This window comes from Prunus mume, linkage group LG5, assembly GCF_029339155.1.
Source record: "Prunus mume cultivar Tortuosa linkage group LG5, ASM2933915v1, whole genome shotgun sequence".
Lineage (NCBI taxonomy): Eukaryota > Viridiplantae > Streptophyta > Magnoliopsida > Rosales > Rosaceae > Prunus > Prunus mume.
In genome coordinates this window covers 15,628,190-15,771,562 of record NC_142702.1, presented here as the reverse complement: position 1 = coordinate 15,771,562, position 143,373 = coordinate 15,628,190, and the positions used below count along the sequence as shown (strand labels likewise).

The following is a 143,373-nucleotide window of genomic DNA, read 5'->3' as shown; positions in this document are numbered from 1 at the left end:
ACTTAAGATACACATAGATAAATTAATTCTCTACATCATAAATCACAACAGATGATTGACCAAAAATGTTATGGGGAGTAAAGTTAAACCTGAAGAAGGTACGATAATTACAAGCAATTAGTTGAGGGACAAGTTTCAGGTTATCAACAATAAAATTTTAAAGCCCAGACTCCAATACCAACTTATTTGTACGAAGTTCCTCAATCTACCATAGGAAAAACACAATTAATTCCAGCTCATCTATGATAATTCTTTTTATTCAACAATTGCCGTCCATCAGACTTAAACTCATGACCTCCAGCAAATGGAGACTATTTGAGACTGATGGATGATATTTAATGCAATAACTCTTCATAAAGAAATTTAGTCAAATTTGTATTAGGAGTCTAGGACAACATGCATCAATCATTCCCAGAACCTCATATCTTTTTATGCTCAATATATAATATTATGAAGTTACCTTTCTATCAGCCCTGGCATATCCAAAATATGGAATCACAGCAGTAATATTCTTGGCTGACGCCCTCCGACAGGCATCAATCATTATCAGAAGCTCCATAAGGTTTTCATTTGCAGGAGGGCATGTGGGTTGCACAAGATATACATCACACCCTCTCACACTTTCTTGCAACTGAACATATATCTCTCCATCAGCAAAGCGTTTTATCTTAATCTTTCCAAGTTCCAGACCCATGTTGCAAGCAATTTCCTATCAAAAACACAAAAGTACATCAGACATTCTGCAATCAAAGGATTTATATGTTTACAATACATTATGGCTCTATTTGTTGTAGCTGAAAATAGTTCCATGCAGAAGTTTCTTAAATTATTAATAAATAAATAAACAATTTGATGTTTGTTTGAATGGAAAAATTCCTTGGAAATATGAGCATTTCTTTAGATTGTACCTCAGGAAATGTTTTCTCAAAAAACAAAGAAAGACAGGAAAACTTTTCCCGGTCTGCCAAAGAGCGAAAGATAAGATCAAGAGAGTTTCTCCACTTTGAATAACAAATCACCATATGAAAACAAATATTAATAAACATAAATGGTAAATTTGTTTAAATGAATACCTGAGAAAGCGCAGGGTTTGCAGTGCCGGAAAATATCCTGAGTCTGGTATCGTTCTTGGTAGTTGCATTCACCAAATGCTTTTCCGTGGCCAAAAAGTTGGGCGCCATTTCTTCAGTCTTCAAGAGTGGAGTGGATGGCTTACCATTTGCATATTTCAAAGGCTCTCCCACATTACACCTCTACAATACATTATTCAGAATAAACAAATTTTAATCATATTGACAAAAAAATTGAACTGATAAAGAGGGAAAACCTCCTATTTTCAGACTCGAACGCTCAAATTGAAACTAATTATTCGAAATAAAGAAAAGAATTCTAGACATAGAAAATAATATAATGAAAGAAATGAAATGAAAGCTTATCCTGGAAAAAGAAAGAAAACAAGAAAGAAAAGAAAGCTTTGTAGTGGCTTACCACGCCGTTTGGGGCTGCGATTCGAGAGCAAGACCGGTTAGGGAGAAAAGTGCGAGTGCGTAGAGATTCGCGAGAAGCGAGAGAGGATGGCGAAGCTGAGTGAAGCAGCGAAGTCATTTCTTTGAGAGTAGCAATCAGTTCTAGAGAGAGAGAGAGAGAGAGAGAGAGAGAGAGAGTCTGAATGAGGGTTTAGGGTTTTGGAGGTTTGGGATTTTATTGAAGGTTTAGAGAGCTCATAATTGGCGGAGACTGGTGGTGGAGAGTTTGGTATTTCTCAGCTGTTTCCAGTGGCGCGGGATGTAGTTCAGGTAGTAGAAGAAACGGTGTTAGTTGGCACCATTAACATTTCGTACGGATTATGACAAAATTCCATCTTTAATATTTCTTTTTTTTAGTTAATTTCCTTTTATACCCAAAAAGATTAGGAAGACCACATTTATAGGCACCTTGTCTAACATCCGTGTATTCGCGTAGTGAAAACTTAATCACGAGGATTGTTGAGAGTTTTTTTCCATCACATGAGCAATAGTGACATATGGCTCACATGGATAATTTGTACAATTTAGCTTAGAACATCAAGTGAACAATGTGGCATATCTATGAGAACACTTCCTCGGCCCAGCATGTTGAGACCAGAGCGTGACTAGGGAGCGAGTTCTTAAAAACTCCCATTTGATCGTTGGGGTTCTTAGGAGCTTCCTGTTCATCTACCACATTGATTTTTCCTCCTTAGGCTTCACACCAAGTCTCACACACATACTATCAATGTGTCATAGGAATTTGAACGCAAACTACTGGCTGCAAGTGAAGACTCTTTTCAACTCGGCTAGATACTATTGGCAATTACATTAGGGAGTTAAGTTGTCTAAGTTGTGTAAGTTGAAAGGTAAGGAAGTTTGAATTCAGTTACGTTTACCCAATTTATCAATCAATCTAGCTTAGGATTTTTAAGTTATAAAAGATGAAACTTTCAAATTTAAATAAATAAATATCGTTATTCTATAGATTTGTATAGTAGTATGATGAGGATGCAACGCACATATGTTGAAGGAAAAATAACTCCGAAAGTATTATCGAAGTTGCTCTTCAAAATTTGTTACTTCTTCATGATAAATTTAAGAGGAAAAGTAGAAAAACGCTTCACAGTTACACATGCGACAGACAGACTGCTTCCAAATCAATGGAGGCATTTACTTTAGGCTCAATGCACCTTGTGGTCAAGAGATTGATGGTCACTAAAAGGATGCAGTGAGCAAGCATCCTGCGGTAAGTCCAGCAATCATGACAAAATCCCATACGGTAAAAGCGCAGCAGCCACAATCCTCCCTTCCTCATTGAGTATATTGTAGGTTGATACAGCATTTTTCTGAAACAAAGGAAGACAAGTATTATGAATTTGGTAGTAGAATCACCATTGATACCAAAGCCCATTCCAACTGGAGCACCACCTAAGTTTAATGCAAATAAAAAAGTTATCACAGAGAGTGAATTATAAGCACCCATATATTTCAGGAAGCAAGACGCTTCTGGGGGCTGTAGTATTTGGTTGTGGTCATGGACAAGGTGGACACAACATAGTTACTACAACATCTGAGGTGATATTGGCTTTGCTTAGAAAACTATGTTGGTCATTTATTTGTCAGATGAATCCAAACACTACATGACCATGACAAGCATAATGCAAGAAATAATGAAGTCACAGAAAAGAAAAAAAAGTAACAACGAAGTATACCGAGTCAATGGCTTCTAATTTCATTCCAGTAGACCGGATGAAGCGTTGTAGTTCAGGACTTACAGGTTCAATGTACCTCCCACAGCCAAGAATCAAAATCTCTGAAATTTCAAAAGAAGCGGTCAATACTGCTACAACAGAACTTATCATTTAAACTGTAGCTGAAAGAAGCTAAATTTCAGAATAAAGAGTAAACCCAGTTATCATATTTCCAGTGATTGTGATGCGATCTAAAAGCTATTAACACACGTGTTGTCATTAGTCATTATTTACTTGGGGACACAAATTTACAGTACAACTTTTTTTTTTGGGTCGAATTTTTTACAGAACAACTAGATCAAGACCAGTCATTCATTTCTGCATTTGTGAAGTGATATGGAGAAAGGAGGATAGTAGGGATGTGCTACTGTCTCTGCTTTCACCAGGTCATTACCATTATCCTCAGATATGATAGGACTTCACAAAACTACACCATTTGTGTTTCCAGTTTCTAAAATGTTATTTCGTTAAATTTGTTTTCCCATCATCTTCTCAATTAGTTTCCTAACATCCCTTCACCTTCATCTTCGCATCTACACACCAATTATATTTCTCAAAAGGGAGACGGGAACGGTAAGGCATCCTACCTTCCTCTCTCCTTAAATTGTTTTGTTTTTGCAGATGAGAAAGGAGCTGAACTTAGAAGTATGCATGAAGAGGCTCTAAAGCATGTCACATAGACTAGTAGCACAGTATGAAGCATGATCAAAGCTGTATCAAAAATCACATTTTCTTTTAAACTGGATATCTGCCCAATATATTGGGAATAAAGCCAAACAACTCAAATGAATGAGAAAGCTAGTTTCTGCACTTATGACTTTGTACTTATGCAGAATGTACTTATGAGTCATGACCTTGTACTGAATAAATGTTTTCCTAATGATCCGTATATGATTATTAGCTGGGTTCCCTAGGATTTTTAAACAATTTTTTTTAATAGAAACATTGTATTGATAAAAAGAAGGATAAGCAATCCTCCTTACCAAATACAGACAGAAAAGATCAGACTCCTTAGAGTCGAATGATGTTAAACAAAATTGGAAAACAAAGCTAAAAACCACAATCCAGGATTGAATATAAGAAAACTGAGATGATATCTTAAATTGAAACATTTAAGCTACTTGTAGAAAGGAAATTTGCCCCTCTAAATTGTCTATATGTCTATTCAGAATAATCTGCGGGGGACAACCTAAAACAAGGTACATATGAAGCATAACAGGATTCAAATGCAATTTGAAATTTACCTGGCACAGGTCGCACGGTTTGGAAGATGGACAGGCTGAATCACAGCATAAAATCCATTAAATTGTCAGTTACTTCTGCCTCACAATTAACATGTTCCACAGTTCTAGTAACTAAAACAATTTCATGCATTCATACATAAATGTACACAGATGCATATATACATGTATCATGTATGGATGGAAAACTAGAACAATAATTTAAACATCCACTTCGATTTTTTGGGGTGCAGTTTTCTCAATAAAAGAAAGAAAAATAAAATTGAAATGCTAATAACAACCTTGAGCCATATCCTTCACATGTTCTAAATATTATTCTTTAAGTAAATATTTTTACTAAGAACAAACAAGAGAAAGAAAGAATGATAGAGTAAACACCTATCAGGAGTGATTTCAGAGAATTTCTTGGGAGCCCAAGACATCAACATGTTTCCAACACAAAGCAAGCTTCCTTCATAGTCCACCCCATTCACTGTGAACCCTGAGTCCGTGTACCTTCACACAGAGAGTGGCAAAATGGTAATTAGTGGTAGTTGTGGAAGAGCCAAAAACCAAAGAAAGAAGACACAGCAGGAGAATACCGTTGAAATCGAAGCTGGTCATTAGGGACGTTGTCAATGAGATTGATCTGATCGTAGAGAGAGAAGGCGCGTCTAAGCGAAGGCAGCGATTGTTGGTATGTGGGTTTTGGCTGGGCTTCCTTTTGGAGGCTCCGAATGAGGTTTGGCAGTCTTGCTCTCGTCCCCATTTATGCCTCTCTCTGTGTGGCAATGAAATGGGTTGGTTTGCTTTGCTTTGTATGTGTTAATTCACATATGCACTATTCAAACATGGAGTTCTAAAAAGACCCAGAAATCAAAATCTCTGAAATTCATCAAAGAAATTAGTTTTAGCTGAAAAATTCAAGAGGGAATCAAAGAAGATGAAAAATTAAACATGTGTTGAGTTCAAATCTAAAAAATGTTGAAGCGGTTCTTACCTTGATGATTTTTATTGGTTGGATGACTGGTAGCAAAGCATCGTAGAGGTTGCCATAGAGCCCAACGGTGGGAATATACAACAGCAGGGGTCACGGGCCGGTTCATTTGGCCCAGAGCTCGCAGGTCAGTCTTTAGTCCACTTCAGGTAGATTTAGCAACCTTCAGGGGGCCCAAAAACTAGATCCAAGGTGAGACGACTCGGGTCACGGACCACTATCATCTCAAAGCTTCAACACCATCCATACGGTGCATTACTCTAATTTAGAAGAATGGGAATTTGAACTCGAATGCAAGAAAGTAGACACATTAAGACCATCTCCAACCCAAAGGGTGGAAACTCAATTTTTGAGTTTTAAGTCTAAAAAACTTCTCCAACCCATGTATTTTGGGGGTGGAAATTTGAGAAATCTCAAATTTGGGGTGGAATTCCAGTCCCAATATTGCCTAGACTCATATTTTTTGTGGGCCCAAAATCTTTTTTTTTTCTTGGCTGGAAGCCCACACGTGCTGACCAACATTGCTGGGCCCGCTGACATTTCTGTTTGGGCATGCAAATAAAGCTGGCGCACATTTCAATCTTGTTGGGCAATGCTATATTTCAAAACAAATCTGATTTGCCGTTTTTTTTTATTAAAAGTGAAATTCTATTATGTTTTGGATTTTAATTTTTTTAGGTAAAAATGTTTAGAAAATTAAATCACGAGTGTTGAAATAAAAATAATGTTGAGAAAAATTCAACAAGAAAAAAAAATTTAGGGGTTAATCATTCTTAAATAATTTAATAAAGTTGCGGACTCAAATTATAAGTCTGCAAGGTTTGAGGGAAAAAAAAATTTGAGTCATGAAAATACATGAATAGTTGTATTTTGAAGGGTGAAAATTTGAGTTTAGCCCCAACATGGTTGAAGATGGCCTAATTGGCCTAATTCAAAATTGCAATTGGAGTTGAGTTTTTTAAACTTCTCTGTTTACCATGTCATAGAGTTGGTTTTTGACCTAAAACCATCTTACATGTTGGGGTTTAGAATTCTCCAAATATGGTTTGGGTTCATAATTTGTTTATGTTATTATATTCTTTGGTTTCTAAGTTCGAAACCCTTCCGCGCATTTTTTATTTTTTTTCACCTATACTTCTAGCTCAACTTACACAGACTCGTTAATTGTTGGCTTATATCTTCCTTTGGAGGCCTTTTGCTTGGGGCCCTATGCAGTCATACAACCTACACACCTGAGAGGGCGGGGCTGTTAGATGGATTGCTAGTAATTTTCTATCATCCCTTTGTGTGGATGAAGGAATTGAAAATTACATAGAATTTTAAAATGATGGAATTTAGATTTCCATCATTTCAATTTCTAGCAATTGAAGATTTCAGTATTTGGATTTATGTATGTCGAATTTTGTAAATGACACTATGAAAATTGTGAAATAAGGCCTATTTTGGTGGAAATTAAACTCGGGAATTTGATGCCCCAATTTCCACGACTTTTTCCGCCGTCATTTAATAAATTTTGTGCTTAAGTTGCCAAACAAGTGAATTGTCAATTTCTCCTCTTAAATTCCAAACTTTTAGCTAAATTTTGAGTTATTTTTCCTCATCTAAATAGAGGAATGTCTATTTAGGTAATTTTATAACATAACGAAATTCTAATTCAATTTTAATAAAAGAAGTGGTTAGAAAATAAGAATGAGGGTGAGAATAGCACCACTTTTTTGTTTAAATAGAAAAATAAATAAGGAAGACCAAGTGTACCACATGCAAACTTGAAGCAAGGAAAGACATTGTGTTACACATAGTAGAGTACATTATATATATATATATATATGAAAGATTAAATTATATTTTACATATTATTGTTTGAAACACCTTGTGCTCAACATGGAGAAATGAAAAAGGCATTTCTCCAGTATCATTGCAACTCTACTAGAACCATGTCCCTAAGAATTCACCCGCCTATGTATGATCTCTCTCACAACATCATGAGACCGACTCCACACTAAGACCACTATGCATTTTGTCAAAAATATATAACCGGCACATACAATAATCTTTACCTCTTCTCAGACCCTCTATTTATTACCCGACGTAGCATCATTCCACCAAACCCGAGCGAAAATTGATGAAACCAAATCAATTTATCAGACTCCAAGTTCAGGTTGCCCAATATTGTGCACGCCATTGTCATTTCCACCCTTTGCTTCAAACTCGATATACTTGTACCACTTGGCACATAATATATACACCAAAAGATCAGCCGTTGTCAAAGCTGCCAAGAGAAAGTAGAATCTATCCAAATGACCCTTGTTTAGGTTTCCAGGGATCCATCCTGGCATTTCATCTCTAGTAGAAACTTTCATCACAATTGTAACAAGCAAGCTACTCACATAGTTCCCAAGTGATATTGAAGTCATGCAAAGTGCACTCCCAAAGCTCTTCAACCCATCAGGTGCTTGTCCATTGAAGAACTCCAATTGACCAACATACATGAACACTTCTGATGCTCCTACAAGCACAAACTGAGGAACTTGCCAAAATATGCTCAATGAGCTTGGATTTTCACAATTGTTGCATTCTTTGACTGCATATTTTAACCTGAACACCTCCACAACTCCAGCTGAAACCATTGCCATGATTGCAATGACAAGACCAATCCCCATCCTTTGAAGCTCAGTGAGTTTTTTCTTTCTAAGCCTGCCAAAAAGCGGATCGAGAAACCGCCTGGAGATGAAGATAAAAGCCGCTACGCTGAGAATGTCGAAGCTTGACATGCTGGCTGGGGGAATGTGGAACCCTGAAACGGTGGTCTTCATTGAGGCACCTTGTTCTACAAAGAGTGATGCCATTTGAGTGAAAACTACAGAGTAAAGTATTGTGCACAACCAAATTGGGAGGAGCCTCAGTATGCATTTCACTTCTTCTACTTGTGTCACTGTGCAGAGGCGCCATGGATTGTGAGCTCCCTTGTCCATTTCGTTCATCTCCTTTGATGTGATGACTGCTGCTCTATCCAAGAATCTGGTGAAAATGATCAAAACATATGGATTTTGTTTAGCACTTATTAAAATTACTGAATTAAGAGACCTATATTTGGAGTTCTTTTGGTATTTTAGTGATTTTTTTTTTTTTTTTGCGTGGTTTTAATAAAAACAGTATAGCATAAAAGTGTTTCATACAAAAGCAGTCCCGCACACATTCGTGTGACTATTGATGTTATCTATTAAAAACATAATTTGTTCCTAAAAATAAAAAATTCTAGAAAAGCATATGAACTTACTTGAATCCATGGGTGTGAACTATGTTCCTATCATTTGGAGAGCATTCCTTCCCATCTTCCTCGTACAAATCCTCCCCACTTGGCATCATCTCAACCTTCCATTTTCTTGTTGCAGCAACCATCACCCGGCAAAACCTAGAGAGAGGGTTGCCCTGAGGCTTGAAATGCCTGTACCTTGGAGTACCACAAAGAAACAGGACCAATGCAATGGCAGCAGAGCCAGTGGATGCCCAAAACCCTAGAGTCCACATTCCTTTATCCTCAAAGTAGCCCAAGATTGTGTTTGAAAAGAGAGAGCCAAGATTTAAAGCCAAGTAGAAGTAGCTAAAGAAGGCTATCTTTGACTGCCCTTCTTTGGGGTCCCCTTGGTCATCAAACTGGTCCGCCCCAAATGTAGCTATGTTAGGTTGGTAGCCTCCATTTCCTAGGGCAATAAGGTATATAGAGATGTAGAACAATCCGATTACAAAGGCTGAGTGGTCTCCACATGGAGTATTTTTATCACCGCAGCCTTTCGGCTTGAGTAAGAATATGTAGGTCGATAGTGATAACATCGACAAACCCTGTGGAAAAAAAAAAAAAAAAAGAACAAACAAACAAACAAATTTACATGAGTATATACTTGCAAGAAAAATATAGATAATGTTGAACACAATATACCTAAAGAAGAGGAAAGAGAAGACAATCTATAGAGTTGAATTTTATTTATTTTTTAATCACAAGGGCAGGGCGAAGCTAGAATTGTAAAGTTAAGGGGGCCGAAGTAGAAAATATATACAAATATATAAAACATCTAAGTATTCAATAATTACATGTTTAGAGTTAAATATTTATAATTTAGTCATGTTTAATTTGTTTCAGAGAGAACTATAACTTAAATTATAAGTTATTTATTACAAATTCTATATGTTATATATAATATAATAGAGGAGAGATAAAATTATGGGTGGCCAGGGCCACTCCAGGCCTAAGAGTGGCTCCGCTAAGGTATAAATTATTTCTACCACTTATATGCAAGTGAATCTCATCTTTGTGAAAGATGTAGTTAATCTTAGTTTTAGAATAATTCTCATCTTTCAAGTGTTTTTTCAAACAAGCACTTTGATTTTTTATAAAATTTTTGACGTTCTTCAAATAAAAGCAATTCCAATAAAAGCATTTATAAGCAAAAGTGGGTCCTACAAAAGCAAACTCCAAACTTGCCGTAAAACAGAAAAATATGATCATATGAGGTACATAATGAAAGACAGCACAAGTCTTCTACCTACCCCAGTAGGGGTCAGTGAGTGACTGAGGAAAGCGCCAAGAAGAGAGGAGGTAGTCACACCAATCTTTATTATTATTATTATTTTTCAATAAACCATGTGATCCCTATTATTCACAGAAAATAAAAATATTCCATACAAATATTTGAGATTGAGAGCTTGTTCGGCACGGCATCTTAAAAGGCTGAAAGCACTTATTTGGCAAAAAAAATTAAAAATGCTTTTGTATCATAAAAGCTTCGAGGAGTAACTGGCCATAAAACAGAAAAATATAATCATATGATGTACGTTATGAAAGACACAAGTCTTGTACCTCCCCCAGTTGGAGTCACTGAGGAAAGCGCCAAGAAGAGAAAAGAGGGAGTCACACCAATCTTTATTATTATTATTTTTCAATAAACCATGTGATCCTTCTTATTCACAGAGAATAAATATATTCCATACAAATATTTGAGATTGAGGGCTCGTTGGGCACGGCATCTTAAAAGGCTAAAAGCACTATATAGTATTCGGTAGAAAAGTTTAAAAATACTTCTGGATCATAAAAGCTTCGAAGAGTGTGATTCTGGATAGACTAATAATCGCTTCTATGAAGAATCACTTCTTCATATAATCATGTTAAGTGGTTTTAAATAAATTTATGGAGAAACACATTGGAGGTGATTCTCCCTATAATCGCTTAAAATCACTTAAAGTAATTATATGAAGAAGCACGTGGGAGATGATTCTCTCCGTAAGTGATTCTATAAAGCAATTCCAAGTGTTTTTTTTTTGTGAAGCACGTTAATTTTTAATAAAAATCAGAAAAACATGATGAATAGTATTTTTGAATGGCAAGTATAGCAATTAACTTACAATGACAAAAATAAGTTGAAAGACAGCACAAGTCTTGTACCTCCCCCAGTAGGAATCACTGAGGAAAGCGCCAAGAAGAGAGAAGAGGTAAACAGTTCCAGTCCATTTGCTGACATTATTTGCAGCCTCTGCGTTGTCTTGGCCCAGCACCCTCGTCAACATCAACACCAAGTTCACTCCTACTCCAAAGAATGCCAGCGTTGCCAGCCCTTGATTCACTGATGATCAGATCATGATCAGATTACGGAATTTAAAATTTAAAATAAAATAAAATAAAAAAGAAGCTGATTCTGATACGCAATAATTAACCAATTGTTTAGGGTGGTTGATCATAATTAGTAGATGATTAGACATAAATCAATTTGTGTGCTTTTTTTTAAAATGATGATTATAAGCACTTATTGATTAATAATGGAGAGCAGGCTATGGTCACATAATAATATGCTGGCCACATATAGAAGAAGAACGATACATGACATTGTACTCCGTTGACAAGAGAACACGTGGCGGTGTGATCATAACACATAAATTTCTCCATCCCCTACCCTTCTCCTTGGACCATTTGGGCAAACTAGTTGTGCTTAGAAGTCAAAAAAACCAGCTATGGTTGATTTTATTTTAGCTAAAGTCATCTATTATAAATCATAAGTATCACATCATTAGAAAGGAAAAGAAAAAGACCTCAAAAAAGTATCACATGATTTTGGTGGTCCAACTAATCAGAAAATAAAATTACTTCAGAAATACATGAAGTTCAATTTTCTTTTATAGAAACCTCATAAATTGTATTAATTAAGAAAATATTACATCATCGTTTAAAATGGAAGACAACCAAACATGATCGTCTTTCATCCAAACAACTAACTCAGAACAAGATAAAGCAAAATAGATAGTTAAACTAATCGTGTTGCTAATTAGTATAGTTAAGGATAGGGTTAAATACCTAATATGAGAGTTGCAGCAACCCATGTTCCAGTTCTCCCTCGGACTGCAGGGCGACCGTACCAATCAGTGGTTCCATCTAGGGTACAAACTTCTTTGATCTTTTGGTTCTTTTCCTCAACATATTCCTGAAATTTTGAATTTGTGACGATAAGTTAGCGCTATAAATTATCCATCTAAATGCAATATTTATTTATGTTCAAATCAATGATTTTGATACGCACCCCGCTAAAATCCCGATGACCAAATTCCAATGGTGTTACAATTTGACATGTTTTATTGTTAAATTATCACGTAGAATTTCAATTATTTCATAGTTGTTAGCAAATTATTCATGCCTCAAAACATCAACAAAAGGTAATTAATATACCAATTTGGAAAAGGAAAAGGTAATATCTGTATCTTAGCACTCATGAATAATGCACCGTGTCATTTTAGTCTTCAAATACAATTTGAATTCAGTGATATCCAAGTCACGAGTGCACTTTCGTTTTACACTAGTACTCCATATCTTACCAAGTGAATCTTACAGAGTATTATATATGATTAAGATCTTTATTCCTTTTTTTGGAACCATCTGCCCTCTCACTCCTAGAGGCTAGAATATCATTCACTACCCACTGATCATAGAAGCATGCAAAACTTCAACGAGTTGCCGTATATAACGATCCGCTTCTATTCTCGGAGCTGAGGTATATGAAGAATGGCTTTTTGGTCCCTTTCGTCCAGTGGTCAGGACATCGCAACGAGTTGCCGTATATACGATGTCCATGCCTCAATTAATATACATGTTAGTCATCAATTTCGTGATACATGTAACATCACTCGTCAGAAATCATCATATGCGGTAATATTCACTAACCTGGTCATCTTTGCAAACATTTAAGCATGGCATAACCAAAAGGAGGAGCAAAAAGATGTGTGTGTGTGTGTGTGTGTGTGTGTGTGAGAGAGAGAGAGAGAGAGAGAGAGAGTGTGGAACAAGAAGATTTGTTCGAAGGTAGGAAGTACAGAGGATGACAAGATCTTATTGTAGGGAGGAAGTAGGATTCCTTCTCCATTTCGTTCCTTATAGGCTAATTAGGGCTTGTAGTGCTGGGCTTCGCATAAAAATTGTTTTTTCTGATATCTTTGTCGTCAGTGCACTTTCGTTTTACATTACAGCTTCTTACACAAGTGAATCTTACAGAAGTATTATATATAAATTAAGATCTTTGATCTTTATATACACGTGTTTTCACACACACAACTGCTGCATGCACCACACAGAGATATGCAAGGTAACATATATATATATATATATCTTTAATATATATAATATATGGTATATATTCACTAACCTGGTCATCTTTGCAAACATTCAAGCAGGCCATTGCCATTTATTTGGCTAAAGCTTCAAGGAGCAAAACGATGAGAGAGAGAGAGAGAGAGAGAGAGAGAGAGAGAATCAAATATATTGGAGGAACAATAAGATGAAGTGTTTGTTCGAAGGTGAGGAGGAAGTAGGAGTGGGGGGATATATATAGAGGATGGCAAGATTACATGAACGGCTAGGATTACATGTGGAAAGGTACGTGGAAACTAAGACAAAGAGCCCCAGCTGTTCACAGGAAAATTGGTCGACCAAGTAGGTGAAAAGGAAATGTACAGGAAGGAAACATGGAAATGGATTGGATTGGACTGGTCTAAATAGAAAAGACGGGCTCAAGCTTTAGGGTAAAAAGAAGCGTGACATTGTTGGATACAGTCATCCTCCTCATCACAGCACAACACAACACAACACATCATTTTCACGTGAGGCTGTCTTTGATATCGACGTGTTTGAAACATGCCTGTACTGTTTTTTATGAATTGTTAATTTTCTGCACGACTGTTTTTCACCAAAGTTTGGGTGTTCCATTTTGTTTTTTTGTATGTGGTTTCTTTTTGTGAGTTTGATGGGCCAACAAACATATATGATATTATGCGTGATTGTCCACTTCTTTTTGGCTTCTTTTGAGGACTTAATTTGACCGTAAAACATATGTAAGGCCCGACTTAAAGGAAAATGGAGAGTAGCCAATTATGAAAATATCTTCCAATGAACCCTATTTTTTATATATAATAGAGAAATTTATAAATAAACTCAATCCTAGACATGTATTTATAAAAAAACCCAAGTCTTATTTAAACATAGAAACACACCCAAAATCAACCCCAAAGTCAACTTTTTGGGTGTGTTTATAAATGGGTTTTGAGTGTGTGTAATGATGGGTTTTGGGTGTGTTTATAAAGTGTTTTGGGTGTTGAGTTTTTTTATAATTTCAACCTCCATTTTGGGTGTTTTAGTGAAACTCCCTATATAATATATATATATATATATATATATATATCGAGGAGTTATTGAGGATCCTCAAATAAGTTTATTTGATGAACACCCCTTATAGGCCCCACTCCGGATTGTATTTCACTAATCCAAACCGTCTATTTTGTAGATACTCATTCAAAGATCATCTCTACAAAAAATCACTTGAATCCGATATCATTCGACCACTAAATTGAGTTATTGAAATTTTAGTACTTTCTTGGAGCACCGTATTCATTGATTTTGTAAGACACAATTGGATGTCGAAATGATTTCAGATTTATCTAATTTTTTGTAAGGATCATCTATGAATGAAAACCTAAGAAATAGATGGTTTGGATCATTAAGAAAAAAATTGTAGGGTACCCTAAAGGGCGTCCCTCAAATAAAATTATTTGAGGATCATAAATAGAAAGAAATTTGTATATATATATATATATATATATATATATATATATATCTGAGAGTGAGGATCCTCAAATAAGCTTATTGAGGACACCTATAGGCCTACTCGGATTGTATTTCACTAATCCAAACTATCTATTTTGTAGATACACATTCAAAGATCATCTCTACAAAAAATCACTTGAATCCGATATCATTTGACCATTCAATTGAGTTATTGAAATTTTAGTACTTTCTTGAAGCACTCGTGTTCATTGATTTTGTAGGACCCAATTGGATGTCGAAACGGTTTCCGATTTGTCTAAGTTTTTCTAAGGATGATCTATGAATGAGGACCTAAAAAATAGATGGTTTGGATCATTGGAAAAAAAATTGTAGGGTACCCTAAAGGGCGTCCCTCAAATAAAATTATTTGAGGGATCCCTCAATAGAAGGGGATTGTATATATATATATATATATATATATATATATATAGTCTCCTTCTATTGAAAGATTCTTTAAATAATTTTATTTGAGAGACACCCTTCAGGGTTCCCTACAAATATATTTTTCAACGATTGAAACCATCTATTTTTTAATTCTACATTCATAGATCATCCTTGCAAAAATTTAGACAAATTAGAAACCGTTTTAATATCCAATTGTATCCTACAAAATCAATGAATACAGTGCTTTAAGAAAGTACTAAAATTTCAATAATTCAATTGAGTGGTCAAATGATATTAGATTCAAGTGATTTTTTTGTAGAGATGATCTTTGAATGAGTATCTACAAAATAGACGTTTGGATTAGTGAAATACAATACGGAGTGCTTCCTACAAGGATGTCCCTCAAATAAGTTATTTGAAGGATCCCTCAATGGAATATATATATATATATATATATATATAGACGGATCCATGATTTCAAAATGGGATAAACTACCTTATTTGAAGGGGTGTTAGGAGTAGGCTTGGGTGGGGCTGTATTAGATATTTTGGGCTGAAAAAAATACCCAATGTAGTGCTATAGTCATAACCCTGGACCGTCCCTGTATTTTTCTAAGTCACCGATACTGATAGTGAAAGTGAAGTAATTTCACCTCGTATTCAAGATTTTCATTAATATTGATCCAAAATAAAGAAGAGGAAGAACAAGTAAGGATGACACCCCCCCAACGTTAGTAAGTGTTTTAAGTCCCTAATTAAATTAAATCTAACCAAAATAAACTCTAATTAACCTAGCCATGTGCTAACCCTGGACAAATTGGTAGTCACGATTAATATCAAAATACGGGTTGATATATCTGTAAATTTAAGGACTGATATTATCTACATGGCCGATATTTTTATTCTAGGTAATAGCAAAGTTTTTTTAAAAGGTTTTGGCCATGGAGATGGTAGTGATAAAAGTATGGTAAGATATTTGTGAGACATTAATTGAAGTAAACAGTTAATTTTTTTATATTAAAAAATAAATAAATCTACATCAGAAAATACAAAAAAGGAATGTAATCCTATTTTGGCAGAAAAGTCAGAGGATTTATATGAATGACAATAAATGCAAAGATTAAATCCAACTTTTATTTCTTATTAATTTTGGACTTATCCCGAATTTTAAAGGATGGACGACCGATCCTAATATCAACGAATGAGAATGAAAATGGGGTTGAATAAGGGAAAAATAGGACAAAATTAATTAAAAATGTCACCATCTTGGATTAAAAAAAGAGAGAAGATAATTGGAGTGAATAATGAGGAATTTTTTGGGTCATGTGGACTTCATTTTGCAGCCAGTAGATTTGGCCTGAACAAATACATTTTTTTCTCCAATTATGTTCTGTTTTAAATTATTATATTATTTATTTATTAGAATAGAATTATTGGGTGTAGTGGATAAATAAATTTCTATGCTAAAAATTGCCCACTCAAGCTTAAAAGTAGTGGTTCAGAGTACATGGACATTCTGGTTTGAGGGCCACACCAGAAAGTTCTAAATAAAGAGGGGGAAAAAGTAATCTGATTTTTAAACACCGGATTAATCTTCATTAATTCTTGAGGATGCATGCATCAATAGATTATCAAGAAAAATTAGTCACCTAAAAACAGCTTAAATTCTAGTCAAGGTACTGGCATGTTAAGGCCAGGTGTACTTACAGGACTTTGGGTCGGGTCGTGGGATTCAACTTTGAAACTTCTTCTATAACACTAAGAAAAGCAGTATCATTAGAGCAAGTAATTAGTTAATACGTATGATTTGAGGCATTAATAAACTTGTTTTACATGATTTATAAGATATAACTTATACGTCAAGCAATTTCAAAGTATTTCTGTAATTAAGAACCAATAATTGTTTGAATTGGTTTTGGGTACACCTGTAACCTTATCAATTTTTTTGATTTTTTTTAAACATCATAATAAAATTAAAATAAGAAACATGGGCAAGTTGTTCCCTTTTTTCCTGGTTTCCCTTAAACCTTGTTTACATGAAATTTTGAGTGCTCAAAACCTTAATCGACTAGTTATTTCTTATCATATTGAAATGTTTTAATTTCTTCCATCGTCGCCTTATACACCAACTACCTCTTTATCTAATAATATTTCTTTTCTTATAATTGAAATGATAAGTTCAAATCCCTTTGATACACGATAGTCTTGTAGGGATTTTTAACCCCGAGTAGATGGCGAAGTCACATACGTATATGTCATCTTTAAAACCTTGTATTTAAATAGAGAGCTTATATTTTAATAGAGCGGATCATGATGGGTACCCAAATAAAATTCCTTTATATGACACATTCCATGTATTCTAATGTGGAACTCGAACAACTTTTTCCTACTTTATCCGGTGCATAACTCCACACGAATTTGACAAACTTTGAAGTAAACTATACCAGATCGAGCAAGTTGCGATATTTTTTTCAGATCAAAACACATGTTTTAAATATTACAAGTGCTCAAGTGGATCCATGGTGGTGGGTGGCTTGTGTCCAAGGAGACAACTTAAAGTCAATGTCATGCTTAAAGCTACAAATTTTCTATATTTTTTTCTCTAATCACATTCAACCAGTCATTTTCATACATAATTTTCAAAGCTAAACCCTAGCTGTGTATAGGGTTAGACTTGAAGTCCAGATTCGCTTTTGTAATAAGTGAATGTGAAAAGCAGCTGCTGCTATGAAATTCAGTCACGGCTCTTTCCTATTGCAACATGTTGCTTGTTGCTTATCACTTTTTTAACATGATAAAGATTAATCAGCTTATGAATAAGCAGGAGCCAATATACATCTTCTTTCTATAGATTTTTTATTTGTTATTGTTATTGTTTTTGCTTTTTGGTGTTGGGTCCAGGTGTTGTGTCAGCAAGTTGAATTTAATCAAATTTGATTGCAGATTTTCAAACTTGTTTGATGACCTTTCCATTAGCTGTCTTGTCTTGGATAACCATATTTTGACTTTAATATATGAATTCAAGTGATAATCACTCTCAAGATTTGATAATCTTGGGATTTGACTATGCCGAAATTATGATTCAGCATTGGAAATTTGTTGTGTCTAGGGTTCGTGAGGCCCTATCAATTTTGGTGGAGTTACATTTATTTTTTTGTTTCTTGGTGTAGAGTAGTCTTTACTTTGGACTCCTCCACTTTAATTCTTATGCTTGTAATTTCAACAAATTTGTAGTTTTGGTCCTCCTTGGCTAATTTTCATGATGAATTTGCTATAGTGATTAATTAAATGGTTGATTATTTTGTTATATTTAAAAAAAGGCTTATTTATTGTTTCACCCTCTAAAACGGACATTTAGTCTCACTTTACCCCCTTAAACTGAAATTTTCTCACTTAACCCCCAAAATCTCTAAAAGTTGCTAAAATTTTCTCACTTTGCCACTTTTGTCCATTGCCGTCCACAAAACCGTTAAGGGTGCTGACATGGCACAAGCATTCTAGTAGTTTTAGCTATCTATTTTATCTCCTCTCTGCCTCTCTCTCCTCCCTCACCTAACCCCCTTCGCACCCCACCCATTCCCCTCTTATCTCTTATCTCTTCTTCGTGCCTCTCTCTCTCTCTCTCTCTCTCTCTCTCTCTCTCTCTCTCATTGTCTCTGTTAAGAGGGAAATATAGGGAGTGATTGTCGAGGAGATTTTAAAAAAAAAAATTGAGTGGTGGTGGTTTAGGTGTGTTGAGTAATTCCATGGAGGTTAGGTTTGGGGTGGGGATTGGGTTTGGCGAGGGGAGGGGAGAGAAGAGAGAAGATAGGAGAAAGGAGAGGGGTAGGGGTGGGGGTGGGTGCGATGTTGGTTGGGTCCAAGAGGAGAGAAGAGAGAAAGGTAGAGGGACTAAGGGAGAGAGAGAATAGGGAAGATAAGGAACTAAAATTACTAGAATGTCCATGCCATGTCATCACATTTAACGGTTTTGTGGATGGAAATAGATGAAAGTGTTACAATGAGAAAATTTCAGCAATTTTTAGAGATTCATGGGGTTAAATGAGAAAATTTTAGTTTGATAGTTTAAAGTAAGACCGTGTGTCTGTTCCAAAGGATGAAACAATAAATAAGCCTTAAAAAGAAAAGGACAAGGATTTTCATAAAGTCCGGCTTGAGCCAGCTGCCCTAGCCCATTAGCACTATATCGGGCTCAATATCCTTCCTATAAGCCTATTGTTTTTGGGCAAATAGTCTTTTTTTTTTTCGGATTATACGGTTGGGAAATCATCTTAACCAATGTAGCCCAATGAGAGTAGATACCATCAACCAAGTAATAACCCAGATTGTATTCATTTCCACTGACAACATATTGGATATGGGGAGACACTCCATTGACTATGTCATTGAACAACGGGGAACAAGCTAGGACGTTGATATCGTTGTTCGATCCGGCGACTCCAAAAAAGGCATGCCATATCCAAGTGTCATACGAGGCCACTGCCTCTAGAACGACAGTTGGCTTATGCTTGTAGCTGGTAAATTGGCCTGAACAAGCAGTGGAACAGTTCTTCCATTCCCAATGCATGCAGTCAAAGACCGCCTAACATGCCTAGGAATCCTCTGTGACTAGCCTTGTGCAAAAGCCTGTAAAGGTCGGCCGGATTTAGAGAATGGAGGTACCACTGGCCATATACACGGCTTCAATAATGAAACAAAACTTTCTCAAACATTAAAGGGCTATAGATTCACCCAATCTACAGTACTCGTTGGTGGAGTCTGCCGAGCCTCCATATGCGAGCATTCGAATAATGGCCGTTAGCTTCTGCTCTTGAGATAGACTTTGTTGTCCATAAGCGTCTATCTTATGGGTAAAGTATGGCTTATGTGCAACAATATCATTCAAGATGCGATTGAGAAACTCTTTTCTCATGCGGAACCATATGCAAAAGTCCACTGGGGGATAAAGTAGTCCTCCATGAGACTCTTATGATGTTTTTCTCTCTTCCGATTCTTGTATTAACGGCCTACAACAGAACCACTATGTTTGGATTGTTGAGCATATTGCTCCAATAAAAACGTATGGTATTAAACGGCTATTGCAACCCTCTGTTGATGAAGGTCATCATCATCATAATCATAAATTTTGTATAGCATTCCCATGTGAATTCATTGTAAGAAGAAGAATGAGATTGAAGGAGATTATGTGGTCAATTCGGTAGAATAACACTTCTTAAATAGACAAGAAAATGAGATGAACTACATATTTGAAAATAATTCAATGAAGATAGGAAAAGATAGGGAAAGATAAGGGAATCCAATAAAGTGGGATGAACAAAGATGAGCAATGGTTCAGAATATGATTGAAACAAGACAAGATGGGAAATGATTCAAAAAATAATTGAATGAAGATTGGAAAAGATAGGGAAAGATAAGGGAATCTAATAAAGTGAGATAGACAAAGTTGAGCAATGGTTCAGAACATGATTGAAACAAGACAATAGAGATGGGAAAGGGTTCAGAAAATAATTGAAGAACACAAGTGGAGGTGGCAAAAGTTCAGAATATTATTGAATGATGATAAATGAATCCAATGAAGTAAAAGTAAAAGTAAAAATGGAAGAAAATTATGGCAATGGCTTCAATAAAGGGTTCGAATTATTCCGGGCATACGCAAAAGTAGCAACTCCAGGGATTGCTGCAGCTTTTAAAAAAATCGTGTGGTTCCATTATTTTTAATATAAATTGTGTGCTACTTGTTTTTACTTTCAAAGTCCATGAAAAAAATGTTGTTGTACTTGTTTTTATTTTTAAGTGAAATTCTATTATGTTTTAGAATTTTAATTTTTTTAGGTAAAAATGTTTAGAAAATTAAATCATGAATGTTGAAACAAAAATAATGTCAAGAAAAATTAACGAGAAAAAAAATTTAGAGGTTAATAATTCTTAAACAATTTAATAAACTTGCGACTCAAATTATGAGTCTGCAAGGTTAGAGAAAAAAAAAATTTGAGTCTTGAAGATACATGAATAGTTGTATTTTGGAGGATAGAAATTTGAGTTTAGCCCCAATATGGTTGGAGATGGCCTAAACATGCCAATATGGGCATTACATTCTTTGTAAAAAAATTTGGATTAACTACACTTTAGTCCCTGGAGGTTTAGTGTCAATATCGAAATGGGCCCCAAGGTTTCATTTTCATCAATTTCGTACCCAACATTTCGAAATAGTAGCAATTGACATCAGCCGTTACATTGACAGTCAAAGTCAGCCGTTAAATGCTGACGTGGCAATCGTGGGACCCACCTAATAACCAAATAGCAATTAGAAAGAGACGAGACGATGGGCAATTTCGGAAACAAAAACAAAAACGAGTTCAAAGGCTTCGATTACCAAGTTTTGAAAAATCGAACAAAATCAGATTGATTGGATTCGTGTTTTCGGAGCAAAGGAGCGAGGAACAAAGTGGAGGGAAACGACGAAGAGGATCCGATTATTGGGCGAAATGAATGAAGAGGCGCCGATGTGTTGGTGCGGAAAGGCTGCTACAATTCGAACCTCTTGGACAGAGATTCAATCCGGGAGGTGATTTCCATGTGTGCAAAGCAAAGGTACGTGAGACTAAGAAGGGTTTTAAGGGTTGTCAATTCGGGCATGGTTTGATCCGCCATGTGTGAATAAGGCAGTGATTCCTAGGCTTCTAAAATCACGGAATAAGCTGGAGAAGTCAGTGGCAAAGGCAAGACAAAGAGAAAAGGTCGTTTGGGTGTTGTTGGTGGCTTCGTGGGTTCTATTTGCAAGCATCATTTTGGGAGGGATGTCTGGATGTGGAGTGAACAAAAAGAGGAGCTTGGAATTAGCTTCTGCCATTGAATGAATGTATTGCTTGTGGGTTGGTTAGAGTATTTTCTGTGATTTAGTAAGTGTTGGGTTGTTAGTAGCATTTTGTAATGGTTTAATTGTTATGTAAGGGTTTAGGGTTATAGGGTTATAGGGTTTTAGGGTTTTAGGGGTAAGGCTTAAGGGCTTAATTGCTGACTTTTTGTAAGTTGATGAAGTGAATGGAATGACAAAATTTGTAGAAAATGGAATGGCAAAAATAATGTAGCAGGGAAAGCCAATTGTAGAAAATGTGTGAAGGTAAATTTTTTTTCTATTCATGCCAATTGTACAAAAATGGATGCACCTGGAACAGAAAAATGGAATGGCAAAAATAATTCAATTCATGTACATACAAACAAAAATGGATGCATCCTGGAACAGCCTGCTAGAATGACCAAAATAATGAAGCAAAGTGGCTGTAAAACTCAGAAAATTCTGCATTCAAAATGGGCTCAAAATAGCCAGATAATAACATTGCATATCGTACATATTTCATGTTCATTCAAATTCATTCCAAAACATCATCTTCAGTGGATGTATTTGCATTCACAGTGGTTGAGACTTATGTGAATGCCATTACATCCATAAAAAAAAGTCAGCACTTAAGTTATACAAGAACTGCCAATCTAACAAATCAAACCAAAATAAAAAACCTATTTATCAAAAACAAAAACCTCCTAATCACAAACTGCCAGTCTAACAAATCAAACCAAAATCATCAAATAGCTCTTTCAGTCAGCTTCAATGCACAACATTTGATCCTGCAGTTGAAACAGAAATTGATGCATGAGGACATGAAGGGAAGGCTGGTTGTGCTGCAGAAATGGCATGTCCTTTCTTACTTGGTTTTGGCTTCCCTTTTTGCACATGCCTTGGAGGCTTGGATATTTGCTTTAGGGTGTTTGGATCACCAGCTAGAGTGGATGTGTCAGATGGAGTGGTCTACAACATAAAAACTATATGAGTTTGCAACAAAAGCTTAAGGTTATTAAGGGATAGAATTGAACAAGATTGAGTTGCTATACCTAGGGTATTTTCAGTACCCCTCTTCCTCTTAGTTGCAGGTTTGGCTTTTGGGGGAAAATTCCTATGGCAAGTCCTCTTATTGTGCCTTTTTTTACCACATTAGCCACATTTGAGAGAGTCCTGTGTGTTGGGAATGCGAGACAATGTAGTTTTAGATTGGTTGTTTGATGCTCTCATCTTCATCTTGCCCTTGTACTCTTCATGCTCTTTGTTTCTATATTTTCTTGGCCTTCCAAGCTGTTTAGAGTAAAAAGGAGGAAGACATGGAGGAAAGTCACTCATATCCCACATATCCATCCCATTCATAGGCAGTATGAGATTCTCATATGTCTTCAAGTAAGTTGTTTTCAAATAGTAGTCATCCACAAAATCCATGACATTAAGACCCTCTTTATAATTTATGGCTGCAATAGCATGAACACAAGGCCATCCCTGCAAATCCCAAGCTCTACAAGAACAAGTTCTCAATTCCAAGTCCACAATATATTGTGCATGGCCACCAGCTGACACTTGGAATTTACCTCAACCTGACCACATTGCCACACAAGCACCTGCCTTGGCTTTATTTCCCTCCACATTCTTAGATATCCTTAGGCAGATAGGCTTGTTGCAGTTCAGCATTTTGTCCCTTCTTCCTTGTATTCTCCTCATCAACTTACATCTAATATACTCAAACATTGACAGAATTGGTCTATACCTACATTCCAATATGGTAGCATTGAAAGACTCGCAAAGATTATTCAACAACATGTCACACTTCAAATGAGTGTTGAAGTGTGACTTGGACCAATGCCTTTGAGGTTTATCTGGACTGGTTAGCCATTCATATGCATCATTTGACAGTTTTTTCAGGTCTTCCATGCCCCTTGTAAAGTGGGGGACAGTGATTGCATATGATGCTTCCCAAAACTTGTTTATGAGACTTTTTGCTTTGAAAAGCAGCTTATAGTTGGAAAACAAGTGTCTTGCACAGAACCGGTGGTCACAATTAGGGACCACTTGCTGAAAAGCAGGCAGTAAACCTTTTTGTTTGTCAGATATAAAGGTGAAGCCAAATTGATTCACAATCTCACAGTCCTTAACCAATAGCTCCAGAAACCAAATCCAAGATTCCTTGCACTCTGATTCCACAACTGCATAAGCAATTACCCAGGTTTCATTATTGGCATCTATGCCCACAGCAGTTAACAGTTGCCCTGCATAAACACTCTTCAAAAAGCACCCTTCTAAACCTATAATAGGCCTACACCCAGCTTTGAAGCCTTCCTTAGCAGCTCCTAAACAAACATACAACCTTTGAAACTTTGGTTGCCCCAGCTGTTGTTGGAAATCACACTTAACCATTGCTGTGGTTCCTGGGTTACTCTTCCTTAATTCCTAACAGTAATCCCAAATTCTTGAATATTGTTCATTGAAACTATCCTCAATCAGCTTTAGTGCCTTATGTTTTGCCCTATACACTTCTTGTCTTGACACCCCTGTATTATAATCCTTCTCAACAGCCTGCTTGAATGACCTGACTGGCCACTGGGGATTAGCCTTCAAACTGTCAACATATTTCTTGCTTATCCATGTTGACTTCACAGTAGGGTTCTCCCATACCTTGTACATGTGTGCTCACCTACATATGTCTTCACTTGCAATGTGTTGTCATGTTGCATTTTTGAAGCATATATCATCCACCCACAATCTGGGTCCCCACAAACTGCCTTCAGCTTCAAAGCCTCATTCCTAATAAACATTACATCCCTATTCTGCAATATGGAGTATTCTCTGACAGCTGCCCTAAACACCTTATAATCACTAAACAACATCCCAGTCTCAAACTTTGGATCTGCCATGTCAGTTGCAGCATTGAACTCTGGCCAATTCTTATCAACTTCTTCATCAGAATTATACTTGGATAATCCCTGCACTCAGAATCTTCAGAATCCAATTCAACATCTGTAGGCCAATCAGGAGCAGCCTCATTCCCAGTTTTTTTAACCCCTGTCCATTCAGTTTGGTCATCCACCCATTCATCAAAACAAACATCATCTTCATCTTCATTGAAGTTTTTGGGAATCATATAATCTGAGTCCTCACTATCACTATCATAAGCATCATCATCTTCATCTTCAAAGTCTGCAGCATTTGTCATTCTTCTTCCACTTCTCAACATCATGGAATGCCTTTGAACCTCGGTCCTGACGCCATCAACCCTTCCTTTCACAACTTTGTCTTTATGGTGAACAGTCTTTGTCCTCCTCAAACTGCCGCATCTTTTTTTACCAAATGCACGCTTCACCCTATGTGACATCTCTTTATCCTTGCCTTTGCCTTTATCAGAACAACCTTGACTTGGCTTTTCTTGGCCCTTGTCAGAATTCTCATCATTATTCACAGTGGCAGTTTCTTTGCCTTGTTTAGAAGCTTCATCAATCAACCCATCTTCATTCAGCCCATCTTCATTCAGCCTTTCTTCATTCAACTCTTTGCCTTCTCCACCTGCTTCTTCATTTAACTCTTCTATTACAACACTTGTTTTTTTTCACCTTTTGCACCTTACCAACTCCCCCACCCACTGGAACAATGGCACCATAATTGTCATCAAGCTCTTGTAAAACTACCCCAGTATTGGTCCCAAAATTATCATCCAGATTTATAAATATATTTAAATCCACTTGACTGTAAAACTGCTCTTGACTGCATGCCAAGACATGTTCTAGGAATATATTTATCACCCTAGTGTCTAGCACAAATACTAGCATGTCTATGACATCTGTATCCTCACTCAGCTTAACTAGGTCACCATCAAAACTATCACCTGGAATACTGTACCAGTAGTTAATCAAACCTTCGTGCCCTAACTCCTTCACCATGGCATCTATCTCAGTCATTGACATTCTATCCTTATCACAATAATCAAACCAATCCACAGACTCATTCACATAATAGTTACCTTTTATTTCATCATTGTGGTACATTTGAATAGAAAATCCTGCCTAATCCCCTGCAGGTCGAAAGCCACACATGAATTTTACCAATTTTACCCAAAAATAATACATGTACTCTTGTTTACAAATAAACACATACAAATACACATACAAATACAAATAAAAATAAAAATACATATACATATATACAAATGCATATATACAAACAGACACATACAAACACACATATACAAATGTAGGTTTCTATGTCAGTCCACACATAAACTAAAGGTAAGATTCACAATGGTTGTAGGACCACATACAAAAGCCAAAGTTTACTTCCGCATACCACCTACCATTCACACCATTCCATCCACCAATTAAATAAACAAAGTGATACCGACACCTAACTCGAAACTCACAATCCATTATAAAAGCCAAACTTTCAGTCGACACCAAACTCGAAACTGACTCTATTTGAACAGTAAGCCATACGTACCGTAGAAAGGTTCTCCATATCCTTCCGGACGAAATCCCTAACTCATATTCTTCAGATCTTTCGGAAACCTCCGATTCAGTATGTTTTTTTGCAGTCTATTTCAAATTTCTGCACTCCAAAATATGAACAAACCATCAAACCCTCAAACCTTCTCCTCTATGTCTGTCTGTCTCAGTACACGAACACAACTCAGAAACTGAGTTTCTTCAATTTTTCCAATCCTGTTAATGGAAGCACGCCTTAGAACATGTGTGTATGTGTGTGTTTTTTTTTCTTTCCGAAATTGCCCATCGTCTCGTCTCTTTTTAATTACTGTTTGGTTATGAGGTGGGTCCCACGATTGCCACGTCAGCATTTAATGACTGACTTTGACGGTCAATGTAACGGCTGGTGTCAATTGGTAATATTTCGAAATGTTTGGCATGAAATTGATGAAAATGAAACATTGGGGCCCATTTTGATACTGACACTAAACCTCCAGGGACTAAAGTGTAGTTAATCCAAAAAAATTTGATGGTTGAACACAATTAATAAAGTGAGAACGGAAAAGTTTGATTTTGGTTGATTATTTACAAATGAATGACTATTTATAGAGTTTGTGATGAGTTTTAGGATTGGATATAATTTAGATAATTTTAAATTATTATTTTGACTATTGGATTTTAAATTATTATTATTTTTGACCCGTTAAAATCAGTCTGGAAAAGTCTGGACTGTTAGATCAATTCTGCCCGTTGGGTTTGCTGCCGGAAAAATCAGGCCGAAGTTCGCCTGGTTGAGGGCCTAAGTTATTTTATTTACCGCCCAAATACAGCTCTTGGGGCTAATTGGCACAATGTGTTGGAGTTGGCCTGGCCTAACACGCAGGTCCATGGACAAACTTTTGACTTACGTGTGTTCTGTTTTGGGCTTTTGGCTTTTAGGCGAAAAGGGCAATTTTTTCAATTCGGGCTTTTTGAGAACTTTGAAAGAAAATTCTAAATGCGCGTTGGATGGATCCTCCTCGGTCTCGCTACGCGTGCTGTTGTCAGCTGACCATGTGCGTCTTCGTCTTCCTCTGAATCCTGAGTTTGATGTCAGCTTCCCATTTTGAACTTGAACGGCTCAACCCCACAACCCCACCAAAACATAACTCTCTCACTTTCTCTCTCTCACTCTCAGTCCCCACTTCTCTTTGTTGACTTTTTCCTCCATTTTCACACACACAAAAACACCCACTTCACTTCAGCTGGTCCAAGTTCCATAGACTTTGACAAAGAAACAAAAAGAAAGCAAGCAGTGGTGGCATGTAGCACTCAGCAATGGGCTGCTTCCAGTCCAAAACAGCACACCTCCCTTCCCCAGACCAAGACCCTCCTGTCACAGATCCAGGTTTTTATCTTTTGCTTCTCTTACTCTTTTCATTTCCTTTTCTGGGTTTCAAAGTTTCAATATTTTCTTGTCATAAAATGATTTAAACAAGCAAAACAATTGATTAGTGTTTGAACAATAACTGTTTTGATGTGAAAGCTAATGGAGAGGAATTAGAAGATGAACAAGCAGTTCCTGCTTTCAAAGAGTTCAGTCTAGCAGAGCTAAGAGCAGCCACCAATGGGTTCAACTCAGAACTTATAGTCTCCGAGAGTGGTGAGAAGGCGCCCAATGTTGTTTACAGAGGCAAGCTTCGCAATAATCGATTGGTGGCCATTAAACGCTTTTCTAAGCAATCTTGGCCCGACCCACATCAATTTTTGGTATGTCATTGCCACTGAGGTTGTGTATTTTATGTGCTTGTGTTTTTGCGTAAGTGGGTGTAAACTAATGGGGTTTTTTTGGATTGTATGTAGGCGGAGGCTGCCGGGGTTGGCAAGGTTAGACACAAACGTTTGGTGAATTTGATCGGGTGTTGTGCTGAGGGAGATGAGAGGCTGTTGGTGGCAGAGTACATGCCTAATGATACTCTCTCAAAGCACCTCTTTCACTGTATAATTTTATCTTCTTTATGCATATTTCTGCTTATAAACTATTTATTTTAGATAAACAGTAGTGTTGCTACTTTTCTACAAGCCCCATAATTTTGGAACATATAATATGATTTAGTTTTGCTTGGGTCAATCGTTGAGTTGCAACTTTATTTGGAAGTGATCACCAATCATAAATGAACATGGTTAGCTGTATCCAAGGACTCTAACTAGTCACTTAGCTCTAGCAATAGTCCTTTTTCTGGTGTAAGTATTGTGTATCTTAAGTGTTTTATATGTAAGTTACATATGTTAAATGAGATGCCCATAGTATTTGGTGCTATTGCTAGGGTCTGTGCTATAGGTATTTCTGTTTATTAATTTCTTTCACATGTTCTTTATTGTAGGGGAGAAACAGCCATTGCCATGGGATATGCGTGTGAGAGTTGCATACTATATTGCACAAGCCCTTGATCATTGCAATACAGAAAACCGAAAACTGTATCATGACTTAAATGCATACAGAGTTCTCTTTGATGAGGTACACAATATTCAAACACAATGCTTTAGTGCTTCATTGACTTCAAAACCTAATTATTGGAATCAAGATAGGGCCTTACTGAAACTTTCTTTTTCTGAACTGGTTGAGTACCTGTGGCTGATTCTCTCGTTCACATTGACAGAGCATATTTTGTGGTGTTAATATTGAACTTACCCTAATTATTGTTGAACTTAATTTTTGATTGGATCATAGGATGGTGACCCGCGGTTGTCTAGCTTTGGTCTGATAAAAAATAGCCGAGATGGAAAAAGCTATAGCACTAACTTGGCTTATACTCCACCTGAATTTTTGCGGACAGGTATGCCATTTTTTCAGCATATAGCATTAGATTCTTATTTGTGACAAGATTTCAATATGATGATATTTGATCTTGTGTCATAATGGTTAGTGATATTCATGAGAGCATAAAATAAAATAACTAGTCAAATGATGTTAGGTTATACTTAGAAGTTAAAACCCAAAAGAAAATAGGGAAAAAAACAAAGCTATTACAGAGAGCGATAGTAAAGCTTAACATGATAGGTTCTAACTGGTGAAGTTAGATCAAGATGTGAAAGATATTCCCTGAAACTCACATTTTGTTATCATGTGCTTCCTATGGTTTGAGGATTACCATTTACCAATACGAAAGACCCAGAGGCTTTATTCTCTAGTTCCCCTAAGCAAGCTTCAATTTCCCTGCCTTCCAAAGAAAGTGAAGTCTCTTGCCTGATTTCAACATAGAGGAAATATTTTGACTTTCCATTCTTGATTTTGTTACACGATCAGTCTTGTTAAAAATAATAATGCCATTGATGATTAAAATGCAATTAAGTCTCTTTTTCTTCTTTTTTGGCCTTTTGTTTTGGATATAAAACTGAATTTCACTAATTGAAAGAGAAAGTAAAATGTGGTGGAGAAGATATCCACTGAGCCTGATGAACTAAAACCTGCTTACTCCACTGACAAGACCAACGACACCAACAGATAAGACTTCCAATACAACGTATCACAGCAATGAAACTGAAAAAAGAGAGCAGAATTCCAATCAGACCATATTGCCGAAAAAGAACTATCCCTAAACTCTCGAAAAGTGCACTGGTAGCAGAATGATAGGATAATTTATGGTATGTTTCAGATAATAGTTACAAAACAAATACCATTATCTTTTCTAAATAATAAAATGTATGGTTTTTGCAGGTAGGGTCATTCCAGAGAGTGTGATCTACAGTTATGGAACTGTTCTTCTTGACCTTTTGAGTGGAAAACATATCCCTCCTAGCCATGTATACATTCTTCACATATTTTATCTTTAATTTTCTTCACTATCTCAAGCTTCATGGAATGTTCACTCTTTAGGTCAATCATGTGATATTTAAATTTATTGTCAAATCATGCTGACGATCTGCTGTTAGAGAATCTAAAGAGAGTGAATGGAAAGGCAATAAGGCAAGAGTAAGAGGGGTAATATTTCCAGAGGCAGTGGTAGTAATCAACCCCCACTAAAATTCCTCCAAACACAAAGGAAAAGAGTGTTACATTATGAGCCTCCAGTGGCAGCGTCATCCCATAGGCCATATAGATCTTCGGTTGAAAAAAAATAAGAATTAAAGATGTGTTGTTGAGGGTAATACTAAAGAGACAATGGTTTTACTTATAAGTAATACGAGATTGTTTCCCTATATAGTCATCCTCCTATTGTTTCAAACATAATTTTTGCAGCTCCACAAGTAGGTACAAGCATTGTCTCTCGTTGTTGTCTAAATTGGATCACATTTTGACATTTAATTCTTATAGACTAATCATATGCCTACATTTATGTTAACTTGGGATGGTAGTACTTACACCATCTGCATATGGAATCAAGACTAAATACTTGAGCAGAAATAATGGAGTACATAGGTAGCTAATGGCTATAAACAAAAATGAAAAACCAATGGATGCTCCATAATGTGCGAGGGATGGACTTGACCAACAAAATTGACCATTGTTAATTTTATGGTTATACCAAGGGCTACACTGTCTTTTCAAATGAGTTGATGCTTTAAACAACTGTTTGAGCCTAGCCTCATTGTTGAGAAGCTATTGAGGGCCATATAGTTGGTCATGAATAAAGTAGCAACAAGTCCCATCAACACAGTAACCAACTGTGTTGTAGCTACCCTGCTAACTATTGTCTACTTGCGGCAAGTCTAAGCACTACATATAGCTTTCTTTGCAATTAATGATGTGTAAGACTGTTTGTTCTTCGATGTCATGGAATCATCGATTGTTATGGTGTTTCATTGTCTTTAACGATTGGAGCACACATGTCGTGTACAAATTCTTACTTTGCGGAATTATCTTTCTTGTTGTTTCCTAGGCACTGGACTTGATAAGGGGAAAAAATTTGTTATTATTAATGGATTCATCCTTAGAAGGACAATATGCCAATGAAGATGCAACTGAGTTGGTTGAACTGGCCTCAAAATGTCTTCAATATGAGGCTAAAGATCGACCAGAGATCACATTTCTTCTTTCAGCTGTAGCCCCCCTCCAAAAGCAGACAGAGGTATTTTGAAGAGCCTTTGTGCCTGATTGAAAGCTAGGATTTTGTGATAACTTGGTTTGTAATTACTTCTTATGTTTTATGCTTACTAAGATGTTCATTTGCTCACATTGGTATTTTAGGTTGCCTCACTTGTTCTAATGGGTTTAACTAAAACTCCAGTGGTGCTGCCAACCATGCTTTCTCCCCTTGGAAAGGCTTGTGTACGGATGGACCTTTCTGCAGTTCATGAGATTTTGCTAAAAACTGGTTATAGAGATGAAGAGGGTGCAGAAAATGAAGTGAGTTTCTTTTCTTCTCTATGTAGGTGAACCACACACACACACACACACACACATATATATAACTTAAATATGATAATCTTACCATATTAAGTAATTAAAGAAGGCAACCTTCTTCCATTAAGTAAAGTTTCTTGAGCAAATGCCGCTATTTTACCTAAAACTTGGTTGATGGTCGACATCAGTTTTGCTTAGCCTCTGTAACACATCTCTTTAAATATAGTTTTATGTCTTAAACTATGTTCTTAGTAGTTAGCTTTTCTATAGGACTATTTTTTTTAGTTTTAATTTATAAATGCTTGTGAGTTGTAATCTTACATAATGATCACTTTCACTGCAAATGTGTTCTAAAGCTGTCATTTCAAGAGTGGACACAACAAGTGCAAGATATGTTGAATACCAAGAAATTTGGGGATATTGCGTTTAGAGACAAGGATTTTAAAAATGCTGTGGAGTATTATTCAAAGGTATTTTCTTTAATTTCTATTGTTCGTTACATTTACTATTATTCTTTAAAGCAGAATTTGATTCCTATGATGTACTGCTCTAGTTAGCAATTTCTGATATTAAAATCTTGAAATGGGGATGCCATGTTCCTTAAAGCATCTTTTGACTGTAAGATTTTTATTTTCCATTAAAGTGGAATAGTCCTTTTACAAAATCTTTCTGGCTCTTAAAATCATACGAGCAGAAAATGACAAACAAATTATCCAGAAACTCCTACTTTCCATATGGGAGGTGCCACTGATGCGATTGTTGTCCGGTTACCATTTGATACACAGTCCAAAGGAATCTTTCTATTTGGGGGACATGATGAACCACAGACCACAGAAAAGATTTTCTGGGGAACGAACTACTTTATAAACACATTTAAGCAATTTTTGGTTTTTGGAATACAAACACATTTAAGACTTAATATAAGGAAAAGGTGACCTGAACCGTGAGCACTTGCAGACATGTCAATATATCTCAGCAAAAAAAAAAAAAATAAAAATCAGTCTATTTCTATCTTTATAATTGTATTTTAATATTTGATAATTGTTACTTGCTCAGTTGGTTTCCATGATGTCTGTTCCTTCGGGTACCGTATTTGTGAGGCGAGCCCTCGCCTACTTAATGAATGGACAGCCAGAATTAGCTTTGAGAGATGCCATGCAAGCTCAGGTGTGCTTGCCCGAGTGGCCAACTGCCTTCTACATGCAGGCTCTCGCCCTCTCCAAACTAGGAATGGAAACTGATGCTCAGGACATGCTAAACGACGGAGCTTCCTTTGAAGCGAAGAAGCAAAACAGCTGGCGCAATTAGATTGTGAAGCTGAGGAGATGGTGGTGCCAAGGTCTTCGAATTTTCAGCCACTTTTCACCCTGATGCTGTTGCTGCTTAGGGTCCATGATCAAATGTAAGCAGGTTAGATTGAGGGTTATTTTACGTTGACACCCTCATCTTCCAGTTGGAAAAGTAGTTCTACACAAATGTATAACCAAAATTTCAGATGAGAAATAAGTAACTAGATTTGTAATCACTCAAATTTACGAAGTTCAGTTTTCTAACTTGGATTTTTGTGTACCTGTACACCCAGAAACCCTCAAGAAACATGTCCATGAATCTCCCTTTCTGGGAGCTACTTGGTAAAATGTATATTTTTTTAATGTGCATAAAATTCAGTGAGCTACTCTTTTTAAATACCAAGGTATTAGTGAAAAATTTCACATTGAAATTTAGGACTTCCTGCTCGGCTGCCAGACGTCGAGACGTTCATTTTATGCAACAATTTCAATCTCACCCCCATATTCACTCTTACTATTAGACCTGACATTCGTGTCATTTTTTCAGTTTTTGTGTCAATTTGCTTTTTTTAACGGGTTGACACGATACAATAAGAAAACGGATTGAAAATGTCAAATACAAACACGAATCATTACAATTCGCGAATCACGTGACACAAGACGTTCCACATGATAAGAAAATAAACTATTTTTTAATGAATTTTAAAATCTTAGAATAAAATATCTCCTTTCTATTTTCACATTTTCTCTTTCTTTCTTTCTTCCTCTTTTCTTATTCTTTCCTTCCCAGACCCCTTTCCTTCTTCCTCTTCTCTCCTTTCTCTTTTCGTCTTCCTTCCCTCTTTTTCACTCTCACTCCTCCTTCCTTCCATGGCATGAATCCCATCAATCCCACCTCTCTCTGGTTCCACTAATTAATGGTTGTAGTGGTTAGATTGGGTGGTGATGGTGGTCGAGCTGGGTATGTGGTGGTTGGTTTCTCTCATCTTCCCCTCTGCAACTTTCTCCCTCTTTTCCCTTTCTCTTCTTCTTATTCCTCTCTCTGCTTTTTTTTTTCCCTTCTTCTTCCTCTCTTTCTTTTTTTCTTAGTTGCATATTTGTGTGATTATGAGTTTTTTTTCTTGAAATTTTGGGGCTGATTATGTTGCATGGAGGAGATTTGATTGTTTTGGATATAATTTGATTGGATTGTTTGCTCATAGAAGAGTTGGCTTTGATTCGGAGAGATTGAAAACAAAAAGGCCCCCGTTTAACAGGTTGATTCATGTTTTCATGAATGAACACTGAAAGGACCCGTTAGCTTACCTTGTGGCTAGTGGGTCAACACGATATAACACGACCTGATAACTCGGACCCAAAAACTGAAATTTTTTTAGGAATTCTTGTCGTGTTAATGGGTCATTTACGATATTGCCATATCTACTTACTATCATTAGCCATCAACATAAGATTGTACATCATGGACAAGCTACACCCCTCATCAGCCTAGCACCCTTTGTGTTTTGTGCCAAGCTGGTTTTGATAAAGGGTAAAATGCATTTTCGCTCAATCTATTTTTACTGCCTTAACAATGAGGAGATTGTGTTGTTCCTGAGGTGGTTGTTGGGCTTATGTTTTGAGATTGTTGGGAAATTAGTTCTTCTCGTTACGTCAATTACTGATGGAAAGGTAAAAATAAATAAAGTACCAAGATGACAATGAGTGAAAAAAGAGAGTACACCAAGAATTTAATGTGGTTAAGTAAAAACCAGCCGACGTCCATAGAATGTTGCCACCTTTGCTATATGAAAGAAGAAAACAAATTGAAGTACAAGAATAAACACTCAAGAGTTTTGTACCTAAACCCGAGTCAATAGGATACACCCTTTGTACACCTTCTCTCAAACCCGTGAAGTATGAAGGAAGTTAAGGTTCCGCCCCAAAACCAATTGGCAATGGGGGAGTAACCTAACTCCTTATAAACTCAGGTTAGGTTTCTTAACTTTTCAATGTGAGATTGTTTTGGGGTGGAACCTCAACTTCCGTAATGATATCGAGCCAGGTTAGCCCACGTGTGAAAGCCCAACGATCACACATGCTCCACGTCACCTAATATGTGTTGTCCACGTGTTAGGTTTGAAAGCCACACGTGCGGAGGCGTGTGAGAATATGAAGATAAAGAGTCCCATATTGGAAAGTTGAGAAATCTAGTAAGGGCTTATAAGGATTTGAGCTACTCCCCCTATAACCAATTAATTTTGGGGTGAAACCTCAACTTCCTTCAAAGATCATTCTCATCAAAGAGATATTTCATCTCTTGATTCTCCAAGAGTTATGAACAGTCAACCCCCCTAGTGAATAAATAATTACACTCACATTTGAGTTGATGGATGCCTCACTTCATGCCAAAATGAGAATAAACCCTCTTTAGGCCATCTCCAACGCTTGGGGGGTGGAAACCCTAATTATCATATTTTTAGCCCAAAAATCCCCAAAACTCTACACCAGATCTTCCTAATCTTATCATGATTTGTTTTTACTATTTTCTAAAGTATATTGAAGAAGAGTTAGGATTTCCAACCAAACATGCCATAATCTTCAATCTCACCCTTTTGCTTCACAATTAAAACTTTTGATGGCTTCTATGGTAACCAAATTAAATCAAAACCCTAAGTCAAATATTTCCTTCAAATTGGGGATTATTTGACCTAATTGGGAGTTACTCAATTTAATTGAGAGTTATTTCATTTAATTGGGATTGAATTTGATTCCTACCTTAATTAGAGATTTGATTTAAATCAAATAAATCAAATCCTAATTAAGCCAATCTCGCCAAATCAGGGAAGAATAATTCCTTTCCATATGTGGAATTATTCTTTTGAAACCTACCCTCCGAGGCCTCCTATAAATACATGGTTACGCATAAGGGTTGAGGTACGTCTAAATTCCTCTATGAAACTCTGCATAAATTATCTTTTACAAACCCTAGCCGCTATACTATTTCTCTCTCTCTCACAAGGCTCCGCCACCACACACGACTCCGGTTCATACTATACATACAACTTCGTACCCTTCTTAGCTATTGTTTCTCTACGAATCAATTGAACTAACTTAGGCATTAGATGACCTTTAGCCAACACCCTCTGGGTGTGGTCCTCTTATTCCAATTTATTTTGCAAGGAGAAAGAGATGACTAAGAAGAAAGGAGAATCTTAGACGAATATTCTCGTTGGACGAAAATCGCTCCCACAGCTTCTAATGGCAAGGTATTACAAATGCTATTAGATTTTGATTATGATGATGACAATCATCAACAAAATGTGTTGTTTGGTTGATTGGTGCCAACAACCCCATCTTCAATGATAGAAACCTGCCTTTTGCATAATGTCTCATCTTCTTATGGTTTCCAATTCACACATATTCAAAATTTTGGGGTCATATCCAACAAAAATGAAAGAAGAATGAACAAAATAACAAAGTGAGAAAGGAACAAATTATTTTAGTTATTATTTAACAAATAATTAAAAAAATATTTTGACAGTTGGATTTTAATTTCAGCCATTAGATCTTGTTTTTTCACGTTGAAATTGGTTAGATTAAATCCTAGACATTGATCAGATGTAGTTCTTGTTGAGAATTATTTAAAAAAAGAAAATGAACTATGTTCATCCGATTTCAATGTTGCACTCATCTGGGCCTTTGTGGCTGACAGATGATGAGCACGCAATGACCCCTCTTTTATGTTTGTCTTCACCAGGGCTGGATGATGCTGCAATTCCCGCCCAAAAACTTGTCTAGGACAAAATTCGGGTTAAGAAAATAATGGCAACAAGATAAAAGAGGATGAGCAGAGACAATAATTCAATGAAAAGATGAGGAGATAGAGGAAATGCAGAGAATTCAGGAAAAGTTAAGATGAGTAGATAGAGGAGACGGGCATCAAGTCATAAAAAATTAAAAGAAGACAAGAGGAGATGGGCACCAAATCAGAAAATAATTCAAGCCATGTGGGATGATGGCCTACAAGTTTTTTTTTTTGGGGGTAAAGTAAGGGGCCAAAGCCCAAACAACACAAAAAGAACTACACAACAATCATCCTTGGACGAGCCAAGCTTCTGGCATCAGCGGCAAGAAGCTCCACAACCATACCAGGCGCTGAATCCAAAATATGCAAACCCAAGGGAAGATCATGGTTCATAGAAGCCAAAGAATCAGGAACAAAATTTTGCTCACGAAAAATGTGATGGCCTACAAGTTTTCATTTTAATTGAAATAAATTTTTTTTTTTTTTTGGGTAGAATATTAATTTTGTTATAAACAATAATTTACCCAAAAAAAGATTCTGCCCAAAATATATCAAAAGCGTTTTTAAATAGTTAGAAAACGTTTTTAACCTTTTCAATTTCAAAAACAGTTGCCTAACATGCTCTTGATTTTGGTTATTGAATTGGTGGGTCCTGTAACCTGTTGCCAGGCTGCTGTGTATTGGCTCCAGTCGAGTTGGAGCTTTCTAACCTCCTGCTGCTGTGTCTTGTTTCTTTGCCGACCTTTTCTGCGTTTTTGTTGTGTTGGGCTTTTGTGGACTTGGCTTCTTTTGGTCGTCGATTATTTTTCAAACTCTTCCACATGTTTCGGATATTATGATAACCACATGTTTCATCCACATTAGAAATTATTTAATAATTAAATTAATAGAGATTTACTATTATACTCAATATAAGGGCTTAAATTATAAAAATATCCTATATGAAATTGACTTTAAAAACACACGCAAAACTCATTTACAACATAACAAAGAGGCTTTTAACTTCTTATAAATTACAAAATTGCTATTAATTTCTTAAAATAAGCCCAACTCCAAAACCTCATGAAAAACCCAAAATACTCAAAAGAGTATCAAAGTAATTTAATAATCAAAATTAAATTTAATATGACCAGCTATCATTTTTTGGATTTTTTTTGGGTTTGTTTATAGAAATTAAATGGTGTATGATTATTTATATTATTAGTATTAAGAATGGGTATATGACTAAATATCTCTTAAAGTAATAGACACCTTCTTTTTACAATAGAAGAAGCATCCACGTTGAGACAAAAGGACAAAATTCAACAAGGATGTTAAAAAATTAAAGGAAATATAGAGTGGTGATTTCCCCACTCTTTTTTCTCCTATTTTATCATTTACACTCCTTTTATAACTAAAAAGGAGTGTATGTGAATAAAATAGAGTGGGGAAATCATTGCCCTAAAAAGAATGAGGAAATTAATGATCCTGAAGCCATATTAAAAAAAAAAAAAATTAATGGGCTCTAATACATATTTAACCACTTTTTTTTTATCATCTAGAACAAAAGTATTCATTTATACTTTACAATAGAATTTGTTTCTAAACTACACATCGAAATGATTGAGAGAATTTAATATGGTAAATGCTACCTTGACGTATTTAGGACTTTAATTTTCTTTTGTTTTAGAATTTGACGAGTGTGAAAATACCATTTCGTTGTTATTTTTCATAATTAATTATTTTTAGACCAATATTTGACATGTTTACAAAGAAAATCTTCTTTTGAGTTGTACTTTGTTATTCAAGCAATAAATAAATAAACAGATTTTGGATTTTATAATATGTCTTTTGCAATTCGGTTATAACGAGAAAAAATAATCAGTTGGAACGAAAAAACACTTCTTTTGGGGTTTCGTTTTCTTCTCACCAACTTCTTTTCGTTTTGAACGACTCGAGGTCGTTCTACGAGCGTCTCTATAAAAAAGCGTTTTCTTTTCTTTTGGTAATAAATCAAAATTGAAGAAAGACAACACAGTATAGCAATACGTAACATAGCTAACCCCATTCACCAACACCTTTCTTCACCAAGCGCCTTCGACTTCTCGGTAACTCTCTCTCTCTCTCTCTCTCTCTCTCTCTCAAGTATTCTTCGGCCTAGATTAATTGAGACACTTAGAACTTTCATGCACATCCTTTATTTTATTGAAGCAACTGTATCCTTTTTCCAGTTAACATTTTTTATGTTTGGAATGCATGCAGAGCAAGAAGATCAGACATTTTATGGATAAAGCAAGACCTGGGAACGGGGCAGCTGAAGAAGTGACGCGTGAGTCGCTTATCGCCATTTCTTACCTTGAACCATATAAGATTCTCCCTTCAAATCTCTCATCTGGAAAGTTGAATGGTGAAACTCTGGTTAAAACGATAGATTCTGATCAAGAGAAATTTAGGTATGAGCTGATGTCTATTTCCTACTGTTCGCCCCAAAAGCGTGGCTTTCTATTCTAGCACTTAGTTGGATTGATTTCAAGTAATTTGGCCCCTAGAATGGGCTCAAAATGTATTTTATATGGTTTGGTTGTAGGCGTGCCACTAGTGGTTACTGTTAAACCCAATAAAAAAGTGTGATTCAAACATAAATAAAGTGAAAGTCTTGCGTAGAGCATCTCCAAGGGAGATGTCAAATACCAAATATCAAATTTAAATTTGATGGCTGATGTGACAATTTGATATATTGTAAAACTCTTTATCCAACCAAGATGTCAAATATACATTTTATTTTATTATTTTTAAAGGTAGGTGGGCCCGATATTTAAGAGTAAAATATTAAATAGAGTTAAGAACTATACATGGAATATGAGAGAAGAAAATGGGCTCAACATTAAAATAATAATAATAAATAAAAAGACATCTCAACATCTTGGCGTCAATTTTGATAGTGAAAGTGAAGGATGTCAATCCAACTAGGATTTGACATCACGGTTGGAAGGCTTAAAATGTCTTTTTTTGGGGTTAAAACTTGTCACGTTGGAATTGGCATTTCGGTTGGAGATGCTCTAAGAAATCCTAACTTCTTTTCAAGTCATTGTGCTTTAAGTAGAGAACTGACATAAATTCATTATTAAGTAGAGAAAATGGGACAGAACTAACTCTAAATCGGACTGAATGAAGTTGAAATACATTGAAACTTCAATCTTCCTTTTGTTTTCCACTTTCCCATGAATGTACTTGCCACCGACATATTATTTACGCAGCCCACATAGACCTCGGATTCTGGGAACCATAGCTCAAAAGCATGTTCCATTTTACACGTGCAATATAGCTCAAAGTTAAATGCAACCTAATGAGCGCATTATGAGAACCTAAGAGCATTCACAATCTCTATTAAAAAATAATATAAAAAATAGTTAGCATTAATTAAAGGTTTGAAATATTCATTAAATCAGCATTAAATTATAAAGAATAACTAGGAATTCTTTCTCTCTCCTCAGATTTATGAGCTTCTAGAAATCTCCTTATTTTAGGAGGTGGATAGGGAGCATGGTTGAAGTTGTATTTTTCCAATTCCTCTATAAAATTTGTCTAACGAGATAGTTTACAGAGCCCATTGTGGATGCTCTAATGATGAATATTATATATACCATCTGTAATCTTCGATTTCAGAAAACCTTTTTCTCGTTGGTATTGGCTTCAATTACCAAACCAAAACTCCGCCCCTACCAAAACACCACCACTGCACAACTCTGAAAGTTGGAAGGAAAATTGAAGAAACTGAGAGAAGATGGAGAGGTGGCATCAATTTGGGTGTTCAAATTTTGGGGCTATAAAACTTTTTAAACTTTCATTTGTATCTAAAATATGGCTTGCGGGAATGGGTAAAGTTGACCTTTTCCTACTCTATGATATTTTTTTTTTCATTTTTTTTTTCAGCTGTCCAAATTAATATTTACAGCCCACATTGCACTTGCAGATATAAGGTTTCAGACTAGATAATTTCGAAAGGAGTGACATGGCACCCAGCATACTTTGGTACAATTTTTTTTAGGTACAAATAGACTTGGGCCCTGTTTAGAACTACTTATGTAGGAAGCACTTTTGCTGAGAAACTATTTTTCTATCTATTCTTAAACATTCTTATTAAAAATTAAAGTATTTTCTACAAAAATACTTTTATGACCCATCGTCACTTTTAGGATTTTCTGCCAGATAGCCTTTCATCAATTGATAATTTTTTATTTGAATTATATATGCACATGTTATGTTCATAAAATTATTGTATTTTTATATGCATGCTCCACATATTAATTTTCTGTTAATTACGATAACCACATGTTTCATTTACATTAGAAATTATTTAATAATGAATTAAATACGCTAAACTCAAGCTCAAGTTAGGACCTTTCTGAAAAAACCTTAGCCCTCTTTCTCCTAAAAAACCCTCTTAGTGCTATTTTCATTTTGACGGAGGAGGAAGTCATTGTTCTTCCTTTTCTCTCCCCTCTCTCCTCCTCTCTTCCTCCATTTTCAAAGACATAAGGTTTTCCCTATATGTCTTCGTTTTCTTATGATTTCACTCCACCCATCATAGGCGGCTACGTCTCTGCGTCGGATCTCCACCACCATCCTTTTTGTAGTTTCTTTATATGTTCGGAATAAGTTGCATACACTTTTTTGTTTTATGTGTAGTTTTTACCTTGATAAGTCCATAAATTTACATATTTATGTACTCTTTATACTTAGTTTTTGTAGGAGAATTTGATTCAAAAAGGACTTATTACTTTATTTTCTCAATTTTTAGCTTTTTGGAACAAGTAATTGGTTTTCAACGGAAATACAAATTTTTGGTGGAGTTTTAGTACAAGACCAGTCACTGGCGGACCTATTAAGGTATAAGGAGGTGCAACTGCACCTCTCTTCGCTAGAATAGCCTCTATAGGCACTGCATCTTCCTCCTCTGGTGAGGTTGGGTGGTTCACTCAACCTGTTCGATGAATTGCCTCAACCAAAACCAAGGCTTGTTGTGCTACGCACAGTGGCGGATCTACTTAAGAGTGACTGTAGGCGATTGAAGAGAGATGGAAGGAGAGAGAGCAATGGAGAGAAAGAGAGATGGAGGGAGAGAGCAATGGAGGCCCTGAAATTGGGTCCGAAGTGATGTAAAGAGGAGAAATGAGAAAGAAGGCACAGGTCTTTCAAAAGACCCCTTGAGCTTCCAACTTATCATCAAATAAATAATAAATTAAAGCTTTGAAATTGGGTCTTCCAAAAAGGCATGTTGAAAATGAATGCACGGTTCTTTCAAAAACCCTTTGAACTTCCAATTTACTATTAAATAAATAATAAATGAAATCACTCCTGTTATATTTTTATGATGAAATAAACTCTCTTTTTTTCTTCGAACGATAGAAAAGATGAAATAAACTCCCCCTTAATCAAAGTTCTTTTTTTCATTTTAGATTATATATATATTTTTTTTTATAAATTAGATTACATAGTTTTTTTGTTTTCAAATTTGATTTCCGCCATTGGTTGTCGGCTTTTACATTGAAACATTAATTTAGTTTGTTGAGCTTCTAAACTCTTTAGTCATTCTGGCCAAAATTGCGCCTCCGTGAAAAAATTTATGGGTCCGCCAGTGAAACCTGTTGGAGATGAAAGCTAAGATCTTGAAGATGATTGTGGAATTTTTCTAGAATTTTCGGAGTAATCAATGATAGCAGTCTTTGAAGTTAAGTTAGCATAGGGTGCAATCTTGTCAAAACTGTACTGCTGTGGAAGAATGTTATTTGAAGAATTTTCTTATTTTTTCTCATGACCTGCGATATATGGCTAGAAAGATAAGACAAAGACCTACAATTTACATATTTTTCCTGAATTTTCTTGGAGGAGGAATGATTCCAAACGTGCGTGCAAATTAACTAACGTGTTATCCCAATCAAAGTAGGTAGAAAAGTATTACTTATCCATTTTGGATTTATGTTTTAATTAGGTATTTCTTTATTTTTGGGCTATTGTAAAAGCCCAGCTAGAGTAGGAATAGACGTGTGGTATTTTATTTAAGCATGAGAAACAACTGATTTGAGAGGACGAAAAGACTAAGAGAAGTTGGAGACGCCGGAAGAGTGCCGCAATTGGCTAAGTTTTATTGTTTCTTCCTTATGTTTTTGGTTATGTCGAATTCTATAATTATGTGTAACTAATTTTCTTTTGCTAAGGCATGATGTAGCCCTAGTATGATAATCTAGTTTTCTTATTTTACCTATCTATTGATTGTCGTTTGATGTTGGATTCTTAATCACTGTGCTTAATAACTTGGTTGATTATCTTGAATTAATCGGATGCAAATTAGAGTAAATACTATACTTAATTTGAGGCTTGCTTCTTGTGATTAGGATTTGTAATTTGACTAGGGTAAATACCATACTCCTAGGATTTACATACTTGTTTGAGGTTTTCACTGATTTTAATGAGTTTCTATGTGTTGATATTTGACCTAAATACCATAGGCGAATTACATGTAGGAATATACGAGTTAGCCTAAATACTATAGGTAATTCATGAAAAAGGCAAACTAAGCGACGACATCAAATGGTTAGTTAATAGGTAGGTGAATAAGAGGCTACATCGGATTACTAATGGTGAATTCATTGTCCTAGTGCTTTTATCAATTTGAATTTCTCATCATTGTGTTTCTTGACTTTTTACTTGTTTTGTCTTTTAATTTCATTGTTAATTAAATCATTCTTTCAAAAACCCCTTTGTGTTTACGTGAGTATGCTACGTGTTTAATTTCTTGTTTATATAATTACAGTAGTTAAAGTATTTTGTGAAGTAAATTAGGTTAGACTAATTGGAAGTTGAACTCAATCCTCGTGGGAATGACCTCGTATTTGTCATACTATATTACGATTGACCTTGTGCATTTGCGAGTAAAATTTGTGTTTAGACTAATCTTTATAATCTCCATTTTTCAGGTTGTCTTAGATTCACAATAGACCTCTCCTTTTATGAGAGTTTTCCACCTCTCTTTTGTGAGAGTTTTATTTATATTGTTATGCCCTGGTTTTCAAGCTTTATCTCTTTTTGATTATTTCAAGTTTGCAATCTTATTTGGGATGTCAATGTCAGAGTTTCTTCGATCTTGCATGATCATTAGGGGAGATGCACCAAATTGTCTTAATTTTGATATTAGATCGCTCCGTTATTATTATAGCCCTTTGTGGCTAGTTTGTATTGATCCTTTGTAATTAGTAATTTTTTTGACTGCATTATAAACGCAATCCCAAAATTTCTAAAAATAAAAAATAGAAAACTCAAGCTCAAGTTCAGATTCACCAAGTGCTGTGCAGCTAAAACCCAACTCAAGTCCAGTTTTTGGATTAATATTATTGAACTAACTGTGCTGGAGCTGGCTAGGTAATATTGCTCTTTGAGGTCTCCAGCTGGAGCGAGCTACGTGACATTGCTCTTTGAGGTCTCCACATAATTAAATTAATAAGATACCTTATCACAACAGAAGAAGCATCTAGCCAGTTGAGACAAAAGGACAAAATTCAACAGGGATGTTTTAGTTAATTAAAATTGAATCCAAAATAATAAAAATAAAAAATAAAAGGAAAGGAAAGAAAAAAAGAGAGGAAATTAATAATCCTGAAGCCATATGATATTGTTTCTAAGCTATTCATTTAAATGATCAAGAGAAAAATAGTATTGCTTAAAAGATGATAATTTTCATATGAGATTATCCATTTACACTCTACGTTGTATTTATCTATAATCTAATATGGTAGTCAATAACTTATGACATGTTTATTAATCCTAATTGGATTAGAATGAATTGAATATGATGAATTGAATAGAGGAGAATTAAATTTCGGATTTTATTAAAGTTGTTTACTAAATCATATGGATTGAGGAGAGTTAGATTCATATTTGTATTTAAGTTGTTTATTAAACCATATGGAATTCGAGTAAGAGTGGTTCTAATTACTAAAATATCCTCGTTATTGGGTTAAAGTAGATAGTAAATACACATCGTTAGTTCATCAAGGGACATGAATAGAATTTGGTTGGTAATTTTTCAGACTGAAATTTGACATGTTCAGAAATAAAATCCTTTTTCAAGCAAAATAATAATAAATTTGGAATTTATAATTTTGTTTTGCAATCAAAGCACACATAAAACGTGTGCTGAAAACCGAAAGACTCATTTTCATTTTCAGTTATAACAGGGTAAAAACATATTTTAGTTGAAACCAAAAAAACACTTCTTTTGGGGGGTTTTTTTTTTACTTTGACCAACTTCTTTTCGTTTTCAACGCCTCGAGAACGTTCTACGAGCTCCTCTATAAAAAACCAATTTTTTTTTCTTTTTGGGTAACTAATAAAATCAAATCAAAGCAGAGATCGAATTGGAGACGGAGAAAAAGAGGCGGCATTTCTCTCTCTCTCTCTCTCTCTCTCTAAAGCCAATTTGCAACGTCTCCTTCTCATCTTCTTTTAGGTAAAATCAGTAAAGAAAGACACAGTGTAGAGACATATACATACGCAAGGTCAAACTTTCTTACCTCCATTCACCAAACGCCTTTCTTCCTCAAGCACCTCCGACTTTTCGGTAAGTCCTCTCTCTCTCTCTCTCTCTCTCTCTCTCAAGTGTTTTCTTCGGGCTTCTCTTTTCTCTTTTTCTCTGAATCGATGTCCATATTCAAAACTTGTTTAGTTTGAATTCCTCTTTGCTTTTTCTCTGGTTCTTCCTTGAACTGAATCTGTTTCTTGATCATTCTCGAAAACAAGACATGGGTTTTGCATATTTTTCTCATCGCTTTGATGGGTTGGTGGCTAATTTTCCATATTGTTAAAATTTGAAGTCTTTTTCTTCAATTTTTATGGTTATGCTTGAAGATCAAATCTAGAAGTTGTTTTCTTTGAAGTGATGATTTGAGGTTAATTGAATTATTGAAAGGAGATATACTTATGTAGCTTGAAACACATACAAAATTATTTGGAGAGAGATGGGTTTTGCCCTCTTTGTACATGGTGCTAAGCACAGTTTCGCCTCTTGTTGCTGGTTGTACCAAGAATTTTAAATTTTTACTTCTTGTTCTATGTTATATGTAACAAGTTACGTCTGTCTTCTCAGTACAATCACTTTTCCTTGATTTTGTTTTCGTTCATATATCTTGTAGCTTGAGGTTTAATAGCTTAAACCATGTGGTAGGGCCTCAGTCATGGGGTGTATTCTAGTTGGCAGTGGGTTTCAACTCCTAGTAGGATGCCCTTTTTTTTGGTTGATGCGACTGAATGAAGCCGGAAAACATCAAATCACATGTTTCTGCTGGTAGCAATGGTTGGTTTGTGGTGTTATCTGATATGTTAGTTTACTTGTAGTACAATTTGGTGGGACTCTATGTTTGATTGTCTCTAGCTTGTTGGGGCTTAGTTCTCACTAGCTTCTTGTGGTTTACAATGTGTTGAGCCTTTTACTATTATCTGTTTTCACAGCAATACAATATATTTAATTTGTGCAGGACTGAACCATTGCTTCTAGCTATTAGTTTCTCTTTATTCAGAGTAGTTACATTATTAGAGAGCAACCCCAGAAACAATTGAGAACAGACCTTTAGCAAACATAAACAACCGAACTTACGATGATGTCTTGAGCCTAATACAGGAGTTACTGTAGTCATAAAAGAAATATTTCAAGGTTGATTTCCAGTGTATTCTATTGCTGTTTGTTTATGTGATTCTATATGATGTCCTGTTGTTTTTGTAGTTGCCAGTTGGACCCTTTGCTGTTTGAATAATATGGAGCTCAGCAGTAATTCTTGGTTTTGAGGATGCATTTCTGAATTCTTCTGTTTGAAACTTTTGTGCAATACTATTTTCTTATATGGCTGCAATAGTTGATAATTTGTTGTTTTGCGATAACATGTAACTTTGTGCCTGTATATTAGCTTTGATTTATTGAAGCCCAGATTTACCCCAAGAAGATCATAAAGTACAAGTACTTGAGTCATCATGGCCATTAGCCCTCCCATAATTTGTTGATCTTTCCCCTGATTTTGGCTGGTGAACAGGGGTGCATTTCAATCGTAAAATGAACAACTTTGTGACATTATTAATTGAGATATTTGGAACTTTTGTGCACTGTCTTTTATTGAAGCTGCATTCTTATTTATAATCTCTTTTCCTTGTCAGCCATTTTTATCTTAGTTCCAGTTAACATTATATGTTTGGATGCATGCAGACCAAGAGATCAGACATTTTATGGATAAAGCCAGACTTGGAAACGGGGCTCCTGAAGAAGTGACTCGTGAGTCGCTTATCGCCATTTCTTACCCTGAACCAGAGAAGATTATCACTTCAAATCTCTCATCTGGAAAGCTGAATGGTGGAAAGCTGAATGGTGAAGCTCTGGTTAAAACGATAGTTTCTGATGGAGAAGATAAGTTCAGGTCTGAGCTGATCTCTATTTCCTACACCCAGTCACCCGACGTTGGATCCTTACCTGTTAACTATGGAAGAACTTAAAGACTAGGCTGGGAAGCGCTTCCTGTATTGATATAATCAAGTGATACTGTGTGCATGGACTTGTATTCCGTGGAAGCTTTTACATATTCTGTAAAATAAACCTGACAGTTCCTTGGGACAATGAATGGAAATGCATTTGTGTCTGCTTTTTTATCTGTCTGGCTTCTTTCTAACCTATTTTAAAAGTAACCCTTAAAATCTCAAAATTTACCCGAAATCTATTGCCTCTTCTAAGCAGAGCCTTGTGTTAAGGGTCCTATTTATGGGGATCCTATATATTGTTGGGTTGGGCCTCATCAAGAATTCTATAGTGAGGTCCCTTATATATCGTCCTTAGGTGAGGCATTATATGTCGTCTTGAGGTGAGACATTATCTTTTAGTTGTTGGATCAAATTGGTTAGTCTGAATTAACGTTCACTTTTTTAGTTTCGTTTAAAAATTATTGATGCAAAAGATTAGCTAAATCTGATTGTTATCTGGATCATTTCAACATTTATGGGTGAATCTTAATTTATTAACTGGATAATTTCCACACGCAAGTTTTGCCGAGCAATAACGACCATCACACGCACGGCATGTATAAAATTGTTCTATGCAAAAATTCCAAGTTAATAGAATCACTACAATAAACAATTAAAAAAGTTATAACAAAAAAATTCTGGCTATTTGTACTACATGGTGTAAGAAATCACTTGAATGAAAAAGAAAGGAAGAACAATTACAACTTGATTAGTGAGAGGTGTAATACTTTCCATCTAAGATATATTGTTTTTCCCAAGTGTGTGAGAGGTGTTAAAATTTGGCTACAGTTCAAGGCCCATTTGTGTAGGTTTGAGAAAGTCTAAGTGGCCCATTTGTTTAGTTGTTAAGGAGTTGTCTGATAATTATTTCATTTTTAGTTTTCAGTTATATTTTTTTGGAAAATTGAAAACATGTTTGGTATTGTTTGAAAAAAGTGAAATTTAGTTTTCAAAATCAAACTTTATTTTTGAAAAAAAACTTGAAATTATTATTATTATTATTATTTTGCTCTCATTTCTCATTTACTAATTTTACATCACCGCATATGCATTGCGCTCTAACTACCAAAGCTCCGTATTTGGGACCTCCTGAGTTGGACCCGGCCACTTGACTCTTGCATATGGTCGTAGACCAAGTCTAAGCCTTGGGACCTCTAAATTCAAAATTCACAAAAAAAAATCATCTTAACTCTAAAAAATTCACTGAAAAATACTACTAACTATTTATAACATCTATTTTTATTCTATGATCTCAAATTCTCAATTTGATCTTCAAAAAATTCAATTCCCAAGTTCCACATAAAACTGAAATCAATTACCAAATAATTTTTAAACAAGTTTTATGTTTTCAATTTTTTTAAAATAAAAAATAAAAAATAAAAACTAAAAACTGAAATGATTATCAAATTAGCCTTTAAAAGTTAGTCATCTGATCCCAAATATAAAAGTCATGTTCTATTCATTTGAAGGGTGTGCCTCCCACAAGAATAACCTAAAACTATAGATGGTTTAGACATTGGGTATGCCTAAAAAGGATATGTGCACCTTTTTCACAATCAGGAATGGACTATACACAAACTTGAAGTGGCCTTGTTCAACGCAAACACGCCAAACACCTTTGTCTCTGATATTTGCTCCATCGTCATATTGTATGCTCTGCCCTCAATCAGCTTCTTCTGCATATATATATATATATATATCTATCTTTGGCTTCACAAGGTTTTGTCTTATAGTATAGCTTTAGGGTTTTTATATGGGGTGATGAAGTGGGTTTGTGTGTCATCCAAGACGTGGCTGTACTGACTTTTGTTGTTAGTACCTTTAAATTCGTTGGTGCCAAAGTTTGATTCAAGAAATTAATTCCTGTAAATTCTTTGGCTTTTTGTGAATTACGTATATGTAAATTAACATTATGATAAGTTGATTGCATAGAGTAAATTATGTACGTGGGTTTGTTTGTTTGTTTGTTTTAAATTAAAAAAATAAGAAAATATATTTGTGGTTTTTTAATACAAAAATATATTTGTGGTTTGTTTGTTGATTGCATAGAGTAAATACAAAGTTTGATTCAAGAAATTAATTCCTGTAAATTCTTTGGCTTTTTGTGAATTACGTATATGTAAATTAACATTATGATAAGTTGATTGCATAGAGTAAGGCCTAGTTTGGGATTGCTGTCACTTTTAAAAAGTACAAAAAAATAATATTTTTAAAGTGTTGTTAGTACAAAAGCAGCAAAATCGTTTGGTAAGTTTTAATATAAAATTGTTGTAACTGTGAATAATGACTAAAATAGACATGATGTTAAAAGTGTTATGTACTAATCATGTGGTAGTAGTGGTAGTGATGAAGTGGAGGTGGTGGTGGTAGGGATGGCGCTTGTGGAGGTGGTGGTAGTGACAGCATGGTGGTGGATGTGGCATGGTGGTGGTGGTGGTGTTGGTTGTGGAGGTGGTGGTGGATGTGGAGGTTTTGAAGGAGGTGGTGGTGGTGGAGGTGAAGGTGGAGTTGGTGGTGGTGGTTGTGGTGGTGGTGGTGGTGGTGGTGGAGTTTGTAGTGGTGGAGGAGGTAGTAGTGGTGGTGGTGGCGGTGGTTGTGGAGGTAGTGAATGTGATGGTGTAAGTGGTGGAGTTGGATGTGGAAGTGGAGGTGGTGTTATTTTTTAAAATGAATGATTGTATTTTGGGAATTAAAAAATTCATTAAAGGTTCATCTAAAAAGCAACCTATAAAAAATAAAATAATCGAGATATTTTATTTTTACCAAACACCTAAAACTGCTTAACTTTAAAGTGAAGCAGATTTTTGGCGAAAAAAAGCAATCCCAAACGGAGCCTAAATTATGTACGTGGGTTTGTTTGTTTGTTTGTTTTAAATTAAAAAAATAAGAAAATATATTTGTGGTTTTTTAATACAAAAATATGTATGCGGCTATTGGCAACTTCATTCAACCCTTTCGTTAACCATTCTTTAATTAAGGGTATTTTGGGAGTTTTAAAAAAGTTTCACCTATATGACTAGCCCTTGTTAATTGGCTCTTTTTGTTGTTGAAAAATTTAGTTTTCTGTTTTAGTTTATATATATATATATATATATATTTCTATATATAGAAACAACAATAATGTTTAATTGATGAAAGGGAATTTCAAAATGGGGCCAGTTAAATTTACCTAACGTACAAACTTACTAAAAAGAAAGAAAACTCGATGATATGAGTGTATTTCATTGATAACAAAAAAATTCCAAAGAATCCTTGATCTTTTAAGTTTTTTATGTTGACCCAACATTATAAAAGTATAACCTATTAAATAATATATACAGGATAATAGGTCAGCAACTAATTAATTCATTAAATCTCACTGATCGATAATTCATTATTCATATAAGCAAGAACACCCAAATTATTATCATAGTTTTTCATTACAATAAAAGCCTTTGACTGGTTTTCTCACAGGAACTCTACGACAAAATGTAATGGAAGTAATTCTTTTAGCTATAGTATGAAGAAAAGGAAAGCTAGTGATATGTATGGTTTTTCAAAAAATCTAAAAATAGTTGATCACGTGTTTATCAACTCAGAATTGATGTAGAACATAATTAGTCCAAGGTAAAGTTTCCAATGTTTTCAAAAAGAAAAAAAAATAGTTTTCAATATCAGCTAACATTAATTTCACACTAATCGGGAAAAAATTTATTATGTTTAATTACACTGTTTTTATCCTTTGCAAAAATTTGCAAGCCAACCTTCTAGCTAGCAGAGGTGGGCTAAATGTAACTTTGAGTTGAAAGACAAGAAAAGTTACCTTGGCTATAGCCCAGGTTAGGACCTTGCTAAGTCCGTCCCTATATAATAAATACAAAAACCAAGTTATGTCCTAAAAGATTAGGTGAGCATTTCTACACATAAGGATTCAGTTGTCAGACTATCCAAGTAGCGTATCATATCAACAACAGAGCAAGAAGGTTGGTCAAACTCATCACTCTACAGATCATTTGGGGAATATGTTGGATTTAGTTGCAATTAAATGATCTAATTAATTGACTTGTGTTTGAGTGAATAGCAGGTGACCAAAGTTTTTTTTATGTTGAAAAACTGATAAAATGTTACACACTGTGAGATGAGATCAGCTTCAATTTTCTGTCCCTGCATGCTGGAGAGTATCCAAATTAAAATTAGAGTGTCCTAGAAAAAAAGTGTGAATTTTGAATTTTCTCAGCTATATATTATGTTTGACTTTTTCTCTTCATATGACATCTTAATAAATAAAAAATTGCGATGTGTTCTTGGATGAAATTTAATTGAGGTGTCATGTGAAGAGGAAAAGTCAAGCAAATCATAACAGAGAAATCCAAGCAGAGGATCTACATACATTAAAATTTTTATATTATTATCAACAAAAAATCCACAAACGTGAGAAAAGTGAAGTGTATTTTATGACTGTGATTGGCTGATATATATTTCATATATGGTTGGATAATATATATTAAAGATTAATCACAATCACCAGTTACAGGACAAACATGATCCGGGAAGGATGTGAACGAACATGAACCCATCTTTGTGCTGTCACTTTAGGGAGCATAAGATATGGACCTTTTTTAAGTCCCTCGTCTGTTATGACTTGTATAGAATAACAGAAAAAATAAAAATAAAAATTTCCCGTTTCCAAAATCTAAAAGAAATATTGTAACAGAAAAAAAAAAAAATCTAACATATCACTTGATTAACGTTATCTGGATGGATATGATTTAAAATCTTAGTCAAATATTTAGTTGTCTAAAAACAACTTGAATTGGATTATCTTTAATCCTAAATATAGTAGGATTATAAATCCCACCAAAATCTTGGGATTAAGTTGGACAAGATTATGTCCAATTTTGATGTGCTATGTAAGAACATATTTTAGTTTATGTTTTCAATGCATTAGGGAGGGAGAATTAAACCTAGAACTTAAGGCGCAATAGTAAATGCTCTTTAATCAATAGAGTTTCAAGTTCCTCACGATAGAATATTTCAGTTCATTCAACCCTTTTATCATGTATAATACCAAATATATCACTATTTTAATGTTATCCTCTCAAATCCAATGCCAGTCAATTACCAAACTTGAATAGTCTATTAGAGCATCCACAGTAGGGAGGTGTATATGGGGGTGTATGTTAAATATACACCCCGAGTCATCGGAATTGTCTCCAATGAGGAGATGTAAATTGATGTAAATATACATCACCACCATGGGGATGTAAAATAAAATGTATATTTACATATATTTTTACATCCCTTGCAGGCAGGACCCACGAGAAAAGAGAAGAAAAATGAAGAAAAGTCAACATAAAAGCTGGGACCCACAGCTACACCCCCGAATTTACACCCCCATTGGAAGAAAAACATATTTACACCCTCCGAAGGTGTAAAAGGGATGTAAAAGTGGATTTACACCCCCGAATTTACATCCCCCCACTGTAGATGTTCTTAGTATACTAGTGCACCAAAAAATAAAATAAGAAGTCCATGCTTTCCCTTGATTCCATGTTTACTTGCATCCTTCTTTTGTCTTGATTCGAGCATTTACTTGCCGTCCATAAAAATTCAAGCTATCCTTGTTTTGTCTTGGATTTGGTACATCCATTACATAATACATTGACTTGAATTGAAGGAAAAAATTTTAAGTAAATCAAAGCATTCCAATTATAGGAATAATAAACAAAGAACATTTTTTTTCATTCAATGTTTTCTTTTTTATTCCCCATAACTACGGAAGCAAATGAATTAGTTAGAATCATCATTTCAAATGATCATCTTTGAGTTCACTGACTTTTGTGTTGCAGGCCTAGACGGTTCACTGGCTAGCGGCTAGCTAGACCATGGCCATTGTTTGAATTTGCAAAACAAGCCCCTAGACTTTGAGCACAAGTAAAACACATATTTAGAGGACCTTTTACGTAGTGGAAGGCAGTGTGTGGATGAATGATAAATGGATCTGAACAAGTTGATAGGCGTGGCATATTTTGACATTTTTGGAGTTCGTAGTGCCATTTTCATAAGATTTAAATCCACAGTCCTAGCAGAAGAGTGGTTCTTTCTCCATATCTAGTGGCCATATGAACACGTCTTTAAGCAAAAGGAAATGGATGGATATGTCTTCTCTTGTCACTAATGAAAAGCCAAATCTTTTCTATTTGTCGACGGACTATGCTTATTGTGATTTCCACATAGCCAAAATCTTTCTATTTGTCAAGTTTTTAATATTCTTTTTCCTTTTTTGTTAAAATTTTGTCAATGTTGCTTGAATTTGACAAGTGTCAAAACTTCATCGGTTTAAAGGAGGAGCTCCTCCTCAATTTTAAGGACCATGCTTATTGTGATTTGATTAAACAATAAATTAATAAAAATGCACTAAATCTAATCAAAATAATGAAATCCGGACTTCTAAACAAAGAGAGAAAGGCTTTGAGGAAACCCTAGCCAATCGGTCGGCGGCTTTTCTCCCTTTCCCCTCTCATCTCCTCTCATCTCATTCTCTCGATTTTCCCCCTTATTCTTCTTTGTTATTTTGTTTTGTGGTGTGGAAGCAACAGCCATGAAACGATGTCGTCATCGTGATAGTTGGTCCACATACACAACGATTTCGCTCCATTTGTTAGCCTTGGAGTGCAATGCGGTGAAGATGTCGGATTGCGTTGGGTTTGGGTTTGGCCAATATGGCTGTATAGCTATCATTGAATTGCATGGAAGGATGTGGAGTGATGGTCCATCTTCTTAGTTTTTTTATCGAATAATTTTCACGAACTCTTTGGGAGTTGGAGGTGTTTTATTTTTTCTTTAGGAGACTTTCTTTATATTTTTTAGGTTTCAGCTTTCGATATTGATCTGCTGTTTATGTCGTTGCTCGGCGAATTTGTATTGTAGGTTTGAGTAGACCTGCTTTTGGTTGCTCAATCAGGGATTTTAATCACTTTATGGGGGTATGCATGACCCTCTCCAAATTGAGGCATTGGACTAAATTTGTTAACTACTACAAATACCGTGACGAAATTGGGAAAATTGAAATAACTGTGACCAAATTTGATTTTGAGCCAAACTCTAGTGACAAAAAAATGTAATTAACCTTAATTTTATTAATAAAATAATTTTTTTTAATCAATGTGAATAATAAAATATTATTTATATATGTAAATGGTAAAATATTGTTTGCCTTTTTATTTACATGTAAATATTAGCATTTCCGCATTACGGATGATAGCAACACCTTCGTGATTGAGGGACAGTTAGAACTTAGAACTACTTTCATTTGTTATTTTTGTTAACGTTTGGGATTTGTTTAAGGCTTAGGGGTTTATTGTTTAGTTTAAATGTTTGGGATCCTAAACTCTAAAACCGTTCTAATTTCAAATGTGATGACTACGTGACAATAAACTAAATAGAAAACATTTTCGGTTGCCCGACAAACTGTACATTCAAACATTTTTTGCCACAAACAATTTTGACTTGCCTGGCATCAAACCCATTAAGTTTTTTGGTGTTTTTAAAAATTACACGAAAACCTCTTGAGGTTTCAATTTGTTTTCACAAAACCTCTTTTCATTGATCATTCATCCAAAATTTGAGGATTTCATATATATATATATATATATATACAGTATTATCCTCAAATAATTTTATTTGAGGACGCCTTTAGGTAACAGTTTTTTCAATGATCCAAACCATCTATTTTTTAGGTCTTCATTCATAGATCATCCTTACAAAAAATTAGACAAATCGGAAACCGTTTCGACATCTAATTGGGTCCTAGAAAATCAATGAACACGGTGCTTCAAGAAAGTACTAAAATTTTCAATAACTCAATTGAATTGTGAAATGATATCGGATTCAAATGATTTTTTGTAGAGATGATTTTTGAATGTGTATCTACAAAATAGACGGTTTGAATTAGTGAAATACAATCCGGAGTGGGCCCTTAAATAAGCTTATTGAGGATCGATATATATATATATATATATATATTTCAAATAACAAAATTAACCTCAACGAATGTATGTGCAATCTAATCTTAAAGGTTAACTTTGTTTTTTATATATAAAATCATCAATCTTTAGACGAAAAATCAATGAAAATGGGTTTTGTGAAAACAATTGAAGACCTAAGAGGGCGTTCGTGTAATTTTTAAAACCTCAAGGGATTTTGTGAAAACATCGAAAACCTCAGGGGATATTTGTGTAAATAACTCTAATTTAGTGCCTACTTGTAATTTCCCATTTTTATATTTTATACATTTAACACTAAATTGAGTTTCATTAAAACACCCAAAATGGGGGCTGAAATTATAAAAAAATCCAACACCCAAAACACTTTATAAACACACCCAAAACCCATCATTACACACACTCAAAATCCATTGATAAACACACCAAAAAAATATGCAATTGTTGATTTTGGGGTTGACTTTGCGTTTATGTTTAAATAGTGTTTGAGTTTTTTTATAAATACATGTCTAGGATTGGGTTTATTTATTAATTTGTAAATTTTAAATAGAAAGTTTCACTAAAACACCCAAAATAGGAGCTGAAATTATAAAAAAACCCAACACCCAAAACACTCTATAAACACACCCAAAACTCATCATTACACACACTCAAAACCCATTTATAAACACACCCAAAAAATATACAATTGTTGACTTTGTGGTTGATTTTGGGTGTGTTTCTATGTTTAAATAATGTTTGAGTTTTTTTATAAATACATGTCTAGGATTGGGTTTATTTATAAATTTGTATTTTAAATATGTGTCTCCTCCTTTATTGAAATGAATAATAGTTTTTATATAATTTAATTTTGTTAAAAAATTATGAGAAAGACTTAAGATTTATTCTATTAAAAAATAAAAGCTTGGGAATTATAGCTCATAAATCCTGACTATGATTGCCCCCTAAATTTCGCATGGATATGTACGTTTTGCAGTCACTAGAAAACAACCTCCACCTACATCATGCTCTCCACCACAACCATCCCATCTTCACCATAACTATCATCACCACTACAATCACAACCATAGGACCACCAACGTTCGACAAATCATTTTTATTAAATTTTTGACTAGGGATAGTAATGGGTTGAATTGGAGATGGGTATGACATTCCTATCCCCATCTCCATCCTCGTTAAGTAATTTTTCCCCATCCTCGCATTTATTTTTTCATTAGAAAAGGCTCGTACATATTCTGCAGCACCTCTTGTGAATACTCCACCGGTATGAAAGGTTTTCATATTTGCAATACTCAATTTGATCATTTCAAATTTACTCTAACTATTCTAATCCTAAAATACACACACACACACACACATATATATATATATATATATATATATATGAAAACTACGAACTACATGACGCGAAAAAATAATACAAATTTATAAATAAACGACATGTATTTAAAAAACCAAGTGGGTGTGTTTATAAATGGGTTTTGAGTATGCCTGAGTGAAACTCCCACTCGGCCGTGTTCCTGACACCCCTCCAATAAAATCTGGTAGCTTTCGCCATACGCATTGCTTTACGATTGGTCAAAATGGGCGATGAAAAGGTGACCCTTGTTTGCTTTTTGACAATCTTGGCGATGGACTGTAGCCTGGTACGGCTTTTGGTGCTTGCTCTCTCGGTGTCGGTGTGTCACCTTTCCCGGTTTGAAGAACCTGTTCCTATTGCTCTTGCTCTCTCAGTGAGGCAAAAAAGCCCTCTTGCTTTGAAGGGCTCGGTTTCTTGTTTTGTTCAGGCCACTCGTGTGGGCCTCGGCCCAAAGTATGTTTCTTCAATTGTTGCTTACCCTTGAAGGCTCCCTCTTTTCATAATCCATACACGTTGTATTTATTTCTTTATCTATATATATAAACTCCCGAGGTTTTAAAAATTATACGAACATCTCTTGATGATTCAATTTGTTTTCACAACTATTTTTTATTAATTTTTCATCCAAAAGGATTATGATTTCATACATAATTTTTTTTTTTTTGGCCAATGACAAATTAACCTCAATAAATGTATGTGCAATCTAATATTAAAGACTAACTTTGTCATTTGAAGAAATTTTTTTATACATAAAATCATCAATTTTTGGAAGAAAAATTATGAAAACAATGTAAGTAGATGTTCGTGTGATTTTCAAAACCTCAGAAGATTTTGTGAAAACACTAAAAATATCAAGAATGTTGCTGTAAATAACTTTAAAAAAAAAAAAAAACCCATCAATGGTACACACATAAAAAGAATCAAAACCATTTACAACACGACAGAACCAAATATAGATAAAGAGCAAGCCGGCCACCTTATACATGTCTGCATCACCATGTAATAACCCATTATACCACAATATTTTAATTTCCTTAATTTATTTGTTTTTATTCTTATTTTTCTTCATAAATCCAACTTTTCATTTTTCCAATTTAACCTTTTTTCTTTGGGTTTGGTAAAACAACAAACTATCTCCCCTGGGCCATGCCCGAGAGTATTTATATATAAAGGTGTGCAAACATAGAGAAGCACAAGAAGACTGTGAGCTTCTTCTCCCTGAGTGTGCAACTGTTTTCTCTGTTTCTCTGAGTACAGTGATCAAAAACTAAAAGAGTAGAGTTTGGTTCCCTCTGTTCACAAAGGCAAAGAATATATTATGTTGGGTTTGGGAGTTGGAATGGAGCTTGGTTCCTCCATGTGGATGGTCCTTTTGTGCAGCGTTTGTGCTCTTGTGGCCCTCAAATGGCTTCTGCAGAATGCAAATTCCTGGTTATATGAAACCCCGCTGGGTGAGAAGCAGTACTCTCTCCCTCCTGGTGACTTGGGCTGGCCTTTCATTGGCAACATGTGGTCCTTCCTCAAAGCTTTCAAATCCTCCAACCCTGAAACCTTTGTCAACTCCCTTGTTTCCAGGTTCACATCCATCTCTCTCTCTCTCTCGCGGCTACAATTATATGTATTTTCTTTGTTTTCTCCAAGCCATAGCTTATCTGATACCGGATATCAAGACAGACGTTTCTAAAGAAAATGACGGAGGCATTTTGGTAATTTGAAGTTGGTTTGGAATTACCAAAGTGCCCCCCAACGTAGGCGAACTTTGTGCTCTTGGTCTGTCTTGAATGTACCTTAGTGAATTGCGGAATCAAGAGAGATCACAAAAACTGTCGATTCGACAGTAGAGTTGGCCGTTTTTGTCATTTTGACTGTCACATCCAAAACACCAGCTTTGTTGTCTTTTTTATAACTAACCTCTCTGCATATTTGACACTTGTGGAGGGCAGTCTTTACATAGACGGGCTGAGTGCCAGCGCCACAAATCATGCAAATACTCCCGATTTTTGCACAATTACTTATGTTTAGGAGGGCCCACCACCACCTCTATGTTTAAGAGGGCCCACTTCTTTTTATGGCCCACACCTCTTTCACAGCTGAAATTAGATAGACAATGGTAATGATGGTGTAAGATTACAAGTAAATTGTCCATGTTATACGAAGTTTGGGTCTAATAAGAAATTTTAAGAAAACTTTATTCAAGTCTTTGATATAGGGCTCCACCCTCCCTCTATGCAGAAATACTTGTACGAAATTGGGATATCATTATTTTACTATTCCCTGCCAATCACAGTATGTCACGTTGAAAAATTATCATGTATGACATACTGTGATTGGCCAGGAATTGCAAACCTGTTTCATATAAGTGTTTCTCCCCTCTATGTCCTCTCACAATGGTGTAAACTTAAGACTAGAAACAACCCAAAAGTTTATATGAAATTTAGGGTTTAATAAGAAACTTTAAACAAAAAGAAAAAAAGGAACAAAAGAAAGGGGAAGGGGTTTTTAGATTTTCCATGGCATGAGAATCTCTTTCTTTTTGTATAATTTAATATGCTTCCCTTGTCCTCAAGTCCTCGGAATTTTCTGACCAAAGAAAGTACTTGGACATTTATATGGGTTTTAGTGGGGGCATAATGGATCACAGAGAACAGAGAACCCACGTTGGTTATGTAAGCAGAAACATAATTAGGAATAAGTTCTCCACATGTTTGAGTTGATCGACTAGCTGCCTTGATAGGAAGTTATTCTCTTTTTAATATTCTTCTTTGTTTTTCTTTTCAATTAGATAAGAAGCAATAGGAAAAGTTTCCAATTAAATAACATATGTGTGTGCTTGAAATAGACGATGAAGTAACAAGTAGAATATGTGTGCCCACCACTACAGTTGATGGGATTTAGTAACAGCACATATGATTTCATTACAGTCGCTTGCTTTTCTTATCTTGTCTTCCATGTAATCTGCCTTAGGAAGCAGAATTCAAAGAACATTAATTGCATTTGTATGGTGCTATTGGGTCCCCTAAGAATAATTGAGAAAGAAAATGTGAATGAAATTTGCAGCAAGAAACAGAGTTATGCCAGTGGTTTTGATGATGCGAATGGAAGAGTTTATCTTTATGCTCCACTTTAAATCACTTCGAGTTAAAAGGGAAAGACAAACACAAACACGCACACGCACACCCACACGCACACATCTAACTAGATTCCCTTATCAATGAACAATGCAGGTTTGGGCGTACTGGAATCTACAAGGCCTTCATGTTTGGGAGCCCAAGTGTCATCGTTACAACGCCAGAATCAAGTAAAAGAGTTTTGACAGATGATGATGCATTTAAACCCGGCTGGCCTCTTTCCACATTGGAACTAATTGGAAAGAACTCATTCATCGGTATATCTTATGAAGAACACAAACGTCTAAGAAGGCTAACGGCTGCTCCAGTCAATGGTCATGAAGCATTGTCCATGTACATGAAGTATATTGAAGACATGGTCGTAACATCTTTGGAGAAATGGTCCAAAATGGGAGAAATAGAGTTCTTAACTCAACTCAGAAAGCTTACTTTTAGGATTATCATGTACATCTTTCTGAGCTCAGAGAGCGAGCCAGTCATGGATGCTCTGGAGAGGGAATATACAATTCTTAACTATGGAGTTAGAGCCATGGCAATCAATCTTCCGGGATTTGCATATCATAAAGCACTTAAGGTGAGGAACTTATAAGTTGAATTTCTTTTCTTTTTGTTTTTCCGTAACATGGACATTAATATTTGCATTTTGTTTTAGCATCTAACTGAGTCATTTTCATTTCAGGCTCGGAAAAATCTTGTCTCTACATTTCAATCCATTGTGGATGAGCGAAGAGCTCAAAGGAAGTCCGGAAACTACATGCCAAAGAAGAAAGATATGATGGATGCTCTGCTAGATGTTGTTGATGACGATGGAAGAAAACTTACAGATTCGGAAATTATAGATGTTCTGTTAATGTACTTAAATGCAGGCCATGAATCTTCTGGACATATAATAATGTGGGCCACCATTTTCCTACAAAAACACCCAGAATATTTCCAGAAAGCTAAGGTAGATAAATTTACGTAGCTTTGGATAGTCCATCTAGATTAAATTCTTTAATTGTGTCATATTTTTAATATTGGGGACTTCTTCACATCCAAACTCAATCAACTCTGATTTAGTCCATATTTAAAATAAAATTATTGCCTATTTAATGAATTCTGTTTTGCTAACATCTTTGTTTGATCAATGCAGGTAGAGCAAGAAGAGATTTTAAAAAGGCGGCCACCAACACAGAAGGGCTTGATGCTTAAGGAATATCGAGAAATGGTCTTTCTTTCCAATGTACATAAGTGACTTCAATTTCAGTTTTATCCAGACCCTGCCATAATACTCTAGCTAACCCTTTTAAACTCCATAGGTGATTGATGAAACTCTTCGTGTCGTAACATTCTCACTTACCGTTTTTCGAGAGGCAAAGAAAGATGTAAATATAAACGGTGAGTGCATGGTTCTGAGATACATGGTACTTTTACTCCGCATCATCTTCAGTGGTCATAAATTTGTTTTGATTTGGAACCACCTTAAAAAATTTACTTATTCGCTTGGATTTCAGGTTATAGCGTTCCTAAGGGCTGGAAAGTGTTGGTCTGGTTCAGAAGCATTCACTATGATTCTGAAATATATCCAAATCCAATGGAATTCAACCCTTTTCGATGGGATGTAAGTTCAGAAGAACTTTTGATGTACTGATAATTATGACAGACAATAATTTATATCTTGGATCTGACTTGTTTAACTGCTCTCTGCTGGCTCAGAACTACACACCCAAACCATTGACTTTTCTTCCCTTTGGAGCTGGAAGCCGGCTGTGCCCCGGAAATGATCTTGCTAAGCTGGAAATCGCTATTTTCCTTCACTATTTCCTCGTTAATTATAAGTGAGTCATCTTGCAACCAAATTCCATGACTAAACTTACAAAATGCATTTTTTTTTGGGGGTTCCTTTTTCTGTATGTTCTTCTAATGTTTCTGTAATATGGTGCTGCAGAATGGAACGTACTAATCCGGACTGCCCATTGATGTACTTGCCACACACTAGGCCAAAAGACAATTGCTTGGCAAGAATCAAGAAAACTGGATCTGCATAGACATGAGAGGAGAAGTGAAGAAGAAAGCACATAATGTATTTAATATCGAATGTTATGAAAACCCAGAGTTTGTGTCTACCCCATATATTAGCTTTTAAGGTTCTATGTTTTTGGTTGGCAAGTTTTGAACTTAGATCTGCCCATCTGTTACTAGACTGGAATGGAAATGCGATTGACTAACAGGTTCGGGTCCCTGCCTTAAGGGGGAAAATTTCAAGGGAAAAATGGAGGCGGATACGGGCATACCTGAACCCGACTCGATAAGTGATGTATTTGTTTTTAATTAATAAATATATAATATAATATGAGTGCTGCTAAACGAACCCTAAAATTAATTGAGTACACTATATGATCTAAGTACACTCTAATATTTTAATTAAAATATAAAATTAACTAAGTACATCCTATGGAACTACCAAAAATACCCCTGGTACACCCTATTACTTGTAGCATTATTTTATAGTTGATTTTCAGCTTGAAATAGTGTCTTATAAATCTTTGACTTTTCATATGGATTTATGCTTATACTAAAACTGTTGACACTTTTTTTGCAATTCCAAGTTCTTGCAATCACCATCTCTTTGTTAAAAACATAATAGGACAAATGAGAAATTAAACACAAATTATCTCATAACATATTTTGTGTTGAAAGAAGCCAAATGAGCAAAAATCCATCATAATTATTATATTTATTTTGATATATGCTACATAAAACTGGAATAAAATCTTCGCAATGTACCAACAAGAGGCCAAATTGTAATGTTATTATGTTTACCCAAACTAATGTTCTTAATTACTAATTTAATTGAGCACATGTCCCTGAAATCAGGTTCATGAATGTAATTTCTTTCTCTGAATACGTTTTTCTATGGTATTATAAAATCAGAAGGAAAACAATGAAAGATGAAATAACTGCAATCACTTTTGGAAGGCATTGGCCATAAACTGTAAGATAAGTCCTAAAACCACTTGAAATTTTGATATATCAGTCTAAGCATTCTGAATAATGCTCATGGGGCAGCACTAGTTATAAAACACAATTGATCTGCCCCATAAGCACCGAAAAGCAATCAAATATGCTTCAAGATGCCAACCTGAAGAAAAAATAATAGCAGTCTTATGTGTGTAACACGAAAAAGAATAACAAGCATGCAAAAGAGCACCCACTCCAATAAAGCTGTAATAAGAAAAGAGCAAAACAATATGAGCACAAGATAGCTACAGAGCATTATACATGCATTACAGATCTGTGACTTCCAATCTCAAACTAAAATTATAGTGTCACCGAACCTACTTTCTAAGTTGTCTAATCCAAGTTGCCAAGAAATAGTTCTGAGAAGAAAGAAGGAAGGCTTCATCTGCTCCAAGTCATTCTGACTCGCGGATCACAAAGATGGGCACCAAGCAATCTCTTGATTAGGGTTCAATATGGTTAGTAGGGTGTACTTATTAAAATTATATTTGTTTTACAATTCCATATATCCTTTTTGGTTATTTTATATTAGGGTAAATCAGTAATTCAATATATACTTTTGTAGTAGGGTGTACTCAGTTAATTTTAGAATTCGTCTAGCAGCACTCTATAATATAATATAACAATTAAAAAGTTACCTGAACTTTTTAATCACTTTCATTACAAGACAAGATGTTTGATAGAAACTGCAAATCTATATGGATTCAACTCGAGTCTCTTCCAGGAACAACTCATCTCATAGATACCTTCCACAACTCCAACTCTTTCTTCCTCTTCATTTCTGGGATATAATTTCCCTAAATAACATATCTCCATCCTTCTATTTCTTTTGTTTAGTTGAACACCCACGGTCTCGTCCTATGAATAAGCTTTGGGCTAATTTTCATTTTTCTTGAACTGCCCAGCTCATATGTCTCAGTGTCAGAATCGATATCTTTCCCCATTAGCAACAATGACTTGGGTATGGTTATCAAATCATCTACAATGAGCTCCCTAAACCACCCCTCCTTAGACAAATTTTAGGGAGAGGAAATTGTAAAATACAACTCCAACCATACTCCCTATCCACCTCCTAAAATAGGGAGTCTTCTAAGAGCATCCACAATCATGCTCTCTATTTTTCGTTAAATTTTAGCTAAAAACATATAAAAGTTATTTTAGGAGCTTTCTATAAAATTTAAACTTCAATCATGCTCTCTAGTTTAGGGAGTCATAAATGCTATAATTTTTTTTTAATTGGTCAATCTCTATTAAAAAAAATAATAAATATTAATTAAAAGTTTGAAATACTCATTAAATAAATCAGCATTAAATTATAGGGAGTCACTAGGAGTCATTTCTCTCTCTTCATATTTAGGAACTCCTAGGGGTCTCCCTATTTTAGGAGGTGGATATGGAGTATGGTTGGAGATATATTTTTCCAAATCCTCCCCAAAATTTGTCTAAGGAAGTGATTTAAGTAGTTCATTGTGAATGCTCTAAGAGCATCCACAATGAGCTCCCTAAACCACCTCCTTAGACAAATTTTAGGGAGAAATAGTAAAAATACAACTCCAACCACGCTCCCTATCCACCTCTTAAAATAAGGAGTCCTCTAGGAGCTCTTAAATCTAAGGAGAGAGAAAGGACTCCTAGTGGCTCCCTATAATTGAATGCTGCGTTATTTAATGAATATTTTGAACCTTTATTTAATGCTAACTATTTTTTATTTTATTTTTTAATAGAGATGAACCAATCAAAAAAGAGTTATAGCATTTATGACTCTCCAAATTATGGAGTATGGTTGGAGTTGAAAATTTTTAGAGAGCTCATAAAATAGCTTTATTATATTCTTAGTCAAATTTTAGCTAAGAAATAGAGAGCATCATTGTGGATGCTCTAAGAGCTCCTAAATTCGAGGAGAGAGAAAGGACTCCTAGTGGCTCCCTATAATTTAAGGCTGCTTTATTTAATGAGTATTTCAAACCTTTATTTAATGCTAACTTTTTTTTATTTTTTTAATTTTTTTTTATAGAGATGGATCAATCAAAAAAGAGTTATAGCATTTATGACAACCTAAATTAGAGAGCAGGATTGAAGTTTAAATTTTATAATTAATTTTAAAAAATAGGGGATTCTGGCCTGGATTGGGATACCATTGACTGTAGGGATGATGAAATCCTGTCGGGTCCCCACCTTTAACAGGTGCGGGTACGGGATCCCCAATTTTAAAATACCGGATCAGATATGGGTCGGGGATGGTATTGTTAACTGCATTCCCGAACCCAGGCCAATAAGTGTTGTATTTATTTTTAATTAATTAATCTATATATATAAAGCAAAATGTAGAGAATAGTGAAATATTCAAAATACCAGTAAATGCCATTGGTTAATTCAATCATTAAGAATTGAAATTATTAATTAAATGAGGATAATATGGTAAATTCACATCTTTCATATGAAAAAAATTAAAATTAAAAACAAAATCAGATAATAGGTTTTATTTTTAAGGAACATAACTACCCATGTTATCTTTTCTTAATTCTAAAAATAAAACGCATGTGCCAAGGGGCTAGTATAATATAATATAATATAATGATATAATATAATATAATAATTAAAAAGTTACCCTAATTCAATCACTAATCTCAATTTTTGAAGAAACCTAAACTCAAATGGCCAATTTTGAGCCCCAATATGAAATGGGAAGAGTTTCAGACAAGCTTTTATACTCAAGAGTTTTGAGTTGATGAAATTGCCCTTTGCACTGCCAAAGAAATTAATAAGAATGCTAACTTGTCCTTGAATTGCTATAAATACGAAACTACAATGGCAAAATTGACGGAATTGAAACTACATTGTCAAAAATGGTTGAAGTGCCAAACTATAGGGATCAAAAGTGATTTGACCTTGTTTTTAATGTGTTAGTTTGTTGCCCTCCGGGGATTGTTACTTTAGATATCTTTGATAAATAAATAAAAAAACTTCTTGATCACACAAAGAATGTATGAAAATTCAGAGAATTTTCAAAACATTATGAAACTGGGACCACTAGAGTCTTAGTTGGTTTGGCCTAGTCTTTGGTGTGCTCCCAAGTGGTCTTGGTGTGTGAATTTGTCCCCTCCCCCTTCCCCACTTTGGCAAAAAAAAGGAATCTGGGACCATCCTTGATCTCAAAGTAATTCTACGAATGATGCTCTTCTAGTGCAAGAACTAGAATAGGCTATCATACCACCATAACTCCTACGTACCATCATTCCCACCACGACGATTGCCTCCACCCTCACGCAAATGCTCGTCTCATCACAGCCACTCATGTTGTAGGGAATTCATACAAAAAAATTTATCATATAAATTCCTCCTCTAAATTACGTCATGATTAATCTTTGTAAACAAAGGGATTTTTACAAAATCTAAAACTATAAATCTTAGTTTTCTAAACACTTATGTTTTGAAATTATCTGTTGTTTTTTTTTTTTTTCAATCAATGGGGTGGGGGAATTTGAATCTAAGACATCTTTTAATATTGGGAAGAAAATATTTAACTTTTTCAACATTGAACTCGAACAAGAAATACTGAACTTTTTTTCTTCTCTAATACTTTCGAACTGCCTCATTAAAAAGCGCGGACCGCAAAAAAAACACACATAACTTTAGTAGAATACTGACTATATCAAATCAGAGAAGATGTGATCGATGCAAATTAAATATACAAACATTAACTAAATAAAAATGATATAATAATAATAATAAATTGTGTAATACTGACTAATTTTACACTTCATATAACTAATAGTAAGTGTTTTTTTTTGGTCTGATCTAATAGTAAGTGTTGGGTACCGATATATCGTACCAATGATAAATCACTTTACCACACATTCAAAATGTTCAGTGCATATGTTACACTAGTGGGTCATTTGTACAAAAGAAACATTGAACCCTCACAATATATTCAATCTTAAGTAATTACCATGTATATGATTTATCCCTATGCATTATTGTTTATCCTTATTGCTTTTTTTTCATGTTGGAAATGGAAAAGTATTGTTGTTATCCATTGTATTTAGTCATTTCAAATTTATAATACACTCATATTCGATTTTATGTACATTACACTACTTCTTTTCATAATCTATATACATTGTATTTATTTTCTTCCATAAAAGGATCTTTACCAAAAATGCCGATCACCCAATTTGAACCTACTTTATATGGCATTAAGATGATAAAACAAGTCACACGGACAAAAAAAGAAAAAAAAAGAAAAATAGTTGTGCAAATAAAAAGAATTGAAACCATTTACCACACGACAAAACCAAATATAGATAAAGAGTAAAGCCGCCCACATACACCATGTAATTATTTTCCAATTCACATATCCTTTATTTTGTTTTTATTTTTATTTTCTCCATATATCACAACATTAACTATTTCCAGGAATTTGCATTCAAGGCCATATGCCCAAGAGTATTTATATATAAGGGGGTGCAAACACATAGAGAAGCACAAGTAGACTGTGAGCTTCTTCTCTCTGAGTGTGCAACTGTTTTCTCTCTTTCTCTGATTATAGCGATCACAAAGTAAAAGAGCAGAGTTTGGTATACAATCATGTTGGGTTTGGTTTTAGGAGTTGGAAGGGAGCTTGGTTCCTCCATGTGGATGGTCCTTTTGTGCAGCCTTGGTGCTCTTGTGGCCTTCAAATGGCTTCTGCAGAATGCAAATTCCTGGTACTATGAAACCCCGCTGGGTGAAAAGAAGTACTCTCTCCCTCCTGGTGACTTGGGCTGGCCTTTCATTGGCAACATGTGGTCTTTTCTCAGAGCTTTCAAGTCCTCCAACCCTGAAGCCTTCCTCAACTCCATGGTTTCCAGGTTCACACCTCTCTCTCTCTCTCTCTCGTCTACAATTATATGTATTTTCTTTACTTTCTCTAAGCCAGATGAATTATCTGGTACCAGATATCAATTTACAGTATTTAGTACATTGTCGATATTCTGGTAACCATTACTCTCAATTCTTTTACTGGGGGCATTTTGATATGGTAATATAATGTCGTGAGGATTCGAACTTGAGACCTCTAATCTAGAGGACAAGGCCCTTTTCCACTGGACTAGACCCCGTTGGCAGTTATACTAATGTTTTTGATGATGTGAATGGAAGAGTTTCTTATGCTCTCCACTTTTGGTCACTTCGAGTTAAAAGTGAAACACACACTCGCACACATCTAACAAGATTGCCTTATCAATGAACAATGCAGGTTTGGTCGTACTGGAATCTACAAAACCTTCATGTTTGGGAGCCCAAGTATCGTCGTTACAACGCCTGAAGCAAGTAAAAAAGTTTTGACAGATGATGATGCATTTAAACCCGGGTGGCCTGTTTCCACAGAGGAACTAATTGGAAAGAACTCATTCACTAGTATATCTTTTGAAGAACACAAACGTCTGCGAAAGCTAACAGCAGCTCCAGTCAATGGTTATGAAGCATTGTCCGTGTACACGACGTATATTGAAGAAAGGGTCATATCATCTTTGGAGAAATGGTCCAAAATGGGAGAAATAGAGTTCTTAACTCAACTCAGAAAGCTTACTTTCAGGATTATCATGTACATCTTTCTCAGCTCAGAGAGCGAGCCAGTCATGGAGGCTCTGGAGAGGGAATATACAATTCTTAACTATGGAGTTAGAGCCATGGCAATCAATCTTCCAGGATTTGCATACCATAAAGCACTTAAGGTGAGGGAATTATTGTTTTCGTAACATGGACATTAGTATTTGCATTTTGTTTTAGCATCTAACCGAGTCATTTCAGGCTCGGAAAAATCTTGTCTCTACATTTCAATCCATTGTGGACGACCGAAGAGCTCAAAGGAAGGCCGGAAACTACGTGGCAAAGAAGAAAGATATGATGGATGCTCTGCTAGATGTTGTTGATGACGATGGAAGAAAACTTACAGATGCGGAAATTATAGATGTTCTGTTAATGTACTTGAATGCAGGCCATGAATCTTCTGGACATACAATGATGTGGGCGGCCGTTTTCCTACAAAAACACCCAAATTTTTTCCAGAAAGCTAAGGTACATGAATTTACGTAGTTTTGGATAAAGTTCTTTTATTTTACAATTGGGGACTTATTTACTGGTGCAATGTGACAATTCAACATACATAGTAATTTCTAGCCTTCACTTTGAGTCCATACTCAATCCACTCTGATTTAGTCCTTCAATGAATTCTGATTTGCTAAAATGTTTGGTCAATGTAGGCAGAGCAAGAAGAGATTGTAAAAAGGAGGCCACCAACACAGAAGGGCATGACGTTTAAGGAATATCGAGAAATGGAGTATCTTTCCCAGGTACATAAGTGACTTCACTTCTATTTTTTTCAGCCCCTGCCATCATATTCCAGCTAACCCTTTTAAACTCCATAGGTGATTGATGAAACTCTTCGTGTCGTGACATTCTCCCTTACCGTTTTTCGAGAGGCAAAGAAAGATGTCAACATAAACGGTGAGTGCATGGTTCTAAATGTTTTGTTTTAGAGGAAACATAATTTGTATATTTGTTCAATTTATCTGTTTTGATGTGGAACCACCTTAAAAAATTTACTTAATGGCTTTGATTTCAGGTTATAGCGTTCCTAAGGGCTGGAAAGTTTTGGTCTGGTTCAGGAGCATTCACTATGATTCTGAAATATATCCAAATCCATTGGAATTCAACCCTGATCGATGGGATGTAAGTTCAGAAGCACTTTTGATGTACTGATAATTATGGCAAACAGTAATTTATATCTTGGGTCTGACTTGTTTAACTGCTCTCTGCTGGCTCAGAACTACACACCCAAACCATTAACTTTTCTTCCCTTTGGAGCTGGAAGCCGGCTGTGCCCCGGAAATGATCTTGCTAAGCTGGAAATCGCTATCTTCCTTCACCATTTCCTCCTTAACTATAAGTGAGTCATCTTGCAACCAAATTCCTCTCCATGACTAAAATTACAATTTATTTATTTATTTTTTTGTATATATGTTCTTCTAATGTTTCTGTAATTTGGTGCTGCAGGATGGAACGTACTAATCCGGACGGCCCATTGATGTACTTGCCACACACTAGGCCAAAAGACAATTGCTTGGCAAGAATCAAGAAAACTGGATCTGCATAGACATGAGAGGAGAAATGAAGAAGAAAACACAGACTGTACTTAATATCAAAGGTTATGAAAACCCAGAGTTTGTGTCTGCCTTATATATTAGCTTTTAGGTTCTAAGTTTTTGGTTGGCAAGTTTTGAACTTAGATCTGCCCATCTATTACCAGACTGGAATGGAAATGTGGTTGACTAACAGGGTCAGGTCCCTGGCCCTAATGTGGAGACGGGCCATGTATGATATTGTTATCCCTATCTCCGAATTCAGCTCAATAAGTAATATATTTGTTTTTAATTAATAATATATATTATAACAATTAAAAAGTTACCTAAACTTTGTAATCACTTTCATTACAAGACAAGATGTTAGAAACTATGGATCTTTATGAATTCAACTCGAGTCTCTACCAGGAACTACTCATCTCATATATACCCTGCACAACAACTCTTTCTTTGCAGCATTAATAATAATAAAATAACTTCATCTTTTCTTCATTCAATGTTTGTTTTCTTTTTTGCAAGGTGAAAAGTGTAGAAGTTAAGGTTTCAACCCAAAACCAATTGACAATAGGGGGAGTAACCAACACCTTATAAGCACTTACATAGTTTTCTAATTTCTAATGTGGAACATTTTCACCTTCACATTCTCACAAGAAAAATAATATTTTATTGGAAATTTCAGTTTAGCTTTGATGTAGTAGGCTCCAACCCACAATTAGCAAAATGAAGCAAATGAATTTATTAGAATCCAATCAAAATCTCAAATGTTTTTCAGGTGGTGCTTCCTATCTTTGGACCATACTCCACTTCCCGGAATACGAATTATAAATATCATGAAAACATACGTAAGATCGCACCTATAAAAAAATAAAAATAATTAAAAAAATCCAGTCCTACTAGAAGTGTGGCTGTTTCTCCATATCTAGTGATTCTTTGTCATAATGGATGGATATGTCTTTCTCTTGTCACTAATGAAAAGCCAAAATCTTTCATTTGTAGACGGACAACACACTCAATTATATTTTAAAACATATATTAATATATGTTTGTTACTGGTTAGGTTAATTATTAGATAATTAATTTTTGACACTTTAATTAAAATATATCACATGTGGTGTGGTCAAATAATTAAAATATATATCGGTTTTTATGGGTCAAATCTTATAAGGACTATACTTATTGTGGTTTGATTAAACCATAAATTAATAAATAAGTAGTTCTTCTTAATATGTTCCCCATGCATGAAATTGAGATATTAAGTTCAGTGATTTGATTAGAGCATCTCAGTGGAGGTAGCAAGAGTTTTGCCATGAAAATGTGTCATTTGCGAACCTATGTGGATCTTTGATGGAAGAACTTGCTAACTTTAATTATTGAGCTCCAACCGACACCCTTCAAACTGCATACTATTTTATTCTTTAGTATTTTAGTATTTATGTTTTTTTTTTTTTTTGCTATGCTATAATATATAGAAATTTGATAAAACAATATGTTCTTAAAAAGGGTAAATAAAATGTTTACATACATTAGAAAAGTATTTGATTAAAGTTCATATTTATTATGTAAATAAAAAAATGTACATGTACATTTAATTGTTTATACTATTTACTCCAAATCTGTCTGGCCCCAAAAATAGGACAAGTGATTGATTGAAAGTAATTTTATTAAGGATTAACTATACTTTAGTCCCTGGAGGTTTAGTGTCAGTATCGAAATGGGCCTGTTTCAATTAAATCAATTTCATACTACATTTCAGTATTACCAATTTACACTGCATTACATTGACATTCAAAGTTAGACTTTAAATGCCGACGTGGTAGTCATGGACTCACTTCATAACCAAACAAAATTTAGAAAGAGACCAATATAGGACCCACCCACTAACCAATTTTAAGAAAAAATTATATAAAATAAAAAAGCATTAACAGAAAAAATAAAATGCTTTTTTATTTTATATAATTTTTTTTTTGAATTGGTTAGTGAGTGGGTTCCATATTGGGCTCTTTCTAAATGTTGTTTGGTTATGAAGTGGGTCCTACAACTACCACGTCGATTTAACGTCCCGACTTTGATAGTCAATGCAATAACAGTGTAAATTGGTAATACTGAAATAACGGGTATGAAATTGATTTAATCAAAACCTTGAGGCCCATTTCGATACTGACACTAAATCTCCAGGGACTAAAGTGTAGTTAATCCTTTTACTAATAAAATGACAATTTATCAATGTGAATAATAAAATATTATTTATCAATGTGAATAATGATAATTAAATTCCTAGCTAGCTAGCTAGCCAGTCTCTTGGGGTTATTGAAGGCAATTTCTTCATTTCCAAATTTCAATGATGCCCTCCTCTTAAATTGTGTGATTGACTAAGAAGGAATGACAATTTGTGCAATTTTGAAGTTTTTTAATTACATTATTGTAAAATTAGATGCTATAATTTAGTCATTGAACTTATCCCGATTCGGTGAACTTAGGTTATTATCTATCACAATAATAAACTTCCTATTGAGTTTAAACCAAAGCTCATATTTATGAGTTTTAAACCATTCTTATCGTTTTCTAGCATTAAATCCAAATTACCTAGTGGCCAATTAATAAGTTTCTGAAACTTTGCAAGAAAAAATGTAAGTATTTAATTAGATTGCATACAAGGTAAAGTGGGTTCATTCTTTAATTGGAAGAAATGCCCAATAGTGTCCATCTTACTTAGAGGGCATGATAGTGGTTAAGATTTTGATGTTTTGAGTTCAAGATGCATTGAAGAAGAAAAAGAATACAAATCAAACACATTGGAAATTCAATAAGAGGGTAATTTTTTTTAAAATCCAATTCAAAGATACACATCCAATTTCTTAAAGCCTCATGGTCATCATGGTTTTTCCAGTGAGGTCATCATTTCCGCAATTGCCTCTATATTCTTCTCCACTGACAACCACAAGTCATTCAAATCAACATGACTCCATTTTTGCAACCAGTCAGCTGGAAGGCTCCCGTAAATGGCTTGTATCATCATTTCCTTCTCTTGGTTGTCATTCATCTGTTTCTTCAATTTCTCATCAGCTTTAAGTATCGTTTGCCTAAGAAAGCTTTCTTGATTCAGGATGTTCCTACTCCTTTCCATCTTGGCCATCTGCTTAAACCTTGTGATTGTTCGTAGGGCTCCATCAGGGCATGGACTAACATCAGGGTTGGCTTGATGCTGACCATAAATTACTGCACATGCATCAGTTCCACATAGAATACTGAGTTCACCTACCTTTTTCATCAGTCCGCTCTTCCTTTTCTTGAAGGTGGTTTTTCTTGCAGCATCATTTTTTATGTATGCAAGGTCAATTTTATTTCTTGTCATGAAGAGGAAGAGCTAGTGATTCTTGTTGGAAGAGATTGGGAGATTTGATGATTTTAAGGTGGCTCTGTTGTAGTTTCATTCTCCTAAAAGCAAAGCAAGGTATATATAGAGTTGACGATGTTTTAATTGTAAAGCCAGATAGATGTGGGTTGGTTGGACCATTTATGGTGTTGAAATAAATTATGGATGACTCATTTATTTAGTGTAAACATATCTGGCTAGTATTGAGGTTCATTGGTCCAATTGAAATTTTTTTTTTCTTGATACAAGTGATAGTTTTATTGTAAGCTAATCTAAATTACGGAAAGAGAAATTCAACAGGGGTGACAATTTCTACACGACTAAACCCGCACGGAAAAACACGACTTCGAACCCGCACGATTAATAATTGGATAATTTTGGGTCAACCTGCTTTGACCTGCTTCATTAAACGGGTGGGTTTCGGTCAACCACAACCCGTTAGAACACATGTGTAACCTTTATTAAACGGGTCGTGTCACGGATCGTGTCAACCTATGTAAGACACGCCAACCCGCGAAAAAATATAGAGAAATAGAGACATCAAAACACACATATGGGGTTTCGAACCCCTATCCCATCCTCATTACTCTCCAATCCCTTATCCACCATACTAGATACAACTTTGTGATTATATACTATGCATTTTGATATTTATAATGTTTCTTTTTCTTCTTTTGTTTTTCTTTCTTTTCCGTCTATCTTCTCCTCTCTCTTTTTTAATTTCTTTTCCTTCTCTCTTTTCTCCTCTCTTTTTTTACTTTTCTTTAGTTTTCTCTCATCTCTTATTTTTTTTCTTTCTTTTCCTTCTCTTTAGTTTTCTCTCCTCTCTTTTTTATTTTTATTTCTCTCTCTCTCTCTCTCTCTCTCTCTCTCTCTCTCTCTCTCTCTCTCTCTATTTTTTTCTTTTCCTTCTCTCTTCTCTCCTCTCTCTATCCTTTTTTTCTTTTCCTTATATTTTCTCTCCTTTCTCCGTTTTTTTTATTTAAATTTTTTTCAATTGTGACTTTTGTAACATGCATGTTATTATTTATCAACCCGTTACACGACTCGAAACCCGCACGATAAAAGACGACCTGAACCCGACACGACACGTTTATTAAATGGGTTGGGTTTGAGTTGAGCATTCTTGACACGTTTAATATCCCGACACAACACGAACCCGACACAACCCGACCCATTGCCAGCCCTAGAATTCAAACTCATAATATAGAATGAGGAGCACACCCACTCTAACCAACTCGCTAAAGTCATGTCTGTCTCTAACACTTATGTATGTAGTATTGAAGGTTCATTGGTCCAACACATGAGGAAAATGTTATGTTCGTCCTGATATTTTACTGTCCAGTCCAGTTATGTGTTTTTAGCGTTCATTCATGTCTCTTAGTAAAAGTAATTTGTAATATTGGACCCATATATGGACAAGCCCATGGCCCTTCCAATCTCACTTAGGCCCAACCTCTTTTACAACCAAGGAAAGTTCTTGATTTGTGTTCTATTTTTCACTTTAGACAAATTATATTTTTGGTCCCTTAGTTTAACCTGTTTTTCACTTTTGTCCTTATCATTTCACTTTTGAAAATACCAGTCCTACATTATTGTTTAGGTAGCAATCAAGTTCTACATGTCTAAAATTTTTAAGGAAAATAAATGAAATAATTCGCTTTGTCTTGATTGCAACAATTTGGAGAGACGAAGATTTCCTTGCATGTGGTAGTTGCATATTGCTACATCGAATTTGATCTATTAGTATGATGAAGTTTACAATTTGAATTTAATTTGTAAGAAATGTGTTTACACCATAATCAATCGAGCATATCCAGCCTCAAAACAACTAACACCAAGACAGACACGCCTTCTCCCCTGCCGAAGGAAGACACTCTTCCAAGGTGCTAGACACATCAAGCTCCCGACTGCTCTCAAACTGCCAAACCTAATCTCCGAGACACGTGTCACCACCACAGCGAACTTGCACAAAAGTCCCACATCGAAATTCTATGCAAATCACCAACTTTTACTTCCCTATAAATAGGGAACAATACCTAAGTAAAAAAGGTAACTACTTTCTTACTTTTACTGTTACTTTGCCAAAGTTACTACTCTTAGCTAACTTAAGCATTGGAGAGCCTTCGGCCGTGTTGAGCCCAAAAAAGTCACGGGAAGCCCAAATTTAAAGCCCAAAATAAACATATAATGTCTGTCATGCGTTAATCCAAGCTGTATTTTGGGATTTGATTCATTAAATAAATATAGAAATAGAGTACATGTCATGCCAAACTAATAATACATTTTTCCCTTGCCAATCACCTATCAAGCTCACATGAATCCAAGTCATGTGGTTTACGGGGCTTGCATGAGGGATTGTGGTGTGGAAGGTTACGGAGGTCCACAAGGCCCACGGAAGCTCTTGGATAATGGAGACTTTGGGCTAGCTACTTGGGAGCACCAAAGTACAAGCCCATTACTTAGAGTTCTCCAATGTGGGTGAGCAAATGAGATATTTTTCAAGCACTTCCTTTTACCCATAGGAAATAGTCATTTTCCAAATACCTAGCTTTACCCATTGGAAACAAGCCTTTTCTAGCACTTCCCATTACCCACTGGAAACAAGCAGTTTCCAATGCTTCCTTTTATCCATAGGAAATAATTAGTTTATTGTACCTAACTTTACATGCTGGAAAATAGTATGCCCTAGTGCTCCCTTTTAACCACTGGAAATATGATGGTTCCAGTACCTCCCTTTGTCTATTGGAAATAAAGGAAAACCCTCACCCTCTATAAATTGGCATTCATGGCTCAAGCAAAATGGGGACCAATTTTTCTTCAGCCAACACTCCTTCACTCGGCTGTTGCAAGCATCCCAGCAGCCACCAACCTCCATAAAGCATCACCTAGCTCCAAGTTTTTTCTTCCTTCCAAGCTTTAAATACCACAGCCTTTAAACCTCAAGCTTTTCCTTCCATCATTCTTCTCTTGAAACTCTTAAATCCATAAAGCATTACCTAGCTCCAAATTTTTTCTTCCTTCCAAGCTTTAAACATCATAGCCTTCAAACCTCAAGCTTTTCCTTCCATCCTCCTTATCTTGAAACTCTTAAATCCATAAAGCATCACCTAGCTCCAAGCTTTTCCTTCATTCCTAGCTTTAAACACTATAACCTTCAAGCCTCAAGCTTTTCCTTCCATCCTCCTTCTCTTGAAACTCTTAAATCCTCATAGCCATAGCCACACACAACAAATTATCAACACCAAACTTGAACATATCCAACATCAAGCCAAGCACATGTATTCTCATTTGCAAAACTTGTGGATCTCTAGCTCCTACACTTCAAGTTCTCATGCCAAGCTCATATAATCTCATATCAACATCAGAAAGTCATCTTCAACTCTTCGTTGAGCTGCTGGAAACATCGACCCAAAACTTGTAGCCGTTGGAAGAAGAACAAAGTACTCCCGGGACTTGCTTCTCCTCGGGATACTTTGGACCTAGTTCTCGCTAACTCAGACAAGGGGCAACGAAGTCTTCATTCATCACTCTATGGCGATCCAAGAATCAACAAAGCCCGGATGAGCCTTTGGACGAAAAAGACCCCAACATAAATGGCGACTCTGCTAGGGACTAGGCTATTATTCTTACAGTGGCTTCTCCACACAAGATTTAAGTCACGTTGATGCAAGATATCAAAGATAAGAGTGTTTCCTCCTTTGTTGCTTTTTTCTTAGCCATATGCTCTATAGAATAACCCAAAAAAAAATGTTTGTAACATTATCTCTTTCTCTGTTTCTTGGATATATTTTCTCAAGCTAAATGAAATCTTGTGAAAGGACCCCTGGGGTTGAGACAAATCGAGCATTCGTGCCACTGAGGTATCGGAGACAACAAAGAAAATTCCCCAACCGTCCCCAAATCCAAATGACTTGGGGGCTTCATGCCAAGCAAATTTAATGCAAAATCAAAGAAATTTTTTTCAAACTTGAGAGAAACAGAGCATATAGAGCAGAGAAGAGAAATAAAATGTAATAACCAAAACCTAAAATTAATATTTAATTATTAATTTATTTGAAAAAAAAGACAAATACCCATAGAATATTTTATTAGTTTAAAAGTTGACTTGGGAAGGAATTTGAGGATTCCAATCAGACACAAAACGAGTCCAGACATTCAAAACGCGAAGGAGTTACGAGCAAAAGAAATTCAGTGGCATAACCGTAAATATCTCGAACTTCAAATTTTATAAACCCAGATTTTTCTGGGTTTCGGCAGAGAGAACGAGCCGACTTTCTGAGCTGATTCCTCTCAGCTCCGACCCCCGATTCAGGCAATACCAGTGCCAAATGAACCACAAACTTCCCTGCCCTTCGCCGCCATGATCCGCGGCCATAGTCGCTGGAAACAGCCACGAAACAGGCGGCGCTGGACAGTTTTTGACAGAACTTCCAAGCGTTCGTTCTCCGTCGTCCGGCCACCAATCGGACGAGTGACTAGCTATTTTTCATGCTCTAGCTGCTGGTTGGGTAGGATTTCAGAAATTTCAGAAATTTCTAGCGTAAATAGCTCGATTTACGAGTTAGGTTTCAGCCGGTTTTCGAGTCACTGTTCCGGCCATTTCCGGCCACGATGAGATAAGTCTTGAGCCGAGATGTTGAGAACACTTGCTCAATGCTCTCAACCTCATCTCTGCGATTGGCTTTACCAAGATATGATTTTTTGTCTCATTAATCTCAATATAGCATATATATTTGTTATTATTTTAATATATTCATAAAATTCATGTTATGTTGAATTGTCTTAAGCATAGACAAAAGCACGTGGGTTGGTCTGCCCAAGTTAAAAGGATTGATTGATTAGTTGTTATTATTATAGTCTGATGCATTATATAGTGCACTAGCTTGCATCATTTTCTTATTATTTCCACTACCATTATTTTACTTGTCACTTCCATTATTATATTGTATCATTGTCTTGTTTAGTGTGTGAGTCAAATAGTCACATCACTTTATTACTCTATCTATGCATCATACCATATGATGTCTGCCTAAAGGCTGCCATTCTAATAAAGCATGACTATATTTTATATGCCAAAGCTATCATCCCAAGGCATCATCACATTTATGAAAGTTGCTATTATAGTGTTGATATATAATACTAAAATACTAAAGTTGTCACCTAATAATACAATTTTTCATATAGATCTTGTAGCTTAACACGCAACGTCATTAACCAGACCCAATTTGTGAGAATGATATCCGTATGCAGCATCTGCTCTGGCTAACAGAGGAAACAAAGCCAGCTCTAGAACAACATATCTATATTAGGCACAAAGCTGCACATTCTTCTTGAGCTGAAATTGAATTAGGCATCTCTGGTGTACAGATCTCCAGGATTCATGCTAGTCAAGCTTTGACCAGAATCATGTGCTGGAAGAGACTAAAGCACAAGAGCTAGAGGGCCCTGGAGGCTTTGGCAAATCCATTATTCATGCCATTGAGCAAACTACATGTGCAAACCCCAAAATACTTAGGGGCTTCGTGCCAAGCAAAGTTTTTCAAAAAAAAAGGAGCCAAACATAGGCCAAGCATCTGATAAAAAGAAGCCATCTTCTCTGGCCAACATCAATTACTGAATTATACCCTAAACCCTAAACCCTACTAGCAAGTCGTTGCCATTTTCTATTAACGAAGCATCAATTATTGAATTATACCCATGTTAGTGTATATCGAACAATCTTGCAGGATTGTACTTTGGAAGTTCTTTGATTTTGTTTCATTTCTCTATGCGTTTCATGGTTGATCTAGCTATTTTGTTTATTGTTAGTATAGTTAGTCTCTGCTCCGTAGGCATTGGGGCCTCTGTATTGGTTTGGTTGCCGATGTAGCGTTGTCTTTATTTGACAGTGTTTGCTTCTTATAATATTATGATTCGAGGGTTCAATCACCTTGTTAATTATATATTTAATATTCTACTCGTAGAGTATAGCCACGCAACTATACTTTTGAAATATATTCTACTTGTTGAGTATACCAGCGCGGCTACACTTCTGAAATATTTATTTAATATTCTACTTATATAGTATAGCCGCACTACTATACTTTTGACATGGTATGTAGTTTATAAAAAATATATATAAACTTGTATCTTAAGGTCAATAATTTTTTTTAATTTTTTTAATTTTTTTTTTTTAATTTTTTTTTTTTTGTAATTGTTGAGGCCCAAAAAATCCACGGTTGTGCTCGAATATATTCCCGCCCAATGCAATACCTTACCGATAAGAAACCCGATTTGGGCACGCAAAAGTTTGTCATACACGCTTGCACAAGCCATGACCACATGCCACACCAAATAAATATGCCATCTGGCACACTAAGAATTTAAATTGGCCTATAAAAGGCACCGACTTTACAAGCCCATGCTAGTTACCCCTCTAGGCATCATGTCCCTTTTCAAAGATGATAAAATTAAAGCACGCCAATCGACATGCCATGCTAAGCAGGAAATCATTATTTCACACCCAACCACGCTACAAGTTTAAGTGGGCCCAAGCCACACAAATGTTCGGGGCTTGCTTGAGTGGGTTGTGATATGGATGGTAACGAGCCTTCATGAGGCCTATTGATGAGCCAAGAAATGGAAGTTTTGGGCCGCTTGGAAGCCCCAAAACTCAAGCCCATTTCTTGAGCCCAAATATGTGGGTAAGCATAAAAGAGAGAAAAATGGAGCCTAATACCCTAGGAAATTAGCCCATCACCATAAATAAAATAGCCCATCATTTAAGCCCATTCCCTTGGTAGGCTAACCAATCACTTTAGCAAAAATCCAAGTAGCCAAGAAAATATCCATAGTCTCCAGCACTTAGCTGGAAACGTGAACCATGATGAAAGCCAAAGTGTTATGTCAGTGAGATGCTGGGAGGCTCCAACACATGAGCTAAGAACGAACACCAAGGTGGAACATGCAAAGAACAAGGGGATATTAGTGCGCGTAGGTTGCTAGGAGCCCCCATTTCTCCATCTCCTCCCATTTTCTCTTATGGTAAGTCATTCCAGAGCTTGACAGAGCCTTTGTCAAGCTGCTGAAAAATTACCCAAAACACTCAATATTTCACCACTAGTTACAACACACATCTGGAGAGCAAGCTTTCTCTCCCCTCTAAAACCTCTGGTATTTCGAGTCACATCCTTCCATCTCTCCCCATTTTCAACTGTTCCAAAGCTTGATTAACATTTCGTTGAGCTGCCAGAAACTACTCAACACACCCAATATATCCTCATCCATCTCTCTTTTCAACAAACCCACTTATAATCCCTTCCCCTTCTCCTTAGACCTTGTTTCTCATAAGAACTCACAGCTCTCTCTCTTTAATGCTAAACTCATGATTGCTTTGCTTCCATGCCACAAGTCCTCTCATGCCAAGCTAAAAATTTATCTGTAAGCGACTATTAGTTTTGCTGGTGAAGGTAACTAAGGTGCTTCCTAAGGCTCAGCTACCTTTTCGAAGCATTCTTGGGGCCTAATTCTTGAAACTCATACCCAAAGGCAATTTTCTCTCATTTGACTCTTAACAACAATCCAGGCCCGTAGTAGCTATGGAAATGAAAAAGCCCCTACATTAATTAAGTAATATTTTATCATTTTTTAGTTACTTATATTTCTAGTTATGTTTTAATTATTATTTCTTTATTGAATAATTAATATTAAATATTTTAATTAACTTGATAAAATATATTACTTAATAAATAGTAATTAACTTTTTTCTTGAATAAAATATTTAAATACTAATTATTCACCAACTAAATATTAATTAAAACAAAACTACTTATTAAAGTAATTAAAAAAGAGAAATTCATATTATGCTATTTAATTGTATAGCCGTACGGCTGTATGTTTGAAACTTTTTATTTAAAGAGTATAGCCGGTCGGCTATACTTATGAAACTTTCTATTTAAGTGTCAACCGGGTGGCAATAGTACTAGGGGTGGGTATGTTTCGGGTTAGACTAGTTTTTGCCTCAAATTAGAACCGGTCCAATACTATTCATCCGGTTAGGTTCGGTTCGATTTTAATAAAAAATTTAAAAAATTTCCAGTTCAGGTTGAACCGATTTCGGTCCAGTTTGGTTTTGAATCGGATTATAAAATTTATTTTTAATACAATTCTCAACTGAAATATTATTATTTTTACTTGAAAATTAACAAATTAGTCAATTTCATATAAAAATAAATATTAAAGTTAGAAAAGAGAGATATTTTGATATTGAACTTGGATAAATATTAATATTTTTTTTGTTAAATTAAAAATATAGCATTAAATATAAATATATATTGAAATTATATATTTTTTAATTTGACCGGTTCGGTTTGGCCCTGTTCGATTTTTGAAGACATGGAATCGGGTCCAAAACTGGTCCAAACTAGTCCGGTTCGTTTTTTGACCGGTTTTTGACTTGTTGGTAAACTCGATTTTTTTTTTGTTTGATTCGGTGTGGTTCAGCTCAAATTTCCGGTTCGCCGATTTGAGTGCCCACCCCTAAGCAATACTGTTGAAATGTTTTTCTTAAAACGTATAGCCGGCCGGCTATACTATTGAAATATTCTTCTTATAAAGGATAGCCGCGTGGCTATAGTTTTGAAATATCTTGCCCATTTTTAGTTACTGTCATTTGTAATTATGTTTTAATTATTATTTCTTTAGTGAATAATTATTATAAAATATTTTAATTAACTTCTAAAATTATGTTACTAATAAATAGCAATTAATTTTTTTCTTTAATAAAATATTTAAATACTAATTATTAATTAAAACAAATTTCAATGATGCCCTCCTCTTAAATTGTGTGATTGACTAAGACGGAATGGCAATTTCTGTAATTTTGAAGTTTTTAAATTACATTATTGTAAAATTAGATGTTATAGTTTAGTCATTGAACTTATCCCGATTCGGTGAATTGGGTTATTGATTTCATTGATGTAATTAATGAAGATACATAGATGTCCTTATTTAGGTCTGATACAACAATACAGATCCTAGGAATTAGCTATTTCCCAAACATGGTTCTTAAACAATTGCAGTCATATCTTCCAAACTAAGTAAATATCAATTACAAGAATCAATTACGAAATTATGCAGATGATGATGATCGAATATCTTAACTTGTACACCACCATCGTTGCAGATATATCGTGGCAGCCTAACCCTAGCTTCAACCCTTGTTTACTTACCACTAGCCTCTTTTGCGACATACCCTACTTGTGTTTGGGCCAAAAGAGAAATTCACAAGCACAAGCCCATCTAGGCAAAGGAAGGCCCACAAAACATAGGACTAGGCTTTGATTCAAATAGAAAGGGTCCAAAAACACATCAGAAGCCCACGTTTTTTATGAAATGCCAAAATTGACCACCGAGCAGATCGTTAAAAGATCTAGGGAAAAGAATTTGGATTAGGCCCAATTTTTAAATCATCAAAGAAGCCTAGGAACAAGACAAACAGATTTTTTTCAGAAGACCCACATGACTACCTTTGAAAAGTCAACTATTTCAACTAGTCACAGGAGAATTTGACAGGGAAATAAATGAAGGCAGATTTCTCCAGTCTTTCACAGACAGAGAAGAGATCAAACTCCTATATATATATATATATTTATATATCAGAGGAAAATCTGCTCTAAAGAAGGCACCATTTTCAAGAGATAAGCAGACTGTGTTTTTGAGATAAGTAGAAAGTAGGGAGTTGTTCAATCGAAAAATCAAACTAACCATCACAGTTTGAATTCTTACAAAGCAGTTGAAATTTAAAGAAGGGTCAGGTTTCTTTTTCAAGAAATATCAGGAGTGAGCCTTAGGAACTGACTATGGAAGGCTTGTTTGCCAGAATTGATAAAACCCCATTTTCTTTGCATTTTAAAAATGCAAGATCTTTTTCAGAAAATTTGCCCCCCATTTTTAAAGGATTAGAAATCCTATTCCAACATTTTCTATAAATATAAGAGAGGGTGAACAGAGCAAAGGATAATCAAATCAAACAACCAAAAAATCAACCAAAGACAAAAACTCAAAATGATCACTTGATCTATGAGAACCTTCAAACAAATTGAAGCAACCAAAAGCTCATTTGAGCCACACAAGAAGCCACTATAAATCAAAACTTCCAGTCCAAACTTAGAGAAGTAAGTCATTCAAAATGAGATTTATCTCGTTACAAATTTGGTTCAACAAAAGCCAAAACAAGCAGAGTCTGGGTTTTTACAAATATGAAAAACTCAACAAATTTATGAAGAGTCCTGATCAGAGCAAAACAGCTACCACAGTGCAGTTCCAGCTCGATAATCCTCAAGTCCAACCACTTCTACCCCTTTCAGACTAAAGAGGCTGCAATTCCGCCCATTCAAAAAGCCTTCCTAGACTTGAAATAGATTAAAGCTCTGCAAACTCGAATGTTGGTATCGATTTACAACGAGGCTTAGCATTGAAGTTGTTGATAGCTCATCCAAAGACATCCTTACCTAGTCCAGCCCGGATCGAAGTTTCTATCCAGGTAGAAATGGAAGTCCAGCCTTCTTTTTGTCTTTTTAGAGTTAATTTTCCCTTTTCAGCTTTGTAAAAGGCACTTCTGCCTAAAAATAGTTTACTATCTTATCATTTGTTTTGGCCAAAACTATCAGTTTTGTATTGTGAAAAATTATGAAGTCCTCACCAGTCTGAGGCAAGAAAAGAACTTACTTGGGAGATATTCCTCACCCAAATTCACAATCGCTTGTTTAGAAATTAGTAATTTGGGGCGCAAGTTATCTATATTTAAGAAGTCTGCTAGAATTTTTATTACTAGCAGTGGCACGCTCGCACACTAAAGAAAGTTGACTTGTTGACTAGTCAATGGTTTTCAAAGCAATGGGGAACTTTACCCTTCCATCATAGGAGCAAACACAAAACGGATAAACAACTTGTTGCTAAGGCATACCCCTTTCCCTCTTTCATACCTTTTTTTTTATCGTTCCCACCTATAGTTAGCGTGGGTGATGAATCTGTGATCAACAATGGCTCTCGTGATGGATCCAGAAATACGGAGACATCACCCATATCGAATTTGCCAATAAATATTTCATATGAACCTGCAGTTGTCTATTCTTGGTCTAGCACCTCTACTTTTCCTTTTATTACTTCAATTGTTGATCATGCTCTTTCTCATCAACAAGGTAATACATGTTTTGCCTTATTTACTACTGATTCACAAAATGATCCATGATGGATTTTTTTATTTTGGCGCGATGGATCACATGACATATGATCTATCTATTTTCCGAAATCATACTACTCCCCACCTTTGGTGTGTTTCTAAATCAAACGGTGTCTTGTACCCTGGCACTGACATAGTTGATTTGATTCCTTCTTTCTCTCTTTAGAGCATACTTTATTAGTTCATGCACTGCCTAATAATTTTCTTTATGTCCCTCAAATGATTGAGCAGTTAAATTGCATTGTATTACTATATCATTTTTTTTGTCTTCTTTAGGATATCAGTAGTTAAGAGATCATTGGTCGTGGTACAAAGAAAATGGATGTACTACGTAGATGATGTCTACACCGGAGGGTTTTATCTCTTAAGGGTTCAGATTGAAACACAGGGAATCAGATTTTGTTATGGCATCACCTCCTAGGGCATCTGTCTTTTGGGGTATTTGAAACATTTATTTTCGTCACTATTTTCATGTTGTCATATTTCCAATTTCCGGTATGATACTTGCATTTTAGACAAAAGTCACCGTGCTACTTATATGAGTTGGTTGCATAAGCCCTGCTCTTTTGTCTACTAATTCTAGTGATAGATGATTTGTGATATTTGTAGATGATTGTACTCGTATGACGTGGTTGTATCTGATGAAGCACAAAAGTGATGTCTATGATTGTTTTTGTGAGTTTTAAAAGATGGTTCAGACTCAATTTTCTGCTACTTTGAAAGTTGTTCATTCTCATAATGGAGGTGAATATGTCAATTATTTGTTACAGTTTTATTTTCAGGATCAGGATACTGTGCATGAGACTACTTGTCTTCAAACACCTCAGAAGAATGGTGCTGCAGAGATGAAGAATAGACAAATTATGGAAATAGCCTGTGCTAGCCTTATTGGTGCCCGTATGCGTCTCACCTATTGGGAGGATGCTGTCACTTCAGCAGTCTATCTCCTTAACCTGGTTCTTACTAGTGTTCTACAGTTTAAAACACCCCATAGAAACTTTTAGGATATGTCATTCTTCCTTTTACTTTGACTTTGGCACCATGCATTTTTGGGTGTGCTAGTTTGTTCATCTTTGTAAGAATCAGCGTACTAATCCTGATCCTTGTGCGCAGGCTGTGCAGCGTGCTATTTTTTTTTAAAAAGTCCTGCATTTTGGGCCAAGCCAACAAATAAAAATAAAAACGAGGAAACCAAGCAAGAATTCATGGGCTTTCAAAAACATTATTAGGCTTGCATTTTGTGGACATTAACAGAGATTTTAACATGGTTTTCTTTCTTATTTAAACAAGGTGTTACAAAAAGCCAGTTCGTTTCTTTTTTCCCCTTTTTCGTAATTTGTTTCTTTTTTTATTTTTTTTATTTATGAATTAGCTCTTATGAAACTTCATCGGCAACGATTGTTGGTTAATTGTAATGCTTTTTTGGTTTTTTATGACTTATGAATTACGCTGGTATTGTTTAAATTATAAGGATATTCGGTTGTTATTTTTTTTAAATAAAGCTTTTAGTCTTTCAAAATTGCACATCTGCTAAAAAATTCATGGATCCTACAATGGCCACATAGAACGAAAACACCTGTGTTTTTGCAGCATTAATAATAAAAAAAGAACTTCATCTTTTCTTCATTCAATGTTTGTTTTCTTTTTTGCAAGGTGAAAAGTGTAGGAAGTTAAGGTTTCAACCAAAACCAATTGATAATGGAGGGAGTACCCAACACCTTAAAGGCCCTTGCAAAGTTTTCTAACTTCCAATGTGGAACATTTTCACCTTCACATTCTCACAAGAAAAATCATATTTTATTGAAAATTTCAGTTTAGCTTTGATGTAGTAGGCTCCAACCCACAATTAGCAAAATGAAGCAAATGAACTGATTAGAATCCTATCAAAATTCAATGTTTTTCAGAAGGTGCTTCCTATCTTTGGACCATGCTCCACTTCCCGGAATACATATATTAATATATTAATTTTTGGCACTTTAATTAAAATATATCCCATGTGGTGTGGTCATCGGTTTTTATGGGTCAAATCTTATAAGGACTATACTTACGGTGGTTTGATTCAACCATAAATTCATATATAAATAGTTCTTCTTAATATGTTTTCCCTGCATGAAATTGAGATATTAAGTTCAGTGATTTGATTAGAGAATCTCGGTGGAGGTAGCAAATTTTGCCATGAAAATGTGTCATTTGCGAACCTATGTGGATCTTTGATGGAAGAACTCGCTAACTTTAATTATTGAGCTCCAACCAACACCCTTCAAACTGCATACTATTTTATTCTTTAGCATTTTAGTATTTATATATATATATATATTTTTTGCTGTACTATAATATATAGAAATTTGATAAAAATATATGTTCTTAGAAAAGGGTAAATAAAATGTTTACATGTACATTAGAAAAATGATTTGATTAAAGTTCACATTTATTAGGATAAATTACATGTACATTTAATTGTTTATACCATTTACTCCAAATCTGTCTGGACTCTGGCCCCAAAAATAGGACAAGTGATTGACTGAAAGTTACTTTTTAATTAATAAAATGAAAATTTATCAATGTGAATAATAAAATATTATTTATCAATGTGAATAATGATAATTAAATTCCTAGCTAGCTAGCTAGCCAGTCTCTTGGGGTTATTGAAGGCAATTTCTTAATTTCCAAATTTCAATGATGCCCTCCTCTTAAATTGTATGATTGACTTAGGAGTGGCAATTTGTGTAATTTTGAAGTTTTTTAATTACATTATTATAAAATTAGATGCTATAGTTTAGTCATTGAGGTTTATTTTATTTTTTATTTTTTTGGGGTTGAAGAACTTGGGTTATTATCTATCACAATAATAAACTTCCTATTCATCAATGATGACTTTTCAATAACTTTATTTTCCACATGTTTCAACATCACAGGGGCTTCTTCACACCTTCCTTCAATAAAGTACTAAAGTTGACTTCGACCTTAATGTTAGAGTATAAAGGGATTAATGTGTAGATGTTGACAAGTGTCATAATCTAGGCAAGTGTCTTATAGACTGGAGCCAAGTTCAGATTGTACATTTCTAAGCTTGGCTCCAGTATATAAGAGAGAGCTTATATCTCTTTCTTTGGCCTAGATTATGACACTTGTCAACATCTACATATTAATCCCTTTATACTTTAACACTTAACACTCCTGTCAATTCATAGAGAAATTTTTATATATTCCGAGTACATCACAACAATTGACCAGAGCAAACACGCCAAACTCAGCCTAAAGGTAGATTAGCTCAGCTAAACCCGTCCTATTTACACATTGTAGAAGGAGGTGATCGTGATCATCAGGAAGAGGTTATTGATTGATTATCAAAATGGCTTCCTTCAATCTCAGTGTGTTGATGACCCTTGTGCTTGGCTTGCTTAGCCTTAGCAGTTTGAATGAAGCTGAATACTGCTACCACTTCTGTTCTAACACAACCAGTTTCACTCCCAACAGCACCTACGAATTCAATCTTAATATCCTCCTCTCTTCTCTCACCTCCAACGCCACCCGTGAACTCGGTTTCTACAACACCACCGCTGGCTCCCAATATCCCAACGCTGCAGTTTATGGCTCCTTTCTATGCCGTGCTGATCTCACATCCGATGTATGCCAAGTTTGTGTGGCTACTGCAGCCAATGAAACGGTCCAAAAGTACTGCCCCTTAAGAAAAGTCACTATAATTTGGTACGATGATTGCATGTTACGCTACTCAAACGTGTCTTTTTTCGGCAATATGGATGAAGCCCCAAGTGTTTCTTTGTGGAACGTGGGAAATATTACTGATCCAAACCGGTTTAATGAGGTACTGGCGGAAACAATCAATGGCTTGGTGCCTGTGGCAGCAAATATGGCCTCCGGAACTAAAAAGTTTGCGGCAAAAAAGGCAAACTTTACAGCGTTTCAGGAGTTGTACAGCCTCGTGCAATGCACGCCGGACCTGTCAAGCACCGCCTGTGATCGGTGTCTTATAGGAGCTATTGCACTTCTTCCGGCTTGTTGTAATGGGAAGCAAGGAGGAAGAGTTTTGTATCCTAGTTGTAATGTTAGATATGAAGTGTATCCATTTTATACATTTGTTACTGCCCCTCCTCCGCCACTGCTTCTTCCTCCTCCACCTCCTGCTTCAGTTACAAGGTCTCAAGGTAAAATTAATTAATAGCAGCTGGGCTAAGCTATAGCTCATGTATTTGTTCTAATTGGTTAATTATATATTTAGAAAGCAACGTTCGTAGAACTAATTTACACAAACATAGGGATGACCATTAATTTGTGTCTTATACTCTGTGCAGGAAATGATGACCAAATCTCAACTTTGATTATAGTGGCCATTGTGGTTCCAATTGCCATATTGCTCTTCTTGGTAGGCTGCTGTTTCTTTAGAAGGAGAGCAAGGAAAAAATACAATGTTATACAACAACAAAATGGTAAAAAAATACATTGAAAAGTTTTATAACTTCCTTTCCAGACCCAACTTATGTATTCTCCTCTCTTGAACAATTCGATTCCTAATCGTGTTCAGTAGTTTATTAGTCCATAATTAATTAATACCTCCTACTTCTTGATTGTGCAGTGGGGAACGAAATTAATAGTGTGGAGTCATTGCAGTTTGATTTGCGTACAATTGAAGCAGCCACGGACAATTTCTCTGATCAGAACAGGTTAGGGGAAGGTGGCTTTGGTGAGGTTTATGAGGTTGGGATTTTGGCTTACCAAATCTGGTGAATTTAAGTCATGCCAGAGTTCATCAAAATGTATTAAACTTACGAAAGTTGTATTTAGATGTTTGTATAAAGATTATTGGTTGCAATATTTTCAGGGTATACTTCCTGATGGGCAACAAATAGCTGTGAAGAGGTTATCTACAGGCTCCGGGCAAGGTGTCGAAGAGTTTAAAAATGAGGTGGTTTTAGTAGCTAAGCTTCAGCACAGAAATTTAGTGAGGCTATTGGGATTTTGCTCTGAAGGAGAAGAAAAGATACTTGTTTACGAACTTGTGGAGAACAAAAGCCTTGACCACTTTCTATTCGGTTTGTGCCCTTCTAACATCACATGTGATACCATATGCTATTTGATTAGTTAATGATAAAATTACACTTCACTTTCTAGTTCACAAACCAAGCGCAACATTCCCAAGAGGCAAAGCCACTGAGGAAAAGAAAATATATTTCAGAATTATGTTTGTATGTCTATTAATTTGTCTTAATTTTAGTGAAATGAAATGAATTCCTCCATATTTATATTTGTATGTCTGTTGTTTTACTTATTCTAACCTGTATACTTCTATTGGACAAATGTGTGCAGACTCTGAGAACCAAGTAAAATTGGATTGGTCAAGCAGATACAAGATTATTGGCGGGATTGCTCGAGGGCTTCTCTATCTCCATCAAGATTCTCGGCTTAAAATCATACATCGCGATCTTAAAGCAAGCAACATATTGTTAGATGGGGACATGAACCCAAAAATTGCAGATTTTGGCATGGCAAGAATAGTTGGAGTTGACCAAACTCAAGGGAGCACAAGAAGGATTGTGGGAACATTGTAAGTAATAACAGAACTTTGTTTATGTTCACATAATCTGCATAAACGAGTTGATTGATTTTCCCATCCTGAAAAGTAATCACTAGAAAAAAAGATATCAAATTGATATCTCAAGAATTCACCTCAACTCAGACAAGATGGAGAAGCTCTGTTAATGCAGGGTTCTTTCTTATATATGCTTCCGCTAGTGTTATCAGATAGACACTATTGGTTACCCTGTTTATGAATTACAAGTTAATTGACACACTGATTGCTAGATGAGTTTTAACATGTTCACACTGTATTTGGACTAATATTAGAACTTTATTGATGCTGCTGGTTTGTAGTGGTTACATGTCTCCAGAATATGCAATGCACGGACAGTTCTCTGTGAAGTCCGATGTGTACAGTCTTGGTGTCCTGATCTTAGAGATTGTAACTGGCAAGAAGAACATTAGTTTCTATAACTCAGACCGTGGCGAAGACCTCTTGAGCTATGTAAGTATAAGCTGAATACTCATGGTCAACCTTTTTAGAATGAGTCTGTTACTAAAAGTAAATAAAAAATTTGCAGGCTTGGAGACATTGGAGGGACGGGACACCCTTAGAATTATTGGATCCAAATCTAAGAGATTCTTATGCAAAAGCTGAAGTAACTAGATGTGTCCATATCGGGTTACTCTGTGTTCAGGAAAATCCAGACGAGAGACCCACAATGCAATCCATAGTTCTCATGCTAAGCAGTTACTCTGTTACTATGGCATTACCTCAAATGCCAGCATTTGTCCTGCATAGTAGTACAGAGCTGAACATGCCATCATTAACCACTGAATCATCTGATCCCACTACTAGCAAGTCGTTGCCATTTTCTATTAACGAAGCATCAATTACTGAATTACACCCACGTTAGTGTATATCGAACAATCTTGCAAGACTGTACTTTGGAAGTTCTTTGATTTTGTTTCATTTCTCTATGCGTTTCATGGTTGATCTAGCTGTTTTGTTTATTGTTAGTATAGTTAGTCTCTGCTCCGTAGGCATAGGGGCCTCTGTATTGGTTTGGTTGCCGATGTAGCGTTGTCTTTATTTGACAGTGTTTGCTTCTTATAATATTATGATTCGAGGGTTCAATCACCTTGTTAATTATATATTTAATATTCTACTCGTAGAGGATAGCCGCGCAACTATACTTTTGAAATATATTCTACTTGTTGAGTATACCAGCGCTGCTACACTTCTGAAATATTTATTTAATATTCTACTTATATAGTATAGCCGCACTATTATACTTTTGACATGGTATGTAGTTCATAAAAAATATATATAAACTTAGTATCTTAAGGTCAATAATTTTTTTAAAACAAATTCTTTTTTCGTAATTAAGTAATATCTTATCATTTTTTTAGTTACTTATATTTGTAGTTATGTTTTAATTATTATTTCTTTATTGAAAATTAATATTAAATATTTTAATTAACTTGATAAAATATATTACTTAATAAATAGTAATTAACTTTTTTCTTGAATAAAATATTTAAATACTAATTTTTCACCAACTAAATATTAATTAAAACAAAACTAGTTATTAAAGTAATTAAAAAAGAGAAATTAATATTATGCTATTTAACGGTATAGCCGTACGGCTATATGTTTGAAACATTCTATTCAAAGAGTATAGCCGATCGGCTATACTTATGAAACTTTCTATTTAGGTGTCAACGGGGCGGCAATACTGTTGAAATGTTTTCTTAAAACGTATAGCCGCCCGGCTATACCACTGAAATATTCTTTTTATAGAGGATAGCCGCCCGGCTACACGTTTGAAATATCTTGCCAATTTTTAGTTACTGTCATTTGTAATTATGTTTTAATTATTATTTATTTAGTGAATAATTAGTATTAAATATTTTAATTAACTTCTAAAATTATATTACTAATAAATAGTAATTAATTTTTTTCTTTAATAAAATATTTAAATACTAATTATTAATTAAATCAAATTTCAATGATGCCCTCCTCTTAAATTGTGTGATTGACTAAGACGGAGTGGCAATTTTTGTAATTTTGAAGTTTTCTAATTACATTATTGTAAAGTTAGATGCTAAAGTTTAGTCATTGAACTTATCCCGATTCGGTGAACTTGGGTTATTATCTATCACAATACTAAACTTCCTATTGAGTTTAAACCAAAGCTCATATTTATGAGTTTTAAATCATTCTTATCGTTTTCTAGCATTAAATCCAAATTAATAGTGGCTAATTAATAAGTTTCTGAAACTTTGCAAGAAAAAATGTATGTAATATTTAATTAGATTGCATACAAGGTAAAGTGGGTTCATTCTTTAATTGGAAGAAATGCCCAATAGTGTCCATCTTACTTAGAGGGCATGATAGTGGTTAAGATTTTGAATGTTTTGAGTTCAAGATGCATTGAAGAAGAAAAAGAATACAAATCAAACACATTGGAAATTCAATAAGAGGGTAATTTTTTTTAATCCAATTCAAAGATACACATCAATTTCTTAAAGCCTCATGGTCATCATGGTTTTTCCAGTGAGGTCATCATTTCCGCAATTGCCTCTATATTCTTCTCCACTGACAGCCACAAGTCATTCAAATCAACATGACTCAAGTTTTGCAACCAGTCAGCTGGAAGGCTCCCGTAAATGGCTTGTATCATCATTTCCTTCTCTTGGTTGTCATTCATCTGTTTCTTCAATTTCTCATCAGCTTTAAGTTATCGTTTGCCTAAGAAAGCTTTCTTGATTCAGGATGTTCCTACTCCTTTCCATCTTGGACATCTGCTTAAACCTTGTGATTGTTCGTAGGGCTCCATCAGGGCATGGACTAACATCAGGGTTGGCTTGATGCTGACCATAAATTACTGCACATGCATCAGTTCCACATAGAATACTGAGTTCACCTACCTTTTTCATCAGTCCGCTCTTCCTTTTCTTGAAGGTGGTTTTTCTTGCAGCATCATTTTTTATGTATGCAAGGTCAATTTTCTTTCTTGTCATGAAGAGGAAGAGCTAGTGATTCTTGTTGGAAGAGATTGGGAGATTTGATGATTTTAAGGTGGCTCTGTTGTAGTTTCATTCTCCTAAAAGCAAAGCAAGGTATATATAGAGTTGACGATGTTTTAATTGTAAAGCCAGATAGATGTGGGTTGGTTGGACCATTTATGGTGTTGAAATAAATTATGGATGACTCATTTATTTAGTGTAAACATATCTGGCTAGTATTGAGGTTCATTGGTCCAATTGGAATTTTTTTCTTGATACAAGCGATAGTTTTATTTTAAGCTAATCTAAATTACAGAAAGAGGAATTCAAACTTAGAATGCAGAATGAGGAGCACACCCACTCTAACCAACTCGGCTAAAGTCATGTCTGTCTCTGACACTTATGTATGTAGTATTGAGGTTCATTGGTCCAAGGCATGAGGAAAATGTTCTGTTCGTCCTGATATTTTACTGTCCAGTCCAGTTATGTGTTTTTAGCGTTCATTCATGTCTCTTGGTAAAAGTAATTTGTAATATTGGACCCATATATGGACACGCCCATGGCCCTTCCAATCTCACTTACGCCCAACCTCTTTTACAACCAAGGAAAGTTCTTGACTTGCTTTCTATTTTTCACTTTAGACAAATTATATGTTTGGTCCCTTAGTTTAACCTGTTTCTCACTTTTGTCCTTATCATTTCACTTTTGAAAATACCAGTCCTACATTATTTAGGTAGCAATCAAGTTCTACATGTCTAAATTTTTAAGGAAAATAAATGAAATAATTCACTTTGTGTTGATTGCAACAATTTGGAGAGACGAAGATTTCCTTGCATGTGGTAGTTGTATATTGCTACATCGAATTTGATCTATTAGTATGATGAAGTTTACAATTTGAATTTAATTTGTAAGAAATGTGTTTACACCATAATCAATTGAGCATATCCAGCCTCAAAACAACTAGCACCAAGACAGACACGCCTTCTCCTCTGCCAAGGAAGACACTCTTCCAAGGTGCTAGACACTTCTGAAACTCCCGACTGCCAAACTCTCAAACTATCAAACCTAATCTCCGAGACACGTGTCACTACCACAGCGACTTGCACAAAGTCCCACATCGAAATTCTATGCAAATCACCCATTTTCACTTCCCTATAAATAGGGAACAATACCTAAGTAAAAAGGGTAACTATTTTCTTACTTTTACTGTTGCTCTTCTAAAGTTACTACTCTTAGCTAACTTAAGCATCGGAGTGCCTTCGGCCGTGTTGAGGCCCAAAAAAGTCACGGGAAGCCCAAAGACATTTAAAGCCCAAAATAACATATAATGTCGGTCATATGTTAATCCAAGCTGTATTTTGGGATTTAATTCATTAAATAAATATAGAAATAGAGTATATGTCATGCCAAACTAATAATACATTTTTTCCTTGCCAATCACCTATCAAGCTCACATGAATCCAAGTTATATGGTTTACGGGGCTTGCATGAGGAATTGTGGTGTGGAAGATTACAGAGGTCCACAAGGCCCACGGAAGCTCTTGGATAATGGAGACTTTGGGCTAGCTACTTGGGAGCACCAAATTACAAGCCCATTACTTAGAGTTCTCCAATGTGGGTGAGCAAATGAGATATTTTTCAAGCACTTCCTTTTACCCATAGGAAATAGTCATTTTCCAAATACCTAGCTTACCCATTGGAAACAAGCCTTTTTCAGCACTTCTTATTACCCACTAAACAAGCAGTTTCCAATGCTTCATTTTATCCATAGGAAATAATCAGTTTATGGTACCTAGCTTTACACGCTGGAAAATAGTATGCCCTAGTGCTCCCTTTTAACCACTGAAAATATGTTGGTTCCAGCACTTCCCTTTATCTATTGGAAATAAAGGAAAACCCTCACCCTCTATAAATTGGCATTCATGGCTCAAGCAAAAGGGGACCAATTTTTATTCAGCCAACACTCCTTCACTCGGCTGTTACAAGCATCCGAGCAACCACCAACCTCTATAAAGCATCACCTAGCTCCAAGCTTTTTCTTCATTCCAAGCTTTAAACACCATAGCCTTTAAACCTCAAGCTTTTCCTTCCATCCTCCTTCTCTTGAAACTCTTAAATCCATAAAGCATTACCTAGCTCCAAATTTTTTCTTCCTTCCAAGCTTTAAACATCTATAACCTTCAAACTTGAAACTCAAGCATCACCTTTCCTTCTATCCTTCCTTCTCTTGAAACTCTTAAATCCTCATAGCCATAGCCATACACAACAAATTATCAACACCAAACTCGAACATATCCAACATCAAGCCAAGCACATGTATTCTCATTTGCTAATTGTGATCTCTAGCTCCCACACTCCAAGTTCTCATGCCAAGCTCATATAATCTCATATCAACATAAGCAAGTCATCTTCAACTCTTCGTTGAGCTGCTAGAAACATCAACACAAAACTTGCAGCCGCTGGAAGAAGAACAAAGTATTCCCCGGGACTTACTTCTCCCTCGGGATACTTTGGGCCTAGTTCTCGCTAACTCAGATAAGGGGGCAACGAAGTCTTCATTCATCACTCTATGGTGATCCAAGAATCAACAAAGCCTAGATGAGCCTTTGGACGAAAAAGACCCCAACAGGCCGGCACCACACCGGTGTCTGAAGCTTAAAGACTGCTTCTCCCACTTTGTCTTCTGCATGTTCTTCCTTTGTTGAAGGTTCTCACCTTCTCCACTGCTGAAGACAAACCCATTTTCTCTAAGTTGACCCTCTCCGGAAAATAGCATCAACAGTTTTACTTTCTTACTTTTACTGTTACTCTGCCAAAGTTACTACTCTTAGTGACTTAAGCATCGGAGAGCCTTCGGCATCACATGGTGTCCGCTTAACGACTACTTCTCCTACTTTGTCTTCTGCAGGTTCTTCCCTTGTTGAAGGTTCTCACCTTCTCCACTACTGAAGACAAACCTTTTCTCTAAATTAACTCTCTCCGAAAAAGAGCATCAACAAGATGTAATTTGTTAAGAACTATATCGAGAACAAAGAAGTTTCGTGCTATTAACACACAAAACAAGGAGATATAACTCTTGTATCATTAGATATAAAAATATGAATAATACTAGTCTTATCACATTTTTTATACTATAATTTTATACCGTATAATGTGAAACTGATGTGTACATACCACATCATGTAAAATACTAGTTTCTGTTTTTCTAATTTTATTTATTAAAATACATGTCATTCATTTAATTGATGTGGTATATGATATGGACATGCTACATCATGTGATATAGAAATGTGGGATAAAAATGTGGTAAGTGTAGCATTACTCTAAAAATATTTGGCAAAAGAGTTTGTGCATAAATCTTGGTTGTATCTGAGTGATCACCTAAGAAAAAAATTATTATTATTATTATTATTCAAAAAAGTTGAATTATAACTAGAAGAAAAATAACAAAAAGTCAAATTATGTAATAATAACATGTATGTAAGGGGATCTCCAACTCTCTCACTCGAATGCCCACTGGTTCTCCTTACGAATTTTCTCTTCTTCCTTAGGCGTGAAGTCATTCTTGATGTTGAAGGTCTCACGGATCGCTTCAGGTGTCTTTCCATTGATCATGTCTGCCACAGTTTGACAGGTCAAATCCAGCAGACTCTGGATGTTCAGATAGTTTGCAGCCAAGATTAGGTCAAGCAGAGTGCTCTAGTCCACCTTCACGAACCCAGCATCCCAATTCTTAATGTCCTCTTTGTTCTCGCCATCAACATGCTCTTCATGGTGCTTCTTGCAGTACTCGATGACCTTCGCTAGGATGATACTAGTCACATTTGGCAAAGGTATCGCACCGTTGGCACAATCATCCTCCACCATGTGCTTGATGGTCTGCGATTGCATGGCCACAGCCTCCTCCACCTCGAAGGTCTCACCGTCATCACTCTTCAAGGTTATCTTCTTCATCTCATCGGAGGCCATTGATTTGCTCGCTCTTTGTAATATTAACTAAGACTTTGAGTTGAGAACTTGGGAGAGTTTTTCTTTTCTGGCTTTGGAATGGTTGAGTAATTTCGAGTTTCAAAGGTTGATAGACTTGACGTGATTTTATAGCCTACTCGTAGCACTTTGTTCGTGTAGGAAAATGTTTCTCGCATTAGGAAAAGAAAAGTTTTGTAAAAAAAGTCAAAATAGGGTAACAAAAAGGAAAGGGAAATTTTTTTTTTCTTTCTTTTTCTCCTTTTCCTTCTTCGTTGTTTATTGTCGTATATCCTTTTTCATGTAGCATGATTTTATGCAACCATATCAGCCAAATTTTTGATGAATTAGGCAAAGAAAAGTTGGCTGATGGCCGAAATCGAAAGTTTCTTTTCCTTTTTTATTCTCTTCTTCTTCACATTCCTACGTTATGCTTGTCAATTTTCCAAACAACTCTACTCTAACATAAAAAAATTAAATTTAAAAAAATAAGTAGCACATTTAACGATTTTGTCTAAAATTAAATGGGAAGTCGAATTAACTCCTATAAGAAACAAATTAACATACATAGACAATATGCATGAACAATACAAATCGCATGCATATGAATGAATAATAGCTTACAAATACTTGGATACATATATAGAGAATGAATGATTGCAAAAAAAAAAAAAATTAAGACATTGGGTTGTAAGTTGGGGGACCTCCCGATGTCTTGTCAGAAGAACGAGCCTGATGAGCTGTGTTAGTAGTATTTTGAGGCGCATGAGCTACCATTTGATGATCATGCGCAAACTTTTCTCCAGCCCTAGCAATGTCCCCAGCTTTCGCCACATGCAATGACATTGATGCCTCGGCCTCCTTAGCCAATCTCACCTCATGAGCTACATCGGATCTTGCCTTGGCTACTTCTTTCTCAGCCTACAATACATATAAAATTAGAATCCACAAATAATTTAATAAAAAAATATGTAGAGAGAGAGTTTTTTTTTATAATTCTTATATGCTAAGATTATGTGGGCGACATTTACTGACTACATGTTGTGGACCATATTTTAAGACCTATATGTATAAGTCATTTCATATTTTGTAAAGATGCAGCTGGTGATGTAAACCAGAAATATGATCCATGTGCGTTATCTTACTGTAGAGTGTTGTAAGATACATACCCTCTCTTCGGCCCTGGCCTCGGCCTTGACCTTGCGCAGTGCGCCCATTTCATTTATCTTGTCCTTCACAGCCTGCATCTTGCCTTTTCTCTTAACAATAACCTTACAAAATTTAATCAACTATAGAATGCTCTAAATGGACAATGCTCAAATGTACCATATATATAGAGATGTTTAAACGATCTAGCAGTGCAGGTGATCTCTCTCTCTCTGTTGTGGATGTATTGTTGACACATGTCAAGCATGCATATGTTTACTATAAACTAGTGGGCGATGTTGAAGAGACTTGCATCAAGTGCTCTAAATTCTAATCCCCAAATGCCAATTCAAGATCCGGTTTTTAAGTTGAATAACATATTTCTAAGTAAGTTCTTTCATTGAGGTATGTTTTTCAACTGGGGTTAATTCCATTAACAGCCCCTTCAACTTTGGACTTAGTCTCACCTGATTTCATAACCATATCTTTTACCTATGACCGAGGTCTTGTGTTCAAAATTCTCTTCCCTAATATGACTTGTATTGAGAAAAAAAAAAAAAAAAAGTGCTATGGTTGGAACAGTCTTATTAATAACTGCAAATCTTGTCTATTATGCCAATGCCCTCACAAATTGTGAGTGGGCACAGTCCGGAGTGGATCAATTTCATCTCAAAATAGTGACCGAACTAATTACAAATTGTGAGTCACAATTATCTCATCGCATAAACAACACACTGTTAAGTCCCAAAAGTTCTGTCAAAAGGATGTTTCAGATTAAAAATAAAAACTTTGGGCTTGGACCCCAAAAAATAAAAAATAAAAAAGAGAATGTTTTATTCAGCACATTCATGGCATGTTTACATCGAATTAGGATGAATTAAATTGAGGAGGAGTTGGATTAAGGAAAATTAGATTATGAATTCATATTGAAGTTGTTTATTAAATCATATGGATTGAGGAGAGTTAGATTTCGGATTCATATTGAAGTTGTTTACTAAACCATATGGAATTGGGGTAGTAGTGGTACAAATTACTAAAATATGTTTATTATTGGGTTAAAGTAGATGGAAAATTTGGAAATTTAAAATTGTGAGTATATAATGGGTAAAAAAATGAATTTCTAATGAGTTAGTTTTTCAGGAATTAGAGTATCACTTCCCACCCAAAAATTGAATTCTTGCAAAATCATAAATTCAAATCCTAATTTTATGTGGGCCCTACTTACGTTTTAATTCATGATGTGAAGTAAACAAAAGAATCCTCAATAATTGAAATTCAATTCCTAATTCTAATTCTAATTCCTGATTAGAAACACACCATCACATCATTTAATGTGTTGGGGAATCAATCAGCAAGAATGACCTTAGCAAGCTTATAATTTTCCGTACCAAAGCAAGCTTGCATCAGACAAAAAAATAACAAACAAATCTGATTATGAGGTTTCTCCTGGTAGGACGATGAGCAAATTAACCGACGTTGGCCAGCTCGGGCAATGCTAGATGCACTGATCCATTGAACAGAGAAATTCTCCAAAATGAAGGAAACTGCTATTTACATTTGTTTGGCGTTAAATTTTGAACATAAAAATAAACTGCAAATGGTTCCCACCACAATGGTGGATTACCCCTTCCTCCCATGGCACCTATCAAACCTCATGTATCCACACACTCAAAAAAAAAAAAAAAAAAAGATTCACTATTATACCCAATATAGGAGCCCAAATTATAAAAAAAACCATATATAAAATGGATTATAGAAACACACCCAAAGTTCATTTACAACATAACAAAAAGACTTATAACTTTTTTTAAATTACAAAACTGTTATTGATTTCTTAAAACAAACTCAATCCTAAAACCTTATAAAAAAGCTCAAAACACCTAATAGGGTATCAAAATAATTTAATAATTAAAATTAAATTCAATAGGATCAGCTATCATTTTTTGAGTTTGTTTATAGAAATTAAATAGTGTATGGTTTATTTATAGTTTCCATGTTAAGAATGGATATATGACTAATATCTCACCAAAAGAAAAAAAAAGCACACGCCAGAAAAAGAAGGAAAAAATAAATTGAGTTGTCAGCAAATCGAAGCGGAAAGTTTGGCTTTGCTGGTGTCTTGATCAAATAAGTGGCCGTATCCTCTATTCGGGTAGCCCGAGTCTACAAGGATAGAAAGAGAAAGGGAAGAAGAGAGTGGCAGGTCTCGGTACCATCAACGACTAAACAAGACACAGTTCTAAACCCACCACTACAGTCGCACGTCAAGAAGCCGAAAGGAATTCTGCCTCAATAGCTCAAAGTTGCAGCAAGTATACACATGTTGTGTAAATTATATGTATGTAATATCCGTAATTTATGCGCACGTATGTATCTTTGCAGTGGGGTTTAGACCCCGCCAACTGAACAGTAAAGAAAGCCAAGACCACCACTTGGCTGCCAACAAGAATTTGAGTGGTGCAAGTAATCTAATTCAAGCAGGATAGGGCGTCTGGTCCACAAAGGTTTATGGACTCCGCAGTTAAAGCCCAGCTAAGTGAAGCCATGTGATGATTGGGCTCAAAACCCAAATGTGAAGTGGACTAAACCCATCAAATGGGTGTGCAAATCAATTCACCCAAGATCAGGTTCCACGCTTGATGGATTTGAGCCATCTCAAATTTACACTAGGTCGGTTTGATCCTGCCAAGAGTACGTTGCCAGTCTAGCATCCCACTAGATGCAACCGCAACCAAATTTGAATCCCAACTTAACCAAATTCATCCCCAAACACTAGCATCTCCATACCCAAATCTCCATCCAAATATCCATCACCATAAATCAAAAATTACTCCCAATGAACTACGAGTTGGCTTGATTCCATCAATAGGATACATAGGCAACTTGGTATAAAGTGCACCCACAAAACCAAACAAATCCACTTTCCCCCAAATTGTATTTTCCTCATAGTTTTAATTAAGATGTGTTTCTTTTTTTATGTTCGTCATAAGAGATTGTAATTAAGAGATATTGTTATCTTGAATGAGTCGAATTGAATTAATAAAAACCTTTATTCTCTTCGAATATTATGGTGCATTTGGACGAGAAAATTTAAAAGTACAAAGGATTTCATAAATAACGGAATTTAAAATGACGGAAATTAATGTTCTAGAATTTGTAAAGTTTCTTGTTTGGATGACGGATTTAAAACATGGAATTTAACCTTTATTTGAAAAGTCATTTTTTTTTAAAACTCAATCTCTCTTGAGATTTTAGAAATGACGACTTTTATATATAATTTAAAGTTGAGATTTATGATTTCCAAATTCCATGTTTTTTCCCATGCAAAATTTCTAAATTTCTATATTTTTTTTATCCATATATGGGAATTGGTTCATGTCAATTTAGAAATTCCGACTTTTGTCAAAATCCCAAGTTTATTTCCCTCATCCAAACACACCGTTAGTGAAATTGTCTTATCAGCACTAATACATGGAGAACGATATTATTTTCCATCAGAGTTTATCTTCTTAAAGATTTTAGTTCACATCAACAAAACTGTCCTTTGACTACACACATCAAACCAGAAAATATCAAGTAAAATTACAGGCAATTCATTTTTCAGCTGAACTACACATAAGCCTAGCTTCCACGGTACGTTGTGAATGAGAAAGGCGACAGCAGCAGAGGAACATGAAAATGTTCCCACTTCTGTGACTCTCTGATTTCAAACACGATAGAAACATAAGGAAAGAACCCACCTGGGCAGTACTTACCTGTGTTAAAATTTATCCTGTATATGCCTGGGTTCACTACATCAACTATGCTCATCAACTGACCACTTCGACCATCATTATCCGTGGTTGAAGACCCTTGACACACCCAACCGCCTACATCTGACTCACCAAACATGGGACGAGGTTGAGGACCCTTCCACATTTCCAAACATACCTCAATACCGGCACCTGGAGATCCTCGAGAAACATCCAAGACATGGGTTGTGATGGGTGGACGGGTTCGAGGTGGAGCTTGAGATTTTTTTACAGATGAAGCATCGGAAGCAGCAGTTAGATGGGCTCCGATTACACTCACACGATCTTCTAGGGTTTCAAAAAATTAATAACATTAATTTAGAAATTGTGATTCTTTTGGAGAAATGAGAAAGTTGAATTAAGAATTCTCAAAAGTTTATAGTTGTATGTCAGCTGGAAAAACATACCAGATATCTGTTAGAAAGCAAGAAATGGGCACAAATTAACAGAGCAGTTCAAGTAGCTTTGGGTTGAATTCAGAGGGAAATATTGGTAAACAAAATGTTAAGTAATATCATACTCAGCCTTATCCAATTTTTACACAGGGCACATTATGTGAACCTAGAATAAGTGATGCCTAAATCTTCAGTATGACTACTCAGGAAAGTTGTCATAGTATGTTAATGTAAAATAGACAATCCTAATACTGTGATACAAGCAAAGCCCAAAACTGCATAAAAGCATAATGAGAAATTGAAATCAATTATGGAAGAACTGGAAAAGAAATCAAAAGTACCTTCCACTTTCTTTGCAAGTGTGGGATTCTTGTTGCACGTGGAGGTAACATTTTCTTTGGTTGAAAAGAGCTTCACAAGACGGAGTTCCGTTATTTTCATCTGCTCCTGAGCTGCAATCTCAAACTCAGCTATCGGCCTGTTTGGATATCGTTTCTGCAATGAGGAAAAGTAAATTTATTAATTGAGAAACAATTTATGCAACGTATGTAGAGCATGGTCTTGGCAGAAGTGGTATCGTTCTCCCCATTCCACAGGCATCACAAAATCAACATCAGCACGAGGTCTGGTGAATATCTCACATGCCCTTTACATTTCCTTGTGTGTTGCCAAGCACAGTATGTATTTGAACATGTCCAAAAATAAGGACAATAGCAACTGCTCTTCAAGCGTTGGTCTTTGTTTACTGCATTGCTAATAGAAGACCAATGTTTGTCATTGTTTGATTTCATGGCGATTGCTAAAACGCAGGATATCTCATGTACACAATTTCTTCAGAGAGGGAAACATTCATCATTTATCTCTTACTTGTCCAAATGCATTGAAATTGTTGATTAAGCTCTTTGGGGAGATATTGGAAAAAGTGCTTGAAAACTTACCTTCAACTCAGCAAGTATCCCATCAGTACTCTTTCCAGATGCACAAATTAGAAATATAAACCCAAACTTCTGCCTGTATTTAGCATTCCATTCAGACAGTTCCTACAAAATCCAGGATCATAACATTCAAATAAACAAACAGAAATGGAAACATCAAATTATTTTTCTTTTTCTCACTTCTGCAAACTATTAAAATATGAAGAAGCAAGCACAGCAAAACCTTAAGTACATTTGATTTCTTTTGAAGGGGGAATAAAGGCTTAAATAAAATATTCATTAAATTTCTGAAGCACACAAACCTGCAAGCTAGAATTAGTGGCAGTTGCTAAGGCAGTTGCCTGCTCTCCCTTACTCCACCTGCAAAATTATGTCTAGACCACTTATTTCAATATAAGTGCATATCTAAAAAAACTGGAAGGAGAAAGAAAGGGAGTTGAATAGCATCAATTAGGCAGCACTCAACAAGGGCAGTCGTCTTTTCTTTGCTCATATATGTATTTATATATACTGACAAAAAAAACTACAAGGCGTCTGGCAAAAAATGTAACTTTAAAGGCCTGGTCAAGATGGTAAATGAAACCCAGCCTAAACACAACTTGGTGTAAGAAACTGAGGACTGAAATGGTCAACCCATTTGTTTAAAACATTAAAATGTAAACTAAAGAAACAACAGCATTAGAATCTTAACTGAATATGATACTAACACTAAAAGCATCGAGTAACTAGTGCCCAGTAGTACTGAGCCATCATTAAAAAGTTAAATCAGAACACAGTAAGTTAAATACAAATTCAGAGAGAAATAAGGTCAAATAAATAAGTAAACACAGTAAGTTTCAGCAAGCCAGAGCAAATCCATTGATGACATGAATCAACTCAATCTACCAAAACCCAGGAAGATATTGATGAGTTTAAAACCCGAACTGGGCTTCTCTGTAAGATAAAAAATAACCATTTTTATTTTAATTGCCTTAATTGAAGGTTAGGAAGGAGGGAAAAAAAGTGCCCATCTGATCAGCAATGGTGTGAAAATTCAAGTACCCTCATAATATTTATATAATTTATGTGGATTTCATTCATGGTTGTCAAAATTTAAACAAAAAATTGTGATTAGCAATAAATAAAGAAAATAAATCAGAAGAAAAGGTTAAGCAACTGAACTGAGCAGAGGTGGCGTTAGAAGAAGAAGACGAGTGTCCGATCTGAGGATGCGCAGAGAACGCTTGGAGCCAAGCATTGACATCAACCTGGTTGAACCAAATTTCTCTGGCTGTCGTCACAGCTTCGTCGAGAGATGAGAAAGGGGATGCCTTCGCCATTTCTTTGGCGAATTTGGTGCTTCCACAACATGCTAAGAACTCGTCCTCCTCAAATTGTAATCCCATTTTTCTCTTTCTTGAATAGATAAAAATAAAGATCTTCTCTTCTCTGCTCTCTATGATACTACGAGACTGGACTCTGGAGATTGAGGGGACAATCAAAAGGTGATGACGAGAATAACGAACGAACTATATTTGCCTCTTATAATTAGTTTTTACATTTTGCTCCTTAACTAAATTTTTCATTCAAATCATCCCTCTATTCTTTATTATTCGTCAAATTGAGCCTACCTTGTGACTTCGTCAATATTACCGTTAATGTAAGGGCTAAAATCGTCAATTTATGTGGCAGACAAACATGGGTTTGGATTCCATGTGGACAATAAAATAAAAATAAAAAATTTATAGGACGTTTAACTCACACACATAACACGAATGTTAAAACTCCGGAAAAACAATTACTCCACACAATTACACTAGTTGAGCCTTTTGCGACTTTATTTTATAAATTAACTAGTGTGCCAAATGACTCTTTTTTTTTTTTGTTCACTTTAGAATTAAGAGAGAGGAAATGAGTTGGTTGTTGTATTGTATCCCATGAAAAGAGTGCTGATATTTCTCCACTTTCTCTATCTTTAAAACAGTAAAGACAAATTCCCGACTTGTCAGCCATCCCATATGGTCGGCAAAAACCACCTCCCCCCTTGACGCCGATAAATCCTCTTTTCCTCTCTCTATCTCTATGTCTCTATGTGCCAACCCATATATGGATCCCAAGATCTCTGTGTAAATGATGAGCAACAACGACATCAACAGGTGGTCCAAACAATTTTCACGAAATACTCCAAACTTTCCAGGACCATATTGGCCTCAGACAGTTTCATAAGTAAATCCTTCGGGATGTTCTTCACTACCTCTCAATGGTCTTAAGGAAGAAGCCAAACCCTCAAGCATGATAGCATTCTTATTGTTCTCTGATTCCTGATTCTCATCGTTCTTTTCTTTTTTCTTTCTACCAAAAAAGTTCACTATGTGACCACATGTAGAGTAGTCCATTTTACATTAGAAATTCTGAACAATGTCCATTTTACACCATGCAAGAACCAACCTTGAAAGATAACAACTCATGGACGGATTTAATGAAAGGAGTTCCCAAGTACAACGTCAAAAACTGGCTATTGATGTCAAGAATCTTGGGGATTAGGCCGTAACAATGCAAAGATCGCTGGGTTAGGTGGAAGGACCCCGACATACTACTGGTGATGTTTTATAAAATCATTCTTCTTCTGTTTGGTGATGGTGTTGCCTTTTGCAGACTTGTGAGAATCCTCTCACCTTTCTTGATAATGTCAAGAACAACACAAGGTGTGACTGCAGTAAAATAATGCAGATTCCCTCCATTCCTTGGATACAAAACTGATGTCCCACATGGTGCTGTTAAAACCTTGTCAACCGCCAGCTTTGCCAATCTTACTGTAATGGACGGAAACTTCATCAGCTTTCCCATATCTTAAACCTCAAAATATGAAAATCAATAACTTGACTTTTTCAAAATAGTCTAGCCGCGCGGCTATACCTATTTTGACATGATGCCTTATCTCTAAGCAGTCCCCCTTTTTTAAATAAATAATATAGCCGGGGCTATACTCGGTTTAATGAAAGGAGTTCCCAAGTACAACATCAAAAACTGTCCATTTGTGAAACCCCATATTTTTAAATATGTATATTAATATTTTATAAAATTAAATATTTATAATTATTAGTTTTCAAAACTATATAGCCATTAACTAGTATAGCCTATCAAATCTTATTGAATGGCTTTAACTATATCAATTCATTTCAGCCTTATTTAATATTATATATAACACTTTACAAAGGCATTTAAGAAGGTTTTTGTTTGCTTACTAAGCTTTTTGTTAAAGATTGACGTGTTGCAAATATGGAGTCCTCAAAACCAATTAAAGCATGAGGTGGGATATGTTGGCATGAGGTGTAAGCACAATAGGTATTCTTATATATAAAAACTTAATTGGAGAGTGCTTACTAAGCACTCTACAAAGCCAACACATAAGGCTATTTGGGGTGGCAGATTATTTTAGCAACCTATAGGCTAGTTATGTGGCACAATATTAAGCTTTCATCTATATCTTGCCCGACTCTAGCTTGCTATAAATAGCACTACCTAATAGTTCTTGTATCATAGGTTCTTCAAGTTGCGTTAGTTTTCTAAAAATAGGAGACAAAGAAAAAAAGAGTGAGAACTAAAGTGTGGTGAGATTTTGGAGAAGCTCAAAGTGTTTGGACTTGCAACTAGGAGTTATACAATAGCTTTGGATTTGAGATAGGGGTTTTTCTTGGGGAAGCTTTACATAAATTGATTTAATTAAATACTATGAACACTATATTATGCTTGGTAATATTATTTGATTATTATTCTTGATGTTGGGTGTTTGCATGTTGTCACCAAGCATAATATAGTGTTCAAAGTATTTAATTAAATCAATTTATGTAAAGCTTTCCCAAGAAAACCCCCTACCTCAAATCCAAAGCTATTGTATAACTCCCAGCTGCAAGTCCAAACACTTTGAGCTTCTCTGAAATCTCACCATACTTTAGTTCTCACTCTTTTTTTCTCTGTCTCCTTTTTTTAGAAAACTAACGCAACTTGAAGAACCTATAATACAAGAACTATTAGGTAGTGCTATTTATAGCAAGCTAGAGTCAGCCAAAATATTGATGAAAGCTTAATATTGTGCCACATAACTAGCCTATAGGTTGCTAGACTACTTGGGTGGCTTGAAAATAATCTGCCACACCCCAAATAGCCTTATGTGTTGGCTTTGTAGAGTGCTTAGTGAGCACTCTCCAATTAAGTTTTTATATATAAGAATACCTATTGTGCTTACACCGCATACCAACATATCCCACCTCATGCTTTAATTGGTTTTGAGGACTCCATATTTGCAACATGTCAATTTTTAACAGAAAGCTTAGTAAGCAAACAAAAATCTTTCTAAATGCTTTTGTAAAGTGTGTTAAATATGTATATATATATATATTAAATAAGGCTGAAATGAATTGATATAGTTAAAGCCACGCAATAAGATTTGATAGGCTATACTAGTTAATGGCTAGATTCACGTAGCTTGCCATACAATTAATGTATGTATATATATATTATTATCAATTGTATAGTTTTAAAAACTAATAATTATAAATATTTAATTTTATAAAATATTGATATACATATTTAAAAATACGGGGTTTCACAATAGTATAGCTGCGCGGCTATACGTAATTCAACATGTGGCGACTTATTGCTATTTTTTTTTAAATAATATAAATAGTATTGCCGGGCAGCTATACGTGGTTTTTTTTATTTGTTTAAAAAATCGTATAGCCGTGTGGCTATACTTATTTTGACACACGGCACATATTCGCTAGGCGGTTCCCTTTATATATATATACACACTAGCCTCTCTGCACGCGCTTCCGCAAGAAGAGGCTTTTTAAAAAAAATTTGAAATTTATTTTAGAATTAAAAAAAATAATGGGTAGTTGTGTTCCATAAAAATAGGATCCATTATCTGTTTTCTCTTTTAATTTTAATTTTTTTAAATATAAAAAGTGTGAATTTACCATATTATCCTCATTTAATTAATAATTTCAATTCTTAATGTTTGCATTAATCAAGGGCATGTTATGGTATTTTGAATGTTTCACCATTCTCTACCTTTTGCTTTATATATATAGTGTAGCCGTGCGGTTGATGATCTTGAGAAGCTCGTTGATCTTCTCAAGCATTTCAAGCTTTGCAATCAACGTCTCAACTTCTCAAGCGTGTCCCGAGAGCGTCCAAAAACAGTCAGTGAACCAAGCGGGATGGATGTTCCACATTTGGTCCAACTCGGATGTGTCCAAGACAATCTCTTTCACTCCCTTACGGTAGATGGAGAGGAATAACCTAGAGATTTACACGAAATACTCCAAACTTGTCAAGACCACATTGACCTTGGACAGTTTTGTAAGTAAATCCTTTGGGTTGTTCGCCACCACCTGTCGATGGGCTTAAGGACGTACCCAAAACCTTGCGCAACCCTTTTGTTGGGTTTCAAGCTAAAGCTAAACCCTTACGAATTCTTATGTTGAGTTCTTTTTTTATGTTAGCAATGAGAAACCCACCTCTTTTATGAGTCTATATACGAAACTTTTCCTTACACTTATAATTACACTCTTCTGTTTTGAAATTTTGAATTTAGACCCTTCAAATATAATATCAAAACCCAATTTCCTATTTCTTTTTTATTGATACCTTTTATTTCTTTGTTCTGATTTTCATGGTTTTTTTTTTCCTTTCTGTCCTTTACAAGTGTTTTAGAGGTTAGCAGTGAAAAAACCACCTCTTTTATTACTTTCACTGCCCTATTTTTATTCTTGAATTCAAACTTTTCAATTATCCAAACCCCTCTCTGTAGGTCCATACTTCATGCAAGAACCATCCCTTCAAGATAACAACTCATGGACAGAACTTGACGAGACGATTTTGATGAAAAGAGTTCCCAAGTACGGCTTCAAAAAATGGCTAGGAGTGAAAAGGATTTTGGGGATTAGGCTGCAGCCATGCAAAGACCGATGGGTTAGGTGAACGGACCCCAACATACTACTGGTGATGTTTTATTAAATCTTTCTTCTTCTGTTTGGTGATGGTGTTTCCTTTTCAGACTTGTGAGAAGCTTGTCGATCTTGTCAAGCTTTTCAACCCACTTCTCAAGTGTGTACCTAGAGCGTCCAAAAATAAAAAGTGATTGGCGATCTATTTTGGTGAAGCCAGTAGGATGGAGGTTCCACATTTGGTCCTCCAGTTCGGATGTGGCTGAGACAGTCTCTTCCACTCCTCTAAGGTAATGAGCGGAACAACCTAGAGGTTTACACGAAATACTCCAAACTTGCGAGGACCACATTGGCCTCGGACAGTTTCGTAAGTAAATCCTTCGAGGTTGTTCGCTACCACGTGTCGATGGTCTTAAGGACGCAGCCAAACCCTCATGCAACCCTTTTTCTGGATTTCTAACTAAAGCGAGGAGGTGGAAGGTTGATGTAGGACCTTTTGAGCCTATTATTGGAAAAATAGAGTGGAGATGGATGAAAGAGAAAGGTGGAGAGATAAAAGAAGGAGAACGAAAATGCGATGAACTGGTATTCGATTTGATGTATGAATAGAGAGGAAGTTGGAGAGGAGAGAGAGAGGGAAATTGTTTGATGTGCTAAGTGCTAAAAAAGAGGATTTCTAATGCGCGGGTCTAAAGCTTTTCGCTTCAAGTAAGGAGATTTACACACTGTGATTTAGCTCAACCAATTAAAGCTTTCTCAAACCCCCCGGCACCACACCCACCCATCGATAGCCATTGCTGCCCCAACGCACCCATTCCACCCACCACAAATGACCTTACCTGGCCCAAACGCCAGTAGCCAAGCCACACTTAACCCCAAAACTTTTATGAAAAAAACCCAGATCTGGATTTGGTTGTTGAAAAAAAAGAGAAAAAGAGGGAAGAGAAGGTGGGCTTGGTTGTTGTTAAAGAAAGAGGGGAAAAAAGAGAGATGACAAACACCCCTGGGGGGGGAGGAGACAGAGTGTGGCTGGGGTTTAGGATTAGGATTATTCACTTAAATCACATATATTTTGTTTCATATTTAAATTCCTAATTATGATTATTAAAATTATTAATACAACAATTGTATATTCTTATATATATTATATAAATAAGATGAACAATATATCATATCACTAAAATAAATAACGAAATATAATCGTACTACTACCACCAAATATCAAACACCAATTTACTGGGTATACTCAAAAAAAATATCTTTTTGATACTTATTATTTTTTTAAATTATTTCTTAAAACGTATTACTAATTATGATAACCTCAAAATAAGTTTTAGGAGAAAGGTGTTTTAAATATAAAAAAATATAATTAAGTGAGTAATCTCAAATTTAACTAAAACCATTATTTTTTTGTGATGATAAACTAACATGAGGAATGGGGCAAATGCGAGGCGTGATAACAGAAGAGGTATTTGGCAAAAACAAAGGAAGAGAGAAGAGAGAGAAAACCAGAGAGAGAGATAGGGTGGCTGGGGTTTGGGATTTTTTTTTTGGTTATTCATTAAAGAATGAATATTGCACAAAGCACAGTATTAGCTTATATACAATTGTTAAAAAGTATTAAAAACTAACACGTGAATAAACTAACTTGAGGATGTGTTCATCTATCGAGGCGTAAAGGACATCAAGTGTTCCTCCAACATATTTTCATTTGAAACTCCAACATCCTCTCCTCTTGAAAGGAACAACCTAGATGACATGTTTATTAATCCATAATTGGATTAGGAGAATTTAATTGAGGAGGAGTTGGATTAAGGAGAATTAGATTTCGGATTGCTATTGAAGTTGTTTATTAAACCATATGAAATTGGGGTAGAAGTGGTACTAATTACTAAAATGCCCTCGTTATTGGGTTAAAGTATATGAGAAATTTGGAATTTTGAAAATTGTGTGAGGATATAATGAATTTTCTAATGGATTAGTTCTCTTAGAATACCAACTCAATAATTGAATTCCTCCAACATCAGAATTTAATTCCTAATTTTGTGTGGGCCCCACTTACTTTTCAATTCTTTGATGTGAACTAAATGCAGGAATTCTCCATAAGTGGAATTCAATTCTAATGAGAATTCCAATTCTTGATTAATAAACACACCATGCATTCACACAATGTGATCCAAATGTGGTCCACAAAATTTGGCCTCTCTAGTGTTATTCCAATGGAAATTATTCATCTTTTAGGCTCTCCTTTAAGGATTTGTTTTTTTTTTCCAGACAAACTAAACTCCTTTAAAGATTGCCTTAACAAAAAACTATGAAAATTGTAGATGGATTAGCTACTTGGTTGTTATCATAAATTTTATTTTGATACAAGCAATTATTTATTAGATTATAATTTTTTTTTTAAATTCAAGCAATACTTTGAACTACAAAGGAGAGAGGGTTTCTCACACGCACACACACTACCAAGGTGTTATAGGGGTTCGAACATGAGACCACTGTTTTGCAAGTAAAAGCTTTTTCTCATTGGGCTAGACTCTTGTTAGATTACAAGTTATGACACATTTATTTACAACTACTGGAAATAAGAAAAGAGAAAATGAAATGACTTCCATGATGACTTTCCGTATGTTATTTATTATTTATTATTTTATTTTTATAGTTATACAAGGGACAATCTTTTCTAATCTAATATAAGGACATGGATCATCTGCTTGGATTTTATCTGCCGTGATATGCTTATTTCTCTCCTGTATACGTCATCTCATTAAAATTTAATCCAAGAAATTTTAAGTTGATACATCATCTTTAAAACAAACCCAATTCTCCTTATAATTAAAAAAATTAAAAAAACCCCTGATTGAAGTAATGTGAAACAACCCCTAACCTAACGTGAACCTTTTTTTTAAAATCAATCTTTATGACGTCTTCCCCAAGGATCAAAACACGTCCTTCTAATCAGCTTAGTCTTCTTTATTTCTCTGCAACTACTCTACCTTATCGTTTAGTTTTTCTTTTCTTCCTTTCTCTGCAACATCGCTCCCCAAAATCATACTCTTGTTCAATCCTAAAATTCCCTCTTTCTCAACGAAAACTAGTAATGGTTTAGAGAGACATTCCTTTTATTATTGTCCAGTACATTTTGTTTGTTATGTATTTGATGCGTGGTTAATTAATGGAGATTGACTACTTTAATTCTACTTCTAGTACATTCTATCTTTTCTCTAAAACGGATGTTTTTTTTTTCCGCTGCATGATGGGAGGTTATAAATGGTTTGTTTGCTCCAAGTTATATTCTAAAGAATCGAATTCAATACTATTTATCCAATTTGGTTTGGTTTGGTCTGGTTTTAACAAAAAAAATTATAAAATCATTAAAGTCCAAATTTGTATTAAATTATTAATAATTTTCAAAAAAAATTTATACAAATTTCAACTTCAAATTTATTCTTTTTGGCTTGAAAATTAACAAATTATTCAATTTCATACAAAAAAGAAATATTAAGGCTAGAAAAGAGAGATGTTTTGAAATTGAACTTGGGTAAATATTAGATGAGAACTAGTTCAGTTTGTAGGGAGTATAGAACCAAAACGGGAACCAGTCCTTTTTGGTCAACACAGGTTGTTTTAGGCTTTTTCAAATATTTTAGACTTTGTTCTTACTCTGTCTCTTCTCCTTTTTTAGGTTTTGTGAAAATCAACTTTATGACGACAAAAAAGAAAAAGTTTAACGGTGTTAAGTTTCTTGTTAGTTCAATTAGGGTTGTTTTTTTTTTCTTTTCTAATTATGAGAAAATTGGGTTTATATTCTAAAGATGATGTCTCCGTTAAAGTCCTTTGTATTAAATTTTAATGAAGTGGCGTAGGAGAGAAGTTTATGAGATAAAATCTAAGTAGAGGATTCGGAGGGGAATTTGAACTCAGAGTGGGAAGTATAGCTTGGCTCCTAAAGATTAAAGATGCGCTCCTCCTAAAAACCGTGGTTTTGACACTTGTCAAATTCCAACAATATTTACAAAGTTTCAACAAAATAGAAAAAGAAATATTAAACAATTTGGCATGTATGAAAACCACATTGGTTATGAGGGGGAATTCCTCCTCAATTTGAAGTAGCCAAGCTTTTTTCAATATGTAATAAAAACCTCAAAATTAAGAATCGTATCAACTAAAACATTCACAATGGGCTCCTAAACCACATTATTAGACATATTTTAGGATGGAATTGAAAAATACAACTCCAATCATACTCTCTATCTACCTCCTAAAATAAGGAGATCTCTCGGAACTCTTTTTTATTTAATGAGTATTTTAAATCTTTAATTAATACTAACTATTTTTTATATTATTTTTTTTAATAGAGATGGACAAATTAAAAAAGAGTTATAGCACAAGAATAGAACGCAATTTAATAAAATAATTGAAAAAAATCAGATTTAATAAAGATAATTACAATTTAAAGTACAAGAATAAAACCAATTTTAAAATTGAAAAAAATTGAAAAAATGAATTACTGAAACTGAATCCCACAGCCGCCAAAGACAACCCCACCCACGCCACGCCACCAAACCCAACTCCGCCCTCCTCCCGGTCTCTATCCCGCCACCCAACCTTACACCATCTGTCTCTTCTCTCGCCACCCACACCTCCTCCTTCTCTCTCCTGTTTTCTGTCTCTTCGATAACCACCCCTCAGTGTAGAAAGCTTCGTGTGTTTGCGTCTCAGTTGTTTCAGTGCATTTTCCAGTACAACCATGGCTTCTTTCGGCTCTACCCGACGCGAAGAAGATTCGGTAAACAAATTTTCTAAATTCCATACCCTCTACAATACATATGTGCGTATATTTTCTCTGTTTCATTTCTCAGAAAGGAAATTTTTTCTTCGAAAAATTAGGAATGAAACATTGAGCTTCATGTACTGCGTCCTTTTGCTCTTGAAATTAATTTTCCTTCATCGCTTCAGTATGTCTAATGTTTAAATTCCAAATTTTAGTTGGTTTTTTTGTATTGGGTAATTGTTGTTGTCGGAGAATTGGATTAGATTATATTTCTTTGTACCATTCCCTCTTTCTGATTGCTACTTATTGTGAGTATTTGTGATCGTTTAGTACGTTTGGTTGCAGTTTTTGACATTTTCCATAATGCGCTTCACTAAACTAGCGTGTTTGTTATTGAAGCTTATGTTTTGTTCTTTTTATCTGATAGGTTCTGGTACAACAAAATTTGTTTGTGAGGACATTGACATTGAACAGGCCACGGCAATTGAATGCGCTAAACTTTGAAATGGTATCGTCCTATGGTGATGTACTTTACCGCTTTAGTTTCTTGAATACAGAGGTTATATACCTTAAATGCCATGTAATTAACTATCTTATGTTATTTTGATTTCTTTTTTCTTGGCTGAGGATAGTCTATTTTCATTTTTGTTCATGTTTTCTTCTTGTATCTATTCTCTGTGCTTCATATTTTGCGTTCCTTATCAATTTTGTTCATATCTTAACTTTCTTGAACTAAAGTTTGTGGATTAAATTATACATTTCAAGGATAAGCTTCATTTTTCAAGTGAAGCAGTCATTGGCGTTCGCTTGTTCTGAACTCACATTTACTCTCTATTGCTCCTTGATGTTATTGTCCCATTACTTTTTGTCTTCTTATTGAGGTATCTGGAGAATCCTTAACTTACACTAGATAGTTAAGAAATTTACAAAATCATCACGCTGAAAAATTCCTGTTTTGCTCATTGAAATACTCTCCTGTTCCTTCCTTTCCAAACTGTCTAGAGCATACGTGTCCGGACAGAATTCCATATAGGCTTTGTAGAGGTTTTCCCGAACTCTTGTAGCATTTTAATTTGGATGTTATACTGTATAATGTGGTGTTTATAGAGTGAGATGAATGGTAGGACTTTTGAGGGTCAAGAGACTACCGCCAGTCCAGTGGTTGAAGTTTATTGTCCTTATATCTCTTTATCAGTGGGCATTGATTTGTCCACCTGTTATGTGCTCTTCTATTGAAGAGTTTCTGATTTCTTAAGATTTTACTTGCTAGTTTTAGGTAAACTCCTTTTGGAAAAATTTGCGTTGTACTATTGTCCTCAGTAAATGTGCTCTGTGGTACTCATAGTCCTTAGTTGTTTTAATTTCCTGTTTCTTTCATTTGTAGATTTCTCGTCTGTTGGAACTTTTTCTGGCTTATGAGAAGGATGATAATGTCAAGCTCGTGATTGTCAAGGTACTCTTCTTCCACATGCAAGTTTTCATGTATAATATTTAAACTGTTTCAAAGAGAAACAAGAAAGAAGTCAAGTAATATCATCTTACTATGAAGCTAATAGACATATAAAGTTGATCTTTCCTGTGGAGTGTTTGATGTTTGTTAATGTTGAAGCATCTAATCATCTCTGTTTTTGACAGACCTGTGTTCTGTGCTTACATTTACTTTTAGCTACATGTTAAGCTCTTTTTCTTGAGTTTTCTTTAAAATTATGAGCATCAAAGTCTTTTGCTTGATGCGGTGAATGTAGAATCCTGTAAAGATATAAAGTCAATTTAAGATTCTATTGGGTTTCTTTTCGAAGATAAAGGTTCCTAAGTTAAAGGTTCCTAAGTTCAAGGTATAATTCACGTTTCATTTGTGGCCACACATAGTTATTCATCGTGATCATTTTCCTGATGAATGGTTGAGAGCAAGAGAAATTTTACAGTTTCTTGGCATTAACTAAAATTGGTTTGATACTTTTTTTGATTTTCGGTGCATGTGCATTTCATACCACTTGGGGTATTTGATGTATTGTATATCAATGCTGAAGTATCTATTAATCCTTCTAACCTGTGTTGATTGTTATCTACCACCTTTTCGATCTTCTCTTACCTGTGGGCCTTCTTTCCCTAATTCTTTCCACTCTACTGACGAATCATCTTCAATAATTTAAAAATATGAGCATCAAAGTCCTTGGCTTCTTGTGGTAAAAATCAACAATCCTCTGAAGCTGTAAGGTCTACTTCCTAGTGGGTTCTCGAAGACAAAGGTTTTTAAACTTAAGGGGAATGCCCATTCATACCACTTCCCCACATAATAATTCATCTTGATCATTCCTTGTGATCGAACAGTTCCTTGGCATTAACCAAAACTGGCTTGATATCTTTTCTATTTTTCTTTTATTCACTTTTATTTTCTTTGGTTTCATTTTTTCTTCGCTTAAATATTGCAGCATCTGAAATGTTACTCACGAAAGACAAAGCCCGACACTATTATCATAAGTAAGCACTAACCATGTAGTAAATCCAAAAGACCGAAGTTGAGGAACTCAATTGACACTAAGTTCAAAGTTCAGGGCTGGTTTCTTGACAAACCCAAAGTTCTGTTTCTGATAACTTGGGAATTGTATTACCTTTGTTAGGTTGGTTAAATTTACATAAAGTTGTAGGCACATTTGTGCCAAGCCCTGAGCCTGATGTATTTGTGACACGGCACTTGACTATGGGGACTATGGGGTTTTCTGTGGATCATTTCCAACCAAGGTTCTGAACTCTTTTGTGATATCGTGAGTCACAAGATTGTGAATTTGAATGAAAACATATTTTACTTTGATGTATTATGTATTGGGAGATAGAGGCTGCTTTTATGAACTAGAGCTTTAATGTTCATACTCCTGTTTCAGCTATACAGTGAAAGTAAAATATTGTGACAGGTCATCTGTTTTTATGTTTTTAGGGGAAAGGAAGAGCATTTTGTGCAGGTGGTGATGTAGCTGCTGTGGTTCGTCAGATTAACGAAGGCACAACTTCTTTCGTCATCTGTTTTTTTTTAATTTTTTTACTGACCATATTTTCTGATCCTTAACATCAACTGATGAACTATATCCTCAGTTTAGGTGCAAGCATCATCTATCACTTGCGCCTTAAATTTTCAAATAATATCCATTTCCATTTTCTGCATAATTATATTGAACTGTTGAGTATTTATAAATAAGATGCAATAAAAATTACTTCCAATCTAATATTACTGTGTTCGTGGTCTGTATTACTTAGGAAATTGGAGATTAGGTGCACATTTTTTTCAAAAGGAGTTTACCTTAAACTACTTGTTGGCAACATACAGTAAACCTCAGGTGAGCCAGTTCACTTGTTCAGTGTAGGTTTCATATTACCTTTTATTATGACTTCTGGTGTCAGAGGTATTCTTGGTCAATTTAGTATTAATTTGAAAAAATAAAAATTCTTACTGTTAGCATGCACATCATTGAAGGTTTCAATTCTGAATGGAATTGTCATGGGAGGTGGGGCTGGTGTTTCAATACACGGAAGATTCTGTGTTGCAACTGAGAATTCGGTATGTCTCACTTTATCTCATGTCTGAAGTTAGGAAGAATTTCGGCTCATCCTTTGGATTGAACTATTTTGACTTTTACTTTTTCCTGTTATCTAATCTGGAATAATTATTCTTACTTATTCTAGCTCACTCACTTGTTCAATGCCTTGCTCTTGCAATAAAAAAATGTGTGCTTATTCAATCTGTTTGTTTTTCTATCTTTCTTTGTGGGAAGTTCTGATTCTGAATCCCTTGTATCTCTTATTAATCTTTTGCAGGTTTTTGCAATGCCAGAGACAGCTTTGGGACTCTTTCCTGATGTAGGTGCCTCTTATTATTTGTCCAGACTTCCTGGATTCTTTGGTAATCCCTGCTATATCTTTGGTTTACATATTTGTGTTCTGAAGTAAATCATTTTTTTTCCCTGTACTATCTGTTGTATGATTGGTAAAGGAATATTGACAAGCCCTGAAAATGAAGCCGCTCCCTAGTGAACTGGAAGTATACAAAAAGTTTATAAGAAAGAATTAAGAGTAAAAGTCTAAGCGTCTTTAAATTTGGAATAAGCCATGTTCTATAATCCTTGATAGCTCAAAATTAGTAGAATATATATATTTTTTCCATGTTAGTAAAATCAGACATCTATGATGTTCAATCCTTAATTTTGAGCAGGGAATATTTGAACTTGTAATCTACTGTCTTTTTCTACCTAAGAAAAGTTACAACTAGATGACTCATTATAACATAGTTTTAAAATTTCTATTGAACTTATGATGAATAGATGCCTTGTTTATTTAAAGTGTGTTTCTCACAGTATGAAACATAGTTTCTTATCCTTAGAAGCATTGCCACTTATAATTTGAATAGGTTTTTCTAATTATTAAATATGTTTAAGTTTGTTACCACAAAATCAAATTAAGTTTTAAATCCGAGTTAACATCTTGTAGTTATTTTAGTTTTACCTTGGAATTTTTCACTTTGTTTTAATTGTTTCCCTATCTTTCAGGAAGTAATAAAATTCACCAAATTTTGATGATTGTCTTTTCTGTCAAATGTATAATTGTTTAATTTCTTGCTATGTTTAATCACATTAGTGATGCTTCTGTGTTATGATTCTGTCTGATACTGAACTTTGCAGAAAACCTTTTGTCCTTTATTATTGATTGCCCCCACCCCTAATGTGCTGCAGGAGAATATGTTGGTCTTACAGGTACCAGATTGGATGGTGTTGAAATGCTTGCATGTGGTCTTGCTACTCACTTTGTTCCATCAACGGTATGCTACCCATTACTTTTAGTTTTTATCTATACCAATGATCTTAATTGGAATTTAGCAAGAACATGACCTATGCTACCCATTACTTTTAGTTTTTATCTATACCAATGATATTAATTGGAATCTAACAAGAACATGACCTGATTGGTTAAGGAATTATGCTAATTATAACAAGTATCAGCATGGTTTTACTTTTGAGACTTGTGCAGGTTATTCTCTAGCTTTTTGTATGTTAAGCTAGTGCAGAATTGCAATATGAGTCACATATTTTGAGTGTCATATGTTTAGTCAATAAATCATTCATTCTTCTTTTGTTTGTTTTAATTTTGTAGCAACCTGTGATTTTCAGATAGTCATTGGGCAATAAACTTCTCCTTACATTTACAACTATTTTACTAAACACTGCTGTTTATTTTTATATAAAATATTGTGTTGAGGAAGTGTGGTTAGATAAGCTGCATAAATCAGGTGAAAAATGGTTGGAAAGAGGGAGAAGAATGAATTGGTCATGGAAACCAAAATGCTGGATCAAGTAGCCTGGTGCAGTGCTGTTGAAGGTCTAGCAAACTGAAGTCTACAAATATTTTCATATTGCTAAGAAAAATTAACATCAAAGAACAAAAGGAAGTAAATTCGTAGGACCAAGAGGAAAGGAAGGTGATGTACATAGCGTGGTTGGGGTTTCTTATTACTAAGGGAAGAGCCTGCTGCTTTTGGCAGAAAACTGTGGGTAGGAGAATCTATTGATTTCAAATTTATTTTTAACTTTGTGAAGGTAAAAAGTCCCACATTGGAAAGTTGAGAAACCTGGCAAGGGCTTATAAGGAGTTGGGCTACTCCCTCCATTGCCAATTGGTTTTGGGGTGGAACCTCAATTTCCTTAATGGTATCAAAGCGGGTTAGCCCACGTGTGAAAGCCCAACGGCCACACGTGCTCCACATCACCCAATATGTGTTGTTCACGTGTTAGGCTTGAAAATTCACCACACGAGCGGGGGTGTTTGATAATGTGAAGGTAAAAAGTCCCACATTGTAAAGTTGAGAAACTTAGCAAGGTCTTATAAGGAGTTGGGCTAGCCCCCCCATTGCCAATTGGTTTGGGGTGGAACCTCAATTTCCTTCATTAAACATAAAGGAAATTATGGAAGTTTTTTTAAAATCAATATTCGGGCATTACTAATCTCTAGAAAGCATGTACGGGATGGAAATCTAGGCATTGTCTGCATGTTTGTGGTTTTTAGTATGTAGACAACCAATTCAAGTCTATGTGAAGTTTAGACTGGATTCTTCGATCCTAAAATATCATTATTATTCAGACTCACAGTAACCATGAAGTCATTTATACATGTTGTAATCTTGCTTTTAAACCAATTATGCTTTCTTGCTTAGCTTTCATTTCTCTCTCTGTATTATTTCCCAATCATTTATCTAGAGGCTACTTAGTTATTTTGAGGGCTTATACTGTGTTTGATTGATTGGCAGCGATTGTCTTTGTTAGAAGAAGCTCTATGCAAAGTTGACTCGAGTGATTTTGCCATTATTCAAGCAATTATAGATAAATACTCGCAGAACCCAACTCTGAAAGAGAAAAGTGCTTACTACAAGTTAGTATTTCTATTTTTAACCCGTTATTCTAGAATTTGTTTCTGATTTGTTTTTATGGAATGCAATTGTCATGCACCAGATGCTCTGAATTTTCACTTTATGGAATTTACTGTTCTGCATGGTCTTATTTTTCCTCCAGTAGAATTGCCAGTGGAACACAAGATTTTATACACCATTTCTGGAGAGCCCCAGCACAGTTCACAAAATTGTATTAACACCATGAAACCTTGGCCATTGCGTATATTCCTCATTCCACCACAATATTCTTTGTATCATTGTAGAAAGCATATTCTCACGTTTGAATTGTCCAAATTGCTGCACATGTAGAAGTTCTAGAGGTGAAATTGCTGGTTTGTCATAGGTATTAAGGAGAGTAACTACATTCTTAAAAAATCCTTTGGATACTCAAGAATAGTGTGTCTAGACTTATTATTTGTTGATAAAGTAATTATATATTCTTGAAATGCAAAGTTGGGAATATGTTTTTGGTAAATTATTCAGCTGTTTTGGGTACAGGATGGATGTTATAGACAAGTGCTTTTCTAGAAGAACAGTAGAGGAAATTTTATCTGCCCTTGTAAGTTGATTCAAATTTCAAATATTAGAAGAGTTGGTTTATTATTCTCTCTGTGCCTTGTATCTTTGGGAAGTGTATTACTCCTGTGGCTCAATACTTAAATAGTTTTCTTTTAGGATTCTGGTTGTAGATAAAACGTTTACATTTTACTTGACCATACCTTATGCATGCCATTGAAGGAGAAGGAGGCTACAAACAATGCGGATGCTTGGCTAACTTCAACAATTCAAGCACTGAAGAAGGCATCGCCAATGAGTTTGAAGATTTCCTTGAAATCAGTAAGTCTCCTGCAGGCCTTGTAATTGCAGTGAGTTAATTCTCACATATCAAAATGATATGATTAGTTTGTGTTTGAAGCATGGTATGACATATGACCCCCAGAAGAAAGGGGTGTCTTTTGCCTTTCTTTTTCTCTTTATATGGGGCAAGATATAGATTGCTTGTTATGCCCAGGATATGGTATAGGGTTCCTTAAGTTCATTCTAAAAATATGAATCATGCTTTGAAAATTTGTAATTGTATAACAAAGCTTGATGCTAATCATGATTATCATCTTCTTATTGTTGAATAGAAGCTTGATTGGACAAATTCTTGTAGTAAAGTGAAATTTGACTAATAGTTCAAACTAGAAAGGAAACTAATGGTTCAACCCTACATATATGTAGGGGTGAGATCTAAGGTCTTTAAGGCCCGCATTAACATGTAATATGCACTATTGTGAAGGGCAAATAGTATATCATTGAAAAATTAGGTACTTCTTTTTATTTTTCCTCAGTAGAAAAGGAGGTCTTTATTGGCACAAAAATGTCACCTAAAGCTAGGAATTTAAGTTTCATAATATGTCTAGGACGTTGTAAGAGCGTGACTTGCACAATTGCTAGGCCTGGTATTAATTTTTATATTGCAATTTTAGATTAGAGAAGGAAGGCTTCAGGGAGTTGGTCAATGCCTTGTTCGTGAATATAGAATGGTTTGCCATGTTCTGAAAGGAGAAGTCAGCAAGGATTTCAGAGAGGTTCAGCTTACTCACTTATTTTCTTATCCACGTTCATTATTTTTTCTTCTGGGTGACTTAAGCCTTGCTTCTAATTTCAGGGCTGCAGAGCTATATTGTTAGACAAGGATAAGAACCCAAAGGTAAATGAAATGGGCATTTTCTTACGTTTCTCATAATTGTGACACACACACACACAAATGCGCCTGCACACATACAAGACTCATGCACAGAGTCTTTTCCTATTAAGGATATCCTGATTTGGAGAAATGTAAGAACCATATCGTGGGACCACCTGCAATGTGGTTGACAATCTATAATGTATGTTTTAGGTTCCCCTTCAAGGATCATCCATATAAGTTATCACCATTATATATTTTTCTCCGCTGCCGGCAGGGCAAATAATTTAGGGTATAAAACCTTTGTACTCTCACACACACATACACACCCATATATTTATCTGCGTTTGCACATGTTTGAATCATACAAATACGAGCGTTGTGCATTTCTACAACTTGGACTTTAATTTTTTTGGTTTCCTTCTTTTGGTCTGTCATTCAGTGGGAGCCTTCTAAATTGGAGCTCGTTACTAACCATATGGTTGAGCAGTACTTCTCGAAGTTGGATGATGAAGGATGGAAAGAATTAGAACTTCCTGCAAGATCAAACTTGCCTGTAATTGCCATTGCAAAGCTTTGAGTATTATGGTGTTTCAACCAGCACAAACTTTGTAACTTGTGCAGACTATTTAGTTAAGTTCTTGCTTCAGCAGGTACATAAGAGAACACCACTCTAATTCATGTTAATAAAAAAACGAAAGGCCTGTTATTCGTCCAAGTAATACGTATTTCTAGGTGAAAATAAATCAGTATATGCATTGTTAAAGCATATAAGTGCAAATCTGCACAATCTATAAAAAGAGGAATTCATTTTATGATATTAATGTTCTTTCATCATCCTTTTCCTTCTGTGAATCCTTGTTCAACTTTTTTGTTCCTTTTTTGGGTTTCAATAAAACCTTCACATTCTGCAAAACCCATATGCAAGAGTGAAACCCAACAAACTAGGCTGAAAAGAAGTGGAGCAGCAACAAAGAGCACAAAAGCATGAAAAACAACAACAAAGAGACCAAACGACAACAAACCCTTCAGGATGTAAAAGTAAATGTTCTTAACTATTTGAGCTACAAGCCTCATGTGTCACACTACTTTCTTATAACTTGAGTTTTCTTCCCATTTTATTCTTCTTTTTATTCATGAAGTGTGGGGTCGGTTTCAAATTTTTGGATCAGAAAAGGACACCCAAATTGCTTCGATTATGTGTTATTTGTAAAAACTTATTTTATTTTATACACATCCTGTTCAATACAATTTCAATACAAACATATTTGAAAATTTGCCTGCACTAATTAATGTAGATGTGCATCTTCTTCTGCATACCGACTATCAACCTCTTCAACAGCATGTGTATGTCGAAAGGTCATGGTTACTTTAATATGAAAGCAGCTGCTCCGTGACTTGGATGACCAGTTCAAAATTCAAATAGAAACTTCTACTTTATTGATTCCCTACTTACAGTTTTAAATATAAATGCAAAGAATTCACTAGTGTAGTGGTTTGGAGCAATTTCTCCCCCAAGAAAGGTCATGGATTCGAGTCCTAGCATCCGTACAGTATATCTGGGTTTAGTATGTTATCGCATCCCTCTCAATAGGAAAGGAACTTGGAAAAAAAAAAAAAAAATCATCCATAGGAGTAAATTTTCTTAAAATCATCCATGCATTCCATGTGTCATCTCCACATTTCTAGAGTTTTGTGGGAAATGCCAAAGGCCTTTTAGAAAAAGAAAAAGAAAATAGAAAAAAATCTTTTAGGTAAACAAATAATTAGTCAATTAATTTGATGTTGGGTTGGTTCACCTATGCTTATTTAACTTATGTCCTTGTAGCGTTCCATGTGGTCTGCGTTGAGTGAGTTCATAATTAGCAATGGTTGAGAAGAATTGAACCAACTATTGCAAGTTTCCCGACTGAGAGAGGTGTTTAAAGTTGGACTAGGTGAAGGTCTTTAGCTTCATGTCTTCTTCAATAGTGGAAAATATTTAATCATCTGTTTGAGCTACACCATAATTCTGCATGTTATCCACATATGTGTTTCGACACCCATTCAATATGTGTTGTTTACATGTTAGACTCAAAAGATGGCATCAGAAAAGGAACGTGTTGAGAATATTCCACATTTGATAATGAAGTCTTTACATTACATGTCTAAAAAATCTTGGTCATCTTCTCCAAATGGCAACTAATTTAGGGTTGGGTGCTTATATTGTAAGAACTCCTAATCAAACTGGTGGGGTCTTGGTCGCTGGTCAGGCCTGCAATGCAGGACTCAGCGTAATTATAGCATTCACACAGACTTATTAGGTACCATAATTTTCTGACTTCTTTCTTTAGTAATGAAGACTGGTGGACCATTTTTTTAAATTACCTCAATTTTCTGTCTTTTCTCTTCTTCTTTTACCACATGAATTTGACATTGAATATTATTCATCTTTTCAATTTGTATTTGTTTTTCCATCAATAAACTTATGGTTGTCACTTGGCCAGCATATAAGCCAAAATCTGTGTCATATTATTTGCTACATGGAACAGTAACTTTTTAAAATTTATTTTTAGAATAAGCGATTTTTTCATTGAAAACCAAATAAAAGTACAAAGCAACGATGTGCTGAATATGGATATAATCTTCTCCAATCACTCAAACGCAACAGCATGTAGAATTGATGAGAGAATCACACATAACCCAAAGAAGACTAAAATCTCTTATTCAACAAGTAAAATCACATGTACTCTAACTTGCAATACATATTCACTGCGCAACGGCATAAATGGCAAATCTGTATTGAAAGCCAAAGCTAAATAGAATTTAAACAATCTAGAGAGACAAACTACATCAATCTCCTAAAGAGTTCATGATAATTATTAGACTTAATTAAACAAACTAAAAAGCAAGATCACCGCTCCACATCCTCCCGAGCAACTTGAAGAGAGCCATAGCGCCGTACCGACTAAACCCATAGTGCCACACCATCTAAACCCAAACCCGACGCAACCCGACATCTTCCTTGTATGTGTGGGCCAAAGACGACGACTATTTCATGGCGACTGCTTCCACATTACAAAACAAAATAACAAAGAAGGATCATGAGGGAAAAAAAGAGGGGGTGGTGGGTGGGGTTGTGGGGTGTGGGAAGGAGATGAGAGGGGATGAGAGGGGATGAGAAGAAGAGAGGGGAGGTGGATAGGGAAGGAGGCCAGCAGGTGGTTGAGATTTTTCCTTACCATCCATTTGGATGAGGAAAAATAACTCGGAATTTAAGAGGAGAAATTGACAATACTCTTGTTTGACAACTTAAGCGCAAAATTTTATTAAATGACGGACGAAAAAAATTGTGGAAATTGAGACATCAAACTTTCCAAGTTTAATTTCCACTAAAATAGTTGTCATTTCATAATTTTCATAGTGCCATTTACAAAATTCAACATACATAAATCTAAATCTTAAATTGCCAGAAATTGAAATGATGGAACTCCAATCGATGAGATTTTAGGAAGCTATGATTATTTATGGGATGACTCATGGATTTATTAAGGCATAACTTATCCACAACAAAATCAAGAGATCTGTTTCGAATTACACAACAAATAGACATAGAATTTCGCATCTATGTGAGTTGAATATATTCTAGGTATATAGTGTGCCCATCCCGATAATGGGAAAAGAAAAAGGAAATAAGTTTAGAAAGCATATCTAGAAGAAGCACATGCAGTTCTATCCGATGAACAAAAAATAAAATAGTAGTGTTACCACCGATGAACCAATATCCAAATCATATAAAATTCTAAATTATTAATTTAGAATCTCCCAATACTAAATACCAGTTCAAATTTTCTTCAGAAAACTGTATCCTGCAGTGTGTTTGTAATTTAATACAAAAAAAGAAAAAAAAAGAAAGAAAAAAACTCTATTAGCTAGAATCATTCACAAATCCCAAATATTCCTTCAAATCATAAGGGAAACATGGGTACCGTTTCCATGAATTGCCATGCATCTTGAAGATCTTCACCACCTTATCTTTAGTAGAAGATCTGCCATCCATGTGCAACAATGCCAGAAGCTTCTTCACTGATCCATACATCAACATTTCCTCCAGTACCCTCTCAGTTGGATGAAAATTACAGACCAGCCATATGATCTTCACCCCAATCTTGGTGGCAGCATTGGAAACATGCAGCATTTTTTGGGTAATGGCAGCAATGCCCATGCCATGCTCCACCAATGGCCTGCCTTCCCTCAGCACACTCACATTGTAATTTTATCAAATGCAACATTTTTTCACATTTGGATCTGTTGGAGTCTTGCAGCAACTCTATGAGGACACAAACTGCACCTGCTTCAATTGCCCTCAACCTGTTTTTCTTCGATGCTCTTAATATTTCAATCAAGACTTCCAAGGCACATGAACTTGCTTTGCTACATATTTCATCTGAAACAAGCTCCAACAAGGATTTGAAGAAATCTATACCTTGATCTTGTACTATAAAGCTCCAATCATATTCGGTTTTCACCATCTTTCGAAATATGGTAATGGTATGTAGCCGTGCCTCAGCGCTTCCCCGCTGAAGCATGATTGCCATTGATCTGGTTGATTCTTGTTTCGATAACAACTCAAATGTCTTCCCTTCTTCCGATATAGGAAGTTGGCGAAGAACACAAAGAGCCTCCTCACAAGCCCTAAACGTCACGAAATCCGAGCTATCCATGATAGTTTGATCAAGGATTTGGACAAGAACTTCGACTCCATTAGATTGAATAAAATCATCTTTCATCTCATCATCTATCTCGATGATGGATCGGAGTTTCTTTATCGAATTTACCTTGAATGGGGACGACACGACTGTGCTGAGAAGTGCTTGTATTTCATCATGTTTAGCGGAAGGACATGGTTGAGATTGAGATGAAGATGGTGATGAGCAAGAAGATTTCGAATCCTCATTACTTTGCCATGAAACGATGAGCCTCTTGAGGGTGTGATTCGGGATGATACCGAAATTCTCAATGCGTTGCATTGTAGCTGGGCATGTTTTCTTCTTGTAGGTGAAGAACCACTTCTCTATGTTCTTACGTTCGTATGTGACCCCGGTAGAGATGGTGACCGGCTCTTTCATGAGCTCCATGGAAATAGGACATCTAAAATGGCATGGAAGAAAATCCATGGCCGGATCTGCAGGTGTTTTTCTCTCTACCTCAAAATCCACTGCACAAAAACTGCAAAATGAAAGGGAGAGTTTGGGATATGAAATTAACATCCAAGCTTTGCACACATATAAAGTAAGAGGAGGGAGGAGGGTGTGAAATCCAAAAAAGGAAAAAATATTCAAAGTCAATATACGGATATGCATTTGGTAGCTAGCTGTATCATTAAATCTACAAGTAAGCACAGGAAAGTTTCTTTGTTTTGATTTTATTTATCTTTTATTTTTATTTTTTTTAATTAAAGTCTAATTAGCCTCTTTGCCACCAAAAGTCTACCATAGTTCTGGTATATTCCCATCTGACCCAATTTTTTTTCTTTTTTTACATTCTTATCCAAAAGTCTAATGATTATATGAGATCTGCACCTCTGGAAGGAACATTATTTTTGCTTGGTAATACATGGTATAAGTAGCATCATGTCTTTGGTGGGTTCATGTTTAAGATTTAAATCCTTTTCAGGAAACATTGAAATTAAAAGAAATGGGTAACTAAAAAGGCAAAACTTGATTATCTTACTTAATTTGTTTTTTATTTATTAAAATTTATCCTTTCCAATTGAACCAAGTCATGCAGTGACAAATCTGCTGCTTCCCAATTATGGCATTCATATATTTGAATACAGTGGTTGCAGAAATAACTATTCACATTCAGGTTAGATGTATATATTGAGCCAATTAATTAGTTGACAGCCCATATATATTTTTTTTAGAAATTCAAATAAATATATGTATATATAGTATGAATTTGGCTGGTTCCTGGTAGTAAATTGAATGAAAATATCACATCTTTTTATTTCAGATATGGTTGTTTTGTTCCAGCATTATAATGACTGATTAGGTCTTAGGTCTCATTTTATCCACCTTGGTTCTTTCACAAACCTAATGTGGGCTGATTAGTTAGTTCTCAAAAATAAAATACTTCCTTGTAAGGTAAGTTCAAGTATTTTTTAAATAACCATTTCAGTTTTCAGTTTTCAGTTTTCATTTTTCATTTTTCATTTTCTAAAAACTGAAAATTTGTTTGGTAACTACTTTTAGTTTTTAGAAAAAAGGAAAAGTGAAAACTGTACAAAAGTTGTTTGGTAACTAATTTTAATTTTCAATTTTCAATTTTCAATTTTCAGTTTTCAATTTTCAATTTTAGGTCAAATTGGGAATTTGAGATCATAGAATGAAAGTGCATGTTACAAAGAGTTTGTAGTATTTTTCAATGAATTTTTTTTCGGAATTAGGATGATATTTTTTGTGAATTTTGGATCTGGATGTCTTGAGGCTTGGATTGGGTCCGTGGCCGAACACAAGAATCGAGTGGTTGGTCCAAGTTAGGAGGTCCCAAATACCAAGTTTTGGTAAATGGAGTACATTTCTTGTGTGGTGATGTAAAATTAATGAATGAAAAAGAGCGCCAAAAAAATAATAAATTTGAAAATGCTTTCAAGTTGTTTTAATTAATAGTGTAATTTTGAAAATTAGATTTCACTTTTTTTAAAACTAAAAATGAAAATGAAAATGACAAATAAAATAGTTATCAAACGACCCCTAAGTTTACAGGAGCTCACCCTGATTGTGGATTATTTTCCCAAGAACAAAGGGGCAAAGAAAAGTTTTGTGAATTGTGGGGTCGAAAATAGACTAAATATAAACATGAAGATGAGATATCAAAATATACAAAACATAGCCGACTGTTTGGGCAGTTGACTTTAAAACAGGCTGGGCACTATTGCAATAGATATATCACACACATACATCACATCATAGGTTGCGGGCGCAACGCAAGACCTGCATGGCTTATTACTTTTCTGAATTTTTTTAAAAATATTACTAATAATTTTATGATATTAAAAGCCGAGCATTTTTCAACCATGTATGAATTTTCTACATGCTTCAAATCAGGCTTACAAAACACACGGCGAGGACTGCGAGGCCAACATGTTCTCATCAATTAAACATAATTATTATATTTTAACTAGAATTATAAATTTCCATAACTTCTTCTCCCAGCCGTTGAGCTGCCCTTATTGCTGACCGCTCTCTCTGTCCAGGTGAAAAATCAGATCAGAGTCAATAAAAAAATTTGGAGTTTGATCATCAAAGTTTGACAGAATAATAGAAAATTAGGGTTGATAAGCATCGTAGTTTGACAAAATAGATAGTTCGGCCAAAAAAAAAATTAATGGTTGTTGGTGTTTTTTTAGTTCAAATCTTATAGATGAAAGTTTATTTAATTCTTAAATTAAAAAGAATATAGAAAATTAAAAACGTCTGATCAATCGGATGGATGGATCGAGTTGGCAAAACTTGACTTAGATTTTTGATCTTTGGGTCTTGTAATCGATTAGTTTAGGTTAAGTGTTTTCACATTAAGGTGCTATATAAATAGTATATATATGTTCATTCAAATGTACAATTTTGTTTTGATTTTCTTAGGAGGGTTCAAAATCCAGTCTATAATCCTCCAAAATCAACCAATCCAATTTGAATTTGTCTTTTTCAATGGCTTCCGCAGAGTTGTTTTGATCTCTGAATTTAGAAAAATTCAAACATTTTCAATTTCTGTATTTTAATCGATTTTGAACCGATTAACACTTCTTAATCTTTATTTATTTTTTCTTCATAAAGAAGATGAACCGATTAACACTTCTTAATCTTTACTTATTTTTTCCTCATAAAGTAGATGAACTTTACTCAGACTAACAAAAGCAAGTACAAATCAGAAATACTGGATTCTACGGTGCTATAATGTGACCTCATTAAACCTTACCATAAAAAACTTCAAAAAAGAGAAAAGTCTGATCGAGAAAAAAGAATACCTCATCATAAAAGGATAAGAGAAAAGAATAGTCCACCTCCATTAGATTATGATAAAACAAAAATCTAGCATTGTAAGATAGCATGTAGCATCATCTCTCAGATGCTCAAGTTTCTAATTTTCTAACACATGATTTGACGGAAAAGTGGTCATGAAAGAGAAGGTAAAATGATTGGGCCAATTATATAGTGGCAAGGGAGTGAGTGAGATCATATGGTTAAGTTTAATAAAATAAGAATTATAATTAATCCGATAATGACAGATGTGATGGGTAAGCATCGTGTTAATCACTAGTCAAAGCTTATCTTTATATTCTCAAGAATATGAAAACTTATTTGTCTGTACATATATTTCTATATAACGGAAAATATGCATACATGTGGAAATAGAATAAGGTCAGAAGCTGAAGGGAAATAGAGAGTGAGTTGCCGAATTGTCTAAATAGTATTTCTTATTTATTTGTTTCCTATTCATTGCTGGCTTTCTTATCAATACCATTTCAATCCTATGTTATATAGTGTGTTGTTCACACCATAGTTTGAAATATCGATAATATTGACGAAATATTGAGGATATTTTCGTTTTTTTGAATTACGGATATTTCGGAACATATACATGTACATATCGGTGTAATATCGCTAAAATATTGAAAATATTGATGTAAAGGAAAAAAAAAAAAAAAAAAAACACAAAGGGGATGGGATTGAACCCCTCCCATTTTACTCTTCCAACACCTTAACCACTATATATCACTTATGTTTTAGTAATAATATGCTAAAATATTTATATTTATATGGGTGACATGTTAACAATTACATGCAAAACTATTTTGAAGATTTATCATTTGATGAATACTCTTCACAATACATTTACTCTACACATAGAGATGATGAAGATAGTGAAAAATTTGAACCTCATAGGAACTTTATGTGGTACTAAGTCACTCATGTATCTTACCATGCAATTTATAAAGTGTAAAATATTGTAGTAAATCATTATATATAAATGATTATTGTGTGTTTAATCTTTTTTTCATTAATTACTACATATTTTCTACACTCATATTGTTTGCCAGCTCACTGTATAATCAACTTAAATCAGTTAAATCCATCATGTAATGCATTTCCTTCTAATTTTTTTATTATAAACTAATAGATAATTGACTAAATAAACATTCTCCAAAGTTTCAATAAAAATTTCTAAGTTTTTCTTACAATTTTCGTGGTTTTTATTCAATTTTTATCGATATCAATAATATTCCTATATTTCCATCAAAATTTCCATATTTTTGGACTACCGATATTTCCGATATCATCGACGTTTTAGACCATGGTTCACACACCATGTTATTTTGTGCTGTTTTTAAAATTTATTTCCAACTGTTAGGCATGCTGTATTTGCCTTGATCACTTTGAATGGTTTGAAGTTCCTCCAGATATTATAGAAGATGTTCTTATTCAGGAACGAACGCGTTATCTCTAACTTGGGTATCTCTAATAAACTTATTTGAGGGATCCCTCAATAGAAGTTCACTATATATATACAGAAATTCTCCTCTAGTACATCCGGACGATATTATCGTGCAGACATAATGCATTTTCTACTGCACCTCCCTGATTTCCTCCACGTTTACACTGACATACGCAAGATAATAACATGCGAACATCATGATGAGAGAATAACTGTATATATATAGTCGTCGCTATCCAAGTGAGTCGAACATGATCAAATCTCTTCCAACTAAATTGAGGCAAAAACCATTAGACAAAAGACTAGTTGGTAATAATTTGTGAGTTGATCTATACTATTTATTTGAGTGGTTTAACCAAAAAAAGAAAAATGAGGGCCTACATGCATGCTATTGTATTGTTAAAGAATTCGCAGTGATTTTTATTTTAGCCATTCTATCTTGACTCTCAAGAAAACACTTGTAATATGAGCCTGAAATTTTAGCCCACCCTTATTCTGAGCCCCAAAGCAATCACCCTTGGATTGTGCCTTGGCAACCTCAAATCCAACAGAAACTCCGGGCGTTTGGTATCTTATTTAAATAGGGAACTCAAAAACTTTTTTAAAACAAGGAGTTCTCAAATCCATTTTTTAAGATTCAAAAACTTGTTTGATATATAACTTGAAAACAAATTTTTTTTTTCATTTTTGTTGAATTAAGGTATTGATAAACATCTTTTTTTATATGATTGATAAACATTATTGAAATTATATTAAACACACTAATTTTATATTTTATATTTTAATACCATACATGTGTGATCATTAAACTCAATTGATTTTCAAATCTTAAATAATACATATTAAATTAAAATATTCTAGACTAAAAAAAAATTAAGACTAATAATTCTTAATATAATCCATTCATATTGCACCGCCTATATAATATCTAGCATCACTAATTTCAAGCATTGTCCTCGTACAAATGAGTGTGTTCCCTGCTTGATTCTCTCCAAAGCTTTCTTCATCTACCACATCAGGATCATGCAAATTGTGTAAAATTCCATTAGGGCCCAATAATGTCACTTCAGACACCATCATATCAGTATATATAACCAAATTGGAATGAGAATAAATCTTCACAAGTCTCTAACTAAAACAACAAATAAAGAATTCCATGATATAACTGAGATACAAAATTGCCACCACACACGAAATGGATGCTCAAAAAGTATATAGGCAACAATTACTGCATAAATATGAAGGGACGGCAAGGACCTGATCTTCCACTTAATAATTAAAGATTAATAATCAAATAATCTTCCACCTAATAATAACAAATTCTTTGATTTAAAATGCTCTGTTGTCCGAAGATGACATACAGAATTTTATAATCCATCAATCATTCTACAAACAATAAATGACATTGGCAGCTGAAAGTCAATTGAAAATAATAACAAAAATAATTACAGGACAAAATTATACCTCAAGGTTCATCCCTACACTTCCCAACTTGTTTTGATCATATTTGCTTCTCAGACTCTGTCAAATCTTTCAAGCCTTCATAGAACATAACCTACGAAATCATAACTTTTATATAAATCTTTTATTAAGGAAAGAGCAACAGAACAATGACAATTAAACCATTTAGAGACCAAAAGCCTTGTGTTTAAACCAAGTAAACTAGCTCTCAATTAGCAATGACAATGCTTGACAATTAAACCAATTAAACTGGCTATATAAAACTTAGAGAGAGAGAGAGAGAGAGAGAGAGAGACCTCTGTAATGCTCAACCAATCCAAAACAAAAATCACAAAAACCACAACCAAAGGGAACCCTACGGCTAAACATTGACATTTGATACCTATGTGTCAATGAAATTGATCAAAACGAAAACTTGAGCTGGCAACTTCTTCTGTAACAATTCCTACTAGTTTGAACAAAGGTCTAAGAAAAAAATTGTGTACAAAATATATGATATTTACTGTCACATACTGAGCAAGCTCTTATCATCAAAACTTGTCAAGTTACTAGTGAAAAGATCAGTCACAATAAAATGAGTTAATTTTGACTGCAGAGCTCATACTAATGGCAAGTTGATGTGCAAAAGACTACATATTCAAGAATTCTTGTTAACCAGAATATACAAGTTGATTAACTTATTAAGACTTCTTTTTTGGACCACTACAGGAAAAAAATTGCAGCGAAGCATCAAATATTTGAGCTCGACCAGGAGCTCAGAGCAAGTGTCGCTAGAGTGATGAGATGAGTAGAAAAAAATTGTAAAAAACAGACTAGCATACCAAATGGAACTAGCAGGAATGAGATGAATATCAAGTGACAAAATCTAATGACTCTCGTGTTATAACACATAATTATTTTCATTTCTTTACTTGAGCAGAGGAAAATGCTCCTAGGAAGTCTCTAACTAAATAAACTAAAAACTTAATTGTTGTACTTCATTCTATGGTCAAATCTCATAATGATCCCTCGAAAATCACAAAGACCCATATTGCTTCATTGATCGATGTTCGATATCTCACTTTGCTCCTATATAGTCAATTCCCTCAAACACTTTGTCAAAACAGCTAGCGTGGCTCCTATGCTACGAAAAAAAGTTAGAGATATCACACATGAGCAATGCCATTAATTTTGACAGAGTTAATGACAGACTTGACCATGAGGGACAAAGGGAGCCGTAAAACTTTATTCAATGGGACAATATGAGTCATTGTAACTTTTGGAGTGCAATGTGGAATTTGACTATTGTTTGGTTAGCCTAAATTGAATTCATGTTGTCTTCCCGATTCTACTTGTGAATAAGTCAAAACGGGAAAGCACTTGCATTTTTTTCTTATTATTTATTTTTATGAAAGTAATTTTCTTGAGAGTCAACATGAGTTTTGCCCTTGCTATAGGTTAGACCAAATTCAAGCTACACAGAGTAGGTAGCCTTCCACATGGTTGTTTGAGTTGTACAAGCTGCAAAATGTGGACTACCGACGTCTACCAAACCAAAAAAGGCCAACCCAAAATTACAAGCACCTATACATGAAACTAAAAATTCCAACAATTATTGTGATGTGATATGCTTGTCTGAGTGTTTTGTTTATAAATTAGATGTTGCCCACAAGAAACATGAAACTATATTCTTAGGTTGTTAGAACTAATTATAGTTCGGAACAAAATCATGGGAACTAAGATCATGTTGTAATATGAGTTCAGTAGTGGGATGGAGAGACTCCCCCTTTTAGGCCTGTGTCTCCTTTGAACCTAAAAAAAATGTCTACGATATTACACTAATATACATGGGGGAAGTTGAGATTCTACCCTAAAATCAATTCACAATGCTACCTAGCCCAACTCCTTATAAGTCCATGCAAGGTTTCTTAACTTTCCAATGTGAACTTTTATGATCACGTCCTCTCATCTTGCTCCTGATCTATTTCATAAGGGCAATGCTATTCTTACTATATTTTTTATACCACAATTGTATACCATCTTATGTGACAGTTGATGTGGACATCCACATCATCCAAGGTGATTTGAATTATTATTTCTTTGTATTATTTTTAATTAACAAAAAATTAGAAAACAAAAACAAAAACTACCGAGAAAATACCCTAGGGTTTGACGCTTGCCTCTACACAGCCGCTCCAACTACACTCCACTTCCTCCATCTTCGGCACACAAACAACAATCCAGATCTCTCAATATATTGATATGAACCAAAAGATATATAAATAAATGTTATTAATGTATTGTTATGAACCAAAGTACATTGGACAACTCCTGGGAAGTGTCAAAGGGCTCCAGTCAAAACAATGACCCTATACCTTGAATTAAGAAAATTACTTTCTATTGTTTCCACATATGAATTCCTCAACTTCTCCAGTTCAGATCTTCTCTTCCCTCTATTCTAGATGTGAAAATTTCCTCTGATGGATGGGTTAAAAAGAAATTTTAGTATAGCTGGTTATTTAATTGACATGGCAATAATACTTAAACTGACACATAAGGTAGTATACAATTGTGGTACGAGTAACATTAATTCATTTCATAACCTTCAAGTTCCAGATAAATCCTCCCATTCTACAATTTCATCTCTCCTATCCTCTCTATCTACCCTTGCCTACTATATCCATTGGGAGCACTCATCCTATCCCTTGCAGACAATTAGGAAAGTTTGAAATTTAAAAAAAAAATTTGTCCCCCAATCTCCAGGACCCTGCACTATAATGCCTTGGGCCTTTCAACCCAACTACATTTAGTTTTGGGTTTGATGCTTAAATATCTGCATTATATCAGAGTGAACAATCCATGTGTAGGCCATTCAAGAAAATTCAAGAAACTACAAGAAGTTATCAGACTGCCCTGAGAGAGGCTAGGCTCTGAAACCAGAGACTGGACTCCACATCCAGAATGGATGGATAAGCAATTTCTCAGCCCTGCAGAAACAAGGGGTTAACATGATGGATCTCTTTTTAACCTATTGAAATGGTTAGGATTAGATCTTCAAAAGCAAACAATTAAACAGCTAGAAAATAGAATAAGAAAACAAATACAAGATTTTTGGCTAAAATGTCTGCCATTTTTATAATTATTTATAAACCAAATAAGTTTGCGAATTAAGTCATGGCTAGTTGCCTTCTAGAAAAAGAAGAAACATTCAACAACAGTTCAAACTACAAATTATAGAAGATGAATGGAGAGTTTAAGCAAACTCCATTCTTATTATTTATATACTACGAGTTCTCTAATCTCTTCCATCAAAAGCTTCAGATCACTTTTCATCACATGATGTATGCAGGATTTATCACTCTCTCTCATATCCCTCACTTGAATAATGACTCCACAATGGTCTCCCAATCCTGTCAGCAATAAACCAAAAGGAATGTTAAGTGATTATAAGGGAACTTATCAAAGTAATATCTTAGATCAAATTCAATACAATGACATTAGGCACTTTTAAACCAGTGTGTGGGACTAGCTAGTCCTCAATTTTTACCTTAACCTACCCATATGGACATATGTGTTTTTTTATAATCTGGTTATATTCGAAGTGATCGAACCCTTAATATATCCGAATCCTAACTCAATTTCCTACCCTCGTTAACTACTTGAGCTAACCCCATATGTACGTAGCATATACGAGGAACTTAACCTAACCAATGAGAAACTAACTAGTGCTCGACATGTAATATAAATATATGCATAATGAACATACTTCATCAAGAGAGAGATTTTCTGGTGATGCCATATTCAATCCATCTCCATCTCCATCGAACTTGAGGTCCACGAGGTCTCCATTATGCTGCTACCATCGATCACATTGAACAGTTTATTTGAATTGCATTTAGAGTACTAATAATTTAAGCAATGATTCTTATTAGAAAACCAATAACACACACCCACACACTCACATTTAAATGAAGTGTAATTCAAGGAGCTTAATATTGAAATTGTATTAGCCACCATCTAAAGAAAACAAATAAATGAAGTAAATAAAATCATATATGAAATGCATTAATATATGAGGTGATGCTTTGCATGCCTGGGCAAGGTATTCTTTGTTTAAGGGAGAACTCTCTTGGACCACACTTGCACTAGGATAAAATTCATGACTTGTTTTCCCTTTCCCTACAGAAAAATAGACAGAAGATAATTACCAATTCAAAAATTATTAATGTCCAATATTATATATCAAGTCAAAATAAAAGCTTAATTATATCTTTCAATTCTCAGTACCAAGAAAAAATTCAAGCATACCTTATCATCATCATTAACAGTTCCAAAATGATTTTCATTCAAAAAGAGATCAAAGTCAATATCAGTGTCTTTATCAGAATCGATGGCTTGTTTTCCTTTTACCTACACACGAAAAAGAAGATAATTGTGAAGCACATACCATGATATCTAATTATATTTTCTCAGTACCATGAAAAAAAATCAAGCATATACCTGATCATTTTTAATAGATTCCAAATGAAGTTCATTAAGAAGGAGAACGCTAAGATTAAATGCATCATCATTGTCTTTCTGGTATGATGATGATATCTCAGTGGAGCTAGAAGAACTGTCCACTACTGTAACTTGGCTGCTGTTGTTAGAAGAGCTGAAAAGAGTACTACATTGTTGCACTATTTGATCAAGCTCTGAAACATTAACATTTCCTCGTCCAGCATTATTTCCTTCAGCAAGTATTGGCGAGAATTGGCTGCTGCTAGAACCAGAAAATCCGAGAGATGACGAAGACTCCTTTTGGGGAAAATCATAACCGAATACCACATTCTCCACTTGTAGAACATTCCTGTTTTGATCATCATTTTGAGTACCATTATTGATCACCAAATCACCACAATTATTATTGACACCATTTGAATCCCAGCCTACATTATTGAACACCGTCTGAGTTGGAGCCATGTGTCCAGCAAGCCTTCCTCCGCCAGCAGTACTAGTAATAGTCATTTGCATTCCAGTACCATAGCTGTTGTTGGTGTAGGAAGTCATCACATTAGAATTATTCCACGAATCATTATTGGAATTTCCATTTCCAGTAGTTGTGAAAGGCTGTGGGGTTTCTTGAGCCTTTTGTTGGTACATCTGCACTGGATTGGTACCAATATGAACTCCATTTGCACTGTTTCTCCCGAAGCTATATGGAATGTCTGTAGATATGAGCTTAGGGCTTGGATTGGTGATGGGGCTTGGATTGGTGGTGGACAAATTTCCTAGAGCATTGTTTGATTGAAATCCAGAGCAACTGGCAGCTGGTTGCGAAGCATTTGGTGTGCTGCTCATCAAAGGCAGATTAGCAAATTTTGATGTGTCATATGGTAGATATGGATGTCCAGTGATGTATCCAGATTGAGGTGAGGATCCGCTGCTGGTAGCTTCCTGGTCATTAGGACGACGTCCCAGGAGACTCAGGTTGCTTGCATTAGGTTTAACTGAGAGCTCGAAATTGTCTCTAAGTGATATTGGTTTGTCCGGTGTGGCTGGTTTCTTTCCTGGAATGTTTTGATTCAGCAATGGACGTCTGGTGTGTTGGGGGAGGTCCACGGGCAATTTGCTTACTGCAATTCTCCCCGCAACTTTTCTTAAGAACATTCGATATTTCTGAGAACAGAAAAAAAAAAAAAAAAAAAGGACCAAACATTAATCGCATCCATGTGTTCTAAGTATTTAAGGAATTTTCGAAAGCACCACATAAATCGTATAATATCCAGTCTCCAAATCTCATGAACGATCGATAGTTGTTGAATGGTAAATAGATTATTAATGAAGTGTGAGGGCAATCACACGAAAATTGTTCATTAGTACTAGTCTCACATACGTTAATTAGGCTAAGTTTCTAATTAATATTATGTTTACATACTTATAATAGCTTTTGGGTTCGACATTAAGAAAGACAAACCTGCAAATGACTCGCGATGTTTGCTCTGGTCAATCCTTCCACATTCATGACCTCGAGAATTCTTTTCGGAACAGCCTCTGTACAAATTGAAAATCAATTTAAAACCATAACCACTAGAAGTTAGTTGATTAGTAAGTAATTAAGCCAAATCAAACCACACCAAAAAGTATTAACTAACTACTAAGAAAAATCTATGACCAAATCAAACTTGCTAGCTCGCTCTTACTTTCCAGTCCTATACAATAAACGGCTTCCAAGAACCGAGCCTGAAGTTGAGAAGTCCATTCGACCTTGTGCTTTTTGATAGATATAAAATCTTTCCCTCCCTGTGATGGTCTTTTCCTCTTGGAATTGCTATCCCCATTTGAGGATGACAAAGATTCCCTCGAAACACATCCTATCTGCTCAACAACAATGTGAGGATTTCTTGTTCCTTCATTGCCTCCCACAACAAATTGCCAGAGGTTTCTCACATCACTAAAGCAAACTGGTTTCACTATATAATGCGTAGCACCATGCTCTAGAGCTGCTAGTATGGTACTCTCTCTGTTATCAGTTGAAACCACTGCATCCAAGTTGAGGCCAATCAGAAATACAATCGATACACATACATACATACATACATACATACATACATATATATGTAACTAAAGAATATGACATGAGAAGTGATAAGTTTGTAATATAATTGGGCATATATATCTCTAATTAGATTTCATATACTTTGCATTTATGAATTTGACTTATAGATATCGCTTACAATTTTAATTCCTAGACAATTACTAGTCCCGAAAGTTTAAGTTGTCACAAAACAAGCTAACAATGTATATTAAGCTTACGATATTGAGGTTGGTTGATGCTCTGGCCTTATGCTATAAATTCATCACAATGTACTCAGTTAGGCACATCACAACAAATAGCAGCAATAGCTGAGCGAGCTTGCAGTGTCAACGAGTTCTCATGATCTAATTTTCATTTGAATTAACCTATCTCTTCAATATTCAAGTATCTAAAAAATCCCAATCTCCAAAACCCCAAGTATCTAAAAAATCAATTGCACTCTAAGCTAGAAAGTATTATATAAAGAGAGAAAGGGATATACACAAAAGTGTGACAATAAGTACTTTGGGTATAAATTTATATACACACACATAGACAATAGAACGAGATTATAATTGACTCACAAATTAACGGCAGCTTGGATTCTTCTCTGAGTCTCCTTATTACTTGAAGTCCAGCCACATTAGGGAGGTAAAGGTCTGCCATAATGAGGTCAAATTTGTCTTCCTCAAGCAAAAGAGAAGTAGATAAGGCATGGATTGGATTCCTCATTGCCACAACTGAAACATAGCACAAAAGAATAATTATCATTCCACAAAAATATCATACAATCTATATACAATGAGTGAAATTACCCTAATGTATACTCTAGTTAAAGAGTTCAAAAGATACGTATCAGATAATTCCAAAATGGGTACGTATGTTATGTGAAGAAAAAGTTAGGTGGAGGTCAGACATCGTTGACGGTCATGCAGCAGTACGTACGCACGTATAGTAAGATTTATTTCACTAATAATATAAAGCACTACATACATGGATCTGTGAACCTTGTTTTATGATACTAAGAATGAAATTCAAGACAACAAAAAATGGTGAATAGAAATTCAAGGTATAAGAATGATTGGGAAAATGAAAAGAAATTGGATATATGATAGGTGAGAGAGAGAGAGAGAGAGAGAGAGAGATCATGGAGCTACACAATCCAATTTTGCCATCTGAGTTTGATAGAATAAACGAAATTGAAGGTTATAGAAAGGAAAAAACAGTGATAACAGGAAAGACAGTAAAAAGGTTATCTCCTAAAATGAAAATAAGATCTTTACAACTCCAATAGAAATCTAAAAATGAAATATCTACTTAAAATGAAAGAATTGTTTAGATTATATAACCAAATTCAAATCAAGGTTGCAATGCAACTCTACCCAAATTGAACTAATGTACACAAGAAAAGAAAAGAAGAAGAGAAAAGAAGAAGAGAGAGTTTAGAAATCTATTACTTTTCTTCGCTCATAAGTTTATTTTTCATTCCCCTTGTAACAAATGAAAAAAAAAAAAAGAGAGGAAGAAAATCACGGGACCTAAATTAGGTACCTTCATGTTTTAAAAGTTTAAGCAAGCCTGAAATAAAGGTAAGAAATTCTGCATCATCATCCACAACAAGTACACGAAGTTTCTTGGGATAGCTGCTTGTGTTCATGATGAGATCAGACTGAGAGCCTTGCAAACTCTTATCACCATACATTCTTAGAAAACCTCTGTCAAGCGACTGAGAGAGAGATATATGAACCAGGAAAATTCAAAGAAGGTTGCAAGCTGGTAGAGAGAGATAGAGACAAGGTTAGGGAGGAGACAGAGATAGTGAGCTAAAGTGAAGCTTGTGAGAGAGAGAGAGAGAGAGGGAGAGAGAGGGAGGGAGGTTTTGTCCCAATTAATCTTATGAACAGCCGATATATAATGGCTTCGGAGCAGACAGCTTATGAAGCCATCACAAATTGTGTAATTATTTCAGTATCTAGAGCAATATTTATCATTTATTACAATTTTCCAAAAAAGAACAAGTCCTTGCATACTCTTACAAAGAAGAAAACTTTCAGTGGGCTTTAGTTTCATGTCTTTTCTTTAATTCTAACTCATCTTTTCTAGTACTTTGATTTTCATCCAGCACACAGTATTTGTTCGTGCACAAGAAGAATCATACTATAGTGAGGCCTTGGCTAATTAAGGGATTTTAAAATTTTATGGAATCATACTAGTAGAATAAATTGAAATTATTAATCATCCTTAATATATACAAAGAATAATGCTACTCTTACCACATTTGTATACCACATTCTCATACCACTTTATATGGTAGCTGAGGTGTACAGCCACATCAACTAAAATTATTTTTCTTTTTTCTTTTCTTTTATGATTTATTCAAGTATTTGTTTTTCTAATTTTCTTAATTCAAATATACTTCATTGATTTAATTGATGTGGACATATCACATCATGTGGTATAGAAATGTGAGATAAAAATGTGGTAATTAGCGTAGCATTACTCATATATAAATACACCGCCGTGGTGTTCATAGACAAACTTTTGTATACAAGGAGTACATTTTAGAAAGAGATACCAAGAATGTACGTCTACATGCATCGATCGCGCGTGGAATGTACTGCCGTGTAAGAATAATAACCATCTAAATTGCTTAATTCAGTGTATACACAACATGAGTTGACTTAATAATTAAGCATCATGGTTAGTTATAAATATGGTAATTATTAACGACTCTTCCTGAGAATGACAGGATAAAGCTCAGAAGGATTAGTTATAAATAAGGTGTGAAAAGTACTTATGATAAATGTTGTTTAGATTCAAAACGTAGAAGAGGCTTATATATAGGAGGGAAACAAAACCTTTTCACTTGACCCAAATGGTGCTATATTTTCCATGAACATGAAGAAGAAGAAGAAGAAGAAGACGGAGACCCTAGTGCCATAAAACACTTTCCATATAGTTGACTCCGTTCCAGATTTCAAATGAAATCTGAAATTTATTACTGTTCAATTGCTTTATGGTTAATGAATTTAAGCTGTGTAAACGCAACATTATGGCATGCTAACAGGTGTGAGACATTCTTCACCCCTTGTTAAGTTACTTTTAAAACAATACCACCTTGACTAATAACCTATGTGCGGCCCACATATTTAACACTAATCCTTTTTGCACCAACTCTTATCTCAATTTGTAAACTCCAATTTATCTTTAGTATTTTATTTATTTATGTCTAAGTTCATTTAGTGTATAAATATTTATATTTGGTTTCATTTTGAACCTCATTCAGTGGTAGACGGTTTTTTTTTTTTTCCCTTTGTGTTTGTTTGGCTCTATCATAAAATTCAATGACATAGTTGTAACTTTTAGGCTTTTAAGACTTATTTGGCTTATTTGGACCCATTGAAAAGTCACGTAAGCTTTTTTTGGAAGAATTTAAGTGTTACAACTTACAAGGTTATTTTATAACTTCGGTTCTCTTTATGGGCTTATATGTGAAGCTCCCTATTTTTTAAGTGCTACTAGGTCACCAAATAAACTTATTTACTAAATTTTGTTCACTAAATGATTGGACAATTATTTATCATTTCAAATTTGAGCCAACTCCAAGGTCAATTTATTTCCAACAAGATATCAACCAGAAAAAACTTGTGTAGGGTTCTTGTCACATGGCAAGGCTAAGTGACACAACTCAGTTAAAACAAGAAATGAAATATTATCATTAACTTTTGACAAATGTTAGATCTGAACTATGATCAATTGAGGAGAAAAAGAAAGACATTTATTCTACTGTGGTAAGGTGTTAGGATTTAACTGTTTGTTACATAGGATTTACTTGTTTGTTACATAGGTTTTACTTGTGGCGCTTATTAGTTATGTTGTGGAACAATCACTTATTTGTTACATAGGATTTAACTGATTGAT

General features: G+C 35.1%; 10 protein-coding genes and 3 pseudogenes across 13 annotated transcripts in view; 5 read left to right on the top strand and 8 right to left on the bottom strand.

Annotated features, from left to right (window-relative positions):
* The window catches only part of LOC148917100 (ribose-phosphate pyrophosphokinase 1), a 6,886-nt gene extending 5,063 nt beyond the window's left edge, over positions 1–1,823 (bottom strand). The window contains exons 1-3 of the mRNA XM_089053385.1: positions 1,489–1,823; positions 1,074–1,253; positions 461–709 (exon numbers count right to left, since the gene is read on the bottom strand). Of these exons, the coding sequence (XP_088909511.1) occupies positions 461–709; positions 1,074–1,253; positions 1,489–1,605 (546 nt within the window). The 5' untranslated portion in view covers positions 1,606–1,823. The remainder of the gene's footprint in view (positions 1–460; positions 710–1,073; positions 1,254–1,488) is intronic.
* A 709-nt stretch (positions 1,824–2,532) lies between these two features.
* Positions 2,533–5,614, bottom strand: LOC103331400 (uncharacterized). 2 transcript variants are annotated; one of them, XM_008234020.3, is made up of 6 exons: positions 5,480–5,614; positions 5,082–5,364; positions 4,879–4,995; positions 4,504–4,538; positions 3,221–3,321; positions 2,533–2,854 (listed from the first exon to the last, which is right to left on the bottom strand). In XM_008234020.3, the coding sequence occupies exons 2-6, from the start codon at positions 5,246–5,248 to the stop codon at positions 2,768–2,770; spliced, it is 507 nt and encodes a 168-aa protein (XP_008232242.2). In that variant the 5' UTR covers positions 5,249–5,364; positions 5,480–5,614; the 3' UTR covers positions 2,533–2,767. The 2 variants fall into 2 exon arrangements, with proteins under 2 accessions (XP_008232242.2, XP_088909383.1); XM_089053257.1 differs by lacking the exon at positions 5,480–5,614 and having other exon boundaries at positions 5,082–5,438.
* A 1,628-nt stretch (positions 5,615–7,242) lies between these two features.
* LOC103331399 (protein NRT1/ PTR FAMILY 7.3-like) lies at positions 7,243–13,314 on the bottom strand. 2 transcript variants are annotated; one of them, XM_008234019.3, is made up of 5 exons: positions 13,156–13,314; positions 11,817–11,943; positions 10,874–11,091; positions 8,754–9,316; positions 7,243–8,494 (listed from the first exon to the last, which is right to left on the bottom strand). In XM_008234019.3, the coding sequence occupies exons 1-5, from the start codon at positions 13,192–13,194 to the stop codon at positions 7,618–7,620; spliced, it is 1,824 nt and encodes a 607-aa protein (XP_008232241.2). In that variant the 5' UTR covers positions 13,195–13,314; the 3' UTR covers positions 7,243–7,617. The 2 variants fall into 2 exon arrangements, with proteins under 2 accessions (XP_008232241.2, XP_088909382.1); XM_089053256.1 differs by lacking the exon at positions 13,156–13,314 and adding an exon at positions 12,678–12,725.
* A 13,991-nt stretch (positions 13,315–27,305) lies between these two features.
* On the top strand, positions 27,306–33,155 carry LOC103331397 (serine/threonine-protein kinase BSK2-like). The gene is made up of 10 exons (XM_008234018.2): positions 27,306–27,666; positions 27,805–28,028; positions 28,122–28,257; positions 28,643–28,776; positions 28,990–29,095; positions 29,977–30,062; positions 31,139–31,327; positions 31,447–31,605; positions 31,959–32,072; positions 32,659–33,155. Exons 1-10 carry the CDS (start codon positions 27,597–27,599, stop codon positions 32,908–32,910), a joined length of 1,470 nt encoding a protein of 489 aa, XP_008232240.2. The 5' UTR covers positions 27,306–27,596; the 3' UTR covers positions 32,911–33,155.
* A 24,583-nt stretch (positions 33,156–57,738) lies between these two features.
* LOC103331395 (ent-kaurenoic acid oxidase 1-like) lies at positions 57,739–61,826 on the top strand. The gene is made up of 8 exons (XM_008234017.3): positions 57,739–58,125; positions 59,775–60,252; positions 60,358–60,624; positions 60,811–60,900; positions 60,977–61,055; positions 61,172–61,278; positions 61,374–61,495; positions 61,606–61,826. Exons 1-8 carry the CDS (start codon positions 57,869–57,871, stop codon positions 61,703–61,705), a joined length of 1,500 nt encoding a protein of 499 aa, XP_008232239.2. The 5' UTR covers positions 57,739–57,868; the 3' UTR covers positions 61,706–61,826.
* A 5,355-nt stretch (positions 61,827–67,181) lies between these two features.
* LOC103331394 (ent-kaurenoic acid oxidase 1-like) lies at positions 67,182–70,120 on the top strand. Its single transcript, XM_008234016.2, has 8 exons — positions 67,182–67,528; positions 67,915–68,392; positions 68,469–68,735; positions 68,921–69,010; positions 69,086–69,164; positions 69,283–69,389; positions 69,485–69,606; positions 69,714–70,120. The coding sequence occupies exons 1-8, from the start codon at positions 67,266–67,268 to the stop codon at positions 69,811–69,813; spliced, it is 1,506 nt and encodes a 501-aa protein (XP_008232238.2). The 5' UTR covers positions 67,182–67,265; the 3' UTR covers positions 69,814–70,120.
* Positions 70,121–72,601: 2,481 nt separating this feature from the next.
* On the bottom strand, positions 72,602–73,151 carry LOC103331429 (agamous-like MADS-box protein AGL80 pseudogene; annotated as a pseudogene).
* Positions 73,152–87,697: 14,546 nt separating this feature from the next.
* Positions 87,698–91,069, top strand: LOC103324565 (cysteine-rich receptor-like protein kinase 25). Its single transcript, XM_008226637.3, has 7 exons — positions 87,698–88,562; positions 88,710–88,844; positions 88,991–89,112; positions 89,237–89,447; positions 89,722–89,959; positions 90,286–90,436; positions 90,513–91,069. The coding sequence occupies exons 1-7, from the start codon at positions 87,749–87,751 to the stop codon at positions 90,846–90,848; spliced, it is 2,007 nt and encodes a 668-aa protein (XP_008224859.2). The 5' UTR covers positions 87,698–87,748; the 3' UTR covers positions 90,849–91,069.
* Positions 91,070–96,444: 5,375 nt separating this feature from the next.
* Positions 96,445–97,109, bottom strand: LOC103331392 (SKP1-like protein 1 pseudogene; annotated as a pseudogene).
* A 308-nt stretch (positions 97,110–97,417) lies between these two features.
* On the bottom strand, positions 97,418–98,206 carry LOC103331391 (uncharacterized). The gene is made up of 2 exons (XM_008234014.3): positions 98,079–98,206; positions 97,418–97,830 (listed from the first exon to the last, which is right to left on the bottom strand). Exons 1-2 carry the CDS (start codon positions 98,154–98,156, stop codon positions 97,585–97,587), a joined length of 324 nt encoding a protein of 107 aa, XP_008232236.1. The 5' UTR covers positions 98,157–98,206; the 3' UTR covers positions 97,418–97,584.
* Positions 98,207–101,505: 3,299 nt separating this feature from the next.
* Positions 101,506–104,666, bottom strand: LOC103331390 (transthyretin-like protein). 2 transcript variants are annotated; one of them, XM_008234013.2, is made up of 5 exons: positions 104,338–104,666; positions 103,479–103,536; positions 103,180–103,281; positions 102,583–102,736; positions 101,506–102,131 (listed from the first exon to the last, which is right to left on the bottom strand). In XM_008234013.2, the coding sequence occupies exons 1-5, from the start codon at positions 104,559–104,561 to the stop codon at positions 101,677–101,679; spliced, it is 993 nt and encodes a 330-aa protein (XP_008232235.2). In that variant the 5' UTR covers positions 104,562–104,666; the 3' UTR covers positions 101,506–101,676. The 2 variants fall into 2 exon arrangements, with proteins under 2 accessions (XP_008232235.2, XP_008232233.2); XM_008234011.2 differs by having other exon boundaries at positions 101,506–102,134; positions 104,338–104,665.
* Positions 104,667–113,590: 8,924 nt separating this feature from the next.
* LOC103331389 (3-hydroxyisobutyryl-CoA hydrolase 1) lies at positions 113,591–122,816 on the top strand. Its single transcript, XM_008234010.2, has 14 exons — positions 113,591–113,895; positions 114,308–114,388; positions 115,265–115,333; positions 116,816–116,879; positions 117,133–117,212; positions 117,350–117,433; positions 117,691–117,775; positions 118,602–118,687; positions 120,170–120,291; positions 120,809–120,869; positions 121,049–121,147; positions 121,783–121,884; positions 121,965–122,006; positions 122,425–122,816. The coding sequence occupies exons 1-14, from the start codon at positions 113,857–113,859 to the stop codon at positions 122,560–122,562; spliced, it is 1,152 nt and encodes a 383-aa protein (XP_008232232.2). The 5' UTR covers positions 113,591–113,856; the 3' UTR covers positions 122,563–122,816.
* Positions 122,817–125,866: 3,050 nt separating this feature from the next.
* On the bottom strand, positions 125,867–127,208 carry LOC103331388 (E3 ubiquitin-protein ligase PUB23-like; annotated as a pseudogene).
* Between the last annotated feature and the right edge of the window lie 16,165 nt (positions 127,209–143,373).

What these genes read in the sequence shown, in the direction of transcription:
- LOC103331400 (XM_008234020.3), bottom strand. Translation starts at nt 5,248, where the DNA reads ATGGGGACGAGAGCAAGACTGCCAAACCTCATTCGGAGCCTCCAAAAG. An exon ending in GACCAGCTTCGATTTCAACG is followed by an intron (nt 4,996 to 5,081) that starts GTATTCTCCTGC and finishes CTCTGTGTGAAG; the next exon opens with GTACACGGACTCAGGGTTCA. An exon ending in AACCGTGCGACCTGTGCCAG is followed by an intron (nt 3,322 to 4,503) that starts GTAAATTTCAAA and finishes TTGAAATTTCAG; the next exon opens with AGATTTTGATTCTTGGCTGT.
- LOC103331399 (XM_008234019.3), bottom strand. Translation starts at nt 13,194, where the DNA reads ATGGCAATGGCCTGCTTGAATGTTTGCAAAGATGACCAG. An exon ending in ATGTTTGCAAAGATGACCAG is followed by an intron (nt 11,944 to 13,155) that starts GTTAGTGAATAT and finishes TCAAAATTTCAG; the next exon opens with GAATATGTTGAGGAAAAGAA. An exon ending in TGCTGCAACTCTCATATTAG is followed by an intron (nt 11,092 to 11,816) that starts GTATTTAACCCT and finishes TCTGATCATCAG; the next exon opens with TGAATCAAGGGCTGGCAACG.
- LOC103331397 (XM_008234018.2), top strand. Translation starts at nt 27,597, where the DNA reads ATGGGCTGCTTCCAGTCCAAAACAGCACACCTCCCTTCCCCAGACCAA. An exon ending in CCCTCCTGTCACAGATCCAG is followed by an intron (nt 27,667 to 27,804) that starts GTTTTTATCTTT and finishes TTGATGTGAAAG; the next exon opens with CTAATGGAGAGGAATTAGAA. An exon ending in AACATATCCCTCCTAGCCAT is followed by an intron (nt 30,063 to 31,138) that starts GTATACATTCTT and finishes GTTGTTTCCTAG; the next exon opens with GCACTGGACTTGATAAGGGG.
- LOC103331395 (XM_008234017.3), top strand. Translation starts at nt 57,869, where the DNA reads ATGTTGGGTTTGGGAGTTGGAATGGAGCTTGGTTCCTCCATGTGGATG. An exon ending in GTCAACTCCCTTGTTTCCAG is followed by an intron (nt 58,126 to 59,774) that starts GTTCACATCCAT and finishes TGAACAATGCAG; the next exon opens with GTTTGGGCGTACTGGAATCT. An exon ending in AAATGGTCTTTCTTTCCAAT is followed by an intron (nt 60,901 to 60,976) that starts GTACATAAGTGA and finishes TAAACTCCATAG; the next exon opens with GTGATTGATGAAACTCTTCG.
- LOC103331394 (XM_008234016.2), top strand. Translation starts at nt 67,266, where the DNA reads ATGTTGGGTTTGGTTTTAGGAGTTGGAAGGGAGCTTGGTTCCTCCATG. An exon ending in AAATGGAGTATCTTTCCCAG is followed by an intron (nt 69,011 to 69,085) that starts GTACATAAGTGA and finishes TAAACTCCATAG; the next exon opens with GTGATTGATGAAACTCTTCG. An exon ending in GAAAGATGTCAACATAAACG is followed by an intron (nt 69,165 to 69,282) that starts GTGAGTGCATGG and finishes CTTTGATTTCAG; the next exon opens with GTTATAGCGTTCCTAAGGGC.
- LOC103324565 (XM_008226637.3), top strand. Translation starts at nt 87,749, where the DNA reads ATGGCTTCCTTCAATCTCAGTGTGTTGATGACCCTTGTGCTTGGCTTG. An exon ending in AGAAGGATTGTGGGAACATT is followed by an intron (nt 89,960 to 90,285) that starts GTAAGTAATAAC and finishes GCTGGTTTGTAG; the next exon opens with TGGTTACATGTCTCCAGAAT. An exon ending in GCGAAGACCTCTTGAGCTAT is followed by an intron (nt 90,437 to 90,512) that starts GTAAGTATAAGC and finishes AAAAATTTGCAG; the next exon opens with GCTTGGAGACATTGGAGGGA.
- LOC103331391 (XM_008234014.3), bottom strand. Translation starts at nt 98,156, where the DNA reads ATGCAGGCTGTGAAGGACAAGATAAATGAAATGGGCGCACTGCGCAAG. An exon ending in AGGCCAGGGCCGAAGAGAGG is followed by an intron (nt 97,831 to 98,078) that starts GTATGTATCTTA and finishes TATGTATTGTAG; the next exon opens with GCTGAGAAAGAAGTAGCCAA.
- LOC103331390 (XM_008234011.2), bottom strand. Translation starts at nt 104,561, where the DNA reads ATGGGATTACAATTTGAGGAGGACGAGTTCTTAGCATGTTGTGGAAGC. An exon ending in CCACTAATTCTAGCTTGCAG is followed by an intron (nt 103,282 to 103,478) that starts GTTTGTGTGCTT and finishes TGGATTTTGTAG; the next exon opens with GAACTGTCTGAATGGAATGC. An exon ending in GGATACTTGCTGAGTTGAAG is followed by an intron (nt 102,737 to 103,179) that starts GTAAGTTTTCAA and finishes TCCTCATTGCAG; the next exon opens with AAACGATATCCAAACAGGCC.
- LOC103331389 (XM_008234010.2), top strand. Translation starts at nt 113,857, where the DNA reads ATGGCTTCTTTCGGCTCTACCCGACGCGAAGAAGATTCG. An exon ending in TCAAGCTCGTGATTGTCAAG is followed by an intron (nt 115,334 to 116,815) that starts GTACTCTTCTTC and finishes TTATGTTTTTAG; the next exon opens with GGGAAAGGAAGAGCATTTTG. An exon ending in ACAAGGATAAGAACCCAAAG is followed by an intron (nt 122,007 to 122,424) that starts GTAAATGAAATG and finishes TCTGTCATTCAG; the next exon opens with TGGGAGCCTTCTAAATTGGA.